Below are 144,179 nucleotides of genomic sequence, written 5' to 3'. Positions count from 1 at the left end.
TTGGTGAAGACACTAATTGTGTCATGTGAATACTGGTTGTATGGCAGCATTGGCAGGCCTTAATTTCTAGTTGAGTAAATTTCTTCTTTTATGAACATGTTTGTCTCTTTCTATTTCCCTCCCATTTCACTATAGGCTTTAATAGCCCCACCAATTATAGAATTAGTAAATAATTTTCTACAACTAACATTTTATATTTGTAAGCTTTGAAGGACTATGCATCCCTCCAAAGTTGATTGTGTTTGAATATAATTTAATAACTTGACATATTATTTTAGCACTGTTGCTCTTTTAAATTTTAATAACTTAACATGCTACTTTTTCCCAATGTTGCAGCAATTATTATAGTCAAACACTTCCAATACACACCTTGACACTCAATACAATGTTCACAACTTTTTTTTAAAAAAAGAATCCTATATTGGAGGTTCTTGAATCATTTGCAAGTTTTATTTTGATGTTTTACTATTAATCCCATATGCTTGGATAAGATATTTTATCAAAATTATACATAGATGTCACAACCTAGTTCAACTTCTCTCATTGTTTAACTGATTTTGTCACTTCCTTGGTGTAATCATGATACCACTGGCTTTTTGTGAGTATAAAAAGAAATTTGGTGGCATTTGGTTGTTTGTTTAGAAATTGTTTACATTGATTTTTAATTTTTTAAAATTGATTAGAAATTGTTTTTTGTTGTTTGTTTTTTACTTAGAAATTGTTTACATTGATTTTTAATTTTTTTAAAATTATTGTAGAGATGAGTGCTTCTAGTCCTAGTCAAGCTAAAGAACAAGATGATGATATCAAACCTTTACGGACCTATGTTACAAAAATAAAAAGTGTAGGTGGTGGTGGAAATTATGAGATAAAATGCAATATTTGTGATTTTACCTTTAATAGGTCTTACACTAGAGTGAGGGCACACTTGTTGAAGATGACTGGAAAGGGAGTTAGAGTTTGTCAAAAGGTAACAATTACCAAACTTATAGATTTGAAGAAGATAGACAATGAAGCTACATTGAGGGTGGAGAAGTCAAAAACAAAATATGTGTCATTGCCTCCAGTTTCTACTCAACACCACATGGATACAAACACTCTTGGTGTTGATCCAAAAAAGAGAAAGACATCAACTGTAGAAAATGCCTTTAATTTGCAAGCTAGAGAGACACTTGATCATGAAATTGCTAGGATGTTTTACTCTTCGCGGTTGCCTTTTCATTTAGCAAGAAATCCTCATTATAGGAAGGCGTTTGCCTATGCTGCCAACAATCAGATCAGTGGTTACCAACCTCCAGGTTATGATAAATTAAGGGCAACATTACTTCAAAATGAGAGGAGACATATGGAGAACTTGTTACAACCAATTAAAAATGCATGGATCCAGAAAGGGTATGAGCATTGTTAGTAATGGATGGAGTGACCCGCAAATAAGATCTCTTATTAATTTCATGGTTGTCACGGAGAGCGGGCCTATGTTTTTAAAGGCCATCGATTGTTCAAATGAGATCAAAGACAAGGATTTCATTGTCAAAAACATATGAGGGAGGTAATTATGGAGGTTGGACACTCAAATGTGCAAATAGTGACGGATAATGCAACCATTTGTAAAGCAGCAGGTTTAATGATTGAGGCTGAGTTTCCTTCCATCTATCGGACTCCATGTGTTGTTCATACATTATATCTTTCCTTGAAGAACATATGTGCAACCAAGAATACAGAAAAAAAAAACAATGTTGTTTATGAAGAATGTTCTTGGATCACCCAAATTGCGGATGATGCAATGTTTGTGAAAAACTTTGTCATGAGTCACTCTATGAGACTATCAATTTTCAATTCATTGAAATTGCTATCCATTGCTCCAACAAGATTTGCCTCCACTATTGTAATGCTCAAGAGATTCAAGCAATTGAAGAAAGGAATCCAAAAGATAGTCATTAGTGACCAATGGTCTTCTTATAAGGAAGGTGATGTTGCAAAGGCTAAATTTGTGAAAGATACTTTGTTGGATGATAAATGGTGGGATAAGGTTTATTATATTCTTTCTTTCACTTGCCCTATCTATGATGTTCTTAGAAGAACTGATACGAAAGTTTCATCTCTCCATCTAGTATATGAGATGTGGGATTCATTGATTGAAAAGGTGAAGAATGCCATATATCAATATGAGAGAAAGGAGGAGAGTGAAGGATAAACCTTTTATGAGGTAGTGCACTCCATATTAATTGACTGTTGGACTAAGAGTAGCACTCCTCTCCATTGGTTAGCTCATTCCTTAAATCCTAGGTAATTAACTCTACTTTTTTACTTACATTTTTTTTAGAATTACATAAATTATAATCATGTATATATTTTTTTTAACCGTAGATATTATAGTCATGAATGGCTAAGTGAAGATTTTAATCGATTTCCTCCATATCAAGACATGGAACTCACTCGTGAAAGATCAAAATGCTTCAAGAGGTTCTTTCTTGATGTGGATGTAAGGAGGAAAGTGAATATTGAGTTTGCCAACTTCTCAGATGGAAGATAAGGTTTTGATGATCTTGATTCTTTAAATGATAGAGGTCAAATGGATCCAAAAGCTTGGTGGCTTGCTCATGGCGTTAATGCTCCAATACTTCAAAAGGTTGCCCTTAAGCTACTTGCACAACCTTGTTCATCTTCATGTTGTGAAAGGAATTGGAGTACATATTCATTTATCCATTCTTTAAAGAGAAACAAGATGACATCACATAGAGCTGAAGATTTAGTATTTGTTCATAGCAACCTACGACTTCTGTCAAGGAATACTCCAGAATATCATCAAGAGGAAACTAAAATGTGGGATGTAGCTGGAGATGATTTTGGATCACTTAATGATTGTGGTATTCTTGAAATTGCTAGTTTGTCTTTAGATGAACCAAAGTCAGAGGGTGTCTTTTTCAATGATGATGGCTAGTTTGTGAAATTCTTGAAGACTTGAAGTTGTTAATTCATCATCTTACTTTATAATTTTTTTTTGTAAAAAAACAAAGCGTACAAATTGTATAATGAGGTCTCTTAGTATTTTTTGTGACTCATTATCATAGGAAAAGTTCTTTTGAGATGATGATGAATATATAAATCTTGATTTTCAATTTAAATCTTTTATGCATATCTCTCATATTTAATTTTATGTAATTTTATTTTATTTAATTATATATATATATATATATATATATATATATATATATATATATATATAGTTGTGTCCGTGTCCTACATTTTGAACATTACAGGTGTCCACGTGTCTGTGTCGGTGTCGGTGCTTCATAGATTGTAATTACTGACTCCTCATTGCATAAAAATCTTTCTCGACTTGAAAGACAAACTTGTCATTCCAAGTTAGGTTGGTTCCATCCTGAGAATCAACCCGGGTGGAGAGTTTGTGATCTGGGTCAATCCATGCGAACGCATAGGTTTGTATGGAACGATCCATCTGAGCTAAGTCTTGTGCGGATATGACATTAAGTTCCAAGAGTTGATAACATGCTAAAATGTTAGACATGATACCACTTCTAGCAAGGATAATGAAATTGCACCTACACTATGAGCAAAATTGGAAATGTGGTTTGTTCGAGCTAGTGATAGTAATTGCAACGAGAACAAGAGTTTAATGGAAATGAAGTATTTGTGCTCAAGTTTATTACAAGCTCTCTTTTGCTTTCATGTTGGAAAGAAAGGAAATTGTCTGTGGGCTGCGTAAGTATAGGGAAATAAGAGATGTGCTGAAGGGAGAATAATATTGTTGCATTAACGATAACAACAAATCAAATGGGTGTTAAAAAAATTTAGACCCTTAATTTGGTCCCTATTTAGGGGTGATGATATGGAAAATTCTGTTCTTATGATTTTAGTCTATATCAGGATTAGTTTGTTAGTGAAGCTATCTTGCCAGACTTGCACCCGTGTCATTACAAAGCATACCCTACTTATTTTAAAATGCAACGACTTCCACCACTTAGTTTTGTTTAGCTATGTAATTGCGACCATATACAGTAAACATCATTGGGTACAAGTATGGATTTAATTTATTAATTGGAGCTCCATAATTAGCTTGTAGAGATGGCGAAAATGACGACTGTTTAAGCTGAAATTAACTTCTCAAATAAGTGAAATAATGATATCGAAATTTTCTTGACTAATATGTATGCCACTTCTAGTCCTAATATTATATATTAATGTTTATTTTGATAATAGTTTAATATGGATGCATTAGGAGACAATTTTAGACCCTTGAGTTTTTATTTTACTAGAATAACTACACGTTTGGTTTCATAGATTCTGGGATAAAAGTTATTTTTCTTCTAAGCCTCTATTACTAAAACGAAATTATAAAAAAATTATAAAATTTTTATAAGTTATTTAATTATAGAATAAAGTAGGTCATGCATATGTTTAGGTATGAGCATTAGGTCATTAGGTCATCTAATCTGTGTGATGCTAAAATAGATTCTTCCTATTAAGTACTGAATCTTGATAAAATAAAAATAAATAAAACTACAAGAAATTCACGATAGGAAATTTTAAATTAATATTAAAAAAATCATGTCTTACCTAAAAATTAAAAAAAATCAATAATAGAACAATGAAACCCTATTTGAGTAGGCTTTGATTAGTTTTCATTTCACTAGTTTCCTGGATTGTGCACGCTGATGACCTAGCTGATTCACTAGTGTTCTAGCTTTTTTGTTTTTTTAGAGAACCAGTTTTCTAGGCAATTGTTTCGTGCATCCATTATTTTTCTTGTACACCAAGTAAATTTTTGTAAATTTCAAAAATACCTTAATAATATACTGATTTTGTAAATTTAAAAGTACCTTACTAATATACTGATTTACAATCCGTATGAATAGTATAATATGACAATCTTTATGAATATCCCAATATTTTTTTAAAAAAATTAATTTTTTAAAATAAATTTATTTATAGTTTTTTATAATTATTACATTAAGTAAATTTCTGATTTCGGTCTTATTACAATTATTTTTGATTTAATAATATATTTTTTTATATATATTAATTTTAAATAAAAATCATAGATTTAATAAAAATTCATATGTTAAAAAATTAATTATTAAATCAAAATTAATTGATATAAAATTTATTATATGAATTTATATGTGTATTAAATACACATTAAAAAATTTAGTATTATATATAATGACATAAATTATTTTATAATATAATTAACTTATTACGTCAGTTGATTATTAGAGTAAATCAATTGCCTTCCATTTATGATCAATAGTTGTAGAATAGTGTCAACCGAAAGGCAATGCAAAAGACCAGGCATTAAGAAGAAAAATTGATCCACCAATACCGTTAAAGCGATTAATTTCAAAGAACTGTTAGCTAAACAACTAGATTTCAAATTTCAATTGGGAATAAATAAATGTCAAGTGTTTTAAACACATTTCCAGCTAAACATTAAATTCATGGAGAAACAAATGAAACAAGAAGCCCCCAGACCAAAATTTATCAAGAATGAAAACATCTCATCCATATTCCCTGAACAACTTAAATTTAAGACATGAAAAATATCAATATTTGGTCTAATCTACTGAAGTTGACTATTTAGAGTTTGAAATATCTGGACCCAAAATTGGATTCTCTGGCTTAAGTTTTTTGTTGACTCAGGACTCAGCAAGATTCTGCCCATTTCTCGGTACTTGATGATGCCCTGAATTTCCCCTCTCTTGGCGTGGACTTGGTCGATAGAAACCATTTCCTTTCAATTTGTTATACTCCCTATCACTGCCATCTTGGCCATGTCCCCTGCCAAAGTTCCTTGGATTGAAACGCCCTCTTGGAGCATCTGACTGATAGCTACCTCTGCCTCTACCCCGTCCTGATGATAATACAGTGAAAACGAGTACAATGAAACAGCCAGAAAAAATGTAGCTTTAAATGTTAAATTATATATAAAAGAAAACATTGAGACTTCTGGGAAAACAAAGAGTGTTTTAAGCACCTCTCTAGCACCATCATTTGTACATAAAATATTCTAGGCAAATTGTACAAGACAGATCATTTTGAAGAACTAGCAAATTAGAACTAGAAGAAATCACAGAAACCTAATGTCATCCTTTGACAAAATTTAGCATATTATAGCTTAATTTGTATTTTTGTATTTGTTAAAAAATGCAAGTCACATGATTATCAGTCCCATCAATTCATACCGTAATCAGCAAAAGTGGCTACACAGATTCATTGTTATACCACATCTATATGTCAAATTAAGTCAGGGACATTCATGATGAAGAAATTTGAAGAAAAAAAGGAAGGAAAAAAAAAAGCATACTTCCTCCTCGAGAAGGGATGTTACTGTTTGGTCTCCGTTCTTCAATGTATACTTGTCTCCCTGCTATTTGAACAGATCCTGCCTGCAAACGTAAAAAACAAGCATGATATTACATAAACATTCATTGAGACCAAGTTCAGTATTAGATTTGGGTCAAGGTGCATTACTACATCACAATTCATGAGTAATGCATATCCCAAACTAATCATTAAAAAGAAAATCCAAACCTTGACTGCATTATAAACGCCAGTCATATCTTCAAATTCAACAAATGCGTAACAAACACCGACATCCTGGATAAAAGTGAAAAGTTTAGATTCAAAAATCATAATTAATACAGGTATTTGGAGATAAAGAGATACAAACCTTGCGACTTCTAATGACAACACCATCAGGCCTGATTCTACCAAAATTCTTGAATTCATCTTCAATTTCAGAAGGAGACACTGTAGGTGACAAGTTTCTCACATAAACAGATTTGATTTCATCTGAAAGCAATCCCAAATAAATCAAGATTAGCAGTAGTGACAAATGAATACATGATAAATACTTCACAAATAACTGTCTTCTTTAAAAAAAAAAACTAATTTATTAGGTTACCAAGCAATGAGCCAGGAAAATGACCTGAATACCAGTAAATAAAAAAAAAATGGAGGAACAGAATAATTAATCAATTATCAACAAGTACACACAGTAACCTTCATCTTCTGTTGCAGGAAACTCCTCCGCTGCATCAGTTTCAGACCTTTCAAATGCATTTGCAGAAGCAGTCATTTGCTGTTGCTGACTACTACTCTGTGGAGCATGATCCCATTCTGAAGGGGACACATTCTTATGCTGAGAAGCTACTGATGGTGTAGATTGTCCTTTAGCAACCCGTAACTTCCAACAATCCATAACATTGTCAGTTCTAATGTCATAACAGAATCCCAAAAGAAAACACTATTTGGAAATTAACATAGAGGCTAGCCAGTGCATACAATGGAAGCATAAGTGTGCTTTTGTGGCTCCCCAGCAGGTTCATCAGGAGAAGCAGGTGCATGGTCTTGCACTGCATTCACTGAAGATTGAAGTGAACCATTTGACTCTTCAACAGCATTATCCTCCCTAATATGCTCAGAATCAGGGGCCCGTTGCATTCTTTGCTCTGAAAATCCATAATTATCAACTACACCATTTTCTTTGACCTCATTTGTAGCAACATAGTCCCTAGCTTGGATATCTCTACCCAGCAAGTAGTTGGACACTGTAAAGCAATCCCAAATAAATCAAGATTAGCGGTAGAGAAAAATACCCACAATTCCACATATCATTGTTTGATTTGAGAACTTGATGCAAGTTTTTCCCTTTTTCAAATCAGGACCTTCAGGTACATGAACACAACTGGTGCAAGTACTTACCTGGCTTATTGATTGCACTTGAAGCATTCAATTTAGGATCAAGATTGCTTTGAGGTAACAAGACTGCTTGTTGTTGGTGAACTGGATCCTCTTCAACAAAGTGAAAAATATCATTGAGCACAAAAAAGCCTTTCTCTTGGGGAGCAAGGAAAAATGTCTGCATAAATTTCCTCCTCCGGCTGTAGTCCTTAACTTGCACAGATCCAGAAACCATCACAAGAACTCCACCACTCCAAGATTCTAGAGACTGTGCAGTCTTGATTTCAATTCCAGTGTAACTGAGTGACATAATCAGTGCATGGATTTGCTGCCCATGGAAAAGTATTTTTAGTTTGGGGAAAATGAGAGCCATACTATTAACTGTACATGCATAAACAACTGCAGATAATGCCAAGTCCCTTCAAACAATTAAGACCATAATAACATGTAAGAAATCTAAATCAGCATAGAGAATGGCTCATCACTTTAACTCTATGCCTCTAGCAAATTAAGTTTTCAATAGAATGCTAAGAGTGCATTATAGACAAAAACATCCAAGAAAAAGTGAGATGATAGGTTATATAAAAATGCTTTATGCTTCATATCCCAAATATCCAGTTTATAATTAGAAGCAAACTTATATAACATGTAGATAAACAAGAAAAAAATATAAAACTAAGGGTTTTCAACAAATTATATTATAATATCATAGCATCTTCCTACAAACTCAGCTAACTAAAACTACAAATGGCTTCTTCACTCCACAAAATAAAGATCTAATCTAACATATAATGGGCTTGCCAAAATAAAAACACTATTACAGGAATGTCAAATCAAGGCTGCCATCAAGCCCATATGCAGGTTATTCTAGGCCAGACATTAAAGGAATTATTGGAAGAAAAGAGGCAACACTGCAACAGGTAATTTCACACATTCTTTATCATTTAAGTGAATGTCACTGCACTACTAATAGAACATTAACATAGCAATTCAGACATGAGATATGAAACCACTTCACCAAGTCGCTCATCATTACAAAAAAAAAAAAAAAAACCTTTGGTTCTCTTAACTGTATTAAGTTGAACTAAAAATTTCGTGAGACAGGGCCATTTCAAATGAGGCTGTAACTGTAAACACTACATAATCACATGACCACACTACAATCAATAAATCCTACCCACACGTAATAAATCCCCGATCTCTATATTTTATCCAGTTTAAATACTCCAACTTCTATTTGTGGTTTCTTGCAAGCATCCTCCAGTGGAAGCAATCTTGTCCGAAGCACAGTCACACACTAAATTTGTGCACCCCTCCAACTGACCCATACTCTGATTGAATGTTTTCACCTTAAAATGTCTGCTCCTTGTTCTGACACATCACGCCGCAAAAACACACATCATACACTAACAAGAAGCAAACTACAAAATTGTCTGTCTCATAACCACACCGCAAAAACACTACATGACACAGCCACACAAAACAAATTCCGCGCATATTAAGAAACCAATTTGCCCCAACGCGAACGACCATTTACTCAATGACACGATAATGTTGTTTCTACTTCTACTGCCTCATAAAGCGGGAATGTCCAATTGAGGCGCTTCAAATGGCACTCCAAAAACCTCACCTTCCTTCTTCCCATTCAATGCAAAACCTTTTCATCCCTTACCTGCACTCCCCAAACTTCTCAACCGCGGTTTTCCCTTTTAGCTTTTATCCATTTTAAAAGTCACCCCCCAACAGTTCTTCTCCACTCAAAATTTAACACACCACTCCTTTCACTCAACACAACAACACGCAGCACACTAGAGCAACAAAAACCTAACAATTCTCAAACCACAACAACAACAACAACAAAAAACAAAAATTAGGGATTAACAGAACAACAAAAAGTGCAGAAATTACAAGCATTGCGGCCGCAGTTTCCCTGGCGTTGCCGTCGATACGGAGCATGGTGCTGGCATCAGAGTAAAACTGGTGCACGAACTCGGGTTGGCTCTGAAGCACCTGATAGTACTGTCCCACGAAGTACGTTCCAACCTGAACGAACAAAAATAACACGTGATTCGAGTTTTCGATATGAATTGATATAAATCAGAGAAGAACGAGAAGAAGAAGAAGAAGAAGAACCTGAGCTGCGGTGACGGGAATGGGAAAGGGCGTGGCCATTGAAGAAAATGGAAAAACCCTTCAAAACCTTAACACTGCGAATTCAGATCCGCACAGAAACCCTCCCTTTCTTTCTTGCTTTCTAGCCAGATCCACACGCACGCGCAGACAAAAGAGGGTAAACGTTTTTTTTTCTTTCTTTTTTTATTATTTTTTGCTTTGCCTTCTTCACGGGTCGGATTTTTTTCTTGCTTTTTTGTGCTGCTGATGAATGAAGATGCTCTATGCTATGCTGTGCTGTGCTGTGTGCTCTTACACGTGTGCTCCTTTACCCCCATAAGCTAAACCATACTCCAACAATTTTCAAATACATAAAAACATTTTTTAAGGAATGGCTATCCAACATTTATTTTCTTATGTGATTAAAATTAATGATTTATTATAATTATTACATCTTAATAAATAATCAATGAATGGTGAGAAGAAAAGAAAGTAACTTACTCCTAAAGATAATAATATAAATTATTTTATTGTATCACATAACCATTAAAATCGTGTATAACTATATATAAATATGAAAATATATTAATATACTCCACACATTTCATATAATTACACTCCCTTAAATTAAAAAAGAATCATGCGTTAATATAAAGAGAAAAATGGGTTATGCAACAGTGGTTTTTCGTCTGGCAGCTCTTTCACGAGGCATGACAAAAATTTTGAAAATTTATTTTTATTGGTCACTAACTGACAACTGTCAATAATAAAAATTAAAATAATTAAATTATGTAAACAAATATTTAAATTAATTATATTTTTTATGCATACAATACAAATTAACATACATGAAAATAAATAAATAAAAAAACTTCATTTTATGATATAACAAACAAATAAACTATCATGTTTTCTAATATTATAATGTAAGAAAAATAATATGCATTAATAATATAAAATAATTTTACATAATCATCTAATTAATAAATTAGTGTGTAATAAATTTGTTAGTTTTTATAATAATTAACTTAAAAATTATATAAATGATTATTTGTGGTTAAATGATAATGTAAAATTATTTTATATTATCAATGTCTAGTCATTAAACTCTTATAAATGTAGTTGTGTAAGTCTATATTTGTTACATAATTGAATATGATATGTTTTATCAATAAAAAAATTTATTAGACTATCTACAATGAGAGTTGTTTAAGGAATTGCTTAACAAAAAATTTTGTTTTGGTGTGTCATATGTGATTTTGATATGCTCAAAATTGAAGAGAGTTTCTTATATAAAAAATTATTACTAGTTGCTCATCTATCGATCTATTGTTAAAAAGATCTAATTCAATTGATTGCGGAAGGTGTGTGAGTGTTGTAAATCCTTTGGTATCGTCTTCAATTCATACCAATAAAAAAAATTTAGGAAAGAGAAATAAAACATTTGTGAGTTAAGCAACTTGTTAATAAAAACATTTATTGAAAAGAAAATTAATTGAGTTGTTTAAAATTGAAGTGACATAAATTAAGTTGCTTATATCAATATCATGGGATGTGTTTTACAGTATTACTAATAAAAGAATTTAAATTTTTTAAATACATTAAAATTAAATTAATTTTCAAAATTATCTTATATTTTTAAAGAATATTTATTTAACATTCATGGACTAAACCACAAAGAGAAGTCAAACAGGCCACGTAACAAAGTCTTTTAAAGTAGAATAAAATTTTATCTGATAATTAAGAATTAACAAAATAAAAAACTTTATAATTAAAATATTTATATTAATTGATTTTTTTCTTTTAAAAAAGGGAGGGTCATGCTCCTCTTGCCTAATGCATAGGTTCACCCCTGGCTTTATCATCAAATGACGTATTTTTGTTGTCATCTTGCTACTTCTACATCTTTTCCTAGATGCTTTTATTATCTTGAAAGTACTCTCCACATCCTTCGTGATTGCCAGCATTCACGGGATATATGGTTAGGTGATAGGAAATGCTATTACACTACTGATGCAATCCTACTCTCCAAGGACATTGGATAGAAAATTTCAAGAAGATTAGGTCACTGATGCAATCCTATCCCTCTAGGATTCTCATGAGCCTTAAGATAGATTTCGGGCTCATGGGCTAAGTATGAGCTCACTTATCTGTGTACATATTAGATTAAGTTTTCATTATTTTTGGGTCTTGTATTTACGACTCCATAGTGTAGGGAGGATACCTTAGTAATGTAGGATTTTCTAGCCCTTGTATTTTAGGGCACCTAGACTAGTTTTTATTTTAGGGGTAGTTTTGTAATTTCACATGCATTAAGTGCACTATTTGATGTGTGTGTGTTAGGAGATAAATTTAATTGAATTGGGAGAATTTCAATCCAATTAAATTTTGGATCATCCTAAGGGGGAGGTGAGCATTTACTTGCTACACCCCATTGCCACATCATATAGTCACACTTTGTGCATGTCCTTCATGTTTTACATGTCTCATGACACCTAAGCACATTTAGCGAAGAATCTTGGACTTGATCTTGGATTAGTGAGATGAACCATAGCTAAAATTCACTAATCATAATTAGTGAAATTTTGACTCCAAATTTGGCTCCACTAATTCAAATTCAAGTGAAATTTGAATAGAAATTCAAATTTCCCTCCAATTTTGTGTGACACTTAGGCTATAAATAGAGGCCTTGTGTGTGCATTTTTTTCAACTTTGATCATTTGAGAATTACACTTCAAAGTTCAAACCTCATTTGAGGCATAAAATTTCGTGCTCATTCTTTCCCTCTCCCTCCACTCATGTTCTCCTTCCTTCGAGCTCTTATCCATGACTTCCTATGGTGGTAAGCTTCTTCTTGACTCATCTCTTCCTTGAAGTGGCGTCTCCAATCATCTTTCTTCCTTCTCCATTCCACTGCCATTGAACTTCAAGAAGCAAATGACTCCATTGATGAAGAAGATCCAAGGCCTAGAAGTTCCACATGGAGCTACGTCAACTACTGCTTCTGGAATAAATTTATGCATAATCATTCTTTGCCTTTTATTCCATTCCTAATGATATTTATAATGATTGAAACAAAGAGGATATGAATTGCCAACCAGAATGGCAACAATGAAAAGGATAAAACCAAAACGAACAATAACAAAATTAAGCATTTTATCCTAAGTTTGTTATAACGGTTTCTTGACATGGCAAGGAATATTTCCCATGCAGGGATCAAGCATAATCTTGGAGGTATACTAGTTTCTTATGTATCCTTTTAGGCCTGCTAATCACTTGGGTTGTTGTGTTGGCTGATGTGTTGCTATCAGTTGTTGTGTTGCTATCAACATCCTCCTTTGGAAGCACGACCCTATCCTTAAGGTCATATTGAGTGTGCAAGTCATCCCAGCTCTCCTAGGTGGTTTCCTCGGGTGCAAGCCCGACCCATTGTACTAGAACAGTCCTGGTAGGAAGAGAGTTGGTGATGTCCCATTTCCAGTCTAGAATGGATAAAGGCATAAGCACTTGGTGTGTAGGCAATAGGGGGTCAGTGTTGTTGGTGGTGAGCCATGATTAGGATTCAACAAGGAAACATGGAACACTCAATGAATTTTGGAGGAGTTTGGAAATTGGAGATGATAAGCCATGAGACCTATACGCTCCAGAATCCTAAATGGTCCATAGAAATATTTTGACTGCTTCATATATGAGGGCCAGAGAGATGTTTGTTGGTAAGGACAAAGTCGAGCATACGCCTAATCACCCAATGAGTATGAAATATCACAACAATGAGAATTAGCAATTCTTTTCAATACGGCCTAAGTTTTTGCCAGTCGGTGTTGTAGAGTAGAATGTATTTGAGCACTAATGGATAATAAAGAATCCACTGCCTCCACTTGGGAAGTGCCCTGCAAGTAATGAAAAATTGATAATGGTGGTTTGCCGTAAGTGTCCTCAAATGGGGAGATACTAGTAGCAGAATGGACAAGAGTGTTATAAGACCATCCTACTAGTGTGAAAAACCTGAATCAATGGGACAATCTGCCGTGAACAAAAGCTCGAAGATATTGTTCAAGGATCCTATTCAGGAACTCTGTTTGGTCGTCTGTCTTCAGATGATATGACATGCTCATCCGTAATTTGGTCCCATTGAGGCAAAACAATTCTTTCCAGAACTTGCTGATAAAAATGGGGTCATGGTCTGAAACTAAACTGTAAGGGAATCCATGCAGTTTGCACACAATGTCTAGGAAAAACAATGCGATTTTGTAAGTTGTATAGTTGGTGGGCAGGGCACCAAAATGAGCTCCTTTGGTAAAACGCTCAACGACCACGAGGATAGTGGTGAAACCCTGAGATTGTAGCAAGCCCATGATGAAGTCCATTGACAGATCTTCCTAAATCGTAGAGGGAATAGGAAGCGGTTGAAATAATTCGGCTGACTTCTAGGTCTCATACTTCATCTGTTGGCAGACGAGACACTAGGAAACAAATTGGTGCATACCCTTCCTCATATCGGACCAGAAGAAATTTTCCGAAAGCTGATGTAACGTTTTTGCAATTTTGAGATGACCACCCAAGAGAGTAGTATGGAAACCGATGAGAAGAATAGGTGCAAAGGAGTGACCTGAGGGAAGCCAAATTTTCGATGGAAGAAAATGGGATCGCACTCGATTGTGAATCCTAGGTAGTTCGCAGGGTTTTCACAAATACCTTGAAACATATCAAGGAACTCCTTATTTGCATGAAGCGATTAACGAAGTTGATCCAGAAAAAAAAATTGGCATGGATAAGATGAAACATTGGCCACTAGAGGAAGGAACACATGATAGGGCATCCGTCACAACATTGCTAGAATTGGGTTTGTACTAGATCGAATAATTATATCCTAGTAGTTTCGGAAGATAGGCTTATTGATCTAGAGTTTTGATCACCTGAGACATGAGGTCCTTAAGGCTTTTATGGTCCGTGAGGATGATGAATGTGTCGCCCAGAAGATAGTGCCACCACTTTCGCACCGCGGAAGTAAATGTGCGCAGTTCGTGGACATAAGTGGATGCCCATTGCAAATGAGGGCATAAAAGGTTGCTAAAGAAAGTGATGGGGTGTGATTGTTGTTGGAGGATGCCCCATGGCAGTGCTTGAAGCATCTGATTTGATGGTGAATGGTAGATTGAAGTTCAATGGAGCCAACACTAGAGCTTCTGTCATAACTTGTTTTAAATCATCGAAAACTTGTTGGGCCTCTACGAACAAGAAGAATCGATTCTTCTGCAGCAATGAAGTAAGTGGGCCAGCTATGGAGGCATAATTTTTTATAAAATGTCGATAAAATTTCGTCAGACCTAGGAAGCCACGCAGCTCAATGGTAGAAGTTGGGAGGGCCATTCACACATAGCACTAACCTTGGATGGATTCGGAGCTACGTTGGCAGAAGAAACAATATGATTGAGACATTGCAGTGTGTTCCTGGAAAACAAACATTTGGACTCTCGCAAATAAACTAGTTCTGAGACAGTAAAGTGAAAAAAATTTCCAAGTGAAGATGTGAGTCCAAGGAAGGGCTATAGACAAGGATGTCATCGAAAAACACCGCCACATATTTTCAAAGAAGTGGTTTGAGGAGTTTGTTCATGGTGGCCTGAAAGGTTGCCAGCGCATTACAGACATTAAATGACATTACTTTAGATTCGTAATGATCGTGGTGGGTTCAAAAAGCGATTTTGTGAACATCTTCCTCGGCCATGCGGATTTAGTGGAACCCTTATCTGAGATCAAGTTTCGAGAACCAGGAAGTATTGCCCAAGTTGTCAAGTAGCTTATCAATGCTAGGCATCGAAAAAAAATCCTTCACGATGAATGCGTTCAAAGCTTGATAGTCCATGCAACAACGCCATCTACCATCCTTCTTCTTAACTAACAAAATTAGGGAAGAAAATAAGGTCCAGCTCAATTGAATCAGACCAGCTTCTAGCATAGTGGTCACCTGTTTTTCCAACTCAACTTTTTGGGAGTAAGGATAACGCTACAACTAGACATTTACCTGGCTGAAGTTGGGCAAGAGATGAATGTGGTGGGTCATGGAACATGGGGGAGGTAACTTTATCGGTTCCTAGAAAAGATGGGTGTAACAGGCAATTAGCTGGGTAATGGCATAAGGGGTGTGAGAGATGCTGGACGGGGAAGAGTGTGAGATAGGTTGGGTTGGGTTTGACAATTAGGTGAGATGAAGCAAAGTAGAATTGTTATGGGTGTGCATAAGGCGCTTCACCTGTTGGGTTGACACAGGAGCTGGTCGAACAGGAACATCCGCTCGTAGCTGAACTTGACAACCCAAATGCGAAAACATCATGGTTAGGGTGGTGTAGTTAGTAATTATTAGGCCCTGTTGCTTGAGCCATTAGACCCCAAGCACAATATCGGCACTGCTAAGGTTTAGGGCAAAAAGGTCCACGGTGAAGGGGTTGCCTTAAATCTGGAGGGGTACTTATGACACACTCTATTGTAGTCTATAACTCTTCCATTTCCAACCATGATCTGGAGGGGTCAATAGGGGAGAAAGGAAGATCCAAAAAATTAGCCACCTGTAATTGCACAAAATTATGAGTGTTACCATCGTCCACTAGAATAGTTACCTGATGGTGGTTAATGGTTCCAAAAATCTGAAAGGTCTTAGGAGCCTGTATCCCAAACATGGTGTTGAGACTGAGTTAGGGTTTGCCCTCTGAGAGCGAAGTAGGAGTAATAAGGAGATGTTCCTGGTCTAATGCTGAATTATGTTGTAGAGAGGGAGGATCGGGCTTGTCGTCGTTGATGAAAAGATGGATTTGTGGTTTACACTGATGACCTAGAATCCATTTTTTGTCATAGTGGTAGTAGAGACCCTTGTCTTTGTAAATTGTGATCTCTTAGGATGAAAGGCATTTAAATGGGGCTCGAGGGTTGGAAATAGCAGGGGAAATTGGGTTTGTCAAGGTGATCTGAGGAAGGACAAGGAAGGAGGAGTAGCGAGTGGTTCGCAAGAGAAGCGACGATGATCATTTAACTTGTCCTCCTACAACTTTGCTATAGTGACAACTTGCAAGAATGACAGAGGTTGAAGAGCTTGCACCCCACGGTGGAGCTTTGGAAAGAGGTAGGAGATGAAGCAGCTAAGGAGGAAGTGAGGGACGAGGACCATCGTACGATTCGCAAGTCTCTCGAATTCGATAGGATAATCATTGACCAAACCTCTTTGTTGTAACTTGAACAGGGCTCCATAGGGGTCGTCCTATTAAGAAAGGGCAAAACGCAATTCCAGGGCCTATATCATGGGAGGCCATGAAGTAAGGAATCCATTACGTGACATCCATTGGTACCAACAGAAAGTTGGTCCTTCCATGTAAAAGGAAGCCATCGCAAGTCTCTCGTTGTCCGACACACATTGGTAGTCAAAGAATTAAGAAATTTTGAAAATCCACCCCAATGGATCTTGGTCGTCCAAGGGCGAAACATCTAGTTTCACATGGGGCCAGTGTGGTGGCGAAATAGGAGGGATAGATGGAGGAAAAAAGTGTGGGGAGGATGGGTGGTAGTAATGGTTGTGAGTCACTCCAAGATGGAATCGATTTTGTTATTCATAGTAGATTGAGCTTGCGATAAGGACGCTTGGTTCTCGGCGAGTGAGGTTTGACCCTGGGTAAGGCTGGCTACAACCTCCTCGAGGCAATTGGTGGTCACCTAATGAGTGTTGTGGTCAAGCATTATGGGGGCAAGTCAGACCAAGTTGATAAGAAATGCTACTACACTACTGTTACTGAAATAAATTTCTGCATAATCATTCCTTTCCTTTTATTCCATTTCTAATAGTATTTATAATGATTGAAACAAAGAGGATAAGTATTTCCAACCAGAATGGCAACAACGAAATGGATAAAACCAAAACAGACAATAACAAAATTGAGCATTTTATCCTAAGTTTGTTATAATGGTTTGCTGACATGGCAAGAATATTTCCCATTTTGGGATCAAGCATAATTTTAGAGGTATACTGGTTTCTTCTATGTCCTTTTAGGCCTACTAATCACTTAGGTTGTTGTGTTGCTATCATTAGGTATGAATTGCTCCTCATAAATCCTACTTACTACATGTAATGATCTCAGACAATGGTTATTGACCCTTATAAATCTGCCAGACCCGACGTTGTGCCTTGCTTTGATATAGTGGGTTTGGAAGTGGAGGTGTAACAATATTGAAAGTGAGCCTTGGCCCCCTTGATTATGTTGTCTACATGGTCCATCTCTCCTTTGTGGAATTTGTTGTTTTCTGCCAAAAGGGAGAGAAGTCAATCCCAAGACCAACCTTTCTTATCCCTTCATTAAAGTCAACGTTGATGGGAGCTTCAATTTGGAGAATCATGTAATAGGTAATGGAGGCCTAATCTGAGACTCCTCAAGGAAATAGGGATGGGTGGTTTTACGTGCCACTATAGTAATGACGATCCTCTTTTAGCGAAACTCTTGGTGCTAGAATATGGGCTCATGTGTGCTTGGGAGCAAGACTTTCGATTTGTGGAATGTGAATCTGTATGTTAATTACAACTATTGACATCCTTTCTTGCTTGAATGAAGACATAATTTCAATGCACCTCCATGCATAAGAGATTTGTGACGTTCAATTGTTGGTTAAAAGGAGTTGGACCCTATCTCTTTCAGCATCTTTCGTGACAACAATGAAGTGGCAAATTCATTGGCGAGATTGAGTGCAACATCTTCTGTTTTACCATCTTAGCTAGTTATTAAGTGACTCACTTGGGGTGTCTTAGTTTCATTTGGTGCTCTTTTTTTGGATTCCTACCTTATAAAAAAGTGTAAAATAAGTTTATATTATTATCCAATGATCAATCATATATGGTAAATTCAATGACTTTTATAAAATTATTTTAAAAGTCATAATCATTAAACTTTAAAAAAAATTATATATCAACCATTTTTCATGAATTACTTGAATTGTTTGATATGGAGTTACTCAAGTTTAACTATTGATCTTAATTTTTTTTACCATACCAAAAGAGCTTATGTATCTTTACTTGATTTATGATTTTAATTCTTTTAATTGTTAATTTTTTACATGTATTTTTGTGGCAAATCTCTTTCAAACACAGTCAAAAACTAATTATAAACATCTTTTTTAATAGAAATTATGACCTTGATTCTCTTAATAGAAATTTGAACCTTAATTGATTTATTTACTTTTATATATAAACTTTAATTTATTATATTGAGAAGAATAAGGTAAAAATTATCATCTTTCATTTTATTCTAAATTAAATTTGAATATCCTTAAAATGAAATTACCAATAAAGGTTTATATTATAATTTAAATTATTTATTATAAATTTTAAAAAATAATTTATATTATATATAAAGCAAAATATATCATTTTTATATTTTAAAATTTTTTTATTAAAAATTTAATTATAAAATATTTTATATATTAAAAATATTTATTTATTATAAACTTTAATCAAATAAATAAACATTTACATTTACATTATGTGATGAATGAAATATTAGTAGTAAATTAATCGATAATATTTTGGAACTTCTTTTTTTCTATTCTGGATGACACAACGCAACTATTATTTTCAATGAAAAAGAGGTAGTTTGACTTTTTTTTTAGTTAAAAGATGAAAAAAAAAGTGAAACAAAAAGTTAGATTGATTGATCATTGATGTCCCAAAACGGTGAAGCATGATTTTAACTTTTTTGGATACAAAAATGATTGCGGAAGCTGCTGCAAAATTTGAGGTCTGTCTCGTGCAACTACAAGTGGTGAATAGTTCCGAATCATTTTTTCTGTTTTAAATTTAAATTCGGTGATTAAACATGCACAAACTTCTCTTTAAATATACATTTACACATGATCTCTGCCATTGGCCAAAAATTATCTTTCAACATACTCAAATCACTCTTTTTTTTTTTCATTTATATTTGATTTTCGATCTTACTTGTCTGAATTACAATTGTTAGAATCTTTACATAATCTAGAGCAATGAGCCCGCTTTGCAGGGCACAAGAAACAAAATAGTGACATGTTTTTTAAAGTGAGAATGCAACAACTAACACATAATTTTATAATTAACCACCGGACAGATTTATTACATATATTTATGAAAAACATAAGTTAAAAATATGTTAGTCAATCAAATCAAGGTGTAACTCTCACAATTAGTTGTGGTCCTTTTATGCAAAATTTGAGTTATCTTTTGTTTCATTGTGCATTTTGATTATAAAGACCGGAAGTCAACTACATAAGAGGATTCTTGTTTTTTGTCTAATTAAGAATCATAGGAGATAAAATAATTGGCAAAAAACTTGAAAAGTGCTTGGTAGAAAAAATTGTCACCATCATAGTTGATAATGCTAGTTAGCTGAAATAATGTTACAATTTCTTGAAATATAAAAAGGAGGATTAGAACTTTTTTAAGATGATAGAAAAATGACGATTCTATAAAAATTATCTTTAAAAAATTGTGGACGATAGCAAAATCATCAAAAAATGCTATGATTAAAGATGATTTTGATAAAAACTATCGTAAATAAGATAATTTTAAAGACGATTTTATCTAAAAAAAGAAACCTCAAGTCTCCCCATAAAAAATGTAGGATCACACAACATTTTTAATCTTTCTCTCTCTTCATGGGAAATCAGATCTACCATAAAGGAACCGTCCACCCATTTCCCTCACCGTCCTTGTCAACCATCTCCGACCACCTCTCCTTCCTCCCTGTCGCCATCCTCACTCCTCTCCCATCCACCAACTCTACTCAAAATCATCGACGCCTTCAAAGACTCTCTAGCTCACACCACAAAACCTTCTAGAAAAGATAAGAGAAACAAGAGGGGATCCAAGACCAAGCCTTCCGAGTTGACTCGCTCCAAGTTTCCCTCTTCGCTGTCGAAATCTGTGTCGGAGAGTAGCAATAGCAGCATCGGTGCCAGCGAGGTTGAGGCTGGTCAAGGCGGTGATGCTAGTGACGATGAGGAGAAACAGTCGATGAGAAGGTTTGTTAGTTTCATTGGAGAAAGGATTTAGGGTTCTTGGGCTCAGTGAATCACTACTGCAAAAAAAGACAACTGACGATGGTTGTAAATGACATACAAAGACGGTTCAAAATCGCCTTTGAAGTCAACGTCATCGAAAGTCAAGACTTTCGATGACGGTTCTATAAAATACCGTCTTAGAAAAACATGTCATTCTAAGACGATTTCTAGCTAAGAGTCATCTTAGAAGGGTGTCCTTCTAAGACGGTTCTTAGAAAAATAATTTTAGAATGATATCATTTTAAGACGATTTTTCTAAGAATCGTCTAAGAATGTATTTTTTTAAAAAAAATTAAAATTTAAAATAATAAAAATATTATTATGAAAAAATTGTATAGATAAAACATTGAATTTTTTATTCCCATACCTCTGAAGGGCCAACATCAATAAAGTACGGAAGAAAATTGATCCAAGAAAATTATCTTCACTCCAAAAAGAAGGAAGGAAAGAAAGAAGCCAATGTAATGGTCTAGAAGGTAAATATAATCACATGGAACACTAACTCCAACATGCAACACAAATATATAAAGACTTGAAACGTTGTAAGTAAAGAGATCAATATACAATAGGATGTTGGAAAAAAACATATGGCATGAGATTGAAATAGAGTTACTTTTCATGCAATACAATTAAATAGAAAAATGCAATTTAAACTCAACTTAACCATTTTTCAAGAATAATATTTGATAAGTTCATATCGTGAAAATATATTGGTAACATTATTATAACTTGAAGAATTGAAGAAAACAATAAACTATTTAACAATAATAATGTTAAAACAGAAAACTATACCTCGGTGTTGGATATGATGCTCTCAGCTACCTACTAGAAAAACAACAAATAATCCAAGTATCCAACCTAAGCATAACAATTAACAAGATCAATCCTTGTAAAATATCAAGCAGGTGAAATAAAAGTTGGTTTAAAACCTCTTGATATATGGTTACTGCATAGTCCACACTAGTCTCTAGCAAATTTGATATGACCATCCTATTAAACAAGTTTTCTCTTGGTGGCAATCCATCAATCAAAAATTGCCCTCAAAAGGCTAGCAATGATCATAGGAATGAAAAACAAAATGAGAGGAAGTATCGTAAGAGCATCAATAGAAGAGAAGACTTCCACTTAAAATGAATGATCCTAGGATGCACTAAATATTGTGTTTGGATAGGCAAGGAAAAAATGAGCCAAACCACTTGCTTTTGCTTACACTACATTTCACATAGGCCACAACTAAAGCATAATAATATAACATAATCATGGGCTAGAACTTTTACCTTAAGCACACTTTGATTTACTAAAAATGCATTGATAAAATAATAGCAAGAAAGTCATAGTAGGGTGATGGGTGGGAACTTGGAACTTACTGCTTAGCTTCTTAGTCTTCTTGTAGTAGCGAGCAAGTCGGTGGATTCTGTTGTCAACAAGAATCAACCTGAACTTGGAGTCCTTGTCCTTCTTGTTCCTCTCAAGATGCTTCCTAATTGAAACTGCCTTCTTATTCAAATGGTACATATCCTTTGGAAATTCAGGCACATGCCTTGAAAACAACCACCAAAACATTTCACAATTATTATTATTAGGGTAGTTTTAAAAAATATACACTCACTTTTGAATTCATCTTATTTTTTAACACAATAATAAATAGAGTACCAGACACCGATATTATAATAACCATGAATCAACACATGAAGTAAAGAAATAAGAATAAATGACAGCAACAATAGACACAATTTTTCATACTTAAAGCGCATGATTTTTTGGAGTTTGGTTACATAGTGAATTATGTGTGAAATAAAACTTGTTCCCACACCACCGATATTAGCAAAAGTTTAGATATCGACAAGGTAAGTGCAAAATGAATATGCGTATATGAAACAAATCCCTATGATTGTGCTACTAATAAAGACAATCATGTAGAAAAAGGAAACGAAGAGCCGTCGAAAATAGATCCCTATGATTGTGCTACTGATAATGGAAAGTTGTTGGAAGACTAATCTGTTTTAAGTGGCACAAATCAATTTGGCAAATAAACCAGATTGCAGCTAACCATATTTAGGAAACTTATTCTATATTTAGAATTTCCTAATCTGCAATCAATTCACATTTAATTACTTTATGCAGAATCATTGTACACTATGCTATATAATTATCTCTTGTCTCTCTTGTATCGATGTTGTGTGTTCACGTTTCAAAAGGTTATACAATTTATCAGTTTTCTTCTTGGTATCAAAGCCTTTGTGAACACCTTGCTACACCATGACTTTCTTCTCTCTAAATATTGGCAATTTCATCACTCTCAGACTCACCCCTACAAACTACCCATTATGGCGTGAACAAGCCTTAGCATTAACAGAAAGTCAAGACTTGGGTTGGTCACCTTACGAATGATGATTCAACCCCCCCTCAATACACCACACCAAATTCCAATGACACAACAAACACAAAAAAATTTGTTTCAAAATTAACTGACGAATTCATTACTTGGCATAGGACAAATCATCTTCTTCGAGGGTGGATAATTGGAACACTCTCTGAGGAAGCACTTGGACTCGTTGTTGGCTTAAACACTGCCCATTCTATTTAGACTGCACTTAAAGATTCATATGTGGAAGACTTGCAAGAACGTGAATACACACTCCGTCAACAGATCATATACCTCCGCAAGGAAGATGATCAAAGTATTGGTGAACACATCCGCACTTTCAAAGGTTTATGTGACAACCTTGCTGCAATTGGGAAACCTGTCCCAGACAAAGAGAAAGTTTTCCATCTCCTTACAAGCCTCGGGCACAAGTATGAAACATTCGCAACAACCATGCTAAAACCTCCAAGGCCATCATACTCTGAGTTAATCTCATAACTCCAAAGCCATGATCAACATCACAATTGGTTCTCCAATCATTCCAATACACACAACTCTTCCACTCCCCAAGTGGCTTTATATGGCGAACAACAACGATCTCGTCAGTTTTTCTCTCAACATCAAAAGAATTCTCAAACCTTCATGTCAATTGGGAGAGGATTTCAAGATCAACAACCCAGGAACCAAACTAAAAGCCAAACCCTTATGAGCACACAATAGAGACATCGTCCACCACCGGGACAACGTCATATGTCTCTTGCAGAACGAGAACAGTATTGGAATGAAAAATGTCAATACTATGATAAAATGGGCCATATAGCAAAGATATGTTGGTGGGTGTCCAAGAAACCAACTCAATCTGATGATATACCTCAAGCACTTGCAACCCTTACCTTAGACAACACAATTGCTGAAACAAAATGGACCTCTGACACTAGGGCCTCTAATCACATGACAGGTAAAGCTAGTATATTAAGTAATATCCAACAATATTGAAGTACAGACTCTGTTCTTATTGGTGATGGTTCTTCTCTCCTAATTCATGGTATTGGAGACACATTCATTAAACAAAAAAATATTACTCTACCTCTTCATGATGTCTTACTTGTCCTTGATTTAACAAAAAATTTGCTTTCTATAAGCCAACTAACAAAACAATTTCTTATTAATTGTGAGTTTTCTAATGCTGATTTTTGTGTTAAGGAATGAGAAACAGGGAAATCGATTATCATCGGGAGGCACAAGGGTGACTTATATGTTCTTTCCCCTATGCTAGAATCATATTTTTCTAATCGTTTCAAATCAGGATCAGTAGACATTTGGCATCAACGACTAGGACATCCTCAAATAAAGGCTTTACAATTACTAAAGAACAAAGGATTAATTGATGTAGTTGGAACCTTGAAATCTGAACATCTTTGTGATAGTTGTCAATTGGGAAAACTTACTAAATTTCCTTTCTCTACTTTTGAACACTCAAGTTCTTCTATCTTTGAAAAAATACATTGTGATTTATGGGGACCTGCTACTATCTTATCTATTAGTAAATTCAAATATTATGCATGCTTGGTTAATGATTTTTCTAAATACACATGGATCATTCCCTTATAACATAAATCTGACTTTGTTAATGCTTATCTATCTTTTGAACAATATGTTAAAAAGTAATTTAATAAAGAAATCAAAGTTTTTCATTCGGATGGAGGAGGTGAATTCATCAACTCCAAACTTTCAACTCATTTTCGTTTAAAAGGTGTTATACATCAAGTTTCTTGCCCGTATACAGCGAAACAAACAGGTATGGTTGAAAGGAGACATAGAGTAATACGCGAATTAGGTATGACTATGCTATTTCATAGTGGTGCACCTTTATGTCTATGGGTTGAAGCTTTCACTACAACTGTCTTTCTTATTAATAGACTTCTGTCGTCTTCTCTTAATTTTGAAACTCCTTACTTTGTCTTACATGGCACACACCCTAACTATTCATCGCTACATATCTTTGGTTCTAAATGTTTTCCTTACACTTGGGATACACGACGTAACAAATTCAACCCTAAAAGCCTTCCTTATGTGTTTGTTGGATATAGTGATATACATAAAGGATATACTTGCTTTCATCCTTCTAGTAAGAATTTTTTTATCTCACGACATGTTTTTGATGAGTCATTCTTTCCATATAAGACTAATTGTCATCATACGATTTCCTCTCCTACACAGCATGTAGTTAGCATATTTGATTCTTGGCCACCTCATACTAAACTTCAGTTCTTGTGCAGACCTAACAACAATAACAACAACTTCTGCTTCCACTCCACCATGCTCAAATCCTTGAATGCAGTCTCTTGCCTTACAACTTCCAATTGCATCTTTTGGTCAACCAGAAGAACCCTTATTGCCTGAACATGAGAACCTTGAGTTAGACCTTGAGCTTGGGCCTCCTCCCTCAATACAACCACTTGAATCTGCCTCTTCTACCCAGACTCAACTTCCACATGTTGTACCTACTCATCCCATGGTTACTCGCTCACAACACGAAATTACAAAGCCTAATCCTAAGTATGCCTTAATCAATATGTCATCTCCAGACATTCCACGCAACCCATATAATTTTCGCTCTACATTAGCTCATCCTGGATGGAAGGCTACCATGTGCGAAGAACTTGAGGCTTTACATAAAAATAAAACTTGGGAACTCGTTCCTCGCACGCGTGACTTGCATGTTATTGGCTCTAAATGGGTTTTCAAATCAAAACTCAAACCTAATGGGTCCATGGATCGGCTCAAAGCTCGTTTTGTTGCAAAGGGATATCATCAAGTTAATGGAGTAGATTATACTGAAACATTCTCTCATGTAATCAAGCCAGGCACCATCCAGTTAATCATCACTATAGCCTTTGTTAAGAATTGGCCCATTCGACAACTTGACGTAAAAAAATGTGTTTCTACATGGTTTTCTTTCTGAGAACATATACATGGAGCAACCTCCTGGCATGGCTGACCCTCAATTCCCCAACCATGTTTGCAAGCTTCAAAAGGCTCTTTATGGCCTTAAACAAGCACCCCGCGCCTGTTTTGATCATTTCAATTCTTTTCTTCTTAAATATGGTTTCTTTTGTAGTAAGGCTGATCCATCCTTATTTATTTGGCACTCAAATATTGGATCACTAATTCTTTTTCTTTATGACTTCATTAAACTTCTACAATCCGAATTTTCCATGAAGGACTTGGGCCCTCTCCATCACTTCCTTGGCATTGAAATACTCCAGACAACTGATGGCCTTCATCTATCCCAGTCACACTATGCCCTTACCATCCTTGAACGAGCTAACATGGTTGATTGTAAACCAAAGAGCACACCACTTGAAGCTAAGATGAAGATGACATCCAATAACACTCCCCTTGATGATCCAAGTTACTTTCGTGGGCTTGTTGGATCTTTACAATACCTCACCCTTACTTGCCCTGATATTTCATACAGTGTTAATTTTGTGTCCCAATTTATGCATTCTCCTAGCATTTTGCATTTACAAATGGATCATCGTATATTATGATATGTCAAGGGAACTATTGATGTAGGTCTCCACTTTACTTCAAATACCACACTTGATCTTTTTGCTTTTTCTGATGCAGATTGGGCAGGTTGTCCTACCACTCGATGCTCCACCACCAGTTATTGTATCTATCTTGGAGGAAATCTTATCTCATGGTGTGCTAAGAAACAACCAATAGTTTCTCGCTCCAGCACGGAAGCTGAATATTAAGCCATGGCAAACACTATCGCTGAACTCACATGGCTCACCTTTCTCTTGCAAGACCTTCGCATTTCACTTGCATCCCTTCTACTGTTATATTGTGATAATCTCAGTGCTCTTCACATGACCATCAATCTAGTATTTCATGCTCGCAGCAAGCACATTGAATTGGATTATCATTATGTCCGTGAATGAGTTGCTCTTGGCAATCTTGTCACTCACCACATTCCTACTAATGATCAAGTTGCTGATTTGTTCACTAAGCCCGTGTCCAAAGCTACTCTCATGCATTTTCAGGCCAAACTCTACCTTCAACCTCAGCCTCGTTTGAGGGAGGATATTAACAATAATCAATTGTTGAATGACAATCATGCAGAAAAAGGAAACAAAGAGCCATTGGAAATAGATCCCTATGATTGTGCTACTAATAATGACAATCATGAAGAAAAAGGAAATAAAGAGCCGTTGGAAACATATCCCTATGATTGTGCTACTGATAATGGAAAGCTGTTGGAAGACTAATCTGCTTTAATTGGCACAAATCAATCTGGCAAATAAACCAGATTGCAGCTAACCATATTTAGGAAACTTATTCTATATTTAGAATTTCCTAATTTGCAATCAATTCACATTTAATTACTTTATGCAAAATCATTGTACACTATGCTATATAATTATCCCTTGTCTCTCTTGTATCAACGTTGTGTGTTCACGTTTCAAAAGGTTATACAATTTATCAGTTTTCTTCTATATGAACATAAGATATGAATATAAACTTATTGCATTTTTATAGTTATTGTATACTTCTTCCATTCCTGCAGCAACATTAGCAGGCAGATATCCAACTTATACTTCTTTCTTGATTCTAGCTAGAAGTTCAGCAAAATAAACAAAGTATATGATATACAGGAAAATCAATTGTCAGGATTAGGATCAATAAAACCAAGAAAGGATAAAATGATTTAATTCGAGGCTTGCCAGGGCATCTTAATCCTAATTTTCCTTGCGAAGTAATGGACAACATGATCAAACTAGATAGATTCTTAGGGAGCAGAATATATTAATTATGCCACCAATTTAACGGTATTTATTTCCAACAACCAGCGTCAACCAAAACAAATGCCAATCTCTCTCTCTCTCTTTCTCTCTCTCTCTCTCTCTCTCTATATATATATATAAAACTCACAGACTCCTTAAGTATGCATCTAAAATAATAGTGTGGCTTATAAATGATTTATTGTGTCCTTTGCCAAAAGAAAAATTTGTACTAGAGTTGAGAAACAAAAAGTTCTCTTGTTACTACCCTGACACTTATGACAGTTTCATATTTAGCAAACAACATTAATGGTATGCATAAATAATCAGAAAGATGCCATGAAACACAATATATGCTAACCTTATGATGTAAGAGCTTAAATACAGTGACAACTAGTGGCATTAGTGATTCCAAAACCTTGCTTCCACTCTTGCAAGGATGTTAATAAAACCTTGTGGTTCTAAAATTTTAATATATTATTGCTCTGACCCACAATTCAGAGGCACATGTGTTATTTCTAATATTCTATTTTCTAAACCCAACAACACCAAGCTACAATCATCTCAATATCTGTAGGGTTTCAAGAGTCTGAAACAATGATGTGACAGACAAGTACTCGCAACAAGTTCCTTTGAAGTTCTTTAGTTTTTCCTTGAAGGGTCGAATTCACATTTCTCTCCAATAGATGTCTTTCCTTCTGCTGTGATAAAAGCAATAATGCAGCAACCTAAAATATAAAGCATGGTAAACATCAAAAAGCTAGATTGCAATAAATTGGAAGCACAAATACTTTGATTAGAGATGAGAAAAAGAAACTAAATACATGAGTTTTAATATATGTGAATACAGTATAAACACCTTCTCTTGCAGTACTTAGATCAAAACTCTAGACTTTTTCATTAATCGCATTGATTATGGATTTAATACTGGATTCTCCATCACCAAGTAAATTAATAATTTCATCCATACACTTAGAATGATAATGTTTCAACTTTGCTAGCTATTCCTAATCACTTTGTCTATAGAAATATGCAAATGAGTCATCTTGATATTAGCAAAGAAATGAGAGTGTTCTAGAATCAAGCTTACTTGGCACTATATTATTAATGTGAGATGGGATTCCAGGGGAACTAATGGCCATATATGACAATGATACATTGTTAACTCGTTGAATTGACTCAGCTTGTCATAAACTTTATCGTTACCCAAAAATTGAACAGATACTCGTTGGTTGCTTGTTGAAAGGACATACATATCATATGCACAAACAAAAGAAGAAAAATAACTATACTCTGTGATGTATACATTGATTTGGATGCATGATAAAAGCTAAACCCAGGTGGTTGAAAAAATTATAGAAGTAAACTTTTTCTCTAGAAAAGTAAGATTTTCACTTTCAATCATTGAACAAGGAAACTAGTTCCTTGAAACTAAATGAAATTAATGAAATGAAGAATGTTTTTAGTTTAGTAAGTTTTTGAACTAAGTTCAATTCATTTCTTATGTATACCTCTAGCATTACTGATTTGTTTTTTTTCTATAATTGTTAAATGATAAATTTGATTGCTTGGTATGTAGGGAGACTTTGCAATTGTTACGACAATGTTATTACTATGCAACATGAAAAGCTGATGGAACAAGATATATGATGTTAATTGTGACACCCTCTACCCCATACATACATGTACTAATAATATAAGGAAAAATAAATTATAATTAATTAAAAGTTCTTAAAACACATTCAAATAAAAGCCTTTCAAAAGGGTAAAAGGCTCACATTTACTTTTCTAACATCATAAAATGACTTGTCCAATAAATACTAAAATCATCTTGGCTTAAAACAAGGCAGTTCAAGACTTCATGCAATTAATATAGAAACTTATGGCCCAATGTCACATCCTATCAGAGCATTGTGTCCCGACATCCTTCAGCACAAGGTTCCTTAAAGCAATTAACCTAGTCATCTGCTCCCCCGAACACAAAGTTCCAGATCATCACAGGATCCAAACACAAACAACACACGGGGAGTGAGTCATCACATTCCTAACTAATAGATAAACAAGACAACTAGATATACATATGATATAAATGAGATGCAACTTACTTAAACATAACTCACGTAATTCCACCACTGTCATTTGAAATTCACTTTTCAATCATCAATCACATTACACATGAATCACACACTTCGATCAAGACATAATAACACTCATCAATTTCATAATAAACAATTAGCAAGTGTTATGCAGCAGTTATGATAAAACTCAAGCCTATATGCAATGTGGTACCATGTCAGTGAAAAACCACCCTGGGGTGCTTAGGAGTACATTACAAGACACACCACACAATGAGTATGTCAGGTCACTCTCACTAAGTAAAATCATAGGGAGACTAGTCAGGGTCATGCTATTTTGCAAGAATGCTCCAACCATGTGGGATTGACACAAGCTTAAAGGAGCACTCAAACCGAGTGTATTTACCCCCATGGCCTACACTTTGAAGAGTCCGTTAGGGACTCTGCCTCCTGATTCAGGTCCAACCCCTAATTTTTTTTTTGCATGCAGACATTGCTCATGAATTATATAATACCCACGACCTTACACTCGTGTTTTGAACACGTTCAACATATTGCACTACAATTTAACACTGGTTCCTAAATAGGAAACTTACACTTTTCCTTTAACACTGCGCATCAACACTTTTCTCAAGATAAGCACTGATCAGGTTATTGTATAATTCACAACTCACAACACAAGTAATGGCACATCAAGTGTTAACCACACACTTATTCATAACTAAAACTGATGTTCACAATTTCACATCTCATAATGTCACAATCCACCATCACATGTTTACATGTATCTCACAAATTAACACATGTTCAACTTTGCACTCATACTCAATCTCAATAACAATATTATAATCTCAAAGCAACATGTTATTTCACAATTCATCACTTATATACAATTTCAATCACAATTTCATAATCCAAATATAACTATTTATTACGCTAATCTTATTCAAAACACAAATAAATTATACAAAAATATTTCTCAATTCACGGGGAGTAAAATCCCTAAAAAAATTTCACATAATCATACAAGAAGAATTTCAATACAATAAACATCCCAAAATAAATCTCAATTTGATCCTTTAAGAACCCCTACACATATTCATTCTAACCCCAATTGCGATAAACTCATCCCTTACCTCTAAGCGGGCTCACGTATGTATTCTGACAGTGATAGCGGCATCTTTAACAGTTTCCTGAGATTCCTCACGCTTTTCCTCTGATTGTTCTGATAGGGTTTTCAAGCATTAGAGAGAGGAGAATGGATTGAAGCCTCTCCATTCTATTGTCTACGTGCGATGAGTATTTCTCCCTCCATAGACATTATTTTGAAAATCCCAACGATGAAGATGTGCGGAAATGAATTGCGAACCACATACCAAATTTCATGACAATCCAATGGTTAACGAATCCGGAATTGTAGTTTTACTGAGACAGTTTTGGATTTCTGCGGGAAAAGAAAAAGCTATGATGCAAAGAGTATTTCTCTCAGCTCCAAATGTTTTCGTAATTCCCAACGATGAGAATGTTCGGAAATGAGTTACAAACCTGAGGCTCAAATTTCACAATGATCCAACGGTAAATGAGTCCGAGATCGTCATTTTTCTGAGACAGGTTTGGTGATATGCAGGAAAAAGAGAGGGTTTTGAGAGGAGGAGAAGAGAAAACGAAATTAAGAGAAAGAGGAGGCGTAGGAAGTATCATCAAAAACTGACCTAAGATACCTCTATTTATGGTTAGGGTACTCACAACCTATTATTTACTCTATTTTTCTTTGTTTATTATTTTATAAACAAATACTCCATTTTATTTCCTATCAAATGAATAAATAAAATATCATTTTTATTTCTCCTTGTTTATTTATTTATAAAAATCTCAATATTTTTCTAAAACTCTATTTATTTTTAAATAAAAGTTATTTTAATTTATATGCGAAAAGATGGGATGTTACATTAATAACTATGGACAAATGTTACTTGATTGATAGAAACTTCAATGTTCGAAGGGTCCAAATGAGGTTTCCTTGCAGGATTACAAATGAAAGGAATTAATTTATATAAAAATTTAGGTAAAGTATTCCACACAATTGAGGATTACAAATGAGGTTTCCTTACATTAATAACCCAGTAGCAACAGAGTGTGTATGGTACAATACAACTCCTCTAGTGAAAGTGGCATTTTGAGTGAGAACAAGATCAAATTTTTTCTATCCCACACAATACATTTATCAGAATTGCAAAACAAAAACACAAAAACTAAACATACACGCAATATTCTAGTATTGACACATCTCTAACAATAGATGCAGTAGCTAGCAAGGTGATTGAAGAGCCGAATATCTAGTTATAGCCAGATTGCTTTAAAGCTCAAATTCTTCATCCCTAACTGCAATCTCGACGACCTCTTCTTCCTTCTCGTCAAGCACAAAGTACCCATTCTTTTCCACATGCCTAAACATATAGAACATGACAACATAAAACGCGAGACTAGCAACCTCCTCAGTGAGATTACTAACCCATTGGTATTTGTAAGTGGCAATGGTCTTCAACGCAAAGACCACAATGTGGGTGAAGTACAAGTACCCAGTGACAATAATGTAGAATTGCATGAAGAGGGTCAACTTGGCTAGGTTCCTCCCCGCCTTCCTGTCGATCTTGGAGGTCTCCCTGAGGGACCTGATGGACCACACAATAGGGACCCCTATCGCCCCCACCACCCCACCTTCATCGTCACGTCCCTGAAACTCTCTTACCTGAACCTCACCTCGTCCTCCAACACCCTGAACTCCCGCTTTGATATCATCGTCTCTGCCATGAATCCTAACAAGAAGATCCTCTTCGCCTACAACCCCACCTTCATCGCCAACCTCATCGATGTCAACAACAACACCGTCCTTGGCTTCCAGCACCCGAAGAAGAACACTACGCTCATCAAAACCTCCATCCTTAGCTCCGGCCACACGCTCCAAAGCAACAAAGCCTCACACATGAAGTCCAACATGAAGAGCTCAATGCGGCGGAAGTCGTTCCCCTGTTCAAAAGGGAAGTTGATGGCAGAGATGTGGATGCGGTTTTCGATCAGTGGTTTGAGAAAGTAGTGGCCATTTTGAAAGGTGATGGTGTTGTGGAAAGATATGATAATGATGGTGTTGAGGAATGTGGCGTTGTTTCGAGTTTTGAAGATGAGTTTGTGTGAGAGAGAGATAGATAGAGGGATTCAATTTGCTTCTAGCTTTTAAATAATTTCAAAAGTATTCCATGACGGTTATATAATTAACCGTCGTTGATGTTACTTTCTAAGACAATCTCTACAAAATAGTTGTCATCGAAGTTGTCCATATTACAAAATTATCACCGCAAAGACATTTTAAGACGATTTTTGAGAATCGCCGTAGTTTTGTTGTCGTAGAATGTAGTTTTTTTAGTAGTGAATGAATTTTCAAGGGAAAAGGTGGGTTTAATCTTCACCCTTTTGCCATAGTATTTTTTTATAATTTTTAAAACCCACTACCAAAAAAAAAAACATTTAACACTTTTGGAAGGGTCATGGCATGGCCCCCTTGTCTATCACAAGTTTCAACTATTAGTTTATTTGACTTTTTAATAATTTTAGATGTAGGTAACTAATTTGTATTTTTTATATTTTGTAGTTGTTTGGTGATGGAATAACATCAGACATGGAGATCATAAAAAAAATTCACAAGAAATGGACAATATACTTTTTAGAAGTTAAAAACAAGCAATTTAGAAAGGTTTAGATAGTATAGGATGAATTTATATAGGGACTTACTAGGTGCACCAAGCAAATTTTGTAAATGCCTAAACTACCCCTTCCTCTGCTGCTCTGCATTCCGTCTTGTCGATGAACAATGCCGCCATGAATAGTGCGTTGCACCAGACCTCTTTTAAACGACACAATGCTTCATTTATGTATTCTTTCGTTGTTTTCTCTCCTCCGTGCACAGTGCTTCTTCGTCGTAGTTCTTTCGTTTCGTTGCGATCGGTTTGGTTCGGTGAACGGTTAGGTTTCGTGAAGGTGAAGACATTGCAGTGGTCGGCAGCGGCATACGAGGTATGCAGTGTTGGGTGCGTTCTGTTCTGATGTATGGCAAATCAGGCTTCTTACGGATCAACTTGATCCGCAGTTAAATTTCATTGCTGCGAATCAAGTTGATGGTTGCGGATCAAGTTGATGCTCGAGTCTTTTGCGAATCAAGTTGATCCGTGGGTCTTTTATGGATCAACTTGATCCGCAAAAGACACACGGATCAACTTGATCCGCAAGAGACTCTGCTTTTAGAAATTGTAAAGTTTAATTTTGTTTTTAATTTATTACTTTGTTTGTATTGTCATTTTGTATGTTTGTGTTTAAATTTTTTATTTATTGTTAAGATGAACGAGGATCAGTGGATGTATGAAGGTATAATGCATGAAGAAGTGGATATGGATTATGAAAATGAAGAAGAATGTGGTGTGAATGAACCACATGTTGATTGTTCAGATGCGTTCAATACTTCTCAAGTAATAATGTTCATGATTGTGAGTGATTTAATAAAATGAATATGCCATAGGAAGCTGAAATTATATGGATTGGTTTGTAGGTGTTTGACAGCCGAGAGGATGTTCTGCGATTGGCTCGATCCGTTGCTTATGAAAATGGATTTGTGACGGTGATTGTAAGGTCTGACACAAACACAGGTAGTAGAGGAAAGGACTTCGTTTATGTTAATTGGGTGTGAAAGGAGTGGCGAGTATAGGTGTAGGAAGAAAGAATTCGTTAGAAGAGATACTGAGACTAGGAAATGTGGGTGTCCCTTCAAGCTTTGTGGCAAGCCAGTGGTTAGGGGACAAGGCTGGACGGTGAAGTTGATTTGTGGGATTCATAATCATGAATTGGCCAAGTCATTAGTTGGACATCCATATGTCGGACGATTAAGTAAAGCTGAAAAGATACTTATTGGTGATATGATGAAGTCAATGGTCAAACCAAGAAACATTTTGCTGACTTTGAAGGAGCACAATGCCAATAGTTGTACAACCATCAAACAAATATACAATGCAAGAAGTGCATATCGTTCTTCCATAAGAGGAAGTGATACTGAAATGCAATACCTAATGAAGCTTCTTGAACGAGATCAGTATATTCATTGGCACAAATTAAAGGATGAAGACATGGTTCGTGATATTTTTTGGTGTCACCTTGATGCAGTGAAGTTAGCCAACACATGTAATTTGGTGTTTTTGATAGACAATACCTACAAAACAAACAGTTACAGACTCCTACTGCTCGATTTTGTTGGGGTGACACCAACTGGGATGACATTCTCTGCCGGTTTTGCATATCTAGAGGGTGAACATCTTAATAATGTGGTTTGGGCTTTAGAACGCTTCCGAGGTATATTTTTAAGACGTGATGTCCTCCCTGGAGTTATTGTCACTGACAGAGAGACCTAGCATTGATGAATGCAGTGAAAACTGTATTTCCTGAGTGTACAAATTTGTTGTGTACCTTTCACATAAACAAGAATGTGAAGGGCAAATGTAAATCGTTAATTGGTCAAAGAAATGCTTGGGAATATGTCATGAATGCCTGGGAAACTCTTGTTGATTGTCCTTCGGAGCAGCAGTTTGATGAGTACTTGAAAAGGTTTGAAATGGTTTGTTCACCTTGGCCAATGTTTGTTGATTATGTGAATTATACATGGATAATCCCACACAAGGAAAAATTTGTTATCGTGTGGACGAATAAGGTGATGCGCTTAGGGAACACAACAACAAACAGGTATGAAATTGTTCACTTATTTCGATTAACATTGATGAAGTTATATAATATGTTTGTGCGTATCTTTGTTGCATGAATAGGTTTAGAATCTACATTAAGGAAGCACTTGAATCTTCCCAATAGGTTAAACTCCACCTGTATAATGCTTGAAAGCGCACTCAAGTTTCAAAAGACATTTAAAAGATTAGTTGAGAAGTGTGTTGGATTTGTGACCATGACCGGTGTGATATCCCAAAAAATGATGATTGGTAAGTATAATACAATATGCTTTATTAGATTACTATTTTTTTTTTATGCCACTTAGAAGGTGTTAGGTTCAACTTTTGTTGCTTCTTAATATTTTTTTGTTGTTTTTTTAAAAAATATTTGTTATTATTTAAGTTATAATACATGTTGGCACAAAGCTAATTAATGTCCTAAGTAAACTCATAGGATTGGTGCGACACTGTAAGGTTTTTTTTGCATTCATATGTGACGAAATAATCTATTTAGTGAGAGAATCCATATTTGATTCCCTTTATGTGTAAATTCTCTAAGCCCAACAATAATTACACACTACAAACGATATTAGTCTTTAACCTAATGAGTTGAAAAATACCTATTATCTCTAACACATGAAAAAAAAAATAGTACCCTCAGCTAGTAATTTTGTGTTTGGTGTTGAAACATGGGTAGTGGGTTCAAACCATATTTTTTGGCAACATGTCATATTAAGAAGTGTTACATTCAATTTCTTTAATTTTAAAAGTATAAGAACAATTAAAACTAGAAGGATTAAAATCATAATTATATTCGTCTAAAATGTTGTCAAAAAGAAAATAAATTAAATGACATGTCACCAAAATTAAACAAATTTAGGATTTTTTTTTGTAACAAAATAAATCTACGAATTTAATTGTTCATGCTATCTGCTTAAAGATTTTTAAAATGATCATTAATTAAAATTCTTATTAAATGTAATTTTTAAAATAATTATTATAAAAATTAATATTTTTTAATTATATTTTTTTATTCATCAGAAATGTAAAAGAGAGCTAATTACAACGAGTGTACATGAAGCCTTGAGCAGCAGCTAGCAATATAGCATGTAGTCCATTGGCAACAAAAGGATGAGCTTTCCCAACACCTTTCTTCGCTAACCAATCTGCTGTCGAGTTTCCTTCCCAACACCTTAAGTTTAAATAACTTATAAAAAATTATATGCATATTTATTAAAAATATAATATTTTTTTATTTATAAAAATAACTGTTTGTATAATAAGCATAATAAGTTGTCTTGTATTCATCTCCTAAATGTGCAGTTGCAATAAATATTTGATATTTGATATGAAGTTTTTCATCTAAAATAGTCTTATATAATCTGACCAGATTTGTCTCCTTTAAAGGATACACATGATTTGTACTGAAATAAATAACAATGTAAGCATAATAAAAAAATCATCTGATTCTCGTTTCATACATGCCTCTCAGAAGACAGAATAAAAGACAACACTGTGTTCCAAAAATGAATTGCTTTTTATGCACTATTTTTTTATACTGAATTCTTTATACACGTCATTCTCTGCTCTACTCTAGTATCTTATCAAGTGCTTGTATTTTTATTTTTTTTATGAGATGTTAATTAACATGCTATTATTGTAACAAGGAATCTGATTCAATTGGTTGAGTAGGGGATAAGTTCTATAAATTTTTTGATATGGTATTTAATTCTTACGGGTAAAAAAACATGAAGTTATTGTTTGTTCACAATATGGCAGGATCATTTCTCTTAGAGCATTTTTTGCGATATCCTTTAGGCTTTCTCTCCATGCTGTATTGTTGCACAACAAGCAGTGAGGAGCTTGTGCCAAAGCTGGTTGAAGCTACAATGTCCCCCATGGCCCCAAGTTCAGGATTGTCACACCATTCCAACAACTTCTGCAAAGCTGTGTAGTTCTTGCCACTCCCTTGTCCCAAAATGTACAAGTCATACCCAGGCTTGTCTATCTCATTGAGGATCAAAGGAATCTCCTCACCAGTTTCTATTTTCACTTCCTTTTCTGAGTAAGAAATGGAGTCATTATTGTGCACCCCCTTGTGCCTGAAGTGCAATATTTGCTCATCATCCAACTCTTTCTGCATCACACTGTCCATCACTGTAGATAACAACCCGTTAGAGTCAGAATGGAATGCCTTTTCTTCTTCTGCAACCTCAGTGCCTGACAGAAGAAGCCTCACCACATGCAACATTGTGCATGAATGCCCTGCCATTCTCCATGCGATCGACAAGGCTTCGCGGTCGTCAGGCCCTCCAATGAAGATCATAATGATGCTCATTTTTGTTTTCAACAATGAGTCGAGTCCCCGGTTCACAAAGATCCCAACAGAACAAGGTGGTTGTTGCATCACATTTTGGTTTATGCCACTGAATGCATTGTTGGTTGTGTCCAACACGCCTTCGGAGCTTAGTTGTTTGTGGAAGGGAAGGAGAACTAGGTTTGCACGTTTTTCTTGTGTCACAGTGTATATGTCCTCATGGATTGACTCATACGTTGACACAATACTTGATGTCTCAAATCTCACTGCATTGTATTCCTCTGAAAACTCTTCAAACGCCTTGGATATGCTCTCAAACTCTTCCTGTGATCCATAATGGCTTTCTCCTTGAACACTACTTGGATTGTCCATCTGGGCAACAAGAAGGCCAGTGCCATGTCTAGTGAGTTCAACAAGGTGAAGGACTGAGACTTGTAAAGGCGAAATTCTGGTGGCATTTGTGGCTTCAAGGACATGGATCATGCCAGTGGCTTGGTGAGCATTGTGGACACAAACAGCCACTCGAAGTTCTGCATCATTCCTTAGCTTCTGTACAGTTCTTTGCTGTGTTTGCATGAACCGGAGTTTTGGCTTGTATATCACATTGATCAGGGGAGAGACCAACACAGTCATGAATAGTATAGCCAGCATCATAATTGTGAATGCATAGGGGTCCAAAAGCTGAAAACAGAAAAACACAATTATAAAGACAAACATGACATGACATAATATGATATGATATGAAATTGATAGTATTAGTACATTTTTGTCCCAGGCAACGCTGAGCATAATGACAGCCATGATGCCCTTAGTGTTGAGGAGCAATCCAAGGCCCAAGCCATCTCTAGCAGACATACCAAAGTAGAAAGTAGCCAACATAGAGCCTAAAACCTTTGGGATGGTTAACAACAAGACCATGAGGACAGGAAACAAAACCGAATTGTGAACAGCCCAAAGTGCCTCAAGGTGTAGTCTAAAGCCAAAACTAGCAAAGTAGATAGGAACAATAAGAGCAGTAACAACATCATCCAAGATTTCCATCATCAAATCAGCAAATTTGCCACTAGGCAAAATGAGTCCATACACAAAGGCCCCAACAACATGGTGTGCACCAAGAAAATCTGTGATGGACGAACAAATGAAAAGTCCAACCATAACATCCAGCAAACCTGAGGAGTCCCATGTCTCCAACCTGATTTTGCGGTTAATGATGCGAGTCAGGATGGGACGAACCACGTAGAAGCAGAACACAATGAACAAAAAGGTGCATATTGCTGAGAGGAGTGGTTTTCCGCCGCGATCATGGGAATAAGGAATCAAGATTGTGAAGACAATCCAGCCATATGCATCAATTAACATGGCTGCAGTTAAGGCATCTTTGCCAAGCCTTGTGTAGAGGATCTTGAGCCCTGATAGGAGCCTAGCAACGACTGGAAAACCTGTGACAGCAAGAATTGCACAGCAAAAGAAATATCCTTTTGTGGAAACAGTAGGCTTTGCTGAACCTCCTGATACCCTATGCTCTAGAGCAAGAAAACCAGCACCCCCCAACATTGGAATCAGAATGCAAACGAGAGCAATGGTTATAGCCTTCTTGCTTGATCTTATAATCGTGTCACAGTTCATCTCCAATCCATTTAAGAACACATAGTACATAACTCCAAGATTCGCAAAGGTTTCAACCGCAAGGATTCCTTCTGGACGGTAAAGCGTGTTAAAAATTCCAGGGACTCTTCCCATCAACGATGAACTCAAAATAGCACCACTCTGCATTTATCAAATTCATACCTAAGGTTAATTTTCATGCACTATTGGTATCAACCATTATAAATCAATAAAATCATCTCATCTTTTACTTCTAAAATTCATTAGTCTTGATATACAACTATACATGACAATCTGTAATTGGTTAATAGAATAAAGAAGATCTTTACAATGTCAGTGTTTTTTAATTAAATACCCTGACATTGTAAAGATTTTTTTTAACAAATTAACGGGAATGCTATTTGCATTATGAGAAAATTGACACAAGAAGCATCAAATTAGTGGTTGAACGGATCAGAAATAATAATCACACATGGATGGTTGGATAAAAATTAAGTTTCTATAAAATTCCTCAGCATATCTTTTCTGCCAAATTAATAAAAGCAAAGAGAAAATACTGAAAGATACAAATTTGTGTTACTAATTCGGGAAACACAGGAAAGGAACCTCTCTGCAAACAAATTCTCTCTTTCTCTCTTGACAATTTTTTCGCTTCACTTATCTACTTATATATTCATTCATAATGCCTTTCACAAAAAAATATTCCTAGCAAATAAAATTGTTGTGAGTAAAAATAAACAATCCTATATGATACTAATGACGTTTTATGGAGAAATAAAAAAATGTCACAAATGACTTTGTAAGGATAGGTACATAAGTTAGAGACACAAAAAGAAAAAGAAAAATACTACAAAAATCTTTGCAATATTTTTCTTTCATTTTTTAACTTATCATTTCATGAATAACATCTGGCTACCATGTGTTAGAGACAGAATGTTATGTAAATTGCAGAAAGAGAAATGTTATAGGCGATTTAGATTCACGTCACATAAAAAAATACTTTTAGGTTCCCAAAATCCACATTTTGACGCACAACCAAACACATATTTATACTTTTTATGCAATTTTGTATGCTCTAATTAATTAAACAAAAATGTAGCACTAGAAGACTCCTGCAAAGAGATTGTTTTCGGATTCAAAAACATAATCAACTGGTCACCAATACACAACTTTATGATAGCATCATGCTCGCCCTCAATTAAAAATAAACTATAATATTAATACAAGGTACACACATATGAACACTTACAAGAATCTGGGAAACCATAAGAGGCAGGTGGAATGACTTGAAGATGCGGTGAAAAATACTGGAAAGCAGGACACTGTAGGCAATTTGAATAGACAAAAGAGGAACACGTTCTCCAATGACATTACCACCCCTCCAGATATTGTTGGAAAGATCCATTGTTGAATTGTAACATGCAAGTTCTGGTATTGCATCTGGAGGAGGATTTGGTATTGAATACGGAGGACGAAAATTTGCCAGAGTAGCCATCCCGATCAATCTTCTTGTTCTTCTTCTTTGAGGTCTTAATTAACTTTCTTATGTTTTGATTGATTTTATTTTTTGCATCCTTATTTAAACAAAGAGATGCTACCAGAACCATATGCAAGTTATTGCCATTACATTTCAAGTTGGTACAGTTCATATTGCTGGCGTTATCCGTTTTGCTAGAATATCTTACAAACATTGCTGTAATTTGTTTTGGTTATTTTATGTCCTTTGTTTATGGAAATGGCTGTTGCTTTAGTCCACCCTGAATGCACACTAAAAATAGCAAATTTGGTTGCAATTCGTTACTTTAAGAAAAAAATTAAGATAAGTTCAACAGAAAGTAAATAATTAAGATATTTATTTTTCTCGGAAAAAAAAGGCTATCGAAACCTTCGGAACTAGAAGAATATAATACATCATTCCAATTTCTTTGGATGAGATGGGAGAGAAAATAAATAAATAAATATAAACTCTTTTCTTCGCGTGTTTAGCAGAAGAGAAAAAGAAAGGAAAATAATATTAAAATAACGGATATCTTATCTGGTATATGATTAGTTTTTTTTTTTTAAAAAAAAAGACCCATAAAATGGCTAATGAGACACAAAGAAGAAAAATAAGATAAAAATAAATCTCTAATTGTAGCAAGTTAAAATAAATCGATAAATAAATTAAAAGGAAAAAACAAGATAAACTATCATTTCTTGTAAATATTATAAATTAAAAATAAAAATCGAATTTTATTAACACTTAAGCTTTTTTTTGTCGATAATTATATGAAAATATATGTTTTCTGTCCTTGCCCATTAGTTTTACTTCGTTGACGACATAATAAACGAATCATTCGTTATATCACATAATCATTTAATAAATAAAGGCTAACAATAAGAATTGAAAATGTATATTTTTTTTTATCAAATTAGAGATTAAATAGAAAAAATAATGGAGATTAAAAACAAATTATAGTAAATATTTTAGGGGGTAAAACAACATATTTAAACTTTCAGTTTTCTTCAAATATAATATTGCGACTTCTTGAATGATGCAACCTTGTGATTTGCTGCATGAGGAACAAATGTTAAAATTATGAGATATTGCAGAATTGTTTTTGTAACATTATGTTTTTCGTCAAATTAATAAAAACAGTTTTTATTTAAAAATTAAGACAGTTTTTAGAAATTAAATAAATGAGAAAAAAGAGTTTTTGTTAATTAAAATAATAGTTTTATAGTATTAGAAAATAAATAGAGTAAAATGATGTTTTAGAAAATAAATGGATGTTTTAATTGGTTATTTATTCAATGAAAGAACAAAATAGAGTTCTTTTTTATAAAATAATAAAAGAGTATCATAATTATAAATAGAGATAATTTTTCCATTTACGATATGTTCGCCATCTTTTTTTCTAAATCTCATTTTCCTTTCTTCCTTTCTCAAAATCCTCTCTTTTTCTCGTATACATTCAAACTTGTCATAGTAAAACTACGATATCAAACTCGTTAACCATTGGATCGTCTTACAATTTGGACACCCCCTTAGAAACTCATTTTCTCACATTCTTACCATTAGGATTTGCAAAATAATATCTATAGAGAGATAAATATCCCTCGTACGGAGACAATGAAATTGAGGCTCCAATACCTTCTCCTTCTCTCTAACGCTAGGAAACCCTAACAATCTTAGGGAACCACTAGAGACACTTCTATCGCTGCCAAACTACACACATGAACTCACTTAGAGGTAAAGGATGAGTTTATTGTAATTGATGTTAGAATGAACATGTGTAGAGATCCTTAGAGGATCAAATTGAGATCTATTTTGGGATACTTATGATTATAATTCTGCCTTTATGATTATAATCATGAGATTGTTATGTTTGACAGATCAATTGATGAATTGTGAGATATTGTATGTATTGGGTTGTAAGCTATGAACTGCGTAATCACACAATTGTAAGATTCTTTAAGGGTGACAGGTTAAAGCGCGATGAATATTGTGATGGGATCCACTGTAGGAACCCGACGAGTTGAATCACTTTGAGGCGTGATGAGTTAAAATGATTTTGAAAAAAATTGAGTAGTTGTCTGTATTGCATAGTTCATAAGTAAAGTATGTGTTTGTGCCACGTATATATTAATATTGTATGATGTGTATATGAATAATGAGGTGTGATAACATGTTGCTTTGGGATTATAACATTGTGATTGGGACGGGGTGTATGTGATAAATTGAGTATGTGTTGAATTGTAAGATACATGTGTATTGAGATGTTGTGTGCATAGAGTTTTGAGCTATGAACTGTACAATCACACGACTGTAAGACCCTTTAAAGGCGATGAGTATTGTGATGGGATCCACTGTGGGAACCCGACGAGTTTAATCACTTTGAGGCATGACAAGTTAAAATTATTTTGAGAACAATTGAGGGGTCATGTGTTTTGTACCGTTCATAGATAGAGTCTATGTGCTAAAATGTTTTCTGGGTTGAACCTGAATTAGAAGGGAGGGGCCCTGACAGACTCTTCGAAGTCTAAGCCTTGGGGGTAAATACACCCGATTTGAGTGCTCCTTTAAACATGTGTCAATCCCACATGATTGGAGCACTCTCGCAAAACAGCATGAGCCTGATTGGTCTTCCTATGATTTTACCTAGTGATAGCGACTTGCCTTACCGGTGTGTGATATGTCTTGTCATGTACTCCTAGGCGCCCGACGAAATTTTTCGCTAACATGGTACCACATTACATATAAGATTGAGTCTTAGTGTATCTATTGCATAACATCTGTGTAATGATCATTATGACTTGTTACGTGATGGTAGGTAATGAATTGTGTGAGTGTGAGATGTTGTGTTGTACTTAAAATGTGTTGTTCTAAACATATGATTAATGTGAAGGTGTGAAGTGTGATTTTATGATTAAACCATTGGGACAAGTGATGTTACGCAATGAGTGGTTACATAAAGTGAATTGTGCTAAGTTGAGTCTTTTATACTTATATATATATATATATATATATATATATATATATGTGTGTGTGTGTGTGTGTGTGTGTGTGTGTGTGTGTGTGTGTGTGTGTGTGTGTGTGTGTGTGTGTGTGTGTGCGTGTGTGTGTGTGTGTGTGTGTGTGTGTGTGTGTGTGTGTGTACTTTTGTTTATCTCTACCTATTTAAGAATGGGATAACTCACTCCCTATGTATTGCTTGTGTTTTGTATCCTGTGATGATCTCGAACCTTGTGTTCATGGGGGCAGATGGTTAGGTGGATGGCTTTAAAGAACCTCGTGCTAGAGGACGCTGAGACACAATACTCTAATAGGATATGACATTAGGACATGAGTTTTTATATTATTTGCATAATATTCTGAACATGTTACTTTATGTTATTCCTCTGCTTAACTTGTTTCCTTTTGTATAAATTGGACAGTCTTGTTTTGGGCCAGAGATGTTTTCATACCCTTATTTGATAAGTTTTTATTTTGATGATTAACATGAATGTGAACATTTTACTCACGTGAACTCTTTTTATGTTCATTGAATAATTTTTTTTTAATTAATTCCGCATTTTCATGTATGATATTATATAAATATGTATGTCGGGATAGATGGTGTTATAATTTTCATCTTTGTAGTAGTTATGCATACCTGCTAAAGTCTGGATAAATGGTAAGTCAAACTCTTCGAGCAATCAAATCTTCTATTCCTTTTGAACTTCTAATTTTTTATTCTTTTTTACTTCAATTAAAAATAGCATATTAGTAAAAAAGAATTAACAATGAAGAAAAATAATATTACTATTTGTGATTTTTAAAATAATATATTTTCAATCGAAGAAACAAAAAAAAAGGAAATATTTTTTTTTATTATTACTATTATTTATTTTTCATTTATTTCTTTTATTTTTCCTTTTCATTACTATAATGCTAAAATAAGCTACTAATTTGGTCTCTCGAGTATTATTCTCTCTCCTAAATTCTTAAAGTGATGAAATTATATTAATAATCTTTTCCAAGTATAGAATATTCATCAATTTAATCTTTAAATTGGTATATTTTACTAATGTCAATAGACCAAATTGAAGAGTTTTCTATAATTGGAAGACTACTTAGAACAATTTCTAATACTTCAAAAATTACCAATACTTTTTTTTTACTTTAAAGACTATTTTTTTTACCAAACTTTAAAGACTATTTAAGAGAAATAGTAATACTTTAATAATGAAATTGAAGATTTATTCTATAATACAATATTATTGTGGAGCATAAAGCACCAGGCTAAGGCTTGTATGAAAAGTGAAAACGCATTTGTAATACTAGGATATGCCCAGGAGGATTCACTTGTTGAGTATAAGCTTGTTATGACCATTTTGTTGGAGATGATAACACAAATAAGGATACATGTTATAAATTTAATATTGGAAAAAATCCTTGAACAACTCAACAGTAAAATATAATACAATTGCTTAGGTGATTTTTATTATATTTTTATTATTTAATAATTATAAATAAAAATAAAATTATTTTTTAAAGAAACAAAACTAAAAAATGAGTGAGTTCTCTATTAGTCTCTCCTACTCAGCTCCGCTCACCTTTCCTGTTCGACTCATCTTTGTTTCCTCTTCCTCTTCTCTACTTCCTGCATCTACTTGTTTTTTAATTCTCTTCATTTCCTCTTTGCCTCGTTTCTTGTTTTTGTGTGTGTTAGTGTTGTTAAGCTTGGGTTTTATTTTAACTTCTATTTCATGCTTACTCTAACCTAGTGGCAATTAAGTTTGTCGTTGAAAAAGCGATTGACTACAGTGGGATTATTTCACCACAAGCAAAGCACATTGACCTAGAAAACGACGTCGTCACAACTAGTAGATCCAAAAGCTAGACTGTAACACCCCAAGTTTTGAGACCTAGGAATATACTATTAGGAAAACTCTTATTAGGACTCTTTTGTTATATTTTTTGTTAATATTTGTTATTATTATTGGTTTTGTCTTAAGCATGTACTTGTATTGTAATAGTGTGTATTCTTATACACGTATGCATTTTGTGTTTATCATTATTGTTGTTTTTGTTGTTGTTATTGTTGTTTTCATCTCTATTATATTATAATTGGTGTTAGAAGAGTATTAAACTAACTTCTTATAATTAAAATGTTTTAAAAGTTTTCTAAGTCTACTGTTAGTTTTATAATGACAATCCAAGATAGACTACGTCACATCTTGAGTTATAGTTATCTGTTTGAGGTGTTTTTTGTATCGTTGGAAAGCTTGCTGAAAAAGCTAAAATTCATTCATACACCTTAGAAACCAAAATCAGCTTCTACCTTAGAGAAAATTAGCTCCAAAGTAGGTCACTTGATCATGAAAAATGCTCTAAGTCTCACATTGGACAAAATAACCACATGAACCCCTTTCTTTTCCTATATATAAAGGAGAGCAACAAGCCTTATATGTACTAAAAAATTAAGTGGGCTTAGTGTTAGGTGTGAAATCCCTCATTCAATATTTTTATATTTTCCTTTGAGTTTTCAAACTCGGAGAATTTAGACGGCTTGAGATTGTACTTTAGATCACAACCAAGTTTTTGCCATAGTAAGAGTTATCATGGAGATCATGGTGGATGAAGCCATTGGATCAATGTGTTCTTGGAAATATTGATGATATTGTCGTCATTTTCCTTGTTGAAAAATTGATTCACTTGAGGTTAGGGGGAGTGAGTTCTCTCTTTTTCTTTTGTTGTATGAGTGGTAATGAGCCACGAGTAAATTGTATAATCTTAGGTTTATGATTATAGAAAGTTCATTTTCCTTGGATGGGTTGTGAATACCTTGAATCACTTTTTTTTGTTATGATTTGGGTGAATTTGATTGTTGTTTTTTTTTTTTATGTTCTTGAAATTGAATTTGATAATTGATGTTGGGTACACATGCTGATTTTCTTATAGAAAATGTTAAATTAGAGCACCAAAATGTGGACTTAAATGATATAATAAGACTTTGGATTCTTCATAAGAGTTGTATCCCTGGATGTTATCTAGTTAAGGGATTTGATTTCACTCAAAAAGGATTTATATAACTCCAGATATTGCAATTTAAGTGAGTAAAGGTTAAGCTATCCGAATTATCCTATCAATTTCTATATTTCATAATTTTAGGTTTCTAAACTATTGAAAGAGATTTTGAGGTTAACATAGAAGTTGTAGATAATTGTCTTGTCTTTCTAAAGAGATAAGAACCAACTTAATAGGTCTAGTACAACTTTAGACATGACTATTATACTCAATGAAGGTCATAATGACATAGGAGGAAAAATGAGTGTGTAATATTGATATCATAATGAGTGATACTATGATGCATGATGTTTATACTTATGATTCGACGAATGAAATGATGTAATGATATTGTTTTGTAAATGAGTGAATGTGTCCATGACTGATATTGTGACTAAATGCATGATGTCCACAAGTATATGTGAAAGTAATATGTCATGGTATGCGTATGTGTTATAAAAAATGTTAAGAGAACCTATCCCCGTGGGATAAGAAGTCTAAGGAAATTTGAAAATAAATAATGTGAATATTGTTTGTGAACCATGCATCATGTTGTGCATATGCGTTTTGAAGTAAAGGAAGTTTATGAAACTAATTGGGGAGGTCATGAATGAGATGACGTATGACTCTGACCTTGGGGGTGCAACGGTTTGGAATTTCCTTTAAGATCTTGTTGATCACATGTGTTGGAGTATCTTTGCAAGGCCGAAACACCCTAATGCACTGCCAATAGTGTCATCTCGTGAGAGTGATAGTGTGGGGTTGTCAATTGTGTGACAATTCATTGACTACATAGACTCTCGGGCTACACTCACAGTGTTTTCCAAAATGGCACCACATGTATACGAGTCTATGGGTCTAATTAATTTTCACCGCATTTCGTGTGTGAATTTGTGTATGGAATGTTTGATTTGGATGGGGCATTCTTGTGTTGTTAAACACAATTGTTTATAAATGTATTTTATATCTATATGACTTCCTTAATGTTTTAAATTTATTGTGAGATGTACCTCACTCCTCGTTTGTTTGTCTTGTTTGTGTTTGGGTTGAATGTCACCCTTGCAGGTAAGTCTCTGTAAGGTTATGATGATACTACATGAGAGGTTTAGGTCTCCACTTTCTATTACTATTAATTTTAGGGTTATGGATGCTCTGAAAAAATGTAACATTAGAACACAAATTTTATTTATTTATCTAAGGATTAAATTAATAAGTAGTTTTTCACCATATTTTATTTAAAATGGTTTGTATGGTCTTTGGAGGGCCAATATTTGTTTAACATGGAGTTACATTATTTATTGCGAAATAAGTGTAAAATCATTTGACATGTAATACGTTTACCGCGAAATAAAATTTATTTAAAATGTGTTTTCTTTAAGTTTAAAAATATTCAACATGTAATACTTTTACCGCAAAATAAGTGTTTTTTTTAATTAAATTCTGCTACGAACGTATTTTTTACAAGTGCATGCATCTTGGGGTAGAAGGGTGTTACATGGATCCTGACATAGCAACAACTTCCATTTGGGCATTCAGGATCTTTGTTGGTTCTTCTAAATTTTAATGGTTACTCATTTGTTAGCACACCAACTGTTTGATCAAATTTTGCATTGAGTTCAACTTAAATTGTATGTGTCATTGCTTCTTTTAGAGATTCAATATACACTTTTGATGTATGTTTTCTTTGAGTGAAGAAGTTTTCAACAAAACATGGCCCAAATTTTGTCTTAAGTGAATAAGTTTCTAGAAAATGGATTTTTCCTCCAAATTTGTCGTACAAAGGTCAAACATTTTGGGAAACTCAAAACATATATATTTAGAAGGTATCAAAACAAAGTTGTGGGCTTTGGTTTCACTTGAAAAGCTCAAATAGTTTGAAAATGACATCCATTTCAAGTTTCAAGCCAAAAACGGTTAGAATATAGGTGGTTTTCAAGGGTGAATTTAAATAAGATACTTTTTAAAATACTCAAAAAATATTTCATACACCTAAAAATAGGATTGTAGAAACTAGTCTCACATTGAAATTATTCATCCCTCATCAAAATCTGAGCTTTTTGGGTCACCAAATGAACTAGTTTTGGATCAAAATAAACTTAGGCACTACTACAAAAACAACTTTCGACATCAGGGATTCGACGACGGTTTCATACAACCATCGTAGAAGGTGAACTGGTGGCATGTTCGTAATTAAGGGCATGAGAACGACGTCATTTGTCGCTACCCATCATAGACATGCAGTCGTTGTGACAATTTGTATTTACGTGGCTAACTTACAAAGACGGTTTTGTGGAAAAAACCATCTTTGTATCGTTAATGGTAACACATGCCAAACACGTGAGTGGGCCGACGAGTATACAAAGATGGTGGTGTGGTGAGACCATCTTTGTTTTTGTTAGTACTTTCACGTGGCAGCCATGTGATTTGAGGATTTAAAATACAAAGACGGTCTTATCCAGATACCCGTCTTTGTATTGTTGGTGGTTTCACGTGTAGGCCACGTGATTTGAGGCGTTAAAATACAAAGACGGTCTTATCCAGACACCCATCTTTGTATTGTTGGTGGTTTCACGTGTAGGCCACGTGATTTGAGGCGTTAAAATACCAAGACGGTCTTATCCAGATACCCGTCTTTGTATTGTTAAGGTAGAAACATGTCATCATCTTCGTCATTTAGATACAAAGGCGATCTTGCCCCAAGACCCGTCTTCGTATTGTTGGTGGTTTCACGTGGAGGCCACGTGATTTGAGGCGTTAAAATACAAAGATGGTCTTATCCAGATACCCGTCTTTGTATTGTTAAGGTAGAAACATGTCATCATCTTTGTCATTTAGATACAAAGGCGGTCTTGCCCAAGACCCGTCTTCGTATTGTTGGTGGTTTCACGTGGAGACCATGTGATTTAAGGCGTTAAAATACAAAGACGGTCTTATTCAAAGAGTCGTCTTTGTATGTTTTGTAGTGACACGTGGTGGACCCCTGATGTTCAATGTTGTTGTCATTCAAAGACGGTCTTTGCTAAGACCCGTCGTTGTATCCGAAATGGTATCACATGGTCGGCATGTGCTTGTTACTTTCTTTTACTTTGGCGTGCCCTATCACTTCTTTGCTCGAAATTACGACACAATTACTCTCAAATTGGCGCCCTAGCTAGGTACACAGACCATCGTCTCCGACAAAGACCATCGTCTCTGTTGCGTCTTGTTCCATTTGCAGCCGCCGCCAACAAAGGTAAGGCTGCATTTAGGTCTTGTTTGTGTATCCCTTCATTTGCATGTCTTATATTCCTTCATTCATTTGACGATTCTGCTTCCTTGTCGTCTCAGGCCGTTAGTTGTTGTTGGTGGTGTACATCGTCTTAAAGCTGCGTCCTATATAAGGTAAGGTTTATAACATTGTAGTGTTTAATGTTTGTATGCACATTGTATGGACAAAGCTGGTTCCATAAGGTAAGATACATTGTGTGTTTTGTGAGAGAAACTCTTATTTTTGTTTATCTTTTTATGTAATTTGAAGCTGTTAAATGTTTTTTTTTTTTGCGTTTCAGTAAGGTTTATGTGGGCCTCCTTGATGAAGCTGACTTGCAGCCAGTGAGTGAACGACCTTTGGGAACAGCCTCCTGCCATCCTTCATCAGTGGTGTCATCATGTGCCAGATTATCACTTTCATTGAGCATTGTTTGGTCTAAGTTAGTACACTGAACTTCATCAATCCCCTGATGTTTAATTTGAGCTTCAGATTTATTGTCTTTATCATTAATAGTCTCTGTAATTGAATAAGCTGGAGAATAAATTATATATAAGTATCTTCTTTATAAAAGTTTTAATTGAATTACATAACTAAATTCATTTATTTTAAAATTGGCCTAATGATGAAAGATTTTGGTAGTTTGTATGAAATGTTATGAGTACTGATGGAAAGACTTGAATGTAATTCCTTAATTATATCTGATTTTGTTGTTTTTCAATTAAAATTGGCTTTGTTAATTTTTTTAGTTGGCCAGGATGAGAGCAGATGTAACACATGCATCATGCATGTCATATCATTGATGGTGTGGGTAATAGTAGGGATTGTACCAACTTTTGTTTCCTTTCAATTCATTTTTTATGCATCATTCATGGCGGGGGTATTAGCAAAAATAGTGCCAAGGATAAAGACAAATGTTGCGAGGAAAGCAACTTCCCACGCCACTCTCCATTCATTGACAGTACTACACTAGTCTTTATCTTTGTGTCTACTTGTGTGGCCATGTGACTGAGATACCTTCCCATCGGCCACTCAAGTTTCCCTCTACTTTTGATTTCTTATTCTTAATATTGTCTTCGTAAGTTCGAAGTTCTAAGTTCCAATCTCCGTAACGAATGTCATAATATCCATAGACTTAATATTTTCCCTCTTGAGTACACCTTAGACATGTCATCCTTCAATTCATTAATAATAATAATCGCACAATCAATGTTATTAGTGTTGTGATTTGATTTTATTTACTTAGTCGGCAATCGATGTAACATCCCATTTTTTCATAAATAAATTTAAATTTTTTTTAGTAAAAATAATAAAAATAAATAAATAGAGTAAATAATAGGTCGTAAATGCCCCTAGCTATAAATAGCAACATGCTAGGTTTTTCAAACTGACTCCTCAGCCTCCTCTGCCTCTCATTTTCGTTTTTCCCCTTCTCCTCTCAAAACCCTTTCTTTTTCCCGCAGCTCACTAAACCTGTCTCAGAAAAACGACGATCTCGAACTCATTCACCGTTGGATCGTCGTGAAATTTAAACACCAGGTTCATAACCCAATTCCGAGCATCCTCACCGTTTGGAATTTCAAAATCATGTCTAAGATTATAGGAAAACCATTCGCATTGTAACCTTTTAATTTCCCGCTGAAACCCAAAACTGTCTCGGTAAAACTATGATCCCAATTTCGTTAACCGTTGGATTTTCATGAAATTTGGATATGTTGTTCTTAATTCAATTGCGTACACTTCAACCGTTGGATCTGGGATATGATACTCGTGGAGGGAGAAAAAGGAATCGCATGAAGACAGTACAAGTGGAGGTTTCAATCTCTTCTCCGTCTCTCTGACGTTTGAGAATTCTATCGGAGCAGTCGGAGGAATAACTGAAGGAATCTCAGGGAACCGCTAGAGATGTTGCTATCACTGGCTGAAGACACGTGAGTGCGCTCAGAGGTAAGGGATGAGTTATTCACAATTGGGGATTAGTGAGAACATGTGTAGGGATCCTTAGAGATATCAATTAGAATGAGTTTTGGGGTGTTTTTGCAATTTTCATTTTATCCTTATAATTATTATAGTGAATTATATATGTTTGACAGACCAATTGTTGTGAAATTGATATGCTATTACGTTGAGCGTGAACCCTATAAATCGAGCATTTTTCTAATTAATATGAATTGATGAAATAAAGTAAGAAAAAATTTAGAGAGAGATATTGATTTTGTATTTTCTCTTTTTCTTGCTTTTTTTAAGTTTTTATATATAATTTAAAAAATTAATATCATAATTGAAATTGACCAAAGTGTTCATATAATTATTTAGAATTTGTGCATTGAAAGCTTACTTTGATATTTGTGATTCAATATGATGTATGCTAGCTTATATATATAGAGGTAGTTATTTATATTAATAATTTATGTAAATAATATTGTAGAGTGTTATAGTATGATTCCAAAAATTATTAAGTGTTGGAGTTTGAGAATATTATGGTTAAATTTGATGAACATATGTGTGTTGTACCTTATGAATATCATTAGGAATGTTATGAGATGGTTGATGTGATGTTATGAGATGTTAAAGTGTGGACATGATATTCGGTTGTGAATAAGTGGATGTGTTTAACACTTGATGTTACATTAATTATATTATGAGCTATGAATTATACAATAACCCGACCAGTGTTTATGCGCAGTGTTAAAGAGAAAGTGTAGGTTCCTAGTTAGGAACCAGTGTTAAATTGTAGTGCAATTGTGTTAAACATGTTTGAAACATGAGTGTGAGGTCGTAGTATTGTATAATTCACGAGCAGTGTTTATAAATGAAATATGTGATGAATTATGGAATAATATGTTTCCTTGAGATTATAATATTCTTATTGAAATTGAGTAAAAGTGTAAAGTAGAACATGTGTTGAATTGTGAGATATGTGAAAACATGTGATGGTGGATTGTGACATTATGAGATGTGAAATTGTGAATGAGTTTTGGTTGTGAATAAGTGTGTGATTAACTCTTGATGTGACATTATTTGTGCTGTAAGCTGTGAATTGTACAATAACCGAACCAGTGTTATCTTGAGAAAAGTGTAAATGTGCAGTGTTAAAGAGAAAGTGTAGGTTTCCTATTTAGGAATCAATGTTAAATTGTAGCACAATATGTTGTACGTGTTTAAAACACGAGTGTGAGGTCATGGATATTGTATAATTCATGAGCAGTGTCTGTGTGCTAAAATGATTTTAGGGGTTGGACCTGAATCAGGAGGGAGAGGCCCTGACGGACTCTTCGGAGTGTAGGTCTTGGGGGTCACTGGGTTTGAGTGCTCCTTTAAGCCTATACTGATCCCATATGGTTGGAGCATTCTCGCAAAACATCGTGACCCTGACTGGTCTCCCTATGATCTTACTTAGTGAGAGTGACCTGACAAACCCATTGTGTGGTGTGTCTTGTTATGTACTCCTAAGCGCCCCAGGGTGGTTTTTCACTGACATGGTACCACATTGCATATAGGCTTGAGTCTTAGCATAACTGTCTCATGTGCTTGCTAATTGTTTATTATGAAATTGATGTGTTATTATGTCTTGATCAGAGCGTGTGATTCTTGTGTAACGTGATTGATGATTGAAAAGTGAACTTTGAATGACAAAGTGGTGGAATTACGTGAATTACGTGTAACTAAGTTTTATTTGGTTTATATGATATGTATATCTAGTTGCCTTGTTTATCTATTAGTTAGGAATGTGATAACTCACTCCCCATGTGTTGTTTGTGTTTGGATCCTATGATGATCTTGAGCTTTGTGTTCGGGGGAGCAGATGACTAGGTGAATTGCTTTAAGGAACCATGTGCTGAAGGACGTCGGGACACAACGCTCTGATAGGATGTGGCATTGGGGTATAGGGTTTTATAGACGACCTTGTTTGAGCCGAAGTGAATTTATTATTTATTTAGAAAAGTTTTATGATGATGTTAAAAAGGTGAATGTGAGCCTGCTACCCTCTTGAAAGGCTTGTATTTAAATATGTTTTAAAAACTTGAATTAAGTTTAATTTTTTTTAATTATTTCTTTTATTAGTAGTACATATATGTTTGGGGTAGAGGGTGTCACAATTGATCTTTGATAAGCCTCCAACCAAAGATTGAAGCTTCATGGTTCAAACTTCCAACACCCTCCATTAGTTTCTTATTTATGGGTCCAAGTTATTTTTGCGATTGGTCTTTATGCATTTGCATTGATTTGACTTTGTTACCCCATATTCATTTGACTTTGTTACCCGATATAACACTAACCAAGAAGTACGTTTTCCTTCAATTAATTTTCTGGTTTTCACACCTTAATAAAGCTTCTTTCCTTTGTATGTGTGGCTGTTGAATGTTGATTACAGAGTTCTCTATTGACGTTCACATGGTTCTAATTTTAAAAGGGTTTTTAGATTTGAATTTTGTTTATTTGAAATTGCTTTGTTTTGCTTGTGTGTGCGCAAATGCCGCAGGATCGAAGTAACCATATAAAACATCATTGTCCATCCCTAACAAAATGAAATGTAACTAGTTTTGATCAAAGCTTGTAGAACCAAAATCAGCACATGGTTACAAGCCAACACACCATTTTCTTTTCTTAGGCCAAACTTCTTCTTCTAGTGCTCCATTAATTAGGAGTTTGATTCCTGAAAGGTGCAGACACACCTGCAGGCTACCCCTGCAAGCCACCTGCTAATAGAACATTGATGACTTTGTGTACACTAGGTTATAGCTGAAGCTGCAAATGTCATAAACATAATGAATGATGTTGTGACCCCAGCTTTTGTGGCTAGATCCCATGTCTTAATTATTTTTTTTTGAACTGCAAAAATAATTTATATTAAAAGATAAAGAGTACCAGGGGTACTATATAAACACACAGGAGTAAAGATCTCCTGAAAATGATAACAAAAATACAACAACCCAACAAAAACAGCCACAAACCCAAATCTACAAACCCACTCTAATTAAAAGCTATAGACATAGCTGAGGACCATTGCTGAAAAGGAACATTGAAATCCGTTTCCCACCCCTTCAACCAAGACCAAGTGAGGAAAGTTGCATTATCCAGGTCTCAATGGCCTTGAAGTATATGCAGTAAGGTTGGACCTTGGTCCTAGTGGTGTTATCCCACACCACACTCATCCCGGTGCCAATTAAGTACTCATTGTGCTTCAAGGTCAGATCCTTGCTGGATTCATATCTTCAGGTAACATTGTTTATCAGAAGGTGCTGAAAAAGGGAGAGCTCACTGTTTTCCCACAAGGGTTGTTGCACTTTGAAATTGCTATTGGTAACAAAAAGGCCCTGGCTTTTCCTGTTTTCAGCAGTGCAAACCATGGCCTCCAAATCCCTGAAAATTGTAGTTTTGAGAAAACAAAATCATATATGAAAAACAAAGTAAACTTAGGCTAGAAAATAAAATGTGCAAACAGAAATGCTGCAACAAAAGTAAATGCCTCAACTAAGGCCTTAATCTCTGCTGCAAACAAGTATTGCATTCACAAAAATACTTCTAGAAGTTACATAACTTCATCAGATGGTAAATACATCTGAATCATAAGTAACCACCATGACATTGCAATGTAGCATAGAGTACACTTATATAGAGGATCCACTCTGGCTATGCTTTCGCCCAAACACAGAGTTAAAAACATTGACTCATACCTCCTAGAATCTTAATAAGGATCAGATATTCCAATTTCAATCTTACAATATGAATCCATTCACTAACACTCTTTCAAAATACGTTTTCCTTCATTGCTTGAAATTCTTATGGATCCCACTACTTTGGGAATGAAATCCACAAAATGAAAAACTAAACTCGCTCAACTCACATGTTCAGCAAGAGCCATATGAATTTCACCAAAACATTTCATGCCCAAGGCATGGAAAAAGAAGAAAATGAAAACACATTACAATACTTCTTGTTCAACAGTTTAATTACAGATAGTTTATTATAAATTTGAAGACATAGTATAAGGTATATTTTTCCACTAGATTTCAATTGTATCGTATCATCTGTTGTATAAACTGAAGGTCTAGTTTTAATTCTCTTTTTTTCTTTGGGTAAAACAAAGAGAAGTTGAACTGAGTCCCCCAAAGGAACTGGTTTTATTTCTCGGTAAATTGATTTAAATTGTTTTTTTAAATGGAAAATAAGTTTTTTTTCTTTTTGCTCCCTTTCTGAATATTATTTGAGAAAAGCCACAAGTTCTGTATGACCGTGAGGTTATGTTTAGATTAATGAAATTGGAAAGGAATGGAATGGAGTTCAATAGAATGGAATGATATTTGATCTCATTGTTTGGATTGTTTGAAATCAAACTATATGTGAAGCTTTTGGTTTTTTGGCCTTCTAGAGGCTGTGAAGTGTGAACATAAATGTGGATGTTGTAAGATTTATAGGAGTAGGCTAGGACATTTAATTGCATAAAGCTAGTGATGAATAGAAGATGTTGTCTTGTTGAACTTGGGGAGTAGCATCTAAAACTAAAGCTTACCTAAAAATCTTGAATTTTCATGAAGTCAACTATGATAAAATCCAAAGTTTACCAGCTAAAAAGCCATTGTTCCTTATTTTAATCACCGTGGCTCCTGACGATGAAGGTTAGTAAAAGACTTCAGCCCTAGACTTCATACAAATACCTAGCCTGAAACACTACCTCAATAGGTCCTTGGGAAAATGGGAGCACCTCCAAAGACTGATGTACCCCCAGAAAGGCAAACAAGTTCTCAGAAAGGCAACCAATTGGTATAGCAGCTCAGGGTGGTGGTGACAAGGACTACAAGGAGGCACCCCCAGCTCCTTTGTTTGAACCTGGTGAGCTCAAATCATGGTCCTTCTACAGAGCTGGAATTGCTAAGTTTGTGGCAACTTTCTTGTTCCTCTACATTACCATCTTAAGTGTCATGGGTGTCAACAGGTCACCCTCCAAGTGTGCCTCTGTTGGCATTCAAGGCATTGCTTAGGCCTTTGGTGGCATGATCTTTGCCCTTGTCTACTGCACTACTGGAATTTCAGGTATACATATTTTTTACCATATTATTGCTCAATGTCTGGTCTGAAACACTTTTTTTTTTAAAGGTTTTGAACTAAGCCAGATCTGTGTTTGTTTGTTGTTGTTGCTGCAGGGGGACACATCAACCCAACTGTGACCTTCAAGAGATCTTATTACAAGGTAGCCAGTTTTCAGGTCCATTATCCACTTATTACAAGGTAATCAGTTCAATGGAGAACTGCCTGAGTCACTAGGGATGCTCAGTTCTTTGAGCTATTTCAAGGCATCAAATAATCTGTGTATCCTTAATTAAGTTGTGTCTCTTAATTTAATGAGTTTAAAATAATGAGACATTATCATGCATGTATCCTTCTAAGAACCATTTTCATCTGCTTAGGATTTTTATTTGCTTATGATGTTTTCAACTTAATTATGTGCTCTTATGATTAAATTTGACTAAATGTATATTTCTCCCCATTTTTAGGATCATGTTCATTACTGAAGGACAATTGTGCATGTACTATTCCTTGAACAGGCATCCACAAGGCTTGGATAGAAAATATAGTCCTTAGTATTGCAAAAATTGTTGTTAAAAAAAAAAAACAATCCACGACGGTTCTTTTGACACGACCGTCGTAAAACCTGCACATTTCTACGACGGTCACCACAACGACACCGTAGTAAAATTGAGCCTCTCTTATGACGGTCATGGGACAAGACCGTCGTAGAATTTACAACTAACTACGATGGTCACTTACAAAAGACCGTAGTAGTATTAAGTCAATTCTATGACGGTCCTTCAGAGACAACTGTCGTAGAATATAGCAAAGATTACGACGATCTCTGGGAGCAGACCGTCGTAGAATTCGACCATGCTGTAAGACGGGCAGCTACAAAGGATCGTCATAGAGTACGATTAAGTCTACGATGGTGTTGTCCCCATGACCGTCGTAGCCTTTCGTACGTTCTAAGACGGGATTGTCCGGCAACCCGTCTTAGAATTGGAGAATATCTACGATGGTTTTGGATAATCGTCGTTGAAATCGGCATAAGTTTTGACATCGTCAGAGATGACGACGGTCGTTAACCGACGTAGAATACCGTTTTTAACCGACGTTGAATTCTGCTTTTGTAGTAGTGAGGGGTTTGAAATGAGCTATACAAGTCTAATGGCTATGGAATTTTGTGGGCAACTAGACTTTAGTAATACAAAACTGTGGGAAACGGTTTTGTCCTAAAACTCCTCCTATGCAAAGAGCTATGGTTGGCCCTTTTTATCATTTCAGGTCATTTCTAAGATACCTAAAATGCATTGTTTTTTGTTGGTTGCTTGTTTTGTTTCAAATTTATTAATTTTATTCACTTGCACAAGTGTTTTTCATGCTATCTTTGGCGTACTACCGTTAGAGTTTTTGATGGCTTGAATTGAAATAGTTATATTTCTCTCAATGACATAAGCATTTGCATGAAATCTTCAACTACATATTTTGTTAGTTTTGAAACTTCAGCACAGGTTTAGCATTATTTGAGAAATTTTTTAGCTACTATATCCTTATTGGTGTGTTTAATATGAATTGTTGTAGACATTAATATGATTGCCCATAATCTTTTTGGTGAAAAATGATGCATTGTTCTTAATTGACAGTTCTTCCACTCTTATTATATTACAGTTGTGATTTCTACGATCATTAATTAATTAACTCCATGCAAAAAAGGAAGAGTAGATGGCTAATTGAACAAGATAAAAGCATATTTGTATTCTAGTAACTATGTTTTCAACTTTCAACTTTTCAGATTCCATGTTAAAATATTATTTTAATGGTTGGAGATGAAGTTGGCAACATTGAAGTTGGATCTTGGTCACTCGCTACATGTATGGGTGCTCTTCTAATAGATGTTTCTCTGGTGAATCTCTAGGGCTTGTAGATTTAACATATGATTAGTGAAGTATAGATCTAACAACAAGCTAAGCTATTTGAGAGGTATAAATCTTCCCATAAATTTTGAAGAAAATAAACACATTAAACTCCACTAAAGTCATATTTTCTAACTAAATTTATTTCACCTCATGCAGATACTTAGATTTTAAGGCAATGTGCAATTGTACAAGTAATGAGAAGCATTACACTATAACTTTTGCCTAATTTATTTACATGTAGACAGTGAAAGGCTAGAAGATTTTTAGTGTACTGTGAGTTTAGGTCCATGTTGACATATTTCTTCAGTTCTGTTTTTTCTTTTTTTTCCTCCTTATTTTATTTTTCTTCGTAGTTTGTATTAAGGGCAACAAAGTCCTAGCATGAGTCTTGTAACTCTTCATTTTTACTTATAAGAAGTTTTGTTGGGTTACAGAGTTATCAAACACAAACTTCAATACAAAGTTTAATATATAATTTTATATGGAGATTTCTTTTGTTAATAGAAATTCTGAGTTAATACGCTTGAATCGTTGAGGGAATAATGCTAGACAAAAGGAACTTGATGAAATAGGTTCTAAGTTAACCATTTACAATTCCAAACTTAACCATATATTTTATAAACTTAAGATTTACTACCACCATAATTGTAATCGAAAAACAATTATGATGAACCTTCAATCATAATAAGGAAAGTCATTTTTAACATAATAAGGACAGACATAGGACACACAATAACAATGGTGGTTTGTCATTGTAGGAATAATGTAAAAAAAAATCCAAAAAGAAGTTAATAAAATGTAACCATATAACAATACATAGATAACCATCTATTTTGTATGTGATGTGAAACTAAGAAACTTATAGCTAACTTAATTTTTTAACTAAATAACAATTGCTATCAACTTGGAAGAAAATGAAGCCATTTTTTTTACTCAATTTTAATAGCAATGAAACCAATTTTTCTTGTAATACAATAATAATTGTCTTTAACTAAATTGAATACTAAGTTAACCTTATATTTGTTTGGGACTAACCGGTTAATATTAAAAACCTTAGAATTAAACCATTTTGTAGTCATTTTTAATAGCTATAAAGCCTATTTTTCATGTAATACAATAATAATAATTTCCTTTTACTAAATGGAAAACTCCGTTAACCTTGTATGCATCTAACACTGATCACTTGTGGTTGAAGAAATGTTTAGGTCAATCTACATTGGTAACTATTAAATCACATGTCTTTAACAATATAATTGATCCACTACTTATCGCTTTTATAGATCTAGGACACGTAATATTAGTGGTAGTCTGTCATTAAAAGAATAATGTCAAAAAATAAATTTAACGAAAAGGCATTAAGAGGTAATCGTATAACACTTCAAAGTTAATAATCTACTTTGTATTTGATGTTGAACTAAGTAATTTATAACTAAGCATTTTTAACTCCTTTTTAATAATAATGAAGTCAATTTTTCATGTAATACAATAATGATTGTCTTTAACAAATTTGAAAACTGAGTTAATCTTGTATCAATCTGGCACTAATTAGTGTTAAGAACCTTGAATAAAAAGAGCCATTTCTTAGTCATGTTTAATAGCCTTGAAATTTATTTTCCATGTTATACAATAATAATAATTGTCTTTAACTAAATGAAAAACTCAGTTAACCTTGTATGCATCTAGCACTAACCACTTATAATCGAAGAAATGTTTGGGTTATGCTACATTGGTAACTATTGAATCACATGTTTTTAACAACATAATTGAGACACTACTTATCACTTTTACGGGCCTCGGACACATAATAATAATGGTAGTCTGTCATTAAAGTAATAATGCCAAAAAATAAATTTAACGAAAAGGCATTAAGAGGTAACCATATAATAGCATAGTTAATCATCTACTTTGTATTTGATATTCAACTAAGTAACTTATTACTAACTTAATTTTAACTAAATAACAAATGTTATCAACCTTGCCAAAAAATCAACCCATTTTCAACTCCTTTTTAATAGTAACGAAACCAATTTTTCATGTAATACAATAACAATTCTCTTTAACAAAATTAAAAAATGGGTTATCCTTGTATCTCTCTGGCACTAACTGGTGAATGTTAAGAACCTTGAATACAAAATGAAGCTATTTTTTAGTCCTTTTTAATAGTCATGAAGTCTATTTTTCATGTTATACAATAATAATAATAATTGTCTTTAACTAAATGAAAAACTTAATTAACCTTGTATGCATCTAGCACTAATCGCTTATAGTTGAAAAAATGTATGGGTCAAGCTACATTCATAACTATTGAATCACATGTCTTTATCAACATAATTAAAACACTACTTATCACTTTTATAGACCTAGGACACATAGTATTAGTGGTAATCTACCATTATAGGAATGTCAAAACATAAATCTATATATTATCTATAAAAGAGAACCCTCTGGATATTACTGAAATACCCCTACCTAAGATTGTGACAGCTGTCCATTTTGTTGGTTTTTTGGTCTTTTAGCCCTTAATTTATCTCTCTTCTGATGCTTACAGGAGTTTAATTTTTTTGATTATGGCATTTACACGTGTTTTATTTTGCATGTTGTGCATGTGCTGGCCTTTGCTTCTTTACGTGGTTTCTTGCATTTCAATCTTCATTCTTCAGTTTGCGCGTTTTTGGTTTTCATTTTCGCAGATGCAGAGCAATTTAATTTGGGTTCTGTTTGATGTTGTTTTGATGTATGTTTTGTTACATTCGATGTTAGCTTATGGTTTTCTGGCTTTTCTTTTCTTACATGCATATTACCTTTCGGGTTTTTGGCTTTTGTTTCTGTGGTGTTTTTATGTTTGTTTTGTTGCATGCATGTTATTTTTAAATTTTGTTGTGTTGGACGATGTTTGGTTTGCATGTTTGGTTTAGGGTTGGTGGTACTTCTGCTGTTCTGTTCTGGTGTTGTTTTCATGTGTGTTTTTTTACATGCATGTTAGCTTCTCATTTTTGTGTGTTGAACGAGGTTTTGGATTTTTGCTTAGCTTATCGTGTTTCTGTTTTGATGGTGGCTTTGTTGTATTTTTTTGCAGTGTTATGGCACGTTCTCCAGACAAGATAAAGAGCATCGATGGCTCGAAAGAAACTCTTAAACTCAGTGTGAGGATCAGTGATCTATGGTTTATTGGCACGCCTAACAAATCTGAGCAAGCTGAAATGGTGTTTGTGGACTCTGATGTATGCTTCAATTCTGTGTTTTTTTTGTAGCTTTATTACTTATTACTCATTGTTCAGTTCATTGTGTTGTAACCTTAATGCAATCCAGGGTGATGAGATCCACGCTGCTTGTGAACAAGACCAATTGAAGTAAAAAAAAATGGACTTGAAAGAAAATTGTACTTATGTCATGCACAATTTTAAAGTGCTAAAAAACAATGGTCAGTACAGAGTGTGTGATCATCAATTTAAATTGGTGTTTATTGGGGTTACTGTTGTGAGGGAGTGTGTTCTAGGGGACATCCCTTTTAGAAAATACAGGTTTGCTAGATTTGCAGATGTTGTGGCTGGCCAGTTTGAACGTGGACTATTGGTTGGTATGTTAAGTTATATTTTTGCAATTGAGTTTATTTTGAAAGTTCTGTTGTTTTTGGAATTAAATAACATTCCCTGATTTTCCTACTTGCTTTAGATGTTATTGGTGTTGTGGAGGAGGTTGTCTTTCGGCAAGTTTCAGGAAAAGGTAGAAGGGTAGTTTTCAAATTAAAGGACTTGAGGTGAAGTTCGATTCTTGGTGACAATTTATGTGATATGCTTTGTCAAGTTGTGGCTATGATTATATTATTATTAATAACTGATTGTTTCATAACTATTTGTTTTTTATAGCCAGCAATTGCTATCTTGCACTTTGTGGGATGATTATTGCTTGCAGTTTGTGAAGTTCTTAGATGATTATAAAGGTGATGGTCCAATTACAGTTCTATTAAGCCATTGTAGGATCAAGGAAGCGCAGGGTATATCCTCATCTTGAATTTATTGATTTCTCTGTTTATGCTATTGCATGTTATGGTTCTGTTTTTTAAATGATTAAGGATCTTATCCCGCATCGATCAACAATTCTTTCAAGGCTTCAAAGTTAATTATTAACCAGCCCGTGATGGAGATTCAAGAATTCAATGAACGATATTTTTTTGTATGTGTTATGTAATATATGTTGATTATTTTTTGTCTTATTTTTGTTGTTCATTGTATATTTGTAGGCTTGCAGAGTTGGGCATTGAGGCCCGGTCAGGTTTTAAATCCCATGGTGAAGGGAGTACACAGCTTTCAGGTTCTATCCAATTATCATCAAAAGAATCATTCTTTGGCAAGGCTGAGGCAAAGACTATTGTTGAGATTAACACCATCTCTGAAGTAATGATCTTATATAGATTTTAATTCTTTGTCGTGCATTATCTGAAGTTTTTTATTTGATGTCTATGTTGTTTCATGCAGGAAATTGTTTGTGTCACTGTTGGCACAATTACTAGGATTGTTCTGGACAATCATTCATGGTGTTATACAGCTTGCATTCAGTGCCATAAAAAAAGTGATGCAGAGATGGCGCCCTTTACATGTGCACACGGCAAACACAATAAGGAAGTTGTGCTTAGGTGATTGTGATCTTTTAAAATGTTGTGTATTTTTTATGCCTTCATCATTTTTTGACTATTGGTGCATATGGTGGCAGGTATAGGCTTAAGGTGATGATCAACGAGGGAAATGAAAGCACAAAATTCCTGCTTTGGGACCGTGAATGCAGTCAATTAATTGGCCAATCAGCTGATGCAGTTAATAAGCTTAAAATTGAAGTGTGTTTTTTGGATTCAACCGTAACTGTTTATGTTTGATATGTTATTTTTTGTTTGTGTAATACAATTATTCTCTTTGAACAAGGATGGTGATGTTGATTTGAATGCTTCACCCCAAGCACTTGATAAGCTGCTGGGTCATGAACTTGCTTTCAAGATAAAGGTGCAACCCAAGTTCAGGAATTCTGCTGTTTTGAAGTGTTCAGCTGACTCGAGCTTGATAAATGTTGTGATGGATATGCTAGCTGATGCTGAGGTAATGTTCAATGCAAGTTATTTGACATTAAGTATTGTGAAAAGTATGTATTTTATTCATATTTATCTGTTTTCCACGGGTTGTGTTATCTTCAATGTATGTCTTATTCAGACATCTTCAAAAATGGATATCCCGGTTTCTGATTCGAATCATTCTATTCAACATGAATCTATGAGTTTTGATGACTGCTCTCATTTTTAAATATGACCTTTCTTGCAATTCTTGCATTTTGAATCTTCATGACTTTCAACTTAGCATTCAACTTATTGATTGCCATTTGTTTTATCTAGCAATCCCTCTCTGTGATAGCAGATCATGATCCTCTGCTTGGACTCCCCTTGACGCCTACAAAGCGGCAGGCATTTCAGGATTGTGATGATGAACCAGGGATCTCTCAAATTTCACCTGCGCAACTTTCATCCAACAAATTAAAAAAACATGCCTGAATTTAGTGCATTTGGATGTTTCCAAATTGTGTTGAACAATTTTTTCCCCCTTGGTATTGGTATATTGTACATTGGCTTCTACCTTATTTCTGTTGTGGTGGTGTTGCTTTTGAACTCTGATCATAACTTTTGTTTAAATTTTAATCTTATTTTGTATGCGAGTATCCTGACATTTTAGTTCTATGGCTTATCCGATGTTACCTTAACTATTGCACTGTATTTCAAAATCCTTATTTGTTCAATTGTTAAAATAACTATCGACAGACCATGCTTATATTAATGGTTATAAAGCCATCTTTAAAGAAATCGAGCTATGCAAATGTTATGAATTGAAATATATCGTGAGAGATAGAACAAGTAAGATTTGAAAATAAAAATTAGAGATTGCCAGAGAGAAAGTTCAGAAAACATGTTCTTCACAATGATGATAAGTTAAAATTCAATTAAAGTTTTAACTGGCCATTAAACCATCTGATTTTAAGGTGTACATCTTTAATTGTCTGAGCAGAAAGTATTCATGGGAAACAAATTAAAATATTAGAAATAATGACCACGAAATATTGATCAGTAGCACAACTAAATCACCATTAATATCTGATTAATTCATCTGATTTTATGTTGTGCATCCTTAATTGTCTGAGCACAAAGTATTCACGGGAAAAAAATTAAAATGTTAGAAATGATGATAAGGAAATATTGATCACTAGCACAACTAAATCAGCATTCATATCTTATTAATTTTCTAACAGCAGAATATACACACCAAGACAAAAGTATCAGCTTTGGAGTCTTGAGAAACATGATCTTGGATCATCAATGATATGTAATTAAGTGTTTCTTTATTATCAATCATCATTTAGCATGATTTGTTAATTTAGATAGCATTTTTTGCTTGATTTTGCTTTCACAAATGCAGAATCGGATATTTGATAAATTTACTCCATCTTTCATCATATGTCTCAATATGATGTACAATTAATAAAACAAGTAAAAAAAACAATTTCTCTTTACCTTGGCATCCTAATTCTGACATGCATAACATTTTCGATATCATATTTCTTATCGATGGCACCAAAGCATAGGTATAATAATGGTTATAAATGCAAGTCTAATCAATTTAGTGCATTTAACTAGCTGTCAGCATTCATAATTTTAGTGTTTTCCTTATGCTTACTTTTGATTACCTACTTTTCAAGTTTTAATGTGGCCGTCAAAACCATGACTATAATCATGGCTATACATGCGTGTCTAATCATTTTTATCAAAGTATGATCCATTTAACCAGCTGTCAACATTGATAATTTTAGTCAACAAGTCAAGTTATATCTTGGTTCGAGTGGAATAGCATTCCTTTTCTGCATGTCGATGGACTTTTGCAATTTTAATTTTGCATATATCAATCATCATCAATATCTATATACTAAAATTGAAGTGTGTGGAAAATACTAAAATACCCATGGCTGAAAGGTTGACAGCTGTCCAAAATTTTGATTTTTTGGTCAAAATACCCATAGCTGAGAACTTGACACCTGTCCAAGTTTTTTGTTTTTTGGTCATTTATTTATGCCCTTCTAGGTTGGGTTGGTTTTCTGCCACCTTGCTGCCATGTGTTATTTTATGGTTCTATGATTATAGTTTTAAGGCACGTAGCTTGGTGTGTTGTTGAGTGATTGGATTGCCGTTTGCAGTTTTGGTGGTTGGTGGTGTACGTGGCTTCTTTGTAGCGTTTTTTACTTCTTTCACTAGCAAGTTCCAAGCAGCTGATTGCATTTGTTTCACTTTTTCATTTGTTTTTAGTTGGCTTGCGTATTCAATATAGTTGTTCTGTTGTTTAGGATTTTGGCGTGAGGCTGTGGTTTCCAGTTCGTGATTTTCATTCTTCTATGGTTGAAGGTTCGAGTGCATGTTTATGTTCTTTTAGCACGTGTTCTGTTATATTCTTTATTGTTCACAAATTCTTGCTTTTCTTTTCGTTGTCCTGCATTTGTCAATTGTTCTTTGGACTGCATTTACATGGTTTTGGATTGATCGTATTATTCCTTTAGAGCTATAATTGTTTGGTTACGTTTTTTTGCATTTTTGCTAAGTTGGCTTTTTTGTTTTTTGTCTCATATAACTGGCTTCAATGGTTGGATTGTATTTACATGGTTTTTGGTTAATCATATTATTGTTCGTCTGTTGTGCATGTGTGTTTTTTGATTAACCATATTATTGTTTGTGTGTTGTGCATGTGTGATTTTGTCAGGTTTTTGTTGTTTGGTGATTTTGGTTTCTGCATGTTTATGTTGCTCTGGCACGTGTTCTGTTCTGTTTTTAATTATTTACAAATTCTTAGTTTTCTTTTTGTTGGCTTCCATTTGTCTGTTATTGTTCGTTGGATTGATTGATAGTGTAATACTTTTTGTGGTATGTTGGCATTGATGGAAATTTTATTGCATGTGTGATTTAAGGATGGGTTGGTATTCTGTTTTCCAAAAGCTGAACTTTGTTGTGTTTGTTTTCGGCCTTTCTATTTGTTTGTTGATGGTTGCAATATTATTTGTTCAGAGATATAATTTTTGTTTCTGCTTCTCTGCTATTTGCTGATTTGGCTTTTCTTTTTTGGTTCAGGTTGTTGCATGTATTGGCTTAGTAGTTCAACGAATAGTATCATAGTTTTTATGGTATTTTGTCATTCATTGAAATGTTATTGCATGTCTCATTTGAGTCTGTGTTGCTATTCTATTTTTTGTTAGCATTATTTTCTATTCTAAATTGACAATCATTCTTTACATAGCATTTGCATGGTTTTGGATTTATTACATTTTTCATTTAGAATTGGCAGGTCTATGTAATTTTATGGCGAGGATTCCTGACAAGATTAGGTCTATTGATGGATCAAAAGAAATGCTTAAGCTTGCTGTTAGGATCACCGATCTTTGGTTCGTTGGGACTCCTAACAAGTCTGAGCAAGCGGAGATGGTTTTTGTTGATTCTGAGGTATATTTTGTGCTCTCTATTTGATTGTTGCATTGTTGTTCATGTCATTTATTGATTATATAGTTTGCATATTTCAGGGTGATCAAATTCATGATATTTGTAAATCGGACCACCTCAAGTCTTGGAAAGCTGATTTGAAAGAGAATTGCACTTATGTTATGCATAATTTCAAAGTTGTTAAGAATGATGGTCAATTTAGAGTGTGCGAACATGAGTACAAGTTATTTTTTATTGGAGTGACGGTTGTTAGAGAAGCTGATTTGCATGAACTGTCTTTTAAGGAATTTAGATTTGTTGAATTTTGCAAATGTTGTTGCTGGCAATTTTGTGTCTGGGCTGTTGGTTGGTGAGTGCAGTCACAATTTGTGCTTTCATTTTGATCATAACTTCTTTGGGGTTTTTTCGATGACCTATTTTCATTTCTGGTGGTTTAAGATATTATTGGAGTCGTTGATCAGGTGGTCTTTCGGCATGTTTCATCGAAAAATACCAAGGTTGTTTTTAAAATGAAGGATTTGAGGTTATGGTTAATCACAGTTTTTGCTATCTCCTGTGTATATTTGGTTATTTAGAGTTTATATTGTCGAGAATTTTATTTTTCATTTTGCATGGTACTTATGTCTATCTTATCCTTATGAGGTGATGGATGTAATGTTGTTTCTTTGCTGTAGTGGTGAAATTTTGTCTTGCACACTTTGGGAGAATTACTGTACTCAGTTCCTATCCTATTTGAATGAACGCGGGGATGATGGGCCGATGGTTATTATATTGACACATGCCAGGATAAAAGATGCACAGGGTAAGTATGATATTTTATTTGCCGATTTGGATATTCAATAGCTGAGTTTTGTTGTTGCTGTTGTTGGCATTTACAAGAAGTTATCCAGCTTCAGTGAGCAATTCCTTCAAGGCGTCAAAACTATTGATTAATGATCGTATATTGGAAATTCAGGAATTTAAAGAGAAGTATTTTGTTTATCATCTTTGCTCTGTGGTTGTTAAATTCGTGTGACAATCGTCTTGACTGTTTTCTGTTGCTTTATTCTATTTATTCGATTGGCTTAGGCTTTTAGATTTAGGTGTTGAGGTGAGTTGAGTTTTTCTACCTGGCGATCAAGCAAGCTCACAAGTTTCAGGGGGAAGTTAGCTATCACCAAAGGATTCGTTTCTTTCAAAGGCTGAAGCCAAAACTATTTTAGAAATCAATGTCATTTCTGAGGTGGATCTGTTATCTGTGTTTATTTTATATTCATTGCAGTTGGAAGTCGAATTTGGCTAGATTTGTTCGCATTCATATATTATAGCTAATGTGTCTAACAATGGCATTTTATTGTTGGCAATTTGATTGTTATGGTTTTTTAAAAGGACATTGTTTGTGTTACGGTGGGGACTATTAGCAAAATAGTCATGGATAACCATTCATGGTGTTATCCAGCCTGTGCTCAATGTCATAGGAAAACTGACATCCAAACATGACCATTCACATGTGGATGTGGCAAGGATAATGATCAGCCTGTTTTGAGGTAATTGGAGTTTTAGTCCATTAACATGTTTTATTCAGTATTTTGTTTTTGACTGGCATCTAAATTGGTAGGTATAGAGTTGAAGTCATGGTTACCCAAAACAATGAGAGTAGTAAATTTTTGCTCTAGGACCGTGAATGTGCTGAATTGATTGGTGAAACAGCTGATGATGTGAATAGGGTCAAGATTGAAGTATGTTCATGCTTTATCATATGTTGCTTCTCATTTTATGTATTATATTTCGTTCTTCGAGTTGTAACTGGCAGCTGGTGAATTTGTGTTGTTTTTGGCAAGATGGTGATCTTGATTTGAATGCTTCCCCTCAAGCACTTGACAAATTGTTGGGTCATGTGCTTGCTTTTAAGGTCAGGATTCAATCAAAATTCAAAAATGCAGTTGTACTTAGATACTCAAAAGACCTGGATTTGATCAATGTTGTTCTCGAGATGCTGCCTGATAGTGAGGTGTTCTTTTCTGATATCTATTTTAGTCGTTGTTGTCATGATGATATGATTCATGAGTTTGACTATCATAAACTTATATATGGTGAAAGCATGTTCCAAAATAGATCCTTCCAATATTGATTGCAATGATGCTACACAAGCTGAATGTGTGAGTTAATGTTGTTGTCATGAACATTGATATCTTATATTATTTTTATTTACCAGTTTATTCTTTATGCAGCAATCTCTGTCTGTCACAGCTGACCATGATCCGGTTGCGGGATTGCCTTTAACACCCAAAAAGCGGATGTCATCTGATGAAGCCGATGATGAGTTAGGGAGCTCTCAAATTTCGCCAGCCCAACTATCGTCTAACAAATTAACAAGACATTCTCATAAGAGCTAACTTAGCTAATTACAGATTCTTATTGTTGTGTTTTCACACTGCTATTAAAATATTGGCATATTGAACAGACAATTATGTAGTTTTTGTTATCACTGCATTTGCACATTTGAAAATTGGTTTTTTTGGATTCATGCTTTTAGACGTTCTAAATTGAGATCTGTCCATATTGTGTTCCTACTGTAGTATTGCAAGTTTTCTTATATTAAATATGGCATTGAAAACAATTGATTTTCCCAGTTTTTATGTGGATGTATCATAAGACTAGCAAAACATGTTATTGCAACTGACATAATTTCTGGGACAAATATCGGAGATCATGTTTATATCCAGAAAAATACATTAAAATGTTAGAAATGATGATCAGGAAATATTGATCACTAGCACAACTAAATCAGCATTCATATCTGATTAATTTTCTAACAGCAGAATATACACTCCAAGACAAAAGTATCAGCTTTGGAGTCTTGAGAAACATGATCTTGGATCATCAATGATATGTAATTAAGTGTTTCTTTATTATCAATCATCGTTTAGCATGATTTGTTAATTTAGATAGCATTTTTTGCTTGATTTTGCTTTCGCAAATGCAGAATCGGATATTAGATAAATTTACTTCATCTTTCATCATATGTCTCAATATTATGTACAATTAATAAAACAAGTAAAAAAACAATTTCTCTTTAGCTTGACATCCTAATTCTGCCATGCATAACATTTTCGATATCATATTTCTTATCGATGGCGCCAAAGCATAGATATAATAATGGTTATAAATGCAAGTCTAATCAATTTAGTGCATTTAATTAGCTGTCAGCATTCATAATTTTAGTGTTTTTCCTTATGCTTACTTTTGATTACTTACTTTTCAAGTTTTAATGTGGTCGTCAAAACCATGACTATAATCATGGCTATACATACATGTCTAATCATTTTTATCAGTATTCTACATATAAAGAAGCATGTTTTGCTATGGGATTTTTACAAGATGATAAAGAATTTATTGAGGCAATCAAACAAGCAAAAGACTGGGGTTCAGCACATTATATAAGAAAGCTATTTGTGTTGTTACTTTTAACTGCAACAATGAGCAAACCTGAACAAGTTTGGGACCAAACTTGGCATTGGATGGTTGATGACATTGTCTATAATTATAAAAAATCATCAACAAGTCCGGGTTTGTGCTAATTTCCCATCAGACAAATCAATATTGATACGGCACATAATTTGACTTTTTTCTCTTTTGTGTATTAGCATTGCAGCTTGATGATAGAACTCTTCAAAATTTGGTCTTGCTTGAAATTGAACAACTGATGTAAGCAAATCAAAGATCGCTAAGAGACTATCCTTCAATGCCATATCCAGAGGATGCGAATTGTCCAGCTTATCTAGACAATAGCCTTATATTAGCTGAACTGAACTACAACAATGAAGAACTTAAATCAGAGTTTGAACATCTATTTTCTCACATGACAGGTACATTAAGTACAAAGCAATTTACCCCTCTGAAAATTATTATGTGCATTTCCTTCTTAGCTTTTCTCATCTATAAATTAGTATTTTAACTTCATTCATTTATCTTTAAATCTAACACCACATATCGATGATTTCAAATGAACAAGCTTCAATTTGCAACCAGATTGTTGAAGCTGTTAATAAAGATGAAGGTGATATGTTTTTTCTCTATGGATATGGAGGTACAGGAAAAACATACATTTGGAAAACACTTGCAAGTTCACTGAGAGCTGACAATAAAATTGTAATAATGGTGGCCTCTAGCGGCATAGTTTCTATGCTATTGCCTAGAGGTAGAACTGTACATTCTAAATTTAAAATTCCAGTTCCAGTTTTTGAAGACTCAACTTGCAATATGCATCAAGGAACTCAATTAGCTGAGCTATTAAATCAGACAAGTCAAATCATTTGGGATGAAGCACCCATGGCTCACAAATTCTGCTTTGAGGCACTTGATCACAGTCTTAGAGATATCATCAAACACAACTCAAAGGACAGTACAATCTTTGGAGGTAAAGTCATGGTCTTTGGTGGAGATTTCCGGCAGATCCTGCCAGTCATTCCAAGAGGCAGCCGCAATAATTCCAAACTGTTATCTTACTTATATACATTCTAACATACATCCAAAGATGATATCATATATTACAATGTTAAATTTAACATTGTCAGGTATGCAATCTTAATCACCACATTAATAACTTCCATTTATAATTTCATTTACTTAACATTATATTATTTAGCAGTTTATCACAGCTTAACATTTGCTTTGACATTTACATGTACAAATTTTCTTTATTTCTCTACGAAATATAGAAATTTTAATTGCTGAAGTTCAATGATGAAATATCTAGCGTTCATATGTTACTGCTTATATGATAATTATGCTTTAAACAATATTTTTAAAAAATCATTCATGTCAATCGTCCAAATGTAGCATATCATGCTGCATATACTGCATTCCTTCAAACCAAAATCATTCTTATTTTACACAAAAAAAAACTACATTTAAAAAATGTAGTTATGCAAGATGACATAATCACCTTTAAATAATTCGTTCATACCCCCTCTACAATACATAAAAAAAGAAATGTTAACAAGAAATTCTAGAAGTTGGCCCAATGCTCATATCTTGGCCCAAGATAAATTTAGATAGTTACGGCCCTACAATACCAACGGTCTTAGGCTTCAAATTCGAACAAAAACTCTTCATGTACTTCGTACCTCTTCAATTCACAGTTATTGATATCACATTTATTCACAACCGTGTGGCATTGGAAAGAAGCAAATATTAAATACCACACTAAAGGCCTATCATCTACTTTCTTCTGCAAATCCTTTTTCATTCCTCTATCCAAACTCTACTTTCACGCCATACACAAAATGAGCACCACATCTTCAACCGCATCAACTGAGGTAAATCATTTCTACTCTTCTCTTCACGGAACCTACCTTTTTGTTGCGTTTATTCTCATTTTCATGGGTTTTTGGTTTGCGGTTTTTCTTTTATGTGTCTGATACACGTGGTTTGGGGGTTTTGTGCAATGCCGTTGTTTTTTTTCGTGTCATTTTCCTTTCTTTCCTTTTCAAGTTTGAAAACAAAACTGGACTTGAAGGTGTCCGTCCCTCCTTGGTCGTTTCTTTTCTAACTTTTATGTGCATCGCTTGGTCGTTTCTTTTCTAACTTTTATGTGCATGACTATCATTTTCATTTTTTTTTTCACTTTCGTTTTGTTCTATTGTTGTTGTTGTTCTGTTTTTCCGTTTAATGTCTTTGCCTTTGATTTGGTTTCGATTTGTATGTACATTAGTCCTTTCTGCTGTTTTTCTTTTTTGGTGTTTTGTTTACAAACCTTTATATTGTGCATCCCTGTCATTTTATAATTTTCCTTTGGTTGACAAGTTTCTTTTGACATTTGGTTTTATATCCCTGTGATTACAGATGAAAAATGGCATCATGCAACGACCACTGATCATGCAATTTATCGCTGCCTTCAACAATGACAAGGTCATCTTTTTTCTCAATTCTTCCATTACTATTATTGTTACATATACATGCATTTATATTTCCCACTTTTTTTTCAGAATACCATACAACTTCCAGCCTTCTATCATACTCAATGGGCACCAAACTATCCTGAGTTTGTTCATCTCAGATACAATGGAGCCATTTATGAAATACGAGTCAGACAACGCAAAGACAAAGTGTATTTAGCAGATGGACTCCAAAACTTCCGGAAAGATTTGAAAATCTATGAGTCAACCAGCATCAACTTTTTTGCATGTGACCATCACTCTGTTTTTGACATACATTTCATACCACCACTGGAGCGGCAAACTTGCGGCAGGCAGAGGCATTCATCCAGGAAGCACATATGGACTCTTCAACTTACTCAGGAAATGTTGGATCATCCTGAACCCCTGGTAAGCTGACTTTCATATCTTAATCTCTTTAAACACATTTTTACCATTTTAACAATTTAACTTTTTCCAAATTACAGAAACTCCCCCATTGTACAAAAGTTCCTTTTAGAGCTTGCGGCAACCACATGACAGTCTTAAGGCGGCATGGCCCCTCACTACAATGGAAAGTTGAAACCCTGAATCCTGCTATTGGTGGAAAAGGTGTTGTCCAACCATGGTATGATTTTCTTGAAGAAATGGATTTTGATGATGGAGATGAAATCTCTATTTATTATAGGTATTATGAAAAAATTTGGGATATCATAATCAGGAGGCAGGAAGATTGGGAAGATGATGACAGTGACTAGGCTGTCTTTATCATTTTGCTGTTAATATGTTGCTGGTGCAACAAACAATTTTTTTATTTTGCTATCTTGCTGGTGCAACAAACAATATTTTTAAATTTAATATGAATGTTGCTTCTTTTATCTTTTTATAATGTCTTTTTTATTATTCTTCCATCGAAAATCATTTAGACAAAAGACCCGTGCATGCGCACGGCTTACCGACTAGTTTAACTTAAAAGACATTAAGAGATAACCATATAACAATACATAATTAATCATTTACTTGTATTTGATGTTGAACTAACTAACTTATGACTAACTTAATTTGAACTGAATAAAAAACGTTATTAACCTTGAAAAAAATCAAAGTCATTGTTAACTCTTTATTAATAGTAGCGAAACTAATTTTTTATGTATACAATAATAATTTTATTTAATAAAATTGAAGACCGAATTAACTTTGTATCTGTATGATCGAGACTAACCAATTATTATTATTAAAGTTATCTTTGGGTCAGGTTACAATATTTATTGTTTGAGAGAAATGAGCAAAGTATTTGTATCATTATGTTCCTTCACTTCTTTTTTGGAACCTTGTATGTACAAAAAGGCGTATAAATAATGGTGATTATAACCACCACTTTTTACGCAATTGGCAGTTTTCTAAAATGCCTTCTGTCACAATCTTTAAAATTCCAAGACTTGTACGAAAAATGCTGAGAAGGTAAATTTTCTTCATAACATGTATATTAGGAAGGAGAAAAGGGATTCATTTTCCCATTCATTCTTTGAGCCTTAATGTTTGTACAAATGAACTTGGTTATCACCTAACTATACAAAGGCTATAATTTTAAATAAACCGTAACAAGCTAAAAACATTTCAATACTATAAAGATATACAAAAAAAAAATAGTGAAAGTTCAAGTAGCACAATCATATTATGTCTCGAGTGACCAGTTTCCCAGTTGTCACAAGGCAAAGGATGAGTTGATGGTATTATCTGGTAATGCATTTCTTCCCGAACAGTGCAAGGCCATCAGCAAACCAACTGTATGTAGTTTTCCCAGCTCCTTTAAGTTGTCGTTCCCACCTTTTAAGAAACACCCAACCATAAGAAATCGTAGAAATATATTATATTAGCTTCACTATGAAGTTCATCCATAGCAGCGTATGAGACTTGTTTGGATAAACTTCTCCACTAACACTTACAGGAAGAGAAATTAAGAAGGAAAAAAGTAATAAGCTTCTTCATTAGCTAATGCACAAGCTAAAAAAAATCAGTTTTTGGATACGTTAATATGAGAAATCTTCTACAAATTAATTTGTGCATTGGCTGTTTCATGTTGTCTGGATTGAAGTCAAGGCTCCACTGCAAGAGCCTAAGGAGGCCAGGTTGGAGGTTCCAACACCCCACAGTCCAAACGCTTCTAAGATTGAAGGTAAAGGAAAACTCAAATTGGCTGGAGTGTCATTAGATTCTTATTGTCTATGCTTTTTGAGAGTGAATCTATTGTCCCGTGGAGGCTTAAAACCAGGTAGAGACATTGTATAACTTTGACTAAAACTATGAATTTTTTGGTAGATCATATTTACCGTGAGGGAAATACCTGTGCAGATTTGTTAGCCTCTCAAGGGGTAAATTGATGGAGGTGCAACCAAGTCTGTCTAATGATCTTTTACAGGAAATTGGAGGTCTTATGACAAGGTCCAAGACTAAAAGGATGGAACAAACATTGCAAGGCCTAATTCTAAAGATCAAAGAAAAAGAAAACCAATGGGAATTAAGGGCTGCACCTAATTGGGTCATTCTCCTACAAATTGATGAAGATGCTTTAAAGTCAACTTGAAGAATAGGATTTATTTCATTTTTAATTGTATTTTGGATCTATTTTCAGACTTGGGCTGCCACGACCTTTTATTGTTATTTTAAAGTTTTTTAATTATTAGATTAGTTATTGGGTCTTGCACATATAGACTCTTTAAACACTTAATTTAAAGATTAATGAAATTTGAGAGTTTTTATACTGTGAGAGCCTTTTATTTGTTCTTGGGTTAAGAACTGATAGTGTTGGTTTCGACTGATAGGTCACAGTTAGGGTGACGCTGCTTTTGATAACTTTTGGTTCTACCGATAATCACATTTAGGGACAATTTTATTTTCATTTTATTCGAGGCAGTGTTCTCTTATCATAAATATTCAAGGTTGTTTTGGTGGGACTCCCCTCCTAGTTTCATTGGAGCAGGGAATTCAATAGAAAAAGTTCAATAGAAACAAAATTTGTCTTCCTAACTGTAGAGTCTCTTAAGCTCTACTCCGTGGGTTTGGTTCATGTCCCCCATGTGTTTTGTATTGGGCTCTTCATTGATCTTTTATATATTTCCAGCTTTCAGTTCAGGTTTCCTAGTGGCAGTGGTGCTGACCTAGTTAGGATCATTGTCACTTTGGAGCCTTGCTTGCTTGTTTTTTATTTTAAAAAATTATGGATTGACTAATTTTAACTTATGGAGAAGTTTATTTCATTTTTTCTTCTTATTTTCTTCTCTCATAAGTGTTTATGGAGAAGTTAATCCAAACAAATCAATTTAAGTTACAGCAAAAATGTTCACTTGCAATGCATCCCTGAAGAATTTTTTAGGGTAGATATAGGTAAGGTAATCCTGCCTAGGTTAGCTTTGCTATTCTTAGCCGGTCCCAAGCCCGGATAAAAGGAGAGGGTTGTGTTAGGCTTTCGACAGCCAACGTAAAACTTTGTCGAATCTCTATGACATGGATCAACTACGTAATAATGTGAATGCTAGGTCGTTGCCCGAAAGCAACGCGCTGTATGGCTCGAGTACAGTGTCAAAAGAGCAAGGGCCGCTGCATCGCCGCCCGGATGTAGTGAAAAGTAAGCAAGGGTTCCCCCATTTTCGTGAACGGGTGTGGGTAAAGAAGCTAGTTCATGACAGGAGGATTCGCTTTGGTACATGGAATATAGGCACACTTACTGGAAAATCTATGGAAATAGTGGATGTTATGGTGAGGAGGAAGATCAATTTTATGTGCCTACAAGAAACTAAGTGGACAGGTGAAAAAGCGAAAGAATTAGACAACTCGGGATTTAAGCTGTGGTATACGGGAAAAATCAGATCAAGAAATGGGGTAGGGATTATTGTGGACAAGGAGTGGAAGAAGGATGTCGTAGATGTAAGAAGAGTAGGAGATCGTATCATAACCTTAAAATTGGTAGTGGGACAGGACACCTTTAATGTTATTAGTGGGTACGCACCTCAGGTTGGGTTAGCATAACACTTTAAGGTAAAATTTTGGGAGGATCTAGAAGGGGTACTTCAGGATATACCCCAAGGAGAGAAAGTTTTCCTAGGAGGGGATCTCAATGGACATGTAGGTAGCGTGGATAGAGGTTTTGAGGGGGTGCATGGGGGTTTTGGCCTAGGGGAGATGAATGGGGAGGGTAAATCCATCTTGGAGTTTTCGGAGGCTTTGGATCTTTCTATAGCCAATACATGGTTTAAGAAAAGAGAGGAACATCTTATCACTTACAAAAGTGGAGGGACATGTTCTCAGATAGATTTCTTCCTTATCAGGAAGTCTGATAGGAAGTATTGCTTGAACTGTAAAGTTATCCCGGGAGAGAGCTTGACTACCCAACATAGAGTTTTGGTTATGGATGTAAGAATTAGAGATAGGGCAAAGAGAAGAAGTCCTATGGTAGCACCAAGGATCAAATGGTGGCACTTGAAGGGTGAGAAACAAGGAATCTTCCAACAAAAGATATGGGAGGGATGGTGTGGACAATCACAAGGAAGTGCAAATGATATGTGGAACAAGACGTCCCAAGAGATTATTAAAGTGGCTAAAGAGACGTTGGGTGAATCTAGAGGTTTTGGACCTAGGGGTAAAGAATCGTGGTGGTGGAATGAAAGTGTTCAGAGCAAAGTTAGAGTAAAAAAGGAGTGTTTCAAGGAGTGGTCTAGGTGTAGAAATTCTGAAACTTGGGATAAGTATAAGATAGCTAGAAATGAAACCAAAAAGGCGGTGAGTGAGGCAAGAGCCCAAGCTTTTGACGGACTATACCAAGCTCTAGGAACCAGGGACGGAGAAAGATCTATATATAGGCTTGCTAAGGGTAGAGAGAGGAAGACTAGAGATTTGGATCACGTAAAGTGTGTTAAGGATGAAGAAGGCAAAGTCTTAGTGCATGAAAAAGATATCAAGGAAAGGTGAAAGGTGTATTTCCACAACTTATTTAATGATGGATATGGATATGACTCTAGCAGTCTAGACACAAGAGAAGAGGACCGGAACTATAAGTATTATCGTCGGATTCAAAAACAGGAAGTAAAGGAAGCGTTGAAAAGAATGAGTAACGGTAAGGCGGTGGGGCCAGACAACATACCTATTGAAGTGTGGAAAACTCTTGGAGATAGAGGTCTTGAGTGGCTCACCAAACTCTTTAATGAAATTATGAGGTCAAAACGCATGCCGGAGGAATGGAGGAGAAGCACGTTAGTGCCAATCTATAAGAACAAGGGGGATATACAAAATTGTGCAAATTATAGGGGAATCAAGCTCATGAGTCATACCATGAAATTATGGGAAAGAGTGATCGAATGGAGATTAAGAAAGGAGACTCAAGTTACTGAGAATCAATTTGGTTTCATACCGGGAAGGTCGACCATGGAAGCGATTTATTTATTACGGCGGGTGATGGAGCAATATCGCATGGACCAACAAGACTTGCACTTGATTTTTATTGACTTGGAGAAAGCGTATGATAGAGTGCCTAGAGAGATTTTGTGGAAAGCTCTAGAGAAGAAAGGGGTTAGGGTTGCATATATTCGAGCTATCCAAGATATGTATGATAGGGTTTCGACTAGTGTTAGGACACAGGGTGGAGAGTCAGACGATTTTCCCATCACAATTGGTTTGCATCAAGGGTCAACCCTTAGCCCCTACCTTTTTACCTTAATTCTGGATGTCCTCACGGAACAAATCCAAGAGATAGCGCCGAGATGCATGCTTTTTGCAGATGACATAGTCCTCCTTGGAGAGTCGAGGGAGGAGTTGAATGAGAGGTTGGAAACTTGGAGACGAGCTCTAGAAACACATGGCTTTCGCCTAAGCAGAAGCAAATCGGAGTATATGGAATGTAAGTTCAACAAAAGTAGGAGGGTATCTAACTCAGAGGTGAAAATAGGAGACCATATTATCCCTCAAGTCACACGGTTTAAATATCTTGGGTCTGTAATACAGGATGATGGAGAAATTGAAGGGGATGTGAATCATCGCATTCAAGCAGGATGGATGAAATGGAGAAAAGCATCGGGGGTGTTATGTGATGCAAAGGTACCGATCAAGCTAAAGGGAAAGTTTTATCGGACTGCGGTAAGACCGGCAATTTTGTACGGAACAGAATGTTGGGCGGTCAAGAGCCAACATGAGACTAAAGTAGGTGTAGCGGAGATGAGGATGTTGCGGTGGATGTGTGGTAAGACTCGACAGGATAAAATTAAAAACGGAGCTATTAGAGAGAGGGTTGGAGTAGCGCCTATTGTAGAGAAGATGGTGGAAAATAGACTTAGGGGGGTGTATTGGATTGGGATTTTGAGAGAATATTTTGACAAAAACAATCTTGAAGATTTTAAAAGATTATGTGGGATTGTATTGATTTTGTGGGATTTTAAAAGATTTTTTTTAAAAGACTTTTTACAATCAGGATTCTTAACCCAAGATTTTAATGGATTTCTAACATAGATTTTTAAGATTTCAAAGTACTTTATGGATTTTTAAGATTTTGAAAGATTAATACATTTAAAACAAAAAAATAACGGAAGTTACAAAAGTGAATGAAAAAGATGATAAATAAATTATAATGTTTGAATAAAGAAAATAAAAACGATAGAAATTTTAAACCTTTTAATAACAAAGTCATTATTGCCTAAAAAAATAATAACAAAGTGATTCTCACTTCATGTTCGCCTAATTATTAGCATTTCTCCACATATCTGAACCTATATTAGTCCTCCATATATTAGCATCTTCTCGCTCCTGCTCTTGTGTTTGAATAATGGGTTCATGATCATTGTCTTCGTAATTTGGTAACACTGAAGATGAAGATGAAGACTCGTCAGTAGGTTCCACTGGAAATTCATCAGAACGACATTCTTTGCGAAGAAAATTATGAAGTGCTGCACATGCCAACACAAGCTCTGCTTGTGTTTTAAATAGAAATGGAGGTGCTGACTTAAAAATTGTGAACCGCGATTTAAAAATACCAAATATCCTCTCAATCACATTCCTTAAGGATGCATGCCGAAGATTAAATAATTCCTTTTCATTTTCAGGGTCATTACCGTGACCTGCAAAATCTTGTAGATGATATCGTACACCTCGATATGGGGCTAAAAATTTGCGTCGATTAGGAAATCCACAATCCACCAGATAATACTTACCTTGGGGCACTTTAAGTCCATTCTTCCTTGCCAAAGCATCACTTAACACCTTGGAATCATGTGTTGAACCCTCCCACCCGCTAAGAACGTACATGAATTCCAAATCAAAGTTACAAGCAGCTAATACATTTTGTGATATATTTCCATGACGATCACGATAACTGCTTACATCTCGTCCTTTTACTGATGCGGGAATATGTGTACCATCAATAGCTCCAATGCAATCCTAAAGTGTGTGTATCAATAATCATAAATATTATTATAATAATCACAATTATAATTATAATTTTGTTATAATTAGATAATGATCACATACCTTAAAATAAGGATAAAACCTTGTGCTTTCCCTTATTTTTGCAGGCACAGTTGAGCCTGGTCTAACCATTAAATCAGGTGCTAATGAGTTCAGAGCTTTCAAAATCTTGTGAAAATTTTCACTTGTAGCAAATTGTGATCGGCCAAATGTATTGCGGATTACACAATATCGAGTGTTCTGGCCGACAATCTGTAGGAATGATGCAAGCATTTCTTCAACACAAATAAATCTTGTATCCTCCAAAGGTGTTTTTTCTCTTATAATCGTGCACAACTTTCGAAATACATCAGGATACATCCTATATACTTGTCGAAAGATTGCAGGATCATCGTTTAATGCTTTGTGTATATAGTCATATCCCCGACTAGTAATTTGTCGTCGAGTTAATGGACGTTCAATATGTTCACCACGCATCATATTCAAAAACTGATTTAATATATCTATTAAAGCATAAATTGCCATCACATATGTGTATGTGGCTTCATAAAATTCTTCATTTGTTTCCTCGTCATCTATATCTTCATCATTTGTATCTTCATTATATATATCTCCATCCATTTCTTCGTTCTTTATGTCATGGTCATGGTTATAAGTCAATATCAAAGTTAATATCAAAGTTAATACAAATTCATATATAAAATAAATATAACTAAAGTTTAACCACAACAATTTCACAAAATATATAACCTAAATACTTCAACCATAATAGTTCGACCAAAAAACAGCGCTTGAACTCCCTCCATACTCGGATGCCACAATGTTAATAATAGATGATCAAAATATTAATTATTCCCTAACTTAAAGTTTATCCAAGATGAGCGTTCTTCCGGTGACATCTTCAAGAAAAAATCCTTTTTTGCTTTAGTATTTAACAATTCAGCTGTCTTGAAACGCGTTATGTCATCCAAATTTGGAATTTCTTTTATAACATCCCAAATAATACCCTCGAGCTCTCTATCTCTATCTCTATCTTTTTGTCTTTTCTCCATCATGTTGGATATTTTTTCAAAATTCACAGCAATAGTCCCAATGCCAACAGAAAGATTTTCCAGAACGTTGCCTTGATTGTTGATCCCAACAGCGCTTGAACTCCCTCAATACTCGGATCTCCTTCGCTTGTGACAGTTTTGTTTTTCTATGGGAACCTCTAAATCTAAAGGGGGGTGGGATGGTGGACTTGGTTGGTTTGGTGATGGAGGCTGATATGTTGGTTCATAGTTATTTGGTGTTATGAATGTATCACTATTAGGATCATATGAAAATTCTTCTATCCCAATAGTTCTATTTTCTGGCTCAAAAGTTGTTGCATCAGTATCATCTGGATCGACTGATATAGAATTATTCCCGCTAGAAACTCCACCCCCAACAACGATCTTCAAATACTCATAATCAACCATACTTTTTCCTCGAAGTTTGCTGTGACTTGGGTGGGACTAAAAAAAAAATCATTGTTAATATACTACAAATATTATAATTTACTAAATTTATAACTATTAATATATTTAAAAGATTATGAACTTAGCTCACCTTTAAGTAATCTTTCCATACATCCTCATGAGCAGTGAAAGTTTTTCCAATTGGGTCCCATCCAAAGCCAAAGTTGTTGCGCATAAGGGTTGACATCATGTTATACTGGTTTCGAAACCACTTCATCCGACTCAAATAATGACTATAAGTTTTAGGGAATTTAGTTTTTGCATTGAGTTGAGGAAGTATTATTCGTTCTACATTTTGTTTGCTAAGTGACCCATTGGCATCACGCAATCCCCTATTCATAGCATCCACCAAGAGGTGCAACAACTCATTGGTATCCTCCATAGTCCAAGATACATAATTATCTTTGTCTCTACTCTTTCCTTTGTTATTTTCTTGTGAATCCCCCATTTGATCGCTAATATATATATAAGAAACTAGTTATTTGACAAAAATAGTTATTGTTTCCTAATTGTCAAAAGTATAGTGACTATATCCCGAATAATATACAATTCAATAGAAAAACCAATAAAAAACTACCTAATAATAAAATAAGGGTCATGCTAACATGCGCACTTAGGGCACATGTTAAGGATACTTCCAATAGTAACTATGTCTTAAAAACAACAATTTTTGACTTTTAAAAAAGTAAATTGCACAACTTTCAATACAAAATTTCTATACATAATACACTAACAAGTGTCTTAAGGGCACATGTTAGCATTTTCCATAAAAATAATACTCATATATCATAAAATCATTTAAAAAAAACTATTAACAAAATAACAATAATAATAACACAATAACAATTAAAAAATTATTAACACAATAATAATAATAATAACACGCTGTCAAAAAAATAATAATAATACATTAATAATTAACATTTTAATAATAACACAAGAAAATAATAATAATAATAATGGACGTTGTAAAAAAACAAGTTGAAGAAACAGAAAAAAAAAAAAAAAGAGTTTTTTATTTTGATTTGCATATACAGTACTAAAAAAAAAGCAATATGAAATCTTGATGCATATCAATTGCCATTCTTTTGATGCATATTCATTGCCTGGACGTTGAAAGCAATATGAATACGAAATCTTGAAGCATATACAACACCCTTTTCTTTTGATTTGCGTAATATACATATAGTATGAATAATATTGACTATCGATTGCCATTAAAAAAATAGGTAAAATTGATTGAAAAGTTGTAAGAGAATGAACCTGGTAGTGGTTTGTGTCTTGTTCGGCAGGAGAAGAAAAAGTCTTTGGAAGATTATGAAAAGTCTCAAGGGTTTGGGTGAGATTGTTGGAGGAGTATTTTATGTGTATTTCTAACTAAAAAGTCTCTCAAAATCCATTCCACAAAAGAATCCATCAAAATCTATTTACTTTTGAATACCAAAAGACATTTTAAAAGTGGTAAGAAATCTCAATTGAATACCAACAGATTTTGTTGCCCTGAAAAAAAAATCTTTATTGTCTTAATTGAATACCACAAGATTTGTTTATATTTTATAAAAGTCTTGATTGAATACCACAAGACTTTTTAATCATAAAAAAATCTTTTAAAATCCTTTGAAATCTTAATCCAATACACCCCCCTTAGGTGGTTTGGGCATGTAGAGAGAAGACCGGTAGACTCTGTAGTGAGGAGAGTAGACCAGATGGAGAGAAGGCAAACAATTCGAGGCAGAGGAAGACCCAAAAAGACTATAAGAGAGGTTATCAAGAAGGATCTCGAACTTAATGATTTGGATAGAAGTATGGTACTTGATTGAACATTATGGCGGAAGTTGATCCATGTAGCCGACCCCACCTAGTGGGATAAGGCGTTGTTGTTGTTGTTGTTGTATATAGGTAAGGTACAATTGTTAGTTTGTTACAGTATATAGCAAACAGGTAATGACTTTACCAGACATAAAATAAACACACAAGCCTAATGACTTTACTAGAACAAATATGCCTAGAATATAGAGGACAAACATTTTGTTGGTAAATTATAGTATATACAACAAGTAATTCATGATTCACAATAAGGAGATTCCCAGTCAAGTTTTAACATACGAAACTCGAGGCTTGTCTAGTATCTTTCCTTTTTGTGAGGGTACCAGTAATCCACTAACAGATCAAAATTCATACTCCTAATTATCATGGATAATATCATTACCTCCTATGATTACACTTTAGGCATGTGTCTTTTATTAGGGATCTGATTTCTAATTAGAATGTATGGCCTGCGAGGAAATCTCTCAGCCAATTGATTACTTCTATGAAATACTCCAGCAATGTCTCTAATCACCAAACTTGGGTAAGTAAAATATATCAACAAATAAGAGAAAGATAAGGTTTGTATAGTTCGCAACACCAAAATATTCGTACATTATACCAGCTTCCAAGCTTTAATTTGGTATTGTGAAAGATGGATTTTTTCCATACAGGTTTTTGCTTGGGCTTCAAGGACAAGATCATCATGTATGTGCCACCTTCCTATGTGAAATTGACAAACCAGTGTTTGGCAAGCTCGAGGTTTCATAAGTGTTTATCTTCAATTCCCCATACTAATTTTGTTTCACAGTAGCATCAGAACTGGGTTTATGAAGGCTACTGTCAAAGGATAATTTTCTAATTTTATTGATAAAAGAGCTTGTGCTCTTAAATAGAATACAAGGTAATCTAAAAAAGAAAACTCCTAAACTAATGTTCATCATTGTACCCATTGTCAATTCCTATAATTAAGGGTCAATGATTCCCGATCATAAATACAAAATATGCAACTAACCAAATCTCCTAATTATGGGATTTAAATCCTATCTATAAAAGGAAATAAAATATGGGATTCTGACACTCCCTTCAAGTTGGTGAGTGGATGTTATCCATTCCCAAGTTGCTAACAATAGATTGAAATGTAGAGCCACTTAATCTTTTTGTTAGAATATCTGCTAGTTGATTTCCTATAGATACAAATGGTGTACAAATTGTCCCATTATCCAACTTTTCCTTTATGAAGTGTTTGTCTACTTCAACATGCTTGGTCCTATCATGTTGCATTGGATTATGTGCAATCATTATTGCTGACTTGTTATCACAATATCGCTTCATATGTCCATTCCACTCAATCTTTGGGTCATCTAGAATTATTTTCAGCCATAGGAGTTCACAATTTCCTAAGGCCATAGCCCGGAATTTTTCTTTTGCACTTGACCTTGCAACAACATTTTGTTTTTTGCTCCTCCAAGTTACTAAGTGTCCTCTAAGAAAAGTACAATATTCGGAGGTGGATCTTTTGTCATCTATAGATCTAGCATAGTCAGCATTTGTATAGGCCTCCAAAGTCATTTCTCCTTTTTTTCTTTAAATAAAATGCCCTTTCCAGGAGAACCTTTCAAGTACTACAGAATGAAGTAAACAACTCTAAGATGATTTTCTTTGGGATTATGCATGAATTGACTAACCACTCCCATTGCATAAGCTATGTCTGGCCTGATATGAGACAATAGATTAATTTTCCAACCAATTTTTGATAGGATTCTCTGTCCACTATTGCATCTTCAACATAATCACTCAATTTGTGATTCTTCACAATAGGAGTTTCTACTGGTTTGCATCCCAATTTATTAGTTTCAGATAATAAATCCAACACATATTTCTGTTGGGAGATGAAAATACCTTGACGAGAATGTGCCACTTCAAGGCCAAGAAAGTATTTTAATTTGCCTATCTCTTTAATCTCAAACTCTCTATTCAAACACCATTTTAGGATGTCTATTTCTGCTTGGTCATTCCCTGTTACAACTATATCATCCACATAGACAATTAGTAGAGTAACTCGCCCTGAAGTTGAATACTTAATGAACAAAGTGTGATCTCCTTGACTTTGTTTCCTCATTGCCTTCACCACCATAGCAAACCTGCCAAACCAGGCCCTAGAGGACTGTTTCAATCCATAGAAAGCCTTCCTTAGCTTACAAACCTTTCCTTTCTCAAAGTTAAACCTAGGTGGGACCTCTATGTAAATTTCTTCTTCAAGGTTGCCATGTAGGAAAGCATTTTTGACATCAAATTGCTGCAAACTCCATCCGTAGTTAGCTGCTAGAGATAACAATATTTTTATAGTGTTCATTTTTGCAATAGGAGAACAAGTTTCAAGGTAGTCAATCCCATATGTTTGAGTATACCCCTTAGCTACTAATCTTGCTTTATACCTTTTCTAGTGTCCCATCAACCATATATTTAATAGTGAATACCCACTTACAACCAACAAGTTTTCTCTTGTGGATTTCAACTTTCATAGCTTTTCTCAACTTTTTGCTATTCAATGCTTCATTAGCAGTTTTTGGGATAGTGATAGTGTTTAAATGAGTAAGAAAACTTCTATGATTGCTGGACAGCTTATCATAGGACATGAAGTGAGACAATGGATGCCTTGGCCTTTGTATACATGTTTTAACTCCCTTCCTTATTGCAATTGGAAAATCCTCAGAATTAGTGGGCATATTCTACTCCTCCAAAAATAATCCCATCAGTTTCAATTTCAAGGAGCATATTATGCTCTTTCAAGATAGTCTCATTAGTTTCAGTTTCAGGTATTAGTTTAGAATCTTTTTTTTTTTTGCTCAGCAAAAATAGATATTATATATATTGAGAAGTACCAAAGGTACTAAGGTTACATTGTAGATAAATTTGTGCATTTGGTTGCTGTTTTATAACAGAACCGCTTACAACAAGCTAATGATACATAGATTCTGAATCCTCTCCAACCTATTTACTAAACACTTCCTTTAGGTTGGAGGACCATTGATTAAAATGTGTTCCAAAGTCTCTCTCCATATTTCTAATCCATGTCCAGAGTACTAGAAGTGCCTCATCAAGCAATTTACTTCCATCAAACGTGTCGTTTTGGAAAATAATTCTGTTTCTGTGCTTCCAAGTTGTCCAAGTCATAGCAATCCACCAGGATCTCCATCTTGTGAGTTGCTTTCCCCCTGTAAAATCAACCATGTGCTGCAGGTAGTGGTCCCTAGGATTTTGAGGTAATGTTGTTGCTAATCCAACCCAAGATAAAGACTCCCACCATAAGGGTAGGATCTTTTTACAGCTAAAAAATAAATGTGCAGCCTCCTCCTCTACATCTCCACAAAATGGGCACTGAACCTCATTTATCATAACCTGCCGCCTTCTAAGATTCATCCTAGTTGGAAGTCTGTCCCTAATTAGCCTCCAAGCAAAAAACAGTGATTTACTTGGTATTAGTTTAGAATCTGAAACTTGCACAGGTTGGATAATAGGTTTTTCCCTTTGTGTGTAAACTTGTAGGGATGACAGCACTTGATTTTTTTGTTCCGGTTGTCTTTGGACTCAAAGCAAGGGCAGGGGGAGTGTGTATAGAACTGGAAGAAATGTGTATAGGACTTGACTCAAGTATTTGGATTCGCTTGGGGAGATGAATGAAATATTCTTGAACAAATCACCGTTATCTTCCATGCATGAGTTCTCCCTCTAAATATGAGGTTGGGAAAAGAAACATCCAGTTTCAACAAAAAGTGACATCAATAGACACAAAGACCTTTTTTTCTGGCATGATGATAACACTTGTATCCCTTTTGGGTAGAGGAGTAACCAACATATATGAATTTGATAGCTCAAGGATCAAGTTTTCCTCAACGAGGAGAATGGATGTTGACAAAGGACACACACCCAAAGATTCTAGAAACAAGGTTATTTGAAGTTTTAAAGTGTGGGTAAAACTTGGAGAATAGTTGAATGGAACTGCTGTTTTGAAAAGTCTGAGAGGGTAAACGATTAACCAAGTAGGTAGCAGTAAGGACAGCCTCCCTCGAATATTGTTTTGGAACATTTGTGTGGAATAAAGATGCTCGAGTAACAACTAGAAAATGCTCAATTTTCCGTTCTACCACCTCATTTTGTTATGGGTGTGGACACATGATAATTCATGAATAATTCCATGTTCATTGAAGAAGGAAGACAATGCTTGGTTAAAATAATCTTTGGCACTATTAGAACAAAATCCTTTGATGGTTGTCCCAAACAGATTTCTTATCATCTAAAAAAAATTGGAATATCTAACCGCTTTTCTGTTTCAAGAGTTACACCCAAGATACCCGAGTGCAATCATTAATAAAAACGACAAACCAGCGGGCCCCATATATATTTGGAATGATGGATGTACCTCAAGCATCACTATACCAAGGAAAAAGGAACTGACATTCTTTTATTACTGATAGGAATGCTAACATGTTTGTGTTTTGAAAATTCCCAATCATCACAATGAAACACTCCTATGTCTAATCCTTGAAATAAGCTAGGAAACATAATTTTTAGAGTACTAAATATGAAGGGTGACCTAAACGATAGTGACACAACCAGATGTCTTTATTGTGGGAAGGTAGTGACTTTGACAACAAAGACAATGGAAGTTGACTCATAGTGCTACATGTCCCACAAGCTTCCTCAAAAAGGTAGAGCCCATTTTCCTCCCTAGCAACTCTAACCATCTTCCCCGTTCCCTGATCCTTAAATTTGCAAAGTGTAGGAGAGAATGTCACCAAACATTGTAAATCCATTGTAAGTTTATGAATAGAAAGCAGTTTGGAAGATAATTTTGGTGCATGTAAAGCATCTCTCAAAATTAAATCCTAACTCCTTTTCCAACAATTGTAATAAATGTGTCATCTGCAGTTGCAATTTTTTTATTGCTGAGACAAGGTCTATATGAGATAAATTCAGTAGAGGAATGGGTCATGTGATCCGTAGCTCCAGAATCAACAACCCATGTCCCTTGTGCAATAGATTGTAGAACGCTGAGAGCATAGGCTTGAGAAGTACCTGAGAATGCCAAGGAAGAACTACCTGTGTTTGTGGGTTTGACTATCTCTAGGAATTCCCTCAATTTTTAAACTTCTTCTGTATTGTAATCTTTAAGGGGTCTGGAAGGACTGCTCGCTACAGCACCTGACTGAGCTAGATGGGGTTGTGGTGGTTTTCCTCGTTGAGCACCATAGAGAATCCTTGTTCTTCCTTTTGTCGATCTTCATCTTGGGGGCTTCACCTTCAGGTTGATTGGTCTGCCATTTATCAATCTTTTTTCCCTTTTGTGAAATTAAGGCAAAACTTTTGGTGGATTGAGGCTCCATCATCACCCCTTACGTGCTTCTTCTTCTCGGAAGGCAACCATGGTTTCATTGAGTGAGGATACTCCTTTCCTAGCACTTGAATTCTTATAGGATCAAACTCACTATTTAGCCTTGTCAAGAACTTATAGATTATGTCCTTCTCCTTGTAACGTTTGAGTAAATCAGCATTTTCTATGCATTTTGCTTCAAATTGTTCATAATGGTCTAACTTCATCCAAAGATTCTGCAAAGTCTGGGCATACTCACTAACGGATCAATCTCCTTGTTTGGTAGTCGCAATCTTCATTTTAATTTCATAAATTTAAGCAGCATCACCAACCTTGGAATAATTTTTTTTACAACTCTCCCACACATCCTTGGCGGTCTTCATGAACATGCAAGCATCGCTCAACTCTGGCACCATGGAATTCCACAGCCATGACATCACTATTGCATCTGCTTCATCCCATGCACCAAAGGTAACATCTATGGATTTTAGGACATCTTTTTCAATAAGACGATTCAATTTGCCCTTCCCTTTTAGAAAGGTTTGGACAAAGTGAGACCATTTGAGGTAGTTTTTGCCATTGAGACGAAGGTTGGGTTGAATATTTTCCAGCTCAACAGTGCCGATATTTTTGGCTTGGACGAGGTTATTGGCTACTGTAGACATTCTCAGTTTTGTTGGGTGAGATTCAAAGGTGTGGAGGGTGTTTTAGGGCAAAAAAATGGCAATATAGATCGTCAAAGGGAGGGAGGAAAATGACAATGCAGGCCGCGCAGCGAAAGAAAAAACGTGTGGCAATGTAGGCCATGAGTTTACACAGGCTTCCACAGATTTTGGAGGGCTGATACCATGTCAAAGGATAATTTTCTAATTTTACTGATAGAAGAGCATGTGCTCTTAAATAGAATACAAGGTAATCTAAAAAAGGAAACTCCTATAATTAAGGGTCAATGATTCCTGGTCATAAATACAAAATATGCAGCTAATCAAATCTCCTAATTATGGGATTTAAATCCTATCTATAAAAGGAAATAAAATATGCAATAGGATTCTGATAGCTACCAACAAGTGCTGCATAAACTCTATCATCAGGTATTAGACCCATTCTCATCATCTCATCAAACAACTTAAAAGCTTCATCAGCTCTACCCTCTTTGGATAAACCAGAAATAATTGTCGTATATGTCTTCATGTTTCCTCTTATGTCATTTACTGCATTTCATTGAAAAGCTTCAGAGCCTCATCTACCTTGACAACAATATATTCCCCCAGTATCAGTGAAGTGTAAGTAAATACGTCTGGCAATAGCCCCTTCTCTATAATTTCAGCTTGTAACACATAAGCTCGCTTAACTTTTTCATTCCTGCTATAGTGTCTATTAGAGTACTATACTTAACAATATTAGGCACCATTCCCCTTTTCTCCATACTTTTTAAGAACCTCTCAACTTCTGCAAGGTTTCCTTCTTTGCAATATATCTCAATAAACGTAGTGCAAGTCATAACATTTGGAGCCACTCCTTTCTTTACCATTACAGTTAAGACCCTATTGGCTTCCTCATGCAATTTACACAGCCAACTAGCAAGAATGTTGTATATAAACACATCCACTTCAAGCCTTTTCCCTTCCATGGTGTCTTGCAGCCTGAAAGCTTTATCCACCATTCCTCTTATATAATAACCATCCATCATCATGTTAAATATTACCACTATCAAATCAACCCCCTTACTCTGCATCTCTTCCAACAAGATCTTCAAAACCTCCATTTGCCCAACCTTGCACACACGACTAATCAATTCCCCAAAAGTATGAGTATTCGGAACAATGCCTCTCAAAATCATCTCATCAAACAAAGCTGACACCATTCTAACATTCCCCGCCTTACAAGTCCAACTTATCATCGACTTGTAAACGAAAACATCCATCTCCACGTTCCTCTCGCACATTATAATTAACACTTGACGACACCTCTCACAGTCATCTCCTTCATCAACTCCTTAGCCCTCCCAACCTTCCCTCTCTTACACAACACATCAACCATAACCGTCAACGATTGAACCCCGATATCAACATGGCTAGACTCAACCATCCTTCGAAAGAACCTCACACAGAACTCAACCTCATTACACCTCTTCAAAGCAAGAAAAAGCATGAAGCAAGACCTAGCCTCTACCACCAACCCTTTTGTCATCACATAATCAAACACCTTAAGGGCATCTCTAAACATCCTATTATCAACACACACCCTGAACAACATGTCATATGGAGTCTCAACAAAATGGGGTTCAAATTCACATTCATCAACCAAAGAAACTATGCCCCCAAATGGGGTGTTCAGTGGTGACAAGGGACTTCAAAAGGGTTCTCATTGAGGCAAATTTTTTAGCAGTGAAGAGGCGATAGAAGAGGATGAGGTGGGCGTTGAGGTCGAGTTTGTGGGTATTTTTTTGTGATGTGAGCAAGTGGAAGAAGGTTTGGCAGGAGCGAGGAAGAGGGTGGGGGCCAAGAGGACACGGTAAGTGACATGGTGTGAGATGCAGGGGATCATGGAATGGTGGAGATTGCAATATAGGGGTTTTTGAGGAGGCTTTGGGTTATGGTGTCAGTGAGTTGGAGATGTTGGAGGGAACGAGGTGAATCTCGTGAGGAGTCGAGAGATAGAGAGTCTTCTTGGAATGGGAACACATTGCTTTTCTTTTTTATTTAGCAAAGTGAAGTGATGATAATGCTTGCCACTCTACATTTGCTTCAAAGAGAAAGGAGTTGGTGCTCTCTAACTACTCTCGGGTCTATGTATGTACGCTGAGTTTGTTTTGGCTTAAAATAAGTGTTTTTAATAAAAGTCATCTATTTATAAGTGATTCTTATAAAAGTGAAAAATGTTTTGTGTTCAGTTATAATTATAAAAAATATATATTTAATTAAAAATGATTTTTAACTTGTTTTGGAATAACAATTGTATAAATGTTTTTTTATTACAAAATTACATAAAATACCTTATAGACAGTTATAAAATAACATGTTTATTTAGAAAAGAAAAAAAAAACACTTGTTATAAATGTTGTAAAAAATACACGGCATCATATATGTCCATTATTTAAAAAACCTAACAGTCACATATGCCTAATAGATAAAAGAAAAAGTGCATTTTTTTTAAGTTAATAACCATGTTATTTAAGTTTTACTAATTAATACTTATCGATAGAAATTAGTGTTAAGAATGAAAATTGTGGCACAATGAATAAATTGATTCAAATGAATAGGTTAAACACACACATATGTCAATCCAAATGAACAAGATAGATTTTAAACTTATCACGCGTTTTATAGGGTACAATGAACATAATTCAATTTTGGTAGGGCAACTTTACTACTTTAGTATATTATGACAGATTTTCACTTGATTGACAACCTTGAGTGCACATAAGGTGACTATTTCCTTTTTATATGATTTATTTCATTCCCAAGAGTTAATTAAGGAACACTAGTCATTACTACTTGTGTCAAGTGTTGCTAGACCACTTGTATACTCTTGTTTAAGTTTTCTAGATATAACTTGTATCAACTAAAGTATATTTAACAAACATATCCACTTGACTGAGGTTGAGACTGTGTACCATCAGATGTAGACTTTAAGTTTACATCAACCATGTCTTCTTTTTTCCAAAGGATTGTTCCCATTCCAAGTAAGACAGTAACAATTTATCGAAATAGGGTTGTAGGCTTCCAATAACAAAATACATGGAAAGTTAAAAGCAAAAAAAAAAAATATAGAACCATATAAGGATGACAAAACATATTTTCACTAATGGGAGAGCAAGACCATGCAGATGGTTGAAACAAAATTGACAAATGTAAGCAATTTGATAGTAACTAGGTTAAAGAACGGTAATGGCTTGGCAGTGATTACTACGGTAACACATAGTACATTATGCATGTCAATATTCAAAGGAACTAGTAGATCATATCAATATTCATTTAGTAGTACAAAAAAATCAATATCCAAAGTAAGTCCAAATACATATGTAGAATCCAAGCACATCTCCATAATTGTATAGCAATAAGAGAGTAAATTTCAAATTTAATACAATTCGTGCATGAATTTTGGGCATTGGAGCATAATGGAGAGTTTGAAAAAAAATTATCGTATCAATATAAAAATAATAACTATAAGTCATTGTATTGTAAAAATTTAATTAATATCAAATGAATTTTAAAAATAATGGTAATTTTTTAAGATAAAAAAAAAATTAATGTAAGTCAATAGTATGGGGTATAGATCATGTGGCCTATATGAAAATCAGACCAATCTAACTTGTTTTTCACACCTTGACATGTTAGATCTGGTTATGTAAATCGCTTTTGATATCTCTAACTTTAATTCTTGTTTCTTCCTCTTAATAAGCAAATTATTTATTTATTTTACCCATTGATAGGGTCATTTTGTCATCTCTAACTGTGTATTTGGTATCAGTGAAATAACGTGTGAAAGAGAAGTGAAATGCAGAGAAGGCCACATGATCTACCACAAATTTCTGCGGTTTAGGGCACATGAAATGGCAACAATTTTTTTAAAATAAAGTGTGGGTCCCACTGGTGCAGATTTGTCACTGAGATAAGTTGATTTAAATAGAAAAAATCATTGTTCATTTTGCCAAGAAAGCACCCTGTACAAGGTGTTGTTGGTAGGGTGTGATGTGTTGCACACACAGATCAAGTGAGCATGGAACCCTCTTTTCATTGTAGGTCTTTCGAGAAACGTGAAATGTGTTAGGTGAGAGTGAAATTTGGTGAACATGAAGGGCATTAATGAAAGTTTAAAATTATATTAAATTTTCTCCTCTTTATTTCATTTGTATTAAACATTTTTTTCTTTTAAAGAAAATAACCTAACAATCAACTTTATTTTTATTCTATTTCTCCTTTTTTTTAAAATCATATCTCTATTTTTATCTGTTTTATTTCTCTCATCTTTATTAAACACACCATAAGTAAGAAATAGGCCAGCAAGAGAAGTTGCTTGGATTGAAGAGAAATAGAAGAAAATAGAGTAAAAATATTTGAATTAAAATTGTTTGTTTAGTATAATAAAAAAAGTGGTTTGGTTAGTAAAAACAACTTGCTCCATTAAGTAAATTATCGTTTAAAACTTGTTATCTCCCTTGTGAAATGCTTAGTGCGGATAACCGAAAAGAAAAGGTTAAAAAAATGATAAAAGTGACTTTTTGCCTACAATGAAAAGAGTGAAAATAAATAAATAAATTATTCCACCAATGGAGAGAGCAAAATTAATTTCACCATTGGACCCACACTAGTCAACTTTATTTCACTGCTCAACCTACGATACCAAACGCACCTGCATTGTTTTAGATTTGGGGATGTGAAGGATGCTTCTAGCCGTTTTTTGGTGAGATAACGTTTACTTGGAGTTGGACTAGTCCTGTAAAGTAAAGTAGATAATATTGATTATTCATGTGGATCACTTTTGGGTGTTGCTAGGTGCACCTAGTATTATTGTCGGTGCATCCAGCATTTAAGGTGAAATAACGAAAATATCCTTGATTCGTAAGTCATTTAAGTTGATCCGTAAAAGACTTACGGATCAAGTTGATCCGTAAGTTTTTTATGAATCAACTTGATCTGTAAGTCTTTTACGGAACAATACGGATCAACTTGATCCATAGAAGTCTTACGGATCAACTTGATCCGTATCAACCTTACGGATCAACTTGATTCGTACGATTTATGGATCATCCTCACACACACCCATCATAAATGCAAAAAAAATACAGAGACAATTTTGATATTTTAAAAAAATGCTTGATACACCAGCAATAATGTTGGGTACACCTAGCAACACCCATCACTTTTATACATGGCAAGATTCATCTCAATCATACGATAATACGATACCCTTTTGGTATCTATTTTTTTTTTTTTTCTCTTTTTTTCTCTCTCTTACGTTTTCAACTACCTTCCTTCCTGATTCCTTCATTCTTCCCCTCGATTACAGGCTCTCTTTATCAGCAATCAACACTAATGGCTTAGGGTTGCAACCATCGTTTTCCATTACAAAAGCACAACTGCATCTAAAACAATGCCTCAGCTCAAACATTCAGCAGTTCGGGGAGGAAAAATAAATCAAAGAAAAGCAAGATGGAAGATCAGAACGACTTCCTCCAGGAGATATAGAAAAATTTGGAAGAAAAATGAGGAAAAATAAATCAAAGAAAAGGAAGATGGAAATGAAAAAAGGGCTACGATAACCCAAAAGCAATCTGAGTGGTGGCCTTCACCAAAAACTCGCCAGAAATTTTCAGGTCCACTAGAGAGCGTAGAGGTCGGTGAGCACTTCCTCCTTCTATGGTGGCCATTGACTAAGAGATGACAGTTAGACTCTTCACCCTTCATGAAAGTGGGTCCCACGTCGACGAGCAGATGTTGATATTGACATCCTGGCCCACTGGAGGAAGTCGTTCGGGGAAGGAAGGGGAGTAAGGGGTGTGAACAGAGCAGGGCTCGGCAAAGAAAATGATGACGAAGGGGTTGAGGTTGGCAATGGTGGGAAGAGAGGAGGTATCATTATGCGAAGATGCAAAGGGAGAAGATGAAAGGGAGAAAGAATTTTGTGTGAAGGGTGTATGGTATTAATATAAGAATAAGATTAACCCAACAATCACTAACTGTGATCCAAAGATCACTTGTCTTCATAATCCACCCTAGACACCGCCTTTTATATATTATATTAACCTTAATTGTTCGGTGAAGACTAAGGTGGACTACCTTCACATGCAGTAGTTTATGGCGGATCAAAATTTTAAATTGTTAGATTAATCTTACTACCATGAGTCATTTCACATTAGATCCCTATCCCTCCTAGACACACTACCGGAGCGCTGTCTGGACTATAAACTAATGTTACTATCACCAGTTCAGTTCAGTTTAATTCTTTAGGAAATGGTAATGTGGCTTTTAATCCAAATAAATACCAGCAATAAATAGATCATCATCTTAAAATTGCTGAATCTTTCAACAACTAAATCTTTCACCAATATTATATAATAATACAGGACAATCCAACAGTAACATGTAACCCACAAGAAAAAGAAAAAAAACAATATATAATTTACAACATAAATTACATTATCCATGAGACTATAAATGCTTGAGATCAGAACAAGAATCATATATTCTATCTTTGAATATTTGACATGCATGCTATAACATCAATTTCTATCATCATAAGGCAAATAACTATAATATTTAAACTATAAAATTTGTTAGTAAGTTTTGCTCCTTGCAGTCCTCCTCTAGTAACTCGTGGCTTTTCGGTTCCATTTGCAAACACTATACTGGACATACTGCATTGCTGCCATTTTCGTCACTGCCAATTCATGCAAGTTTTATTAATAAAACAGAATGTTATTCCAGAGAATGTTAACCATGCCAAATATAGCCACATTTCAAGTTGTTTCCTTAATGAGGAAAATGATAAATAGCAAGTTTTACTCAGTTCTGGAAAATGACTTGAAACGTTTTGAAACTTCACTAAACGAAATGAAAAAAATAAAGAAAACCACAAGAACAGATTACAGTAGTTTCAGAAAAGAAACTCAGGATATACTGAGCTCATGCTTACATATAATTCATCTGTCATAAACTCACAATGTGAACCAATTAAAGCTGCAGCTTATCATACAAGTTGAAACCAATTAAAGCTGCAGCTTATCATACAAGTTGAAATATAGTGGAGTAATTATGTACCAATAACCAACAAGGTCCAGTCAGTCATCAGTAGATGCAAGCAGAAAACCAATTTTTACTTTTCTTGCAACTAATGCAACCAAACGAAAAAACTATGTTAAAGCTTTTTGAAAGGTAAACAAAATCAAGGTTATCAAACTCGAGAGTTTATACAGATTCGTGAGAGTTTCATAAACTTGACTCGTGGACTCAACTCGTAGACTCGTAAGAGTCTACTTATAAAAATAATAATAAAATATCTATAAATAACATACTAATTAAGCATTTCAACAATATAATAAAACAAAACAATGAATTATAAAGTTCAAAATATTTAAATAATCAAGTCTAGTAATAATATATCACTACTAGATAATAACTTGCAGACGTTATAGTAGTGGTAAATCATTCTCATCGAAGGTTTGATGTTATTAGCGAACAAGGGTTTGATATTATTAAAGGTGATTTTATATTTGAGAATAACAGACTAAATGAAGGTATGTTGAATGCTAAACATACAAGAAACAATAAAAAATAACTTACATTTTGGTCTAATTTTTTTAACTTGCTAACTCGTTGACTCGGTGGTAAACTCGAGAGTCTACCGAGTTTACTTAGAGTTTATAAAGTTTGCTCAGAATCTACTAAAAAAAAGAGTTTACTCAAGAGTCAACTCGCAAAGGACAAGTGGACTCGTAAACTCGTAAGAGTTAACGAGTTAAATCGAGAGTTTGATAACCATGAACAAAATGTATGTTTAACAGTTAAGACTTGAGTACAGCCCACCATACCAGTAAAGAATTGGCTGCAAGCCTGCATGTGATCTCAAATATATGTATTCTCCCTCAACACCTTATATACAAGTATACTTCTGGTTGGCCAAGGAAGACTTGCTGGCCAGCCTCGTAAGAACAAACCCTTGTTGGATCATTATAGTCTATAGTTTTGATCTTGTTCTGACCTTGACACAGCTTGGTGGTAATTTGACCTTACATTCTGAATTAAACAGTAATGCAGTGCCAAACATTAATAACGGAAAAAAAATGAAAGAATGAACTAATTATACAAGAACAGGAAATTGCATAATGACATCATTAAAAAAGGAGTCAATACCTATTTAATACTTTATCATGAACTGATTATACAAGATACAAGTGATGTTAATTTGGTCCTCTAAACATAGTTGAACATCAATTTGATACTTCATCATAAAAAACGACATCAATTTGGTTCTCTAAAGAAAATTGGTATCAATTTAGCCCCTCAATCAAATGTTCCATTAACTTCCTCATGGTCCAAAACGAAAGGGAAATTTTGATGTCCCTTCCATAATTGAAGGACTACATTAAAGTCAACTTTCTCGAGGTCCTAATTGATGTCACTTGTATCTTTGGAGCACTAACATAACATCCATTTCAAATTTTATATGATCATTAATTCTCTTAAAGGAGGGATGAAGAAGAAAACGGGCTGAGGAGACCTGCCCAACCTCCTTCCTACAAATACAATTTCTTTATACATTTCCATATCCCAAGGGGGCAAATATAACCAACAATGAAATAACCCGCTGTACTGTATGAATTAAAACAGATATTACTATTAATGGATAAGCACAACATAATAGTTTGGTATTTGTGATACATAAAATTAATATAATTATGAAAGGAGTTTATTATATACCTAAACTGAATGATGAATTCTGAAAAGGCCAGAAAGAATATCAAAATATGCATTTCTTTGTTCTTATGAAATTTATTTTTATCTTCAAAGAAATAATACAGTAAAAGACAAAAAAAATTCAATTAGTATATTTCATTTTTTTTAATATTCCTTGCCTACTTTAAAAAAATCCATCCGAACTACTTAATTAGTATTTTCCCCAAAGACGTAGTAGTTTTTCCCAAGTTAGATATAATACCAGTAAAATCAGACCAGAATGATAATAACAATGGAAGAATTAGGCAAGTGATACTTAGAATAGTTTTACGAGATTGCACTGTACCTCTAGTAACGTGATGTAATAGAAATCCTCCATATGCTGCATCAGAGCACTTCCATCTCTGATTGAGCGGAATATATTTATTTCAGTTTGTAACAACTTCTCAATAAGCTCCTTCTCACCCTTCAACTGGATATATCAAAGTTGGGAATGGTAAACGTAAGAGAAAGATCAACTTTAAATTCTTAAAAACGTAACTAATAAAAATAGCACATTTGGATAGATTGAGAAGAATGTCATATTCTAATATGGTGAACATTTACTCCCTCTAGATTCATATATAAGCAAAAATGTTATTTGTATCTAGGATTCAAATATAAGCAAATCTAACTTATTTAACCCCTATTTAAATATAGCACTCCCAAAACACCCTTCATTTAATTACAACTCTATTTTCAAGGACTATATTTTATTCATGATATCAAATTTCAATAAAGGATATTTTAGAAATAATCTTATTTTTACTTGAAATTAGTAAAATTAAATGATTTCAACTGACTTTCTTAAATGGTGTGAAAGTAATTATTTTGGCTTATATGAGTCCATAGGATGTATCATGGTAGGCCCTAAGGATAAATATGATATATCAGGGTTAGAACCAGGAGTTATAGTTTCCAGGTACCAAAACTACACCTGTTTGAGGCCAAAATATTAAACTACTTTCTTTTTATGAAAAAAATTGGAAACATTCCAAAATTGTAAAGGTGTGCTTTAAAGTTTGGGAGCGGCTTCCTTTAACCCCTGGCTGCCAATAATTAGCCATCATAAAAATTAACTTGAAATTTTAAGGAGGAATAGGTCATCACATCTGACATGTATTTCCAACTTTTCTAATTAAATTCATGTTGACAAGGATCTTAGCCTCCATTGCAACACCAAAAAAAGAAAAACCAGAAACATGTTACATCTTTATTAGAAAAATAACTGAAGACGAGCATAGACTAATGTTACTTTCAACCACAGATCAGGAAAGAAGTTAGAATAGATGGAAATTTTCTTAAGATTTAAGAATAGCTTCTGAAACTCTGCATCAATGAAATATCTAGGGTCAATGTTAAGCCTTATAAGGCTAGGAGTAAGAAAACATTGGGACTCACATTGTTTAGGAGTATGACCAGAATACTCCTTATAAGTTTTGGCCAATCCTCCCTTCTTGAGCTTTTGAGGTTGATTAGAGCTAATCTACTTTTAATATGGTAGTAAGAGGCTATCCAGTCCCAATGTTAGGCCATTTGCATATGTCTAATCCTACACTTCACACTCTAGATGTTCAACCCTAGGCATAAGAAGTGTGTTAAGATGTCTCACATCAGTTAAGAATATGACTAAAATTATTATAAGGCTCAGATAATCCTCCCCCATTAACTAGCTTTTTGGATTGAGTTAGGTCTTGTTAACAATTGCAATCAGAATTCTAAAGGGAATGAAAGAAATCACACTCACAAGAAAAACAAGAGATTTAACGAGATTCAACAAGTGTGCCTACATCCTTGAGAGTAGGCGACTATTTCTATATCTAATTCGTGAACAATAAGATTACATCACAATATATAATATCACGCGTACCACGGGCTTTACCTAAACCCCCAACTAGCTTCGCAACCCAACAACAGGTGGTCCTTACACTCATGTCTAACACTAAGCAACATTCAACAAGTCCAAATAATGCTTGAACTTGTCAGTTGTGACTGCCTTGGTTAACATATTAGCTGCATTCTCTAAAGTGAGAACCCTCCTGAGCAAAATCTGACCAGATGTCATGAACTCCATGATCTTGTGGAACCTCACATCAGTATGTTTTGTTTTAGCATTGCATACCTGATTCTTTGTCAAATCAATAGCACTTTGACTATCACAATACAACTGAACTCCACCTTGCCCAATGCCTAGCTCTTTCACTACCCTTGCTAACCACACAGGTTCCTTGCTAGCCTTTGCTACAGTCATGTACTTTGCTTGAATTGTTGATATTGTCACAAGTGACTGAATAATGGACTTCCAACAAACAGGCCCAACTACAAGAGTAAAGACATACCTTGTTGTAGACCTCATCCAGATCACCAACATTGTCAGAATCCATATATCCCACAATTGAAGGATTACCTTGCTAACTGGCAAACATAATACCATGACTTGTTGTACCCTTTAGGTACCTCAAGATCCACTTCACTACTTGTCAATGTTGCTTGCTTGGGTTAGACATAAACTTGCAAACTTGGCTTACAACATGTGCCAAATCCGATCTAGTGCATACCATAACATACATCAAGCAACCAACTGCAGTGGCATAGGAAACCTTTGACGTGTACTACACCTCGACATCTACCTTCAAACATTCATCTACAAAAAGCTTAAAGTATTTTGCCAATGGAATACTGAAAGGCTTCACATTGCTCATATTGAATTGTCTAGCACCTTATCAACCAAGCCCTGTTGTGAGAGCCATAAACGTCAGGATTTCCTGTCCATGTGAATCTTCATTCCAAGAATCTTCTTGGCAAGACCCAAGTCCTTTATGTCAAACTCCTTGCTCAACAGTGATTTCAACTCATTTACATCACGCAAATTGTTACAAGCAATCAGCATACCATAATCATATAGTAGCAGAAAAATAAAAGAGTCATCATCAAGGCTCCTCACATAAACACAGTTGGCTTACAACATGTGCCAAATCCAATCTAGTGCATACCATAACATACATCAAGCAACCAACTGCACTAGCATAGAAAACTTTTGACGTGTACTCCACCTCAACATCTGCCTTCAAACATTCATCTACAAAAAGCTTAAAGTGTTTTGCCAATGGAATACTGAAAGGCATAACATTGCTTATATTGAACTGTCTAGCACCTTATCAACCTAGCCCTGCTATGAGAGCTGTCACAACCTACCCTTCAGCGGGAGGGCGAGGCGAAATGCCAAAGGTGCGTCTTCCAAAAAGGAGAACGCGCGGAAGTCACCACCAACGTTTATTCTAGGAAAACGTCAGAAAAACCAAAAAGAGGTCTGCAAATTTTAAAAATAAGGGTTCGGGAGTTGTTCATACGTGGGGAAGGTATTAGCACCCCACACGCCCATCATAAGGGACAGCGGCCTCAAATCAAGTGTGCAAGAGTTCTTCCCAATTTGTTTTACCCTTTTCGGAGCACATGCGATAACCTTGTAAGGGACAGACTGATCTACCTTCATGATAAAAAACGTGAGATACCAACCATACATAAAGAGCAGACGTACAACAAACAATTCTTGCACTGCTTTTCTCGCATCTCAAGTTGAATGTATCATATATATCTACCAAAACAGCGATGATCGGACTTTCCATGCTGTGGTGATAAGCAAGAAAGGCGTCGATCGCCTTAAGATCCACCAACTCGTCTACATTCGGGAATAGTGTTGTCCCAAACACTAGTAGAGCTAATACGTTGATGAATGCTGGCCAGAGCTTCCACCTTCTCCTCCAAGCGCTTCCTTGGTATCCCTGCCACTCCATTCCTATTTTGCTTCACTCAGCCTAGTTCTTGTTCCAAGATCTTGACCACCTTTGCTATTCTTGCCATAGAATGATAGAATCCGGAAAAAAGGTATGGCTTCCTTTCCCATAGCGGGCATCCTAAGATCCCTTCGAACTCCTCTATGGTTGGTGCTAACTGAAAGTCCCCAAAAGTGAAGCATTTGAGTGATTGGTCGTAATATTGAGTGAGAGATGCAATGGCTTCAACAGACACTCCTATCATTGCCAGATCTCAGATCTTCTCATATACCTTGCTGAAGGCTTGACGCTGAACTTGATTCATTTGCTGCCCTAGTTTCCGCAAGCTGGCTAGCTCTAGATTCTTGACTTTGACATGATAGAACCTTTTTTTAAAAGGTGGCACTTGGTCCGACCCCATGTTTGCGAGAATGAAAATTCTGATGACCAATACTTCAACACCCTATCATAGAGGAGATATGATGAATGCATTAGGGCATGGTTATGCTATGCATGACAAACGGATCTACCAACCAACACAAGACGCCCGAAAGACCATCTTTTCTTATCCATGATGCATTGGGCATCATGGTTTGTTTGCAGTTATAATCATGGTACCCAATGCATGCAACTAAGAAAGCGGTGCAAACTTTCACGCTTCTTTGTGACTTTGACGACAAAAAGAATGCAAGGCATGAGACTAAGTAGTATAACACTTCGTAAACTCAAAACTTACTTGTACTTTCACTTATTACATATATCCCACCTTTCTAACTATATCAAACTAACTAGTTGGGTGGGGATTTACCTAACAATATAATTGTTTGGGGAACAAACTAAGTAGTATAACACTCCATACACTCACTCTAATCAATAACTTCTTTTAGAAAATGATATCGATTGACAAAGTTGAAACTATTAATCTTGCATGTCAAATTGTAGGAACAAAAATAAGTATTATGATCAAATGGTTGATATCTTGCTGTTTTCGTTGAAGTATGTCAGAACTTTAAATATTTTAAGACAAAACAATAGAGTAGAAAATGATGTTGGGTTATGCAAAATTTTACGAACGTGATGTGAAACATGTATTCAATCAAACGTTGAACTATATATAAACACTACTTCGGCAAAAAAATATTTTCTACGGAAATGAAAAATAAATGGAACCAAAAGTAAATATAAAATGTGGATCATAATTATCTCATCTGCAAAAGCCAAGTGCATATAGTGAAAAATAGATATTACATAGAATTTCTTGATATTAAAAGAGATACAATAACAACAACCAAGTATTTTAACGGAGAGATGCATAATTAATATTCTAAAAGTACAGCTACAAACATAGTCAAAGTACCTCAAGACAAGCCAAAAAAAAAACTAGTGTGTGAAATAAGGGATTAATTTTTAACCCCTTTAAAACCTTCACCTCTCAATAAATGCATGGTGTCTACGATCACATAGAAACTGACATTTGAATGAGAAATAATCTGTTAGGAATTACCAATTTTCATTTGACCTCAATGATGAGGTGAGTGACATGCATGAGGTTATAATTGCTGGGATTGTTACTATTTAAAAAAAAATCTAATTATCATAAAAAAAATAATTAAACATCTCTTTTAAATTAATTTTTTCATTAAATATAGCACAAACAAACGACCCCTTAATATCTATTTGGAATAACATGTAATATGCATGGGGAATCAAAATGCATGACTAAAAGTGAATTTGTGGAAAAAACAGAATAAGCATTTACTTGAAAGTTAGAAAAGAAGAAACATACAAATTCACTGACTATAACATCTGGTGTTGATTCCCCAAGAACATCACCTTCATAACCATCTCCCAAAATATCTTTGTTTTCCTGGATGACATGCACTTGATATATTAGTAAAAGTAAAGATCAGAAGATGTCCAATCCATTAAAAATTTAAGAAATTATTCCTGTCAGTCTCAAACAATTAACTTTCATATGTACTGACATGCTCTTGACAAGAGTGTAAATTACATAGTATAACTATTGATGCCAGTGTCACCCAAAATATTACAGAGAGAACAAAGAATTCCTCATATATGGTGACAAATTTATCCTTAAAACATCAAATAATTTAATGATATCAAATGAATTAAACCTAGTTGCAATCTATCTTTCCAGTTTCTTAACTACCTAATTGGTTTCATTCATTATGTCTAGATTGTTTAAGAAACAATTCCAAAAGCATATATATTTAAGTATTGTCAACAAGTCTGGCAATTATTCAAATAATAAGCAAAAAAGGAAACAAATCTCAAGTTTAATTAATAATGAAAGGGGGAATTACATGGTAAGAAAATTTGGCAAAATTGTTAACAGTTTCAGAACAACTAACTACTTGATTTGTTGACAATGCTCACCAGTGCTAAATGAATAACCACTTATGGACCCAATAAACCACTTAAGCGTTTAATTGTTTCTATTTTATTTACTGAGAACTTCATTTCAGTCATTTTCCCTAAATATTGCCAATAATAGCCAAATCAATTAGGCTATTAAATTTTGACAAGACAGTAGATGACAGGAAAAGAGAAAATTCTTATATTTTAATTTTAAACAAAGGTTTGTGTGAGTGCAAAGCATTATAATAACCACTCACTAGGGCATGTCTTAAAACCCCTGCAGCAAGAAATACAGGTCGCTCAACATGACAATAACCCATTAATCGGGGAACTGTGGGTATAATATCTCTGTGATTCACAACTCGCCAGCTATCTTTAACTCTCTGCAGATAGAGGAGCAAAACAGTTAACAGTTTTACAAATGTAAACAAGGAAACAAACATGTCTACTTTATCTAACATGATAATTTAGAAGACAAAAAGCCTCTAGGTTAAAGAAAATAATATACAGGAGGATTCAGAATTTAAGAATTTGAAGGACATAATGGACAATAAATTCAATATAGTATGCAACAAGGCAATGAAAACATTAACAAAATAGTTATACTCTTTTCTAACCTCATTGTAAACTTCTGCAAATCTTTTGTTACCAACCCTAGGAGAACCGAAGTTATACATAGTAATAGAAATTGCTCCCCGCCTGGTAAACAATAAAATGATTATTGCATACAGTAACTGCCATGAATATAAAATAGGGCAGAAAGAGTGAATTTAAATATTACAGTAAATTAATTTGCAGTTCCTATACTTTCTGAGATTTTTTAAATGGGTCCTGATAGTTTCAGAAACGTCTTCAATGGGGTACCTTGATCCAGTCTATTGTTAGGTCTGTATAGATACCCAATTGAAAGTTATTGAAAATATACAGACCCATTTATAAAAAATCCCCCGAAGTATTTGTTTTTTTTTTTAAAGTATCACAGAAAATATAGCAAATATAAAGGTAAATACTATTAGCAAACTTCAATGGTAGCTATCTGCATATAATAATATCATTGATGGAAAGGACAATTTCACAAATGAAAAAAATTATTTGAGAAAACTCAAAACAGGCAATTCATACACAAAATATTCAGTTTAGCCACAATAATCACTCAATTCAAGCAGTCAATAACCGCTCTCTGGACATCATTAACAGGTTGAATGGGTAGTTGTTTCTAAATTAGAAAATGTTAACAAGAATTTGAAAATTTTAATTTTCCTTATTTATTTTGATAAAGGAAGAATTTATTGAAAGATAAAAGTACAGAAAAAGAATCAAAACTCATCCAGAAAGCAAAAGAAACAGAGAAAAGAAAAGCAAAAAAAATATCACCTCAAATATCTCCTTCAACTCCAAAAATTCAACATAAATCAACAAAGAAACTAAAAACTATTCTTGTTAAAAAATGTTATGCCAATGAAAAACTAAGTCATGGTCAATAGTCAATCTCAGGACCAGTGGCAGTCCTTTGCAGCAGCTGGGGGGCAAAATAAAATTTCTATCTACTTTTGTATAAATATTATTTATTGTTTATACTTGACAAGCTCTACTTTGGCCATTTTTGTAGTCGGTATGGGGTACTGGTATCTCAACACACACAAGTCACACCCAAGACTGTGCATGTCACATTTTTTTAATATTGCACTGAAAAGCCATGGAGCAGGTAGATTACACTGGGAAACATGCAGGGCCAGGTAGATTGCCCTGGGAAATTCACAGGCCAAGCTTGATAACACTGGAAACTCTGTGGGGCCAGGTTGATACTTGATATCATCTTGAATTTGGACTCGGCCTAACTTCACCCAAGCATTTATAAGCTTTACTTAAGCAATATCTGTATTCGATGTGGAATCTCAACAGGGTTTTAAGTAAAAAATTATCTCAGGCTCTCAGCTTCAGCCTTCTCCCCCAACAAGCAATAGCCACACACAAGAGTTAAAAAATCCCTCTCATCACTTCTTTCACAGGGACCAACTTTTATGAGAAAAGAGGTGATAGTGTTTACTATTTTTTGCTTTACTTTTTCCATCTACGATAATTGATTGTCTTAAATTCACTATTTAAGGCCCCATTTAGGGTGGTTTTTAGTTGAGTTTCAATTTTTCAAAAACAACAAGCATTTTTTAGTTTTTAAAATTTAGTTTCAGTTTTATCTCTAATTTTTAGTTTCAAAGTAAACTAATTTTGAAAATTTCCTATCCTAATAAAATTAAGGTGCTTGTGTATGGTGGTGGTGGTAGTGGCAGTGGTGCCAATATTTTTGGTGTTGGTAGCAATGCCGGTGATGGCAGCGACAGTATTAGTGGTGGTGGCGGTGGTGACAACGGGAATGGCATTGTCAAATGTAGGAAGAGTGCATTTGTTTTAAAACTAAACTAAATTCACAAATCCTTTTTTTCTTGGTTTTGAAAAATGAATGTAAGTATTTTGAAAATGAGTTAAAAATCAAATTCACAAATCCTTCTTCGCCAAACGCTTTTTGTTTTAAAAGTTGCATTTGAAAATCAAAACCAAAAACTCACAACCACCTCAAGTGGGCCCTAAGTCTTATTGTTTTCTCTTCTAAATTAAAATTCTGTATTTTTTTAATCAACCATTTTAATTTCTCTATTTGCTCCTTCACTTTCTTTTAAATGTGGTTGTACTTATGCAGTTTCTATTAATACCTCATCATTCTTTAATAGCTTATTATTTAAATAAATATTATTTAAGTTTTTTCTCAAAAACTAATATATTAATATAGGAACTTTTAAAAGGCTTATTTGCATTTTTTACCCTCAACTTTTTAATTTGGCACACTTTACCCCCAACTTTTAATAAACTTACGAATTTTGCCCCAGCCATTTTTCCATTAATAATCACAAAAATTGGGGGGTGAAATTTGCCAAAAAAATAAAAAGTCCAAAGTAAAAAATGCTACTATGTTAGGAGTAAAATGATAGAGGGTAAAATCCACAAGTTTCTTAAAAGTTGGGGGTAAAATGCGCCAAATTAATATGTCAGAGGTAAAATTCACCAAAAATTAAAAAGTTGGGGTAAAAAGTGCGATTAAGCCCTTTTAAAAGAACAAGAAGCAACATTTTAAATGAAGCTACACCTTTTGTTTTATAAATTTTATTGTTACATTGCATTAATATATTATTTTGAAACTCAATAAATTATGTAAATTGTGACTAAATCACTTACAGGCTGCCAAACTTTATTAGTAAAGATTTGTAACCACTAAATGCAGTGTGTGACATTGCCATGTTAGTCCTCTGTAATTAGAAATATGACTTCCTTTCTCTTTATCCCCCTCTTTTCTACTACAAATATAAAGAACCATGACTACTGACAGCACACTATGGTAGAGATAAACTTAAACGGTAGGTATTAAAACCAGATAAAATATATTTAACATACTGAGTATAACCAACAGGCAACAGTTGAATTAATTAATGTAAATATAACATTTTGCTCATTTGCATAAAAATAAGAACTTAAAACAAATTATAAAATATAAATGGAAGAAATGCAAGTATGTGAGAAATAATAAACATACTTTGCTAATTGATTAGATGAAAGTTCAAGAGCAAGCAAGGTTGCCAGTGCACCACCCAAACTATGACCAGTCACATAAACATGCCATTTGTGGAGCGACTCAGAATGATCATCTCTGGCACAAAAAATACCTTGTTTGTCAATGCGAAATCAAATTTGAGATGTACTGTTGGCATAGTGTTGGACTCAAGAATTAGAGACACAAAACAGTAATTGTATTACAGAAACAATCGCTTTAATGACTAGGTTTGCAGTACAAGCATTCAACATACAAGGGTTCCCCCTTACAAGGAGTTTCCTCCTTCAAACACCATAAGCAACAAACTGACACCTTAATCCTCTCCTACAAGCCTGTCAATCAAACCATGTATATAATACTATAAGTGTGACGTCCCAAGTCATAACTGCCTAATACAGAATTATAACCTTAGAACCTATCACAAAGTAGCATGTAAAAAAATAAATGAACTTAATCAGCATTGTGTCAATACTTTGGCCATATGAGGAAATTTTATGCCAAATCATACAAAATAGCATAAGCAGAAAATTAAGAAAATGACAATTCAATCCGACAGGCAATGTGTAACCATCACTTGTGTGAGGTGTTTAGAGATGTAAATGGGCTAACAACACTTTAAGTTCAACGGGCTCTTGTGTGAGGTGTTTAGAGATGTAACTAAACCATTAATGTACTGATGTAACAACACCCAAAACTTAAGCTTTTGGGGGTATAGCTAGTTCATGACAATATGTAATTCATTTATGTCACATAATTCATAAAAACACTTAATGACTCACTTTAAAAGCTTCAAGTTGGAAAGCAAAGGGATTTTCAAAATATGTTAAGAAATACAGCATGGTTGGTTTTAAGGCAGTGTGCTCGGTGTAATAAAATTTCTTTACAGGTACAACTTACACATAACCAATTGCAAGTCGAATTAGAGAAATGATCCTAGTCCTTACTGAATCATACGCACTTAGAAAACCACTGTGAACCTGCAATAATCGTACCATTGTCAACAACAAATGAATCTTATGTTCTTAAAGCCTTCTAGACATCTACTAAACATGTCTGACATATATAAACCTTCCAACAGTTAACATACTTGAATCTCTTGCTTGAAATCTCCGCCTATCCTTTCAGGATTTAGCCTATGAAAGTCATAGGAAAGTTAGTTGTAAGATGAAATCATCTGGTGAAATCAAAAAGCATTTTAATTCAATCCCTAAATTAATTATTATTTGACACAGCACCAATGGATATTTTGAGGGGGGGCCCTAAGATGGCATAATCTAAAAAACTGACAGGATACGAAGAAGTGATATTTTTAATACTTTTGATGTAATAATAGTCAATAACAACAACATAAACAATGATGTACTTTTTCAATAATGAACTAAATAAAATATCTTACTGGCTACTGTCCCCCAAATATGCATCTATTGCTTTCTCTTGGAATGTGTGTTTTGGCCTAACTCAACCCAAAAGTTAGCTCATAGACTAAGGGTTGTCTCCCACTTATATATTAAGTCTTGGTGTTATCTTTAGCCAATGAAGAACTTGAGCTTTTCCCAATACACCCCCTCATGCCCGGCACTATCGAGCTTGGTGCGTGGATGACATGGTGGGTGGTCCATTTGATGGATTTAGGATAGGCTCTGATACCATCATAGAATGTGATTTTTGGGCTTAACCCCAAAAGCTAGCTTACAGGGTGAGGATTGCTTTCCACTTATATATTCTATCTTGGTCTTATCTCTAACTGATGTGGGATTGGGTTTTTCCCAATACTTTCTATAACTTTCCTAATTATTTTTAATTTTATCTCTTTCAATATTTTACCAATTATTTTAAGTTATCAAATATATCAATAAAAAATCAAGCAGCATTTTAATATAATTACACTTATCTAATATAATACAGGCACAATTTTTCACAAGATTAAAACTATATATCAAAGCAGTGAGATACTAGTTAGATACAAATACAATGACCTGAAAACAACACCTTTTATGGCTAAAAGTTAAACCAATTAAACCAATAAACAAGTCACAACTAGGTTGGAAATGAATGTTACCCGGCTGGCACAAGCATTAGATCAGTTCTTAAGTCCTTCCATTGAGTCTGAAAAATCAAAAGTATAAGCTTCTTTAACTGAAACCAGAAGCTGTACTCAACCTAAAAGAAAAAGAATATAAACTACCTGTTCTGTTCCCCTAAAAGCAACCACTAACCTTCTTCTCGCGGAATCACGCCAAATTGCAACCTGAAAGTTCTAATGGCTTAGAAAATAGAAACCAGTCCATGGAATAAGATATTGGCAATATATCACAAATAGATTTTTGAATGTTACATAAACAATTGAAAAAATCATAAAAAATAGAGAAGTGAACTTATTGAAGAGGATATAACAAAACACCTGTGTGTCTGTGGATGCATTATCTAAGAAACATATTTTTTCAAATTCAGACTTAATGAAACTAGGTTGGCCCAGTGAAGTGGCCAGCATTGCCCAAGCCTCCATGGCACTTTCAGCAGTAGAAAAAAGCTCTTTCATCTCTTCAGTTTTTTTATCATCCAACACTAATCCATTCTGTGAGCTAGGAAACTTTGGACTTGTAGAATATTGTATATCATTGCTTCCTGCTTTGGTAGAATTTTCTTTGATTATCCTCTCTTCTGAAGAACACCCTTCGTCTTTTATTTTGGAAACTGTTGCAGTCAAAAGCATTAAACCTCCTAAAATTGACTCAGTCTGCCTCATCAATTTCTGTGTTGCTTTTTTGACCTCTGGAACTGAAGACTGAAATGCAGCAATGGCAGGTTGGCCGCTTATTTTATCATTTGTATCATCTGTGCCTCCAGGAATTGCAAGACCAGATTGAACATAAATGCTTTCTGCAATATTTTGCGATTGTGAACCAATTTTGTTTAAAAACTCCAATCCATCCCACTTGAACTTTTCAGGAACAGAGAGACCTAGCTTTTGAGCAATACTAGAATTAATAACATTAGCAAAATTCCTCCAAAAAATTTGATTTGACAGCCCTTCCTCACTAACTTTTGACAATGATTCAGAAGCATGTCCATTTTCAGTATCATTGTCCTGTTTGTGAAATTCATTTGAGTTCCTCTGTTCAATGAAATCTTCACTGGAGGCTTCTGAACTACCAGCTTCCTCAGAAGGCATATTGAATATAGAAACAGATTCGTTCAGCTCCCGTGTACCTTCAGGGTCATACTTATCATTATTAATATCAGACTGCTGGCCCTTCAGAAGATATGAATTGTTAAAAGACTTTAACTGCCCAAACGCATATTCCACAAATTGGCCAGCCTGTACTGTATCAGAACCAATAACATTTCTGAATGCAGAATCAAAACCCTTTATCTTTAGAAAGTCTAAAACAAAAGGTATCTTCCACCACCTTTTCTCTTCATCAATTTCATCATAGCTTTTATATTTTACCTAAAATCCAAAATTTATCACAAAAATCAACAATCATGACTCATTAAAATGTAACCTCTCATTATTTACACAAGTGCATTTACACCAAATTAAGTATACAAGTAGTTAAATATTTCAAACAAAAAGCATACAGCTTAACTCAAAAGTCTTGAATGAAGTTCAAGAAAAAGTCAAATCTTACATTAAAACCTATAGATTTATTAAAAATACAAGATTATTTAAGAGGAACCAGTTCAATACAAGTGATAAAATATGTAAACAGATATATTGGCATACGAAGTTGTAACAATGCATGACAGAGAAATAATTTTTCCACTATATTAAACAAGAAATATAATGGATAGACATCATGCTGTCAACTAAAATTCAAATGGTCAACAACTTTTCCCCATCTTATAAATTTGTATTCTTGGGTTTCTTCTTTTCCAATAAAAGAAACATACCTCCAGCTGAACCTTTCCGCCACCACCCATTCCTTCCAACTCGATCAGTATTTCATGCACATCTCCTATAACAAACACATTTTTGCTAAATTTTTGCAGCAATAAGTGTAACCATAAATCTCAACTTTATGAACTTCTACTAAATAAATTCATAAGTAAATTTTTACACTCCTTTTATTGACAGTTAAAGTTCCACACAATCATGATAGTTGAGCATGTATGAACGAAAATGGAACAGAAATTCAACCCATTTTAAAATTTTAAGCACCATAAGAATCTTTCAACACTGCACCAATTATATGTCACAAGATTTTCTGGTCCTCACCATCACAAAGCCACTTCAGATCAACACCTGCATTCCCCATGCGTTTGTGAGGAGTTACAAGGTTTGCATCCCAAGCTGCAATCTAAGATATACAGCTAGTCGTTAGAAGATGAACTTTTCAGGATAATTTTATTGACATGAACGTACATTTTCATGATTTTTCATTTTTGAATCCAGATGATATACCTCAGAGCAGTTATTTGATTAATTTATAAGACAATACAATCCACACTATGACATAATGACTTTAAGAGAAACAGTACAGGAGGGAGGAAATTTAAACATGGGACATATAGGAGAGTAAGTATACTAGTATACTCTCCAATAGGACAAACTTATATTATCACAATACAAAATAATTGTATGGCATACAACTTCTATTACTAGCAATCAGAAGCCAGAGAGCATAAAAAACAGAAAAGAAAAGCAAATGGACTTCTGCCCTCATGAAAGAGAAATACAAGAGAACTTTGCATCACCAGCTAAACTATATATGGTAAAAGATGATTAATTCATCTGATGTTATAGCCAGACTGATACAGTAATCCTCAACGTTATGCTAATGCAATGAACATCAAATATCTTAGATTGTATGCATGTGCTCACACTGGCACAACTGACAATGTCAGGTCACAATTGGTCACACCTACACTTCGATGTTGCCACTTGTGCAGATGCAAACATAAGTGTGTAAGTGATACCTATCTAACTTCACCAAGATTTTAATCCAACCCTATATATTAAATTTGAATTCATTTTCTTGAGAGTGGTTACATCTGTTAGTGTACTGTGTACTCTACTACTCTTCCTTAAAAAATGACAAAGGTCATTCTTAGGGCTCATTTGGTTTGAGAAAAAAAAATATTTTCATTTCAAATAAATTTAATAAATTCAAATTTTGTAAATCTGAATAAACCGGTTTCTTGTTTTCATTTTCAAATTTTGAAGATTTACAAAATATGTTTGTTTGACTTCCTATTTTCTATTTTCAAAATACAGTCCTGCTTTCGTTGCTCATGTGATCTTCCACCAAAAGGATCACGGAATCTTCTAAAGAGGTTACCTGGCAACGAAAAAAAGAAGGTCCTCATTTCACATTTACAATAAGTTGTGGTGGTTCATGGACCCCTGCAATTCACATGTATCACTTGAACTTCAACAAATAGAGATTCTCTTGCACTTCGACAAAGAGGTTGCATGAAACAGCACGTGTTTCGAATTAATTCAAGAGCCGATCACCACCAGCTAAGTAACTGGATTAGAACTAAAGTTCACTAGGAACAGTTCCAGCATCAGAATGCACTCAGACACAGGGACCAGATGGCATGGTTGCAGAAGAGGTTGTGTCACATTTGGAAAGAGTGCCTCTAAAAAGAGTAGAAAACTGTATTTTTTGTTTTCAATTTTGGGCTGATTTTTTAAAATATTTTTGAAGAAAATGTTTTCTACCATTCAATCAAATATATTTCCACTACCATTTTCTATTTTCTATGAAAATGAAAACACAAAATGACTAAAGTAAACAGGTCCTTAAGGTGGCACTTGGTTTGAGTGTTTATTTTCTATTTTCATTTTCTGAAAATAATTTTTATTTTTAAATTTTAAAGATTTAGAAAACATACATCGAGAAGAAAGTACTGTAAGGTGTCACCGCATTTTCACTTCTTCAAAAAAGGCTGAAAACATTGATTTGTTGTTTTCAGTTTTGGGCCCGTTTTATAAAATATTTTCAGAGAATGTTTTCTAAATTTTAACCAAACGTATTTTCAATCTTATTTTTTGTTTTCTTTGAAAATGAAAACAAAAAATACTCAAACCAAGTGTCACCTTAACTTCTTTGTTTCTAAATTATAAATTTAAATTCTTTTGCATTAATTATGCATATCTTCATAATTTTATGCATATCCCCCCCCCCCACCCCTCTTTAATCTATTATTTTAAAATTCTACTTAAATTAATTATGCATATCTCGTTTCAAAAACCAAATCTCTCATACTTTTTCTATCTTAATTTATTTTTTATATATTTTACCTTAATTTTAAAATAAATGTGCAATGCATGTTAGGACCCAGCCCAATAAGGGTAGTACATTTAGGGTCTATACCCGTAGGAACAAAGTTGGTTAGAATAGTCAAGCTTGTATCTAAACAATTTGTTATTCCTGTGATAGGAAGGGGTGAATAATCAATTTGTCAGCAACGTTATTCGCTTAATGAAAAGGGAAGGCCCTTTGAGGACACTTGTCTCCAGAGTGCAATACAGAACTCTCTTATTCAGCAATTTCTCTCTCTTTTCTCATAATCTGTGTGACAAAGATAAAGGTGTGGAACAAAAGATCATTTTGGGGTGTCAGCAGATAGAGGAAGAGCTAAATAAATTGGATGAGGTGTCAGCAGATAGACAGTTGGAAGATAACGAGCGGGTGCTCAGAAAGTAACTTCAGCAGGAATTATGGGAGGCAACTCAAACACATGAGTCATTGTTGAGACAGAAGGCAAGATCCAAATGGATTAAGGAAGGGGATTGCAATTCGAGATATTTTCACCTGCTGATAAATTCCAGGCGTCGATCCAATTGTTTGAATGATGTGAAGGTTGACGGAGTGTGGAAGGATGAGCCGACAGAAGTCAAAGAGGAAGTAAGGAGATTTTTTTCAAAGAGGTTCCAGGAAGGGGATTTTGATAGACCAACTTTGGACAGGATTCCCTTCAATACCAAAGACATTCAGCAGAATGTCATATTAGTGGAGCGATTTCAAGAGGAAGAGATCAGAAGGGCCGTTTGGAGTTGTGGTAGTGACAAAAGCCCGGGCCCGAATGGGCTCAATTTTAAATTCATCAAGCAATTTTGGGAAGTCATCAAACCAGATTTCCTTAGATTCTTTGATGAGTTCCATGTCAATGAAGTCTTCCCGAGGGGTTTGAATGCTTCATTTATAGCCTTAATCCCTAAGGTAGCGGATCTCAAGAGTTGAATGAATATAGGCCTATTTCCCTCATAGGATGTACTTATAAGATTCTTGCTAAGGTGTTGGCTAATAGACTGAAGAAGATTATGCACTGTATTATTAATGAAAGACAATTAGCTTTCATAGAAGGCAGACATATGCTCCATAGTGTGTTGATTGCAAATGAGGTGGTTGATGAGGCTAAAAGATGCCAAAAACCGTGCATGGTTTTCAAAGTGGACTATGAGAAGGCGTATGATTCGGTGTCTTAGGAATTCATGATTTATATGATGAGGAGATTGGGTTTTGGTCCCAAGTGGACCCAATGGATGCTTAGATGTCTAAAATCAGCTTCTATTTCGATGTTAGTAAACAGAAACCCTACAAAGGAATTCTATCCGCAAAGAGGACTCAAACAGGGAGATCCGTTATCACCTCTTCTATTCAATATCGTGGTTGAAGGGTTGAGTGGCCTAATGTCAAAGGCTATCAACAGAGGTCTATACAGGGGATTCTTAGTGGGCACAAATAAGGTTGAGGTTAGTCTGCTCCAGTACGCAGACGATACGATATTCTTGGGAGAGGCAACGATGGAGAATGTAAGAGCAATCAAGGCAATACTGTGTGCTTTCGAGCTCGCATCGGGGCTAAAGATAAATTTTGCTAAAAGTAGTTGTGGGACCTTTGGTGCGTCAGATCAGTGGACTTATGATGCATCCAATTATCTCAATTGTAGATTGATGTTCGTTCCTTTCACATATCTTGGCATCCCTATTGGTGCTAATCCCAGAAGATGTCAGACTTGGGATCCTCTAATCACTAAATGCGAGAGAAAATTGGTGAGATGGAAACAAAGACATTTGTCTTTCGGGGGGAGACTAACTCTCATAAATTCAGTGCTAACATCCATTCCAATTTATTTTTTATCATTTTTCAAGGTCCCTAAACAAGTGGTCAACAAGATAGTCAGATTACAGAGGAACTTTCTATGGGGCGGCTCGTCGGATCAAATCAAGATTTCATGGATCCGGTGGGAAACGGTGTGTTTGCCAAAGGAACAAGGAGGACTGGGAGTCAAGGATATCACATCGTTTAATATATCACTGTTAGGGAAGTGGAAATGGGATCTGTTGCAGAATCAGGGGGAGACATGGACAAGAGTTCTTGAAGCAAAGTATGGAGGTTGGAGGAGTCTTGATGGACCTTCGAGGGTTAGCTCTGAATCCTTATGGTGGAGGGATTTAAAGACGATATATCATCACCCTCATTTGGGTCAGCAGCTGAATAAATCAATTTTGTGAAAGGTAGGATGTAGGGACAAGTTTAAATTTTGGGAGGATAAGTGGACAGGTAGAGAGAACAACTTGGCAGTGAAATTCCCTAGATTGTACACCATTTCGGCTCAGCAACAACATCTCATTCAGCAAGTAGGAGCTTTCAGTGAAGGAGGTTGGGAGTGAAAATTTCAGTGGAGGAGACCTTTGTTTGATAGTGAGATAGATATGGTAGTCGCTTTCCTTCAAGATGTTGAGGGGTTCAGAATCAGGCCAGATGAACATGATCGGTGGAAGTGGGCGACAGAGCCATGTGGTAGTTATTCGGCTAAGAGTGCTTATAAGGTTATTAGAGAAGACATTTCAGGAGATGGACAGGTCGGTCAGTTCAAGGAGCTATGGAAACTTAGGGTACCATCGAAAGTGACTATGTTCGTGTGGAGGCTAATCCAAGATAAATTGCCAACCAGAGACAATTTGAAAAAGAAACAGGTTGAGCTACAAGAGTATTTATGTGCTTTTTGCAGATTGGTAGACGAGAGTGCGAGTCATTTATTCTTTCATTGTAGTAAGATTAGTCCTTTATGGTGGGAATCGCTGTCTTGGGTCAATTTGGTGGGGGTTTTCCCATATCATCCGAGTCAACACTTTACTCAGCATATTCATGGAGGGTTTGAAGGATTGCAGACGAATAGATGGCAGTGGTGGTGGTGGCTAGCTTTGACTTATACTATTTGAAAACATAGGAACAACATCATTTTCTCAAATGCTACTTTCAATGCTCACAAACTAATGGATGATACAGTGTTTCTTCTACGGACATGGCTAAGAGGCCTGGAAAAGAATTTCTCTCTTCACTTCAATCAGTGGTCCTCAAATCTCAAATTTGACTTTATTAGGACAGGAATATAGGAAACTAGTACAGTCCCTGTTCTATTAGATTATAGTGGGATCTTTCAGCTTGTATAATTATGCATCTAGCTAATCTAGATGTGTATTATCTCTAAAACCTGTATTTTTTTCAATACCTCTGGTACTCATTAATGTTATAATATATTTTGGCTGAGCAAAAAAAAAAAAATTGTGTGACACCCTCTACCACGACATATATATAAATAAATAAAATATATAAAAATATCGATAAACAAATTCACGTGAATAAAAGGTTCATATTCACTTCACTATTATCAATTAAATCTTACTAAAAACATATTCGGCTCAAAATAAGGCCGTCAAAATTTACAAAAATATTTTGTTAAATCAGTGAGGTAAAATAAAATAGACTAACATCATGTAATTAATATAAAAACTTATGTCCCAATGTCACATCCTATCAGAGCATTGTGTCCCGACGTCCTTCAACAAAGGTACCTTAAAGCACTTCACCAAGACATTTTCTCCCCCGAACACAAAGTTCAAGATCATCACAGGATCCAAACACAAATAGCACACAGAGAGTGAGTTATCACATTCATAACTAATAAAAAAACAAAATAACTATATATACATATCATCTAAATGAGATATCACTTACTTAAACATAATTCATGTAATTCCACAACTTTGTCTTCACTTTTCAATCATCAATCACATTACACATGAATCACACACTCCGATCAATACATAATAATACTCATCAATTTCATAATAAACAATTAGCAAAGGTATGCAACAATTATGCCAAGATTCAAGCTTATATGCAATGTGGTATCATGTCAGTGAAAAATCACCCTGGGCGCTTAGGAGTACATAAATAGACACACCACACAATGGGTATGTCAAGTCACTCTCACTAAGTAAAATCACAGGGAGACCAGTCAGGGTCACGTTGTTTTGCAAGAATGCTCCAACCATGTGGGATCGGCACAGGCTTAAAGGAGCACTCAAATCGGGTGACCCCCAAGGCCTACACTCCGAAGAGTCCGTCAGGGTCTCTTCCTCCTGATTCAGGTCCAACCCCTAAAATATTTTTTTGAATGCAGACACTGCTCATGAATTATACAATATCTACAACCTCACACTCGTGTTTTAAACACATTTAACACAATTGCGCTACAACTTAACACTGGTTCCTAAATAGAAAACCTACACTTTCTCTTTAACACTGAGCATCAACACTTTTCTCAATATCAACACTGATCGAATTATTGTATAATTCACAACTTACAACACAAGTAATGTCACATCAAGTGTTAACCACACACTTATTCACAGTCAAAACTCATTCACAATTTCACATCTCAGTGTCACAATTCACCATCACATGTTTACACATATCTCACAAATTAACACATGTTCAACTTTGCACTTATACTCAATCTCAATAACAATATTTTTTTTTTTTTTTTTGCACAGCAAAAATACTTAATATTATTAAAATGGTTCAGTACTAGATGTACTGAAAAGTACAACAAAAATCAAAGGCATAGGGAGACACTGCCCAAAAAAGGAAAATACAATGACCGAGTATGTCAGCCCCCCCTAGAAAATCCCTCCCTCAAATTAGATGACCAGTGGTTGAAGTGGACATTAAAGTCCTTCTCCAAACACCTTAACCACGACCAGGTATGGAATAGAGCCTCGTCCATAACTTTTTCGGGAGAAAAGAGCTGGTTGTTGAAGACCATACTGTTTCTATGCTGCCAAATGGTCATAGACAGAGCTATCCAAAGAACTTCCCATCTTTTATCTGTGCCTCTTTGCAAATTCCAATGTGAGAACTGCAAGAAATGATTCTTTGGATCTATATGGAAAGGACCCACCCTATTGACCCAACTCATGGCCTCCCACCAAAGGATCCTAGTTTTTGAACAGTTGAACATAACATGACTGGTAGTTTCCTCTTCAGAATCACATAAAGGGCAGGTATATGATGGCAGATCCACCTGTCTTCTTCTCAAATTAGCCCTAGTAGGTATCCTATTTTTAAAAAGTCTCCATGAGAATGCCTTTGCTCGAGGAGGGATATGTAAAGACCAAACTATCTTTGCTGCACTGTCATCAGGAACCTCCCTGTCATGCTGCTGCAACAGACTATATGCTGACTTTGTAGTATAGACACCGTTAGGGTCAGGTTTCCAAGTTAGAAAATCCCCACTGGTCTGGATAATTAGAACACTATCAAGCTCTGCCATGAAATCTGCTGCCATTTGGATTTCATGGTCGAAAAGGTTCCTCCTCCAATTTAATTTCCATTCCCACCTCTCTTCTACCATAGTCCCCATTGAATTGATAGTAGAGGATTGTTGTCGACTAATCTGATACAAAGTGGGGTATTTTTGTTGAAGGGTCAGATTATGATGAAGCCATTTATCCTTCCAAAAGCTAATTTTGTCTCCCGATCCCAGCTTCCACTTCATGTTATTGCAAATTATGTTGCTATGCTGCTGCTTGAAGATAACCTTGAGGTCTTTCCACCAAGGAGAGTCTAAACTGCAGTTCCTATCAGAAATCAAATCCCTCCAACCACCATATCTAGACAATAGAATTCTGGCCCACAACTGATGTTGATTATTTGCCAACTCCCACCCCCATTTAGCAAGCAAAGCCTCATTGAATTTAATCAAATCTTTGATCCCTAACCCACCCTTACTCTTAGGGAGGCAGACTATGTCCCACCTCACCCAAGGAATCTTAATGGAGTCTTGGAGGCTGCCCCATAAAAAATTCCTTTGTATAGATGTAATCTTTTGCACCACAAGCTTAGGAATCTTGAAGAAGGATAGCAAATAAATGGGTAAGGCTGTTAAGACTGAATTAATGAGGGTTATTCTACCCCCCATTGATAAATTTCTTTGCTTCCATTTTGTAAGTTTAGCCTCAAATTTGCTAATAATGGGCTGCCACACAGACCTACTTTTAGAGCTCACCCCTACAGGAATTCCAAGGTAAGAGAATGGAATATCCATTTGACTACAATTGAGAGAAGATGCTGCCTCCCTACACCAAGCCTCCGATTTGCCCAAACACCCAAATTTGCTCTTATTGTAGTTTATCTTAAGACCAGAGACCAATTCAAAGCTTTTCAGGATGCACTTTAGAATTGTAACATTATCATTAGTGGCAGCCCCAAAGAACAAGGTGTCATCAGCATATTGAAGAATATTAACTTCCTCTTTTTTCTTTCCCACTTGGTAGCTGCTGAAGAGATTTTTTTCTACTGCAGATCTCATCAATCCAGTAAGGCCTTCCACTACTATATTAAATAACAAAGGTGCAAGAGGGTCACCTTGCCTTAAACCTCTCCTAGGAACAAATTCCTGAGAAGGACTTCCATTAATTAAAATGGAAATAGATGCAGATGATAAACAAACATTAATCCATTTCCTCCATTTTTCACAAAAGCCCAGCCTCAACAACATATAATCTAAAAAGCCCCAAGAAACTGAGTCGTAAGCTTTTTCGAAATCCACTTTGAAGACCATGCAAGGTTTTTTCTTTAATTTGGCCTCAGCTATGACTTCATTGGCAATCAAAACACCATGGAGAATGTGCCTCCCCTTCATAAACGCTGTTTGCCTTTCATCGATAAGATGAGGCAGCACAAGGGCCAGTCTTTTAGCCAGAATTTTGGCCACAATTTTATAAGTGCACCCAATGAGAGATATGGGCCTATAGTCATCAAGGGATTGAGGGTCTTTGATCTTTGGGATGAGAGCTATAAACGAGGCATTGCTGCCTTTTGGGAAGGATGCATTAAAATAAAACTCATCCAAGAACCTTATAAGGTCAGGTTTCAAAGTCTCCCAAAAAAGCTTAATGAAATTGAAATTTAGCCCATCCGGACCAGGGCTTTTGTCCCCACCGCAGTCCCACACAGCTGATTTAATCTCCTCTTCTGAAAATCTAGCTACAAGGCTTTCCTTTTCTCTTTGAAGCAGAGAAGGAAATTGCACCCCATCTAGAGTTGGCCTCCTAATGTTCTCCTCAGCAAATCTGCTGTTAAAGTAATGAACAGCTGCAGATTTCACAGTTCTAGGATCCTGCACCCATACTCCATTTACGAAAAGCCCTTGGATAGCATTTTGACTCCTTCTGTAATTAATCAATCTGTGGAAATAATTGGAGTTGCTGTCCCCTTCTTTTAACCACTTCACTCTAGCTTTTTGTCTTAGCATAGATTCAACTGCAAAGGCTGCATTCCAGAGTTGTTCCTGGAGAGATTTCCTGAGGTTGACTTCATCTTGAGATAAGGTTCTGTTAATGAATCCATCCTCCAAGGCATTGAGCTCCTTCTTCAAATCAAGGACTTTCCTAGAATTTATATGACCCTGAGAAATACTCCACTGCCTGATTTTCTGCTTAATGAATTTGATTTTCTATTTCAGGACTAATCCCCCCCATCCTGGAGGGTGATAATTTCCCCATTCAAGATTCACCAAATCCTGGAACCCTTTATCCTTTAGCCACCAGTCCATAATTCTGAGCGGTTTAGGCCCCCAATCAATGGTTCTAGCCTTCAGAAGGATAGGACAATGGTCAGAAAAATCCCTTTCCAACACGAATTGAGTAGAATCCGGCCATTGGGACAGCCACTCGTCAGAGAGTAAGAATCTGTCCAATTTGCTCATAACACTGCCATTAGGTCTACACCATGTGAATCTCCTCCCAACAGACCTAACCTCCTCAAGCTCCATATCTGAGATCCATGAGTTAAAATCAGACATGCCAATAGTATCATCCCTTGTCTGAGATGAGCTGAACCTCTCCTCACGATGCCTTATGGAATTGAAGTCTCCCAAGACACACCAAAGACCTGCTTGATGGGATGATCTCAGCTGCAGCAAATCATTCCACTGCTCTCTCTTCCTTTGAAGATCACAGGGGGCGTATACATTAATAATAGTGACCCTCTTATCCTCCTTTAACCACAAGCCTTTCAACATTATGAAACCTCTCCCCAGCACCCTCCTATCAACCGCAAAAGATCCATTATTCCAAATGCACAAAAGGCCACCAGCAGTGTTAGAGGAAGGAAGACATTCCCAAGAAGCACTGCTATCACCCCACAGGTACTGACAGAGAAAAGCATCAACAGAATCCTTTTTTGTTTCTTGAATACACAGAACATCTATGTTGTTAGCTATGGTCAATTTACGGATAGCTGACCATTTGACACCACTTCCCAGCCCTCTAGAGTTATAGGACAAAATATTCATGGGGCATTATCCTCATAACCCAGCACAACAACTGTTTGAGGAGGATTTTCAGTGTTGCCCATATCAGTCTTCATTTCTGCACCACTACTATTAGCATCTACAAAAACGACACCCAGTTCCTTTGCTAATTCCCGATAATCATCTTCCTTATCCTCCATTTCATTCTTATTGGGACAGATTGCAGAGGAAGAGCTTTGGTGAGGATTATGCTGTTTTGGAGACTCCAGGGCTTCATTCAGAGAACACGAGGCAGCATTGTGATTGTGGTTACTGGGATTTTCAGCAAAATCCAGAATCTTTGGGTTAATCTGCTTCCCCCTGACTTGGGCCCGTTTCTTAGACAACCCCTTTTTTCTTGAGTATACCTGCAAGGTGCTAGTAGGTTTTTCCTGCTGACTAAGTCCCTGGTTCAAAGGGGTTATAGATCTGTGAAGGCCCATATTAGGATTAGGCCCAACTAAGTCCACCATGTCACGTGACTTATTAAGCAACTCGTCCTCAGACCCATTGCTAAAATTTTGAAAAGTCTCCCCCACTAGACCTTGGTCCACGATAAAAGGCACCCCTATTTGATCCTCCTCTGTGATGGGCAGAAGCCGTTGGAGGCAAACTTCCCCTTTTTGCGAAACCATGCATTGAACTGCTACAGGCTGACTTTCCAAAGCCGTGATGTTTTCTGCTGCTACACCTAGGTTGCCTTCTTCGATGTTTGTCTCATTTCCATTTACGGCTTCGGAATGACTGATAGCTTTACCCAGACCCTGATCCTCTCTGCTGCGGTTAATATCCAAAGGGCTAACCCTTTGACCGATGGATTTTACCAATCTTTGCCGGACTGGGTTGTCGCCGTGCGTTTCGAAGGTGGTAATAGGCGGTGAACTGTCCGTCGGCCATGACTGCATAGTGTCGGTATCGTCACCGACGGAGAGGATTTCCTCCGATGACCCCCATACACTTTGACGGTGCCTTGCACAAGCTACCCCCTCGTTGCAGTTCTCCTCCACGATTGAAATCGTGTAATCATCCCCTCCTATATTAGCCATGACGGTATGCTCAACTATCGGCAACCGTGGGGTTCTGACCAAAACCCGAGCTCTGTCAAGCCTTTGCATGTCTTCAAAGTTTTCATCAACCTCGATCAAATCTCCCACTTCCGCGACTATTTGGCGTATATGATCGATACTCCATGCCACTAGGGGGATACCCCAACATTGCACCCAAGTGAGTCTGGTGGTTGGTTTGAGCTTCGGGTTCCATTTCATCATTTCGTAGAACACAGTTGTGCCGTGATTGGATTCTTCAGTAATCAAGTCATGGGCCTTTGTGTCAGAGAGCCCGATAAGGAGAACCCAGTCATCTCCTAGATATTTCGACGATACTTCTGCACCAAGGTTCCACGAGAGATCTTAATCAACTCGTTCAAATACCTGCGGTTTCTTCAGTCTTCCAACCCAGGTATGTGCGTATCTATTCTTCGTCTCCTCCGATATCTCGAGAGTAATAGAAGAATGTGTTCTCCCTCGTGTCATCGTCAATGGGGGGGTACAGCTTTTTCGTTCCTTGTTCTCTTCGTATGAAGTGACAACCTCTGCGTATGATCTCTTCATGTTTTGCTCTGCTGCCATGTTTCTCCGCAGGATATCGCCCTCCTTATACCCCTTATGACAGGCCCCAGAAAGATCCTTTTCTTTCCTTCCTCTCCCATATTTTGGGATATTCACGTGCAGCTTGAGACCCCCGACAATCATGTTGTCTAATTTTCTTTCCATGTGACTCACGTTGGAGATTCCTACAAATCTGACGAAACCGTATCTTCTTCCTTGTTTGTTTCGTTGTCTAGGGATAAAAACCTCCCTCACGTCCCCCAACTGCTTGAAGTGAAACCACAGCTGCTTCTCCGATGCCTCCTCCGGGAATCAAGTGAAGTAAAATGTCGTGACATCAGATTTGTCACGCCAGTTTACTTGATAGTGGCTACGTTGCTCATCAACCCTTCGTTGCCGCCGACCGCCGTGACGATGGCCAAGGCCCTCGTTCAGGTGCTTCCATCCACGCTGCCTCTCTCTCTTTCGGTTCCTCACTGTTATCCACTCGTGATCCCTTGCTGTGTCTCTCTCAAAGTTTCTCTCACACCCAGAGTCTTTGTCTCTCTGTCTCTCATTCTCTCTCTCAATCTTTCCCTGTCTCTCGTACACTCTCTCTCTCTCTCTCTCTCTCTCTCTCGCTCTCTCTCTCTTACGATCTCTCATTCTCTCAATAACAATATTATAATCTCAAAGCAACATGTTATTCCACAATTCATCACATATTCCATTTATAAACACTGCTCATGAATTATATAATACCCACGACCTCACACTCGTGTTTCAAACACGTTTAACACATTGTGCTACAATTTAACACTAATTCCTAAATACGAAACCTACACTTTCTCTTTAACACTGCACATCAACACTTTTCTCAATATGTCGGGTTATTGTATAATTAACAACTCACAACTCATTACACACATCTCAAAACACATGTACCTCAAATCTAACCATAATATTCTCAAACTCCAACACTTGAATAATTTTTGGAATCACATTATAACAACACTACAATATTATTTACATAAAATATTAATATAATTCACACTTATAATTATAAGGATAGAATCAAAAATTGTAAAAACACCCCAAAACTCATTCCAATTGATACTCTAAGGATCCCTACACATGTTCTTACTAATCCCCAATTGTGAATAACCCATCCCTTATTTCGATATAGTCGCTCAAGCGTTCTTCGTTATCAATTGTGACGTTTCTGGTGCTCTATAAGACTCCTCCTCCGGTTGCTCTATTAGGGTTCCTAAACGTTAGAGAGAAGGAGAAGGGATTGAAACCTCCATTCCATGGTCTTACGTGTGATGCATCTTTCTCCCTTCACAGACATTATTTTGCAAATCCCAACAGTGAAGACGTGCGAAGATGAATCGCGAACCACATATCAAGATTTTACGACAATCCAACGGTTAACAAATCCGGGATCATAGTTTTACTGAGACAATTTTGGATTTCTGCGGGAAAATAAAAAGTTCCAATAAAAAAGGTTTCCCTCTTAGCTTCGACATGTTTTTGTAATTTCCAACGGTTAGAATGCTCAGAATTGAGTTGCAAACCTGGTATCTAAATTTCACGATGATCAAACGGTGAATGAGTCCGAAATCATCATTTTTGTGAGACAGGTTTGGTGGTCTGCGGAAAAAGAAAGGATTTTGGGAGGAGAAGAGAGGAAAACAAAATTGAGAGAAAGAGGAGGCATGGTCAGTGTAAAAACTGACCTAACGCTATTTATAGCTAGGATACTCAAAACCTATTATTTACTCTATTTATTTATTTTTATTATTTTATAAAAAAAAATTATTTTCTTTTCTATCAACTAAATAAATAAAATATCCTTTTTATTTCTTCTCAAACCATTATTTTAATACATTTATTTTTTCTTATTTATTTAATTACAAAAATCTCATCATTTTTCTAAAACTTTATTTATTTATAAATAACAATTTTTTTAAATTAGTTTAATAAAATGAAATTTTACAATCTGGGTGCCTAACAGTGCAGCTGCAGCAGGTAAATTTCACACTCACAAGGAACATGAGAGTATCATCCATTGATAAAATTGTCTGGACACATGTAGAGTGTGATATAAGTCTAAAGCACATAACAATCAAGTTAAGAAGAGAACCTAACTTCAAGTCAACTATGAACGTTTTCTCAAGCACATTAAACTCAATTGTATCAGCTTCTAATAAGTAGTCCAAGTCTACAAGAAATAGACGATTGTGAAAGAAGGACTAAGCAATGATTAGTAACTGTATTCTTTCATGTATCAAGAAGACATGCCAATCAATTCCGTGCAAGTTTCAATTCACTTTCAACTTGTAAATAATTCTCTATGTAGATTATCTTTTATGAAAAAAGGGATCCTTGCGAGTGTGCATTCCACTGAAATATGTATGCGCACATAGATGTAAGAGAGCGAGAGAGATCATGCTTGTTAACCTGTAAAGTTTGGCTTGGAGGCTGCTTAATATTAAAAATGAACTCCTCATTCCATGTTGGCTCCTTTGTCCTGCCATCAATTAATTTTGCATAAATGAACCCAAAGCAATGACTGGTTACAACAGTAATTTAAACAGCAGTATATAATTGTACCACTGAAGTTAAGACTATTAATTTTATCAGAGGAAGTCGATGAGATGTGTTCAGTGGGATTTTATGAAATAAAAAATGGTCCCCACAAATTATTCTTGTTTCAACTTGCTAATACACAAATTTGAAAGAAAATAAAAATCCAAATTTTAGCTTTGGCATTGGCTCTGAAATCTGAACCATTTAAGACCATTAAAATTCCTTTTAACCATCAGATACTGGCTATTTAACAAGTGAAATGACCAAAACAAAAATGAGATTCAAGCTCACCCCCATTTGATACTGCTTTTAGCAGTCTGAGAATCCATTTGTATGACCACATATGGGTCACTTGTTCCCTGGATCACACGAAAAGAATGAATATAAAGCAATAACAGAAATCATAGAGAAATAAGTACTTGTATGAATTAGCTAAAAATTGGGGGAAGCATGGATAACTGACAGATACAAGGCAAAGTAAAAAGTAGTGCACATTTCATCTCATCACATTCAGGGCAGTAATTTAAATAAGATAACCAACCCATGGATCCATGGCAGGAAAATTGAACCCTTTTTTCAACTTTATGAAGAGTTGACCATCATAAATTTCACGAACAAATTCCCTGCATATACCCAAAAAAATCTTGTTAAACATGACATTATTTAAGGAAGGCATTTGAAATTAAATACAACAACAGGCCTTATTTGATTAGATAAGGACAACTACATAGATCAAATGAAACCATTGGATTCTATAAAAAGTGCAAGTGAATATTTTAAACTGACGGCAGAAAGAACAGCTCTAAGTGCAATCATGAAAAGCAATTGACACTTACTCAGAAAGGTAAACTGTCTTGCAACCACCAGCATCAACTTCATGCCTGCCCATGTTTTCCTGCAAAATGTTATAAAGGGAAGGAAAAGAAGAGGATTAAAATGAGTTTGAATTCATCATAAAAAAAAAAAAATTATGTCCAGTGTAAGTTTGTAACATTATGATCAAATTTTTTCCATTCTACTCACAATATCATGAAGAAAAGCAACAAAAATATAAGTTCCCGTCACATACCCCTGTTTCATTGCATGTTTCTAAGCAAACACAGACAAGTTATGGAAAAAATAGCAGCATACTTATTTTTCTTTTTCATTTTTCATTTCAACCTCTCAAATTAAACCATATTTTTTTAACTTACTAATAATTTATAGATTAGCTTATTTTCCACCACAAGGCTACCTATATAGAGCCTGACAACCATAGGGATCCATTTAGGATAAGCTCTGATGCCATGTCAGAAAGTGGATTTTTCATAAGCTTAGCTTAACCCTACAAAATCGGCTTATAAGGTGAGGATTACTCCCCACTTATATAGTTTATCTCGATACTATCTTCATTCCATGTGAGATTTCAACATGTCCAGATTTTCCTCATGTCTGACAATTAGAGATCAAATTAATTGAGAAGCAACAAAACCATGAACCAAAACGCACACCGAAGTTAGGGTCTCAAATGATTGTCAGTTATTAAAATTACTGTAGTACTGTAATCAAATTAACAAACCTAGGAATAATTGTCAATTTCAAGGACTAAAATTTCTTTCTCTAAAATCCACGGAATAAAATGATTAATCATTATAATTTTAGGGTCTACGGACTAGTTTGATACTAAAAGAAGCAGCAAGAGATCTAAGAAAAACATATAATTCCATTGATATATAACTTTACAATGATAAAGAAATTATCAGCAAAAAATAAAAATCAATACCACGTCCTTATTTATAAGACTCAATTTTATCAGGATTAAAAAAATTATTAATTTAGTTTATAAAAATAAATTTATCATAAATTTATAATTATTTTCAAAAATATCATTGTCATCAATACTCTTCTTTCTAAATATTTGTCAATACAAACTCTCCCTTATTTAATTAGAGTTATAATCATATCTGTCTATTACTTTTAGTACCTCTGGTACTTTCCCCACATATATATATATATATATATATATATATATATATATATATATATATATATATATATATATATTACTTTTGCTGATAAAAAAAAAAAAACTCCTTCTAATGTGGGTCATATAAATAGAAACGGCAGTACTATTAAATTAGTCCTTAAATCTTAAAACTTTATAATAATTATAATGATAGTAAAACAATCAATCATTATAAAACGATCTTCAGCAAAAAAAAAAAAATCACTATAAAAACGATCAATCATCATAAAATGATCTATCCATACAATTTCAGCTACTAACGAATCAGCAAAAAGGGATAAAAGAAACTCTTCTAGCAATTTGAGCGACTAAAGAATCCGAAGAAAAGAAGGATAAAAGAAACTCTTCTATCAATTTCCGCTACTAAAGAATCAGAAGGAAAAAAAAGGATAAAAGAAACTCATCAAGCAATTTCAGCAACAAAAGAATCAGAAGAAAAAGGATAAAAGAAACTCTTCTTGTAATTTCATTTTCAGCGACCAAAGAATCAGCAAAAAAAAGGATAAAAGAAACTCTTCTAGCACTTCAATTATAAACTTTTCAGTCCAAACAGCTTCCCTGTTCGCCGAAAGTTTTTTATTTTCTTCCATTTTCTCGAACGAAAACAGCAAAAAAGGAACACATACAGGGGGAGTAGTGTACGCTTCGAACGCGAAACCCGCGAGAATCACCGCGAGGTTGATATCAAACGGATGCCGGTCATCGTCTTCGGGAACAGGAACTCGCTGAAGCTGCGAACCGGTTTTGGAGGAGCAGCAGCGGATTGAGAGAACTCGCCTCCTCCGCGCGAGAGAGAAAGCGCGCAATTTTCCCGGAAAACGGGGCGGGAAAGTGCCAGAAAATCTTGGTGGAAGCGGAATCAGCGAGGGCGAAAGAAGAGAGAGAACGTAACGGAATTGAAGAGAAGCCATTGAAGGTTACATTACACGAACGAGACGAAAGATATAGAAAAATAGGAAGAAGGAGAAGAAGTAAAGGAAAGGTAGTGGCAAGTTGTGTAATTTTGAAGAAGAGAAGGGGTAAATGAATGTGAGGATAAATAGTGGGTTTTTCATGTACGGCCACGAGGAGAGAAGTGTGTTATTGTTCAGTTCGGGCAACGCTGTCGCTGGTTGGTTCTGGAAAACATGTCAATAGTCAACGTTTCTGTCAATGGACGGTGACACGTTTGAATCAAGATGGGTAATAAAGAAAAGAATTTTAAAAAATAGCATAGAAAAATATGTTACTTAGAAATTAGAATATTAAAAGTAAGTACATTTTTATTAATCTATTTATTTAGATTAATGAAAACAAATGAATGGATTATATTTTACAATAATAAAAATAATAATTTTTAATTTAAAATTTTTAACTAAATTATTTATTATGTTTTTAAAAAGTGTATTATAATTGATTAAAAAAATATACTATAAAAAATATGTTTGGAATAAATATTTGTTCAGAGTTCAAAATGGTTTTTGAAAAAACAATTGATTGCTCATATGAAAATTTCAACTCTTATAATTAAAGTAGGACTAAGGTTATGGTGGATAATCTCTTAAATGATTTACGGTAGACAAATTTTATTGATGGTTGGATTCATTTGATCCATTCAGTTGCAATCTTCACTATCCTCAATGGATTGTTTTTCTCCCTAACTCTTTCTCTTTCCACCCTCCACCAAGTAACATTGTCCATTTACTCTCCTCTCTTATAATAATCTCTTCCATGAGATATGAGAGAGAGAGAGCCAGGGGGAGGGGGAGTGGACCACCGTAACCAGAGTGAAAGCCGACAGAGAGAAGATGTGCGAATGAGAGTGGATCCCAGACAACGTTACGATGATACTAGGCGTGGACAGCTACACAAACACCAAAATGCAAACTGGAGGGACAGGAACGACATCACCACCTTCTACTTCACAAGGTTCCCCGAACAAACAACAGAGAAGGAGCTATGGATTCATTTCAAACAATGGGGGGAGGTAAGGGAGGTCTTCATCTCCAAAAACAAGAATAAAGCTGGTAGGCGCTACGGCTTTGTTAGATTCAAGGGAGTGCAAGATGAACGCCGATTAGAGAGAAACCTTGACAACATCATTCTTGGTGGCCTCAAAATGTATGTCAACGCCCCAAAATATGGGAGAGGAAAGGAGAGGCACATTGGGCACAACATTATACAAAGGACCCTAGCGGGTGAGGATATTAATGGAAGCAACGCACCTGGACAAGTGTCACAGCAGTACAGGGCAAACCCCATGACATATGCAAAAGCGGTGACATCCACCATTAAGGCAGCAAGTCAATGGAGGAATATGCAGAACACAAATCTCAGAGCTGACAGATCATACTCATTAGTCTAACTTGAGATACCGGAGGGGGTGAGGCACTGGTACACAGACGCATGGGTGGGACGCTTAAAGGAACCACGGTTCTTTAAAAGAATTGAGGAAGAGCTGCCTTGGGAGATTGGATCGAATGTGGTGCCAAAATACATAGGGGATGATATGATATTACTACTGGGTCTCTCGGACGCTAAAGCGGAAGAGCTCATTCTTGAAGAAAACAAACATGGTACGTCCCTGTTTTACTCGGTAGAGAGGTGGAGCCCGACATTGAGGCCGCGAAACAGACTGATATGGGTGCAATGTTGGGGCATCCCTTTAGAGGCTTGGGATATCAGGCATATTCGAAAAATTGTGGCGGCAGTAGGGGACCTGATTGAAGTGGACGACGACGTCGAAGAGCTTCGAAGACTTGACAGAGCCAGAGTCCTCATCAGGACTCCATGGATACCTCTAATCCACCACACCGTCACAATGCATGTCCAACAAGAAACGCACAACGTAACTATAGTTGAAGAAAGCCAGAACGATGCTGGACAGCGCTTCCACCAAAGGAGGAATGTCATCGGGTCGTCTAAGGAGATTGACTCGGATGATAGTGATGTTGCCGAAATGTCGCACGCAACTAGCGACACCCACCCCCCGCCTACCCGCTTCGCTGTCCGCCACACCGGTGACGGTGAGGACGACCAGCACGAACCCAGCTCCAAGCTCAGTCCCGCAAAAGACTACCACTCCGCCGACATCGACACCCAGCACGGGGAGACTACGCTAAACGGCCCCAAACCCCGTCGCACCGGCGACGTCGCCACCCAGCCCGCCGCGACTTTGTCCAATGGTTCTCGACACCACCTAAACCCATCGGGTATTACCCGCGGTCAAGGGGCACATTTCCCCATAGAGGAAGCATGCACGAGGCTAGAAGACAGAAAAGGAAATATGCACAGCGCAGGGGTGGAGTCTACAACACTGTTGGAAGCCCATTTTGGTGATCATCGCCTGCATGCAGCACCAAATTGGAAAGAACAGGGGTGCAGAGGTATGTCACCCACAACAGCAGGGCGGCTGGACAGAGAAGAGGGAGAGATCTCTGAGGATGCTGCAAACGGTCAAATGGAAGTAGATTTAAATAATGCTAATGGGTCTTTTGTGCCAATCACAGTTGCACGTGATATTTCTGCTGGTATATGTGGGCTTAGTAATTTAGAGGCACATGATATTGTTGTTGGTACAACCGGGCCTAGCATTGCTGAAGGTATTTCTACCCACACCCCCCCAACCTCACCAAAAATATTTTGCGAAAGCCCATTTACTCACACTGCTGCCAGCGGAAGTGTATGGAGGGTGTATTCGAGAAAAAGAGGGTGTAGAAAGCAGGTAGCCCAGGAAGAAGGTAAGGAAGACAATATGGGTGCGGCCAATATGCTAGCTAATCATCAGAACTCAATAGGGGAAGTGATAACAGATCCTACGTGCTCCAAAAATGACACCACCACAGTGCATGTTGAGGAGGCAACATCTCAATGGGAAATGGCAAAGGCTCTAGGGGTCACAGCAGTAGCAGATCCGGATAAAATCATCAAGAAAATAGAGGAAATGGAGGACAGAGACCGCAAGGAGGCAGAAGCAATGGGAACTTTAAATATTCATCCATGAATATAGTCTCCTATAATGTAAGAGGTTTGGGAAGGGGGGTGAAATGGGCTGCAGTTAGGAGGTTGGTCAAGAAAAATCAAGTGGATCTACTATGCTTACAGGAAACAAAGAAGGAACAGATTGATAAGACAATGTGCCAAGCTTTGTGAGGTGATATAGAAGTCAGTTGGGAATCACAGCCTGCAATAAACACTGCCGGAGGACTGCTATGCATGTGGAACGAACAACTTTTCAAGGTGGAACAGAGGATAAATGAAAGAGGTTTCATCTTGTTAGAAGGAGTATGGATTCAGGAAAATCAGAGGGTTCTAATTGTTAATATATACGCTCCATGTGACATTCAGAGTAAGCGTGTGCTTTGGGAGTCAATCAGGCAGTTGAAGAGTCTAGGCCCTGCTGGCTTATGGTGTTTTCTTGGTGATTTTAACAACATAAGACATCCATCTGAAAGAGTGGGTGTCTCCCACAGGGGAGGGGAGGACAGCTCCATCAATGAATTCAATGATTGGATAGTTGATCTAGAAGTAGTAGAGATTCCAAGCGTGGGGAGAAAATTCACATGGTTCAAACCAAACGGGACTGCCAAGAGTAAATTAGACAGGTTCCTTGTTTCCCATGAATGGCTCGATAGATGGTCCGGTTGTACCCAATTCATCTTAGATAGAAATTTCTCTGACCATTGTCCTATCTTACTTAGGTCCAAGAATATTGATTGGGGGCCAAAACCTTTTAGGGTCCTCGATTGCTGGATGAAAGATAAGTCTTTTGAGAAGGTAGTCACTGATTGTTGGACGAATACGTAACCAAGAGGATGGGGTGGCTATGCCCTTAAAGAAAAAATAAAAAAAACTCAAGGAGAGGCTGAAACGTTGGAACCAAGAGCAATTCGGTGATACATATAAGAAGCTACAAAGGATCGAGGCTGAGTTAAACAGGATGGAAGATGCAAGTACCACTAGACAGCTATCCTCCCAAGAGCTGTTGACCCGCAGAAAGCTACAGGAAGCATTATGGGCAGCAACCCAATCTCACGAGTCACTATTGAGACAAAAGGCGAGAGTGAGATGGATTAGAGAAGGGGACTGCAATTCGCGCTATTTCCATCTACTGATGAAGTCTAATCGCACGAGCAATGCAGTCAACGGAGTACTCATTGAGGGCTCGTGGGTAGATGATCCGACAAGAGTGAAAGAAGAAGTTCGCAGCTTTTTCATGCATAGGTTCATTGAACCTGAGCAGATCAAACCAAACCTTAATGGCGTCAGATTTCAGACTATCGAACAACAGTACAATCAGATGTTGGTCAGTGTTTTTGAGGAGGACGAGATAAGGGCAGCTGTATGGGAATGCGGAAGCGAGAAAAGTCCAGGACCGGATGGATTAAATTTCAAATTTATCAAACAGTTTTGGAAACTCCTTAAGCCCGATATCAGCCGCTTCCTTGACGAGTTCCATGCAAATGGGATATTCCCTAAGGGCAGCAACGCATCCTTCATTGCTCTAATCCCTAAGGTGAAAGATCCACAAAGTCTTAATGAATACAGACCCATTTCACTAATTGGCTGTATTTATAAGATCTTGGCTAAGGTCCTAGCAAACAGGCTGAAGAAGGTGATGTCAGAAATCATAGATGTTAGACAGTCCACTTTCATTGGAGGAAGACAATTGTTGCACAGTGTACTAATAGCTAATGAATCAGTGGAGGAAGCCAAGAGGTGTCATAAGCCTTGTCTGGTGTTCAAAGCTGATTTTGAAAGAGCATATGATTCGGTGTCCTGGGATTTCCTATCATATATGATGCGAAGATTGGGCTTTTGTGCCAAGTGGATCGAATGGATTGAGGGCTGCCTTCGGACAGCCTCGGTGTCTATATTGGTCAATGGCAGTCCAACTAATGAATTCACCCCTCAGAGGGGCCTTAGACAAGGGGACCCCTTAGCCCCGTTACTTTTCAATATAGTCGCGGAAGGCCTTACGGGTTTGATGAGGGAAGAAGTGGACAAGAGATTGTTTTCGAGCTTTATGGTGGAAAAAAGAATGAGCCAATCAACATCTTGCAATACGCTGATGACACCATACTCTTTGGTGAAGCCACAATGCTGAATGTGAAGACAATTAAGGCCTTGTTGAGAAGTTTCAAGCTTGTTTCAGGTCTAAAGATTAATTTTGCCAAAAGCTGTTTTGGAGCTATTGGGAAATCGGAGCTTTGGCAGCAGGAGGCGGCTGCTTACCTTAATTGCAAATTGTTATTCATGCCTTTCATGTATTTGGGTATCCCCATTGGGGCAAACCCGAGGCGTAGTGAGGTCTGGGATCCCATAGTTAGGAAATGTGAGAGAAAATTAGCTAGATGGAAGCAAAAACACATATCCTTTGGGGGGAGAGTGACACTCATTAATGCAGTCCTGACTTCTATTCCTATATATTTTCTCTCTTTTTTCAGGTTACCCTCCAAAGTGGCTGAGAAATTAGTCACCATTCAACGGAGGTTCCTATGGGGCGGCAGACTAGAGCAACGAAAGATAGCTTGGGTTAAATGGAAAACGGTGTGCTTACCTAAGGACAAAGGAAGGCTTGGCATTAAAGATATCAAGACCTTCAATACAACTTTGTTAGGAAAATGGAGGTGGGATCTGTTCCAGCAGCCTGATGAACCATGGGCCAAGTTATTAGAATCCAAATATGGTGGCTGGAGATCTTTGGAAGAAGGGAAAACAGGTGGACATGACTCTTTATGGTGGAAGGACATAATCAAAATTCACAACCTGTAAGAAAATAGTGCACTCAAGAGGGAAACTGAATGGAGGCTGGGATGTGGTGACAAGTGCCGGTTCTGGGAGGATCGTTGGGTTGACAATGACCTACCATTAATGTTAAAGTACCCAAGGTTATACCAGATCTCATCTCAGCAGAAGTAGACTATTATGCAGATGGGAAGCAATTCAGGTGCAGTTTGGGATTGGCAGCTTAATTGGAGGAGACCTTTGTTTGATAGTGAGATCGCAATGGCGGATGACTTTATTGGGAAGATAGCTCAGAAGGAAATCCTTCCACACAAAACTGATTCCTGGTGGTGGAAACCTGACCCAGGAGGAAAATTCTCATCAAAAAGCGCCTACAGAATGTTATGGGGAGAATTAACGGGGACAAATCAGGAGGCTGCTTTTAAGGATCTATGGAAGCTAAAAATTCCACCAAAAGCAGCTGTGTTCGCATGGCGGCTAATCAAGGATTGTTTACCAACGAAGCTAAATCTCAGCAAGAGACAAGTGGTGCTGAGCGACACCATGTGCCCTTTCTGTTGCAATCATGAGGAGGATGCTGCCCACTTGTTCTTTAACTGCAGTAAGACCCTACCTCTATGGTGGGAGTCATTATCTTGGATTGGAGTAGTGACTGCACTTCCACAAAATCCAAGGGCTCACTTTTTGCAGCATGGGCATCAGCTTGTTGGTAACACAAAGTCTACAAGGTGGAAGTGCTGGTGGGTTGCAGTAACATGGACAATTTGGCAACAAAGGAATAAAACAGTCTTCCAAAACCAATGTTTCAATAGTAGCAAAGTCATGGATGATGCCTTACTACTACTTTGGTCCTGGCTCAAGTCCAACGACAAAGACTTTACAGTACATTTTAACCAATGGGCTACTAATCTAACATTAGGTTTCTGTACCTAGCCTAGGAGTAAGGGGGATGGATTTTTGTAGTAGGGTGTTACATAGCTGGGTGCTGTGGTGTTGGCTTGGGTCCTATCAGTAAACATAGGAACCAGCTGGCCCCAAATATATTGTAATTTTAGTACCACTGGTACTCCATATTAATATATCATATATATTTTTGCTGAGCAAAAAAAAATTTACTCTCCTCTCTTCCTCTTCGTGATTCTCATCATCAATAGCCTTGGTTTTGCAACCACCACCACCTTAACCTATGGAATCATTTATGGCAAATGCATCTTCCACCATTGACTTCCTTGCCAAGATCAAAACCTTAAAGGACCCCACCGAGATCAAAACCTTTGGAGTGTAGAATGAGAATAATGTGTGTCTTCAACTTTGACGACAGTCGTATCCCTGCCAGTGGCTTTTGGATATTGTCGGAGTTGCACACTTACGCAACGATGATGATAGTGATGTCGCAAGCAATTTAAATTCTCACTCAAACATGGCATAATTTTAAACTTTTTCCATTGTTGTCTGTGTTAAACAAGTGGCCTCAATAACTTAAGAGGGGGGTGAATTAAATTTCAAAATTTTCCCCTAACAAATTTTAATTATCCCTTTAAATGATATATGCAGACTTAATATGCAAAAGAAGAAGCAACGAAAAATTTAATCGATGCTCTTTAAATGCGCAAGACAAAATTAATTTGCAATAATGTAAATGAGATAAGGGAAGAGAGAATTTGCAAACTCAGTTTATACTGGTTCAACCACTTCATATGTCTGCATCCAGTCCTTAAGCAATCCACTTGAGATTTTCACTAACTTTGTAAAAATCTTTCTTACAAATTTTGAACACCAGAGGGATCCCTTTCCCTTATGTTCAGGAAACTCACAATTCAAGAGACAAACAGCCTCTTGATCTCAATAAGTCTTTAAAGAAAGTACAAATGTTTTTCTCTCTTTTAGAGAAGAAGATACAAGATGAAATTCTTAGAAGAATCCTTAATTAATTTACAAGTGTTTGACCAATGATTTGTTTTTTAGAGGATAAGACAATAAGGTTCTGAAAAACTCTGAAGATTTTCGAACACAAGTCACATATATATAGGCCTTTAGTGGCTTTTCAAAAACTCGTGAAGGGATGTGACTTTTCAGAATTATTTTTGAAATTTACTCACTGGTAATCGATTACAGATCACTGGTAATCGATTACACAGTTATTTAATGAGGAGCCATGACTTTTTAGTTTGAATTTCAAAAATTTCATTACTCGTAATCGATTTCACCAAGGTAGTAATTGATTACAACTTTAAAATTTAAATTCAAACTTGTAAAATCAATTTTGGCTTTTGGTAATCAATTACAGCCTCTGGTAATCGATTACCAGAGAAATATATTATTTTTCAAAAAGTGTAAAACACTTAAAACCTTTTATAAAAGATTTTGAGAATTAAGCTATTTTTTAAGGCCAAACCTTTTCAACCATTAAGAGATTCTTTTAACAAATAATGGACTAACATGAATCTTTTCTCTTGATCTCTTGATCTTGACTTGAACTTGTAGTAAACTTTGAATTGCTTCACTCTTTGGTATCATCAAAACTTTTATACATCATATGCAATTACATTCTCCCCATTTTTGATGATAACAACTATCTGAAAGCATGGTTAAAAAAATATTCTATTTATGAGACGAGCACTCCCTCTTACCCCCCCTTAAGTTTGCAATTTATTGCCTAATATGTTTGTCAGAAAAGATATACTACCCGTTATTGCTTACATCTCTCCCCCTTTGGCAACATCAAAAATTCGATAATACCAAACTAAAGCATGCACAAAACGACTAAGCCATAATATCCAAAGCAATCACAAAATAACCAAGTGCTAAACATCCAAAGCAAACACAAAATAACCAAGTGCTAAAATATCCAAAGCAAACACAAAGTAACCAACTGCTAAATATCCAAAGCAATCACAAAATAGAAATAGTGAAATGTCCAAAAAATTAATGACTTATAATACTAGATAAAAGTAGGATGAAAAAGAATCTGCTACGGATCCGCAAGAGGATCAAAGCAGCGACGAATGAAACTCATGTCGTCTTCAAGGCGTGTGATACATGAGTCCATAGCATCGAAACGATCACCGACGAAATCACGAAGATCCCTAAGTTCAGTGAGAACATCATTTAGTAAGGAAGATGAGGAATCTTGTTGTGGTGGTGGGGAAGGTGTGCATTCATTAGGAATCAGAGGTGGAAGGTCTTGTTTACGCACCCATTGGACATCCAAATCCTTTCGCTATCCAAAGGAGGCAACATCACCAGCACCAATAGCAAAAGAGCATTTGACTTTAACAAATGGTTCATCCTCTAAATGAACATTAAAATGCTAAAGAAAAAGAGTGACAAGACAAGGATAAGGAAGAGGTGCATTGGCCCGTAATGCCTTATGCATACGATACCTGACAAGATAGGCCCAGTCAATTTGGCGATAGATTTGAAGAGCCTAGAGCATAATTAAATCTTCCTCAAAGGCGTGAGCAAGATTTGTGGAATGAGAAAGCAAAACACAACACAAAATATAATGCATGATACGACATTCAAAGGTGAATGATCCAGCGAGCAATCTATCGGTCATATCAGCATGTTCATTATAGATCATTTTACGGGCATCATGAGTTGAATAGATACGCTTCCAATCATCAACCAAAGTTCCCTCAAAAGGAACACCCTGACTACTCAGTTTTGTCAATGAATAAAATAGAGATTGATCAACTACAATTGGTATTTTATGCACCTCAGAGAAAATGACACTACCCTAATTTGTAGATTATTATAAAAGACTCGAACTAATTCAAGATATTTAAGAGACATAAAAGCAAGTAACTCAAAATTTTGAAAAACCTGATAACAATCAAAGTTTTCCCCTTCAAAGAATTCTATGTCCAGATAGTTAGGATCAAGAATAACAGGATTTGAGAATATGGAATAGTACCTTTGACGTTGTTCATTAGAAGAAAGTAGAGTTAAGGATCGTGGAGAAGAAAGAGAAGGATTAGGTGGTGCTGGTGGGTCACTGGATGTGTCATGGCGGCGTTGTCCTGCAATGGTGGTTGTGGAAGCTGAGCCCTTTCTCTTCTTTGATGGTTTTGCCATTTGAGATTGTTTCTACAGATTTTGTTCGGTGGGGTTTTTAGAGAATTGAAAAAGATGAAATTTGCACTTTTTTTGAAGTGATTTGGACAAGAAATGAAAAAGATATGGAGATTTAAAGATGTGGGTATGGAGGATGTTATCAAGGAGAAGGATGAAGAAGGGTTCTACGCAAGGAGAGAGAAAAGTGAAACTTTTATAGACAGAGACGAGTTGTAATCGATTAGAGCTCATGGTAATCAATTACATGCTTATCCTGTAACTGTTAGAAACCCTCAGGTAATCGATTATAGCCTATTGTAATCGATTACAGGGGCTTTGTTCTATGGTAATTGATTACCAATCGATTGCAGAGAGTGGTAATCGATTACCAGACCCTAAAACATGGATTTTCAAGTGAAATAATCATTAAAATTAATTATTTTTCACCCACAAAAATACACATTCAATATAAATAATCAAAATATACAATCATTATAAAAAATCAAAAAAATCATAAAAAATAATCAACAATCATCATAACTATCAAACAGAATCATCAAAGACAATCAAACTCAATAAAAAACAATGATAAAAAATAATCAAAACATAATCGTAAACAATCATTAAAAATAATCAAAAGTTAACAATCATCATAACTATCAAACACAATCATAAAAAACAATCAAAAGACAATTATAAACAATCAAAAATAGACAAACAAAATGGCTATGTATCTAAGTTATTTATGTCTAAGAGTCTTAATTCTCTTCTAATAGCAAAGAAAGTTTCTTTGGGAAGAGGTTTTGTAAAGATATCAGCTAACTAATTCTTTGTGTCAATAAATTCTAGTACACAATCCCCTTTTTGAATATGATCTCTCAAGAAATGATGTTTAATTTCAATATATTTGGTTCTCAAGTGCATAATAGGATTTTTAGATAGATTTATTGCACTCGTGTTATCACATCGAATGGGAATATGATCAAGTATTAATCCACAGTCAGAAAGTCATTGTTTCATCTAAAGTATTTATGCACAACAACTTCCAGCAGAAATATATTCTGCCTCAGCAGTGGATAACACAACACTATTCTATTTTTTACTATTCCATGATACTAGAGTAAAGCCAATAAAATGACAAGTTTCACTAGTGCTCTTTCTATCAGTTTTGCACTCGGAAAAATCAGAATCAGAGTATCCTATTAGATTATAAGAGGAATTCTTAGATACCATAATCCTAGATTTATAGTGCCTAATAAGTATCTCATGATTCTTTTAACTGCACTAAGGTGAGATTCTTTGGGATTTGCTTGAAATCTTGCACACATACAAACACTAAACATTATATTAGGTTTACTTGCAGATAAATAAAGAAGAGGTCTGATCATACCTCTATATTTCTTTATGTCTATTAACTGAACGGTTTCATCTTTATCCAGATAGCAAGCAGTACTCATAGGAGTGGCCATGTGTTTAACATTTTCCATCCTAAACATGTTAATTAGGTCTTTGCATTATATTTGACTGACTGATAAATATTCCATTCTTTGTTTGCTTTATTTGTAGTCCAAGGAAAAAATGTAACTCACCCATCATTGACATTTCAAATTCATTTTTCATATCTTGAGAGAATTCTTTGCAAAAAGAATCATTAGTTGAATCAAAAATGATATCATCAACATATATTTGTACTAAGAGAATATCATTCAATTTTATTTTAATAAAAAGGGTGATATCAACCTTTCCTCTTGAAAAGTCATTTTCTAAAAAAAATTTGCTCAGACGTTCATATCAAGCCCTAGGGGCTTGTTTTAAACCATATTGAGCCTTTTAAATTTAAAGACATGATTGGGCTTTTTGGAGTTTTCAAAGCCATGAGGTTGATCCATATATATTTCTTCTTGGATGAAACCATTTAAAAAGGCACTTTTAACATCCATTTGATAGAGTTTAAAGTCCATAATGGATGCAAAAGCTAATAACATTCTAATGGCTTCTAATTTGGCTACTGGAGCATAGGTTTCCTCATAATCTATTCCTTCTTCTTGATTATATCCTTTGGCCACTAGTCTAGCCTTATTTCTAATTACTATTCCATGTTCATCCAATTTGTTTTTGAATACCCATTTAGTTCCTATAACTGGATGATTATTGGGTTTGTCAACTAATTCCCAAACTTTATTTCTTTCAAATTGATTTAACTCTTCTTGCATAGCAATAATCCAGTGTTCATCAATTATGACTTCTTTTAAATGTATAGGTTCAATTAAAGAAACAAAAGTCATATTATTGCAAGCATATTTTAGAGAGTGTCTAGTTGTTACCCCTTTAGATATGTCACCGATGATGTTATCAAGATGATGGCATCTTGAAGTTCTTCACTCTCTTGGGAGATCTGTACTTGTTTTTGTTTCGTCAATTTGAAAGTCTTCATCATTTCCTTTTCCTTTGCCTTTGTGACCATCACCATGAATATGCATACCTTCTAAAGAATATGGAATATCATCAAAAGTTTCCTTTCTTGGCCTTATAGGATTAGTTTCATCAAAGGCAACATGGATAGATTCTTCAATGATCATAATTATTTTGTTGTAAATTCTAAATGTTTTACTATTCAAGGAATATACCTTCATCAGATTTTGCATCAAACTTACCTAAGTTGTCTTTGTCATTATTTAGCATAAAACACTTACATCTAAACACGTGAAGATGAGAAATGTACGGTTTTCTTTTGTTATACAATTCATATGGAGTTTTCTTCAAGATTGGTCTAATTAAAGCTCTATTCATTATATAGCGTGCAGTATTTATGGCTTCAACCCATAAATATTTAAGAAGGATTGTATCATTTAGCAAAGTGTTGTCACTTACTCCATTTTGTTGAAGGATTCTAGGTGCAGAAAAATTGTGTTCAATGCCATTTTCATCACAAAATGATTCAAAATCCTTATTTTCAAATTCTCCTCCGCGATCACTCCTAATAGATGCTATTTTGAGATTTTTCTTATTTTGAATATTTTAGCAAGTTTCTTGAAAGCATGAATGCATCTCTTTTAGGAGTGAGAAATAATGTCCATGTGAATCTTGAGTAATCATCAACTATAACAAGAGCATAGTAGTTTCCTCCAAAACTCATAGTTCTAGAGGGGCCAAAAAGATTCATATGTCAAAGTTGTAAGGGTTGAGTTGTAGAAACAATATTCTTTGATTTGAAGGAAACTTTTACTTGTTTTCCTTTTTGACAAGCATCAAATAGTCTATCTTTTTCAAATTTAAGTTTTGGTAAACCAATTACTAAATCCTTAGAAATTAGTTTATTTAAATGTTCCATATTTATATGGGCAATTCTTCTATGCCATAACCAAGAATTATCATCTTTACTAAGAAAACATTGATCAT

The 144,179-nt window shown here is 35.4% G+C and overlaps 7 protein-coding genes and 1 pseudogene across 11 annotated transcripts; 1 reads left to right on the top strand and 7 right to left on the bottom strand.

Moving 5' to 3' along the window:
* Positions 1 to 5,372: 5,372 nt before the first annotated feature.
* Positions 5,373 to 10,159, bottom strand: LOC100795457 (putative G3BP-like protein-like). 2 transcript variants are annotated; one of them, XM_006588389.4, is made up of 9 exons: positions 9,838 to 10,159; positions 9,613 to 9,747; positions 7,726 to 8,032; positions 7,306 to 7,571; positions 7,018 to 7,207; positions 6,692 to 6,813; positions 6,553 to 6,618; positions 6,326 to 6,407; positions 5,373 to 5,872 (listed from the first exon to the last, which is right to left on the bottom strand). In XM_006588389.4, the coding sequence occupies exons 1-9, from the start codon at positions 9,874 to 9,876 to the stop codon at positions 5,658 to 5,660; spliced, it is 1,422 nt and encodes a 473-aa protein (XP_006588452.1). In that variant the 5' UTR covers positions 9,877 to 10,159; the 3' UTR covers positions 5,373 to 5,657.
* Positions 10,160 to 32,469: 22,310 nt separating this feature from the next.
* On the bottom strand, positions 32,470 to 33,988 carry LOC100793509 (protein CANDIDATE G-PROTEIN COUPLED RECEPTOR 7-like). The gene is made up of 2 exons (XM_003535216.1): positions 33,938 to 33,988; positions 32,470 to 33,072 (listed from the first exon to the last, which is right to left on the bottom strand). The coding sequence occupies exons 1-2, from the start codon at positions 33,986 to 33,988 to the stop codon at positions 32,470 to 32,472; spliced, it is 654 nt and encodes a 217-aa protein (XP_003535264.1).
* Positions 33,989 to 37,491: 3,503 nt separating this feature from the next.
* Positions 37,492 to 41,286, bottom strand: LOC100792990 (cation/H(+) antiporter 15). Its single transcript, XM_003535215.4, has 3 exons — positions 41,041 to 41,286; positions 38,949 to 39,953; positions 37,492 to 38,867 (listed from the first exon to the last, which is right to left on the bottom strand). Exons 1-3 carry the CDS (start codon positions 41,284 to 41,286, stop codon positions 37,635 to 37,637), a joined length of 2,484 nt encoding a protein of 827 aa, XP_003535263.1. The 3' UTR covers positions 37,492 to 37,634.
* A 39,203-nt stretch (positions 41,287 to 80,489) lies between these two features.
* On the bottom strand, positions 80,490 to 83,629 carry LOC100791415 (protein ALP1-like). 2 transcript variants are annotated; one of them, XM_014763133.3, is made up of 3 exons: positions 82,942 to 83,629; positions 81,415 to 82,847; positions 80,490 to 81,324 (listed from the first exon to the last, which is right to left on the bottom strand). In XM_014763133.3, the coding sequence occupies exons 2-3, from the start codon at positions 81,970 to 81,972 to the stop codon at positions 80,626 to 80,628; spliced, it is 1,257 nt and encodes a 418-aa protein (XP_014618619.1). In that variant the 5' UTR covers positions 81,973 to 82,847; positions 82,942 to 83,629; the 3' UTR covers positions 80,490 to 80,625. The 2 variants fall into 2 exon arrangements, with proteins under 2 accessions (XP_014618619.1, XP_006589065.1); XM_006589002.3 differs by lacking the exon at positions 82,942 to 83,629 and having other exon boundaries at positions 81,415 to 82,927.
* LOC102670368 (uncharacterized protein At2g29880) lies at positions 82,509 to 83,232 on the bottom strand. Its single transcript, XM_006589003.2, has 2 exons — positions 82,942 to 83,232; positions 82,509 to 82,847 (listed from the first exon to the last, which is right to left on the bottom strand). The coding sequence occupies exons 1-2, from the start codon at positions 83,230 to 83,232 to the stop codon at positions 82,509 to 82,511; spliced, it is 630 nt and encodes a 209-aa protein (XP_006589066.2).
* Positions 83,630 to 87,125: 3,496 nt separating the features above from the next.
* Positions 87,126 to 93,680, bottom strand: LOC106794848 (pentatricopeptide repeat-containing protein At2g32630-like; annotated as a pseudogene).
* A 3,451-nt stretch (positions 93,681 to 97,131) lies between these two features.
* On the bottom strand, positions 97,132 to 131,225 carry LOC100789825 (uncharacterized). Of its 3 annotated transcripts, XM_006589000.4 has the most exons (19): positions 130,625 to 131,225; positions 128,830 to 128,888; positions 128,535 to 128,616; positions 128,285 to 128,352; positions 127,865 to 127,934; positions 113,440 to 113,521; positions 113,115 to 113,179; positions 111,622 to 112,671; positions 111,406 to 111,468; positions 111,280 to 111,326; positions 110,308 to 110,353; positions 110,118 to 110,197; positions 109,203 to 109,316; positions 106,237 to 106,318; positions 105,877 to 106,002; positions 105,027 to 105,107; positions 99,775 to 99,900; positions 98,564 to 98,768; positions 97,132 to 97,413 (listed from the first exon to the last, which is right to left on the bottom strand). In XM_006589000.4, exons 1-18 carry the CDS (start codon positions 130,907 to 130,909, stop codon positions 98,703 to 98,705), a joined length of 2,592 nt encoding a protein of 863 aa, XP_006589063.1. In that variant the 5' UTR covers positions 130,910 to 131,225; the 3' UTR covers positions 97,132 to 97,413; positions 98,564 to 98,702. The 3 variants fall into 3 exon arrangements, with proteins under 3 accessions (XP_006589063.1, XP_006589064.1, XP_040861623.1); XM_006589001.4 differs by lacking the exons at positions 110,118 to 110,197; positions 110,308 to 110,353 and having other exon boundaries at positions 130,625 to 131,046; XM_041005689.1 differs by lacking the exons at positions 127,865 to 127,934; positions 128,285 to 128,352; positions 128,535 to 128,616; positions 128,830 to 128,888; positions 130,625 to 131,225 and adding an exon at positions 119,032 to 119,469.
* A 5,685-nt stretch (positions 131,226 to 136,910) lies between these two features.
* LOC102666308 (uncharacterized) lies at positions 136,911 to 137,657 on the top strand. The gene has a single exon (XM_006590070.1). It carries the CDS (start codon positions 136,911 to 136,913, stop codon positions 137,655 to 137,657), a length of 747 nt encoding a protein of 248 aa, XP_006590133.1.
* Positions 137,658 to 144,179: the final 6,522 nt, after the last annotated feature.

The sequence above is a fragment of the Glycine max genome, chromosome 10 (assembly GCF_000004515.6).
Source record: "Glycine max cultivar Williams 82 chromosome 10, Glycine_max_v4.0, whole genome shotgun sequence".
NCBI classification, from domain to species: domain Eukaryota; kingdom Viridiplantae; phylum Streptophyta; class Magnoliopsida; order Fabales; family Fabaceae; genus Glycine; species Glycine max.
Note: the sequence above shows the minus strand (reverse complement) of the source record. Positions and strands in the feature narration are given on the sequence as shown.

Coding starts and splice junctions, on each gene's coding strand:
- LOC100789825 (XM_006589000.4), bottom strand. CDS start 130,909: ATGGCTTCTCTTCAATTCCGTTACGTTCTCTCTCTTCTTTCGCCCTCG. Junction 128,617..128,829: donor AAGACAGTTTACCTTTCTGA/GTAAGTGTCAAT, acceptor GGGTATATGCAG/GGAATTTGTTCGTGAAATTT. Junction 105,108..105,876: donor GGGTTTTAAGACATGCCCTA/GTGAGTGGTTAT, acceptor CATGTCATCCAG/GAAAACAAAGATATTTTGGG.
- LOC102670368 (XM_006589003.2), bottom strand. CDS start 83,232: ATGGAGGATACCAATGAGTTGTTGCACCTCTTGGTGGATGCTATGAAT. Junction 82,848..82,941: donor TATGGAAAGATTACTTAAAG/GTGAGCTAAGTT, acceptor TTTTTTTTTTAG/TCCCACCCAAGTCACAGCAA.
- LOC100792990 (XM_003535215.4), bottom strand. CDS start 41,286: ATGGCTACTCTGGCAAATTTTCGTCCTCCGTATTCAATACCAAATCCT. Junction 39,954..41,040: donor TTATGGTTTCCCAGATTCTT/GTAAGTGTTCAT, acceptor TGATAAATGCAG/AGTGGTGCTATTTTGAGTTC. Junction 38,868..38,948: donor GCGTTGCCTGGGACAAAAAT/GTACTAATACTA, acceptor TTCTGTTTTCAG/CTTTTGGACCCCTATGCATT.
- LOC102666308 (XM_006590070.1), top strand. CDS start 136,911: ATGGGAAGCAATTCAGGTGCAGTTTGGGATTGGCAGCTTAATTGGAGG.
- LOC100791415 (XM_014763133.3), bottom strand. CDS start 81,972: ATGGATGGAGATATATATAATGAAGATACAAATGATGAAGATATAGAT. Junction 81,325..81,414: donor GGTTTTATCCTTATTTTAAG/GTATGTGATCAT, acceptor CACACACTTTAG/GATTGCATTGGAGCTATTGA.
- LOC100793509 (XM_003535216.1), bottom strand. CDS start 33,988: ATGGCGGCATTGTTCATCGACAAGACGGAATGCAGAGCAGCAGAGGAA. Junction 33,073..33,937: donor GCAGAGCAGCAGAGGAAGGG/GTAGTTTAGGCA, acceptor GTTGCTTTGGAG/CGTGTGGCCGGAGCTAAGGA.
- LOC100795457 (XM_006588389.4), bottom strand. CDS start 9,876: ATGGCCACGCCCTTTCCCATTCCCGTCACCGCAGCTCAG. Junction 9,748..9,837: donor TTCCCGTCACCGCAGCTCAG/GTTCTTCTTCTT, acceptor TTGTTCGTTCAG/GTTGGAACGTACTTCGTGGG. Junction 5,873..6,325: donor CATCCCTTCTCGAGGAGGAA/GTATGCTTTTTT, acceptor TATTATCATCAG/GACGGGGTAGAGGCAGAGGT.